The sequence below is a fragment of the Pimephales promelas genome, chromosome 3 (genome assembly GCF_988280905.1).
Source record: "Pimephales promelas chromosome 3, fPimPro1.hap1.1, whole genome shotgun sequence".
NCBI lineage: Eukaryota > Metazoa > Chordata > Actinopteri > Cypriniformes > Leuciscidae > Pimephales > Pimephales promelas.
In genome coordinates this window covers 6,039,341-6,180,786 of record NC_142771.1, presented here as the reverse complement: position 1 = coordinate 6,180,786, position 141,446 = coordinate 6,039,341, and the positions used below count along the sequence as shown (strand labels likewise).

At 38.3% G+C, this 141,446-nt stretch overlaps 15 protein-coding genes, 1 long non-coding RNA gene and 1 pseudogene across 17 annotated transcripts in view; 1 reads left to right on the top strand and 16 right to left on the bottom strand.

Annotated features, from left to right (window-relative positions):
- Window positions 1–6,170, bottom strand: part of LOC120471764 (uncharacterized) — a 24,233-nt gene extending 18,063 nt beyond the window's left edge. Inside the window, exon 1 of the mRNA XM_089127965.1 lies at window positions 5,899–6,170. Coding sequence (XP_088984091.1) covers window positions 5,899–5,977 — 79 coding nt within the window. The 5' untranslated portion in view covers window positions 5,978–6,170. The remainder of the gene's footprint in view (window positions 1–5,898) is intronic.
- Window positions 6,171–7,775: 1,605 nt separating this feature from the next.
- Window positions 7,776–13,488, top strand: LOC120471762 (GTPase IMAP family member 9-like). The gene is made up of 4 exons (XM_089129190.1): window positions 7,776–7,896; window positions 8,061–8,123; window positions 12,300–12,353; window positions 12,510–13,488. The coding sequence occupies exons 1-4, from the start codon at window positions 7,863–7,865 to the stop codon at window positions 13,430–13,432; spliced, it is 1,074 nt and encodes a 357-aa protein (XP_088985316.1). The 5' UTR covers window positions 7,776–7,862; the 3' UTR covers window positions 13,433–13,488.
- A 7,846-nt stretch (window positions 13,489–21,334) lies between these two features.
- On the bottom strand, window positions 21,335–30,226 carry LOC120471823 (GTPase IMAP family member 8-like). The gene is made up of 4 exons (XM_089129114.1): window positions 30,090–30,226; window positions 29,814–30,004; window positions 26,686–27,266; window positions 21,335–22,428 (listed from the first exon to the last, which is right to left on the bottom strand). The coding sequence occupies exons 3-4, from the start codon at window positions 27,257–27,259 to the stop codon at window positions 21,485–21,487; spliced, it is 1,518 nt and encodes a 505-aa protein (XP_088985240.1). The 5' UTR covers window positions 27,260–27,266; window positions 29,814–30,004; window positions 30,090–30,226; the 3' UTR covers window positions 21,335–21,484.
- Window positions 30,227–36,059: 5,833 nt separating this feature from the next.
- LOC120471998 (uncharacterized) lies at window positions 36,060–42,274 on the bottom strand. The gene is made up of 2 exons (XM_039661975.2): window positions 41,881–42,274; window positions 36,060–37,350 (listed from the first exon to the last, which is right to left on the bottom strand). The coding sequence occupies exons 1-2, from the start codon at window positions 41,957–41,959 to the stop codon at window positions 36,497–36,499; spliced, it is 933 nt and encodes a 310-aa protein (XP_039517909.2). The 5' UTR covers window positions 41,960–42,274; the 3' UTR covers window positions 36,060–36,496.
- A 1,224-nt stretch (window positions 42,275–43,498) lies between these two features.
- LOC120471999 (uncharacterized) lies at window positions 43,499–49,844 on the bottom strand. Its single transcript, XM_089129184.1, has 2 exons — window positions 49,475–49,844; window positions 43,499–44,843 (listed from the first exon to the last, which is right to left on the bottom strand). The coding sequence occupies exons 1-2, from the start codon at window positions 49,551–49,553 to the stop codon at window positions 43,807–43,809; spliced, it is 1,116 nt and encodes a 371-aa protein (XP_088985310.1). The 5' UTR covers window positions 49,554–49,844; the 3' UTR covers window positions 43,499–43,806.
- Window positions 49,845–51,071: 1,227 nt separating this feature from the next.
- On the bottom strand, window positions 51,072–53,565 carry LOC120471997 (uncharacterized). The gene is made up of 2 exons (XM_089129195.1): window positions 53,231–53,565; window positions 51,072–52,344 (listed from the first exon to the last, which is right to left on the bottom strand). The coding sequence occupies exons 1-2, from the start codon at window positions 53,307–53,309 to the stop codon at window positions 51,383–51,385; spliced, it is 1,041 nt and encodes a 346-aa protein (XP_088985321.1). The 5' UTR covers window positions 53,310–53,565; the 3' UTR covers window positions 51,072–51,382.
- Window positions 53,566–54,450: 885 nt separating this feature from the next.
- LOC120472000 (uncharacterized) lies at window positions 54,451–56,822 on the bottom strand. The gene is made up of 3 exons (XM_089129216.1): window positions 56,671–56,822; window positions 56,355–56,495; window positions 54,451–55,468 (listed from the first exon to the last, which is right to left on the bottom strand). The coding sequence occupies exons 1-3, from the start codon at window positions 56,747–56,749 to the stop codon at window positions 54,771–54,773; spliced, it is 918 nt and encodes a 305-aa protein (XP_088985342.1). The 5' UTR covers window positions 56,750–56,822; the 3' UTR covers window positions 54,451–54,770.
- A 3,455-nt stretch (window positions 56,823–60,277) lies between these two features.
- LOC148981935 (uncharacterized) lies at window positions 60,278–62,306 on the bottom strand. The gene is made up of 2 exons (XM_089129221.1): window positions 62,006–62,306; window positions 60,278–61,383 (listed from the first exon to the last, which is right to left on the bottom strand). Exons 1-2 carry the CDS (start codon window positions 62,085–62,087, stop codon window positions 60,590–60,592), a joined length of 876 nt encoding a protein of 291 aa, XP_088985347.1. The 5' UTR covers window positions 62,088–62,306; the 3' UTR covers window positions 60,278–60,589.
- A 2,062-nt stretch (window positions 62,307–64,368) lies between these two features.
- On the bottom strand, window positions 64,369–70,914 carry LOC148981934 (uncharacterized). Its single transcript, XM_089129236.1, has 2 exons — window positions 70,579–70,914; window positions 64,369–65,286 (listed from the first exon to the last, which is right to left on the bottom strand). The coding sequence occupies exons 1-2, from the start codon at window positions 70,655–70,657 to the stop codon at window positions 64,661–64,663; spliced, it is 705 nt and encodes a 234-aa protein (XP_088985362.1). The 5' UTR covers window positions 70,658–70,914; the 3' UTR covers window positions 64,369–64,660.
- A 531-nt stretch (window positions 70,915–71,445) lies between these two features.
- LOC148981933 (uncharacterized) lies at window positions 71,446–78,027 on the bottom strand. The gene is made up of 2 exons (XM_089129172.1): window positions 77,428–78,027; window positions 71,446–74,501 (listed from the first exon to the last, which is right to left on the bottom strand). Exons 1-2 carry the CDS (start codon window positions 77,501–77,503, stop codon window positions 73,381–73,383), a joined length of 1,197 nt encoding a protein of 398 aa, XP_088985298.1. The 5' UTR covers window positions 77,504–78,027; the 3' UTR covers window positions 71,446–73,380.
- Window positions 78,028–78,455: 428 nt separating this feature from the next.
- LOC148981932 (uncharacterized) lies at window positions 78,456–89,328 on the bottom strand. Its single transcript, XM_089127956.1, has 6 exons — window positions 89,037–89,328; window positions 85,556–86,408; window positions 83,933–84,003; window positions 81,989–82,162; window positions 79,545–80,779; window positions 78,456–78,756 (listed from the first exon to the last, which is right to left on the bottom strand). The coding sequence occupies exons 1-5, from the start codon at window positions 89,113–89,115 to the stop codon at window positions 79,554–79,556; spliced, it is 2,403 nt and encodes an 800-aa protein (XP_088984082.1). The 5' UTR covers window positions 89,116–89,328; the 3' UTR covers window positions 78,456–78,756; window positions 79,545–79,553.
- Window positions 89,329–89,871: 543 nt separating this feature from the next.
- On the bottom strand, window positions 89,872–94,759 carry LOC148981931 (uncharacterized). The gene is made up of 2 exons (XM_089129218.1): window positions 94,473–94,759; window positions 89,872–91,844 (listed from the first exon to the last, which is right to left on the bottom strand). The coding sequence occupies exons 1-2, from the start codon at window positions 94,549–94,551 to the stop codon at window positions 91,009–91,011; spliced, it is 915 nt and encodes a 304-aa protein (XP_088985344.1). The 5' UTR covers window positions 94,552–94,759; the 3' UTR covers window positions 89,872–91,008.
- A 548-nt stretch (window positions 94,760–95,307) lies between these two features.
- Window positions 95,308–101,435, bottom strand: LOC148981930 (uncharacterized). The gene is made up of 2 exons (XM_089129217.1): window positions 101,111–101,435; window positions 95,308–97,280 (listed from the first exon to the last, which is right to left on the bottom strand). The coding sequence occupies exons 1-2, from the start codon at window positions 101,187–101,189 to the stop codon at window positions 96,445–96,447; spliced, it is 915 nt and encodes a 304-aa protein (XP_088985343.1). The 5' UTR covers window positions 101,190–101,435; the 3' UTR covers window positions 95,308–96,444.
- A 4,922-nt stretch (window positions 101,436–106,357) lies between these two features.
- On the bottom strand, window positions 106,358–109,952 carry LOC120481347 (uncharacterized). Its single transcript, XR_016155301.1, has 5 exons — window positions 109,507–109,952; window positions 108,516–108,547; window positions 108,345–108,391; window positions 108,157–108,252; window positions 106,358–107,728 (listed from the first exon to the last, which is right to left on the bottom strand). It is a non-coding gene; the product is annotated as an uncharacterized LOC120481347 (long non-coding RNA).
- Window positions 109,953–111,129: 1,177 nt separating this feature from the next.
- On the bottom strand, window positions 111,130–118,505 carry LOC120471995 (uncharacterized). Its single transcript, XM_039661967.2, has 2 exons — window positions 118,189–118,505; window positions 111,130–113,053 (listed from the first exon to the last, which is right to left on the bottom strand). The coding sequence occupies exons 1-2, from the start codon at window positions 118,265–118,267 to the stop codon at window positions 111,723–111,725; spliced, it is 1,410 nt and encodes a 469-aa protein (XP_039517901.2). The 5' UTR covers window positions 118,268–118,505; the 3' UTR covers window positions 111,130–111,722.
- Window positions 118,506–124,393: 5,888 nt separating this feature from the next.
- LOC148981929 (uncharacterized) lies at window positions 124,394–127,795 on the bottom strand. The gene is made up of 2 exons (XM_039661969.2): window positions 126,917–127,795; window positions 124,394–125,831 (listed from the first exon to the last, which is right to left on the bottom strand). Exons 1-2 carry the CDS (start codon window positions 126,993–126,995, stop codon window positions 124,582–124,584), a joined length of 1,329 nt encoding a protein of 442 aa, XP_039517903.2. The 5' UTR covers window positions 126,996–127,795; the 3' UTR covers window positions 124,394–124,581.
- An 11,515-nt stretch (window positions 127,796–139,310) lies between these two features.
- Window positions 139,311–141,446, bottom strand: part of LOC120471992 (uncharacterized) — a 7,884-nt pseudogene continuing 5,748 nt past the window's right edge. The window contains exon 2 of the transcript XR_016155284.1: window positions 139,311–141,446. This exon is cut by the window's right edge and continues 1,101 nt beyond it. The product of XR_016155284.1 is annotated as an uncharacterized LOC120471992 (transcript).

Genomic DNA, 141,446 nt, shown 5'->3' with positions numbered 1-141,446 from the left:
ATCATAAGCGTGTGCAACAGCATTTTTGGGGCATTATAGGCATGTGCAACAGCATTTTAGGGTGTGCAACAGCATTTTTGGTGCATTATAGGCATGTGCAACAGCATTTTTTGGGGCATCATATGTGTGCAACAGCATTTTAGGGCATCATAAGCGTGTGCAATAGCATTTTTGGGGCATTACAGGCATGTGCAACAGCATTTTAGGGTGTGCAATAGCATTTTTGGGGCATTATAAGCATGTGCAACAGCATTTTGGGGTGTACAACAGCATTTTAGGGTGTGCAACAGCATTTTAGTGTGTACAACTGCATTTTGAGGCATCATAGCGTGTGAAGCAGCAATTTAGGGCATCATAAGCATGTGCAACAGCATTTTTAGGGCATCATAGGTGTGTGCAACAGCATTTTTGGGGCATCATAGGTGTGTGCAACAGCCTTTTAGGGCATCATAAGCGTGTGCAATAGCATTTTTGGGGCATTATAGGCATGTGCAACAGCATTTTAGGGTGTGCAACAGCATTTTTTGGGGCATCATATGTGTGTGCAACAGCATTTTAGGGCATCATAAGCGTGTGCAATAGCATTTTTGGGGCATTATAGGCATGTGCAACAGCATTTTAGGGTGTGCAACAGCATTTTTTGGGGCATCATATGTGTGTGCAACAGCATTTTAGGGCATCATAAGCGTGTGCAATAGCATTTTTGGGGCATTTAATAGCATGTGCAACAGCATTTTAGGGTGTGCAACAGCATTTTGGGGCATAATAAGCATGTGCAACAGCATTTTAGGGTGTGCAACAGCATTTTGGGGTGTGGAACAGCATTTTAGGGTGTGCAACAGCATTTTGGGGTGTGCAACAGCATTTTTTGGGGCATCATATGTGTGTGCAACAGCATTTTAGGGCATCATAAGCGTGTGCAATAGCATTTTTGGGGCATAATAAGCATGTGCAACAGCATTTTAGGGTGTGCAACAGCATTTTGGGGTGTGCAACAGCATTTTGGGGCATCATAGGCGTGTGAAACAGCATTTTAGTGTGTGCAACTGCATATTGAGGCATCATAGTGTGTGAAGCAGCAATTTAGGGCATCATAAGCGTGTGCAACAGCATTTTTGGGGCATTATAGGCATGTGCAACAGCATTTTAGGGTGTGCAACAGCATTTTTGGTGCATTATAGGCATGTGCAACAGCATTTTAGGGTGTGCAACAGCATTTTTGGTGCATTATAGGCATGTGCAACAGCATTTTAGGGTGTGCAACAGCATTTTTTGGGGCATCATATGTGTGCAACAGCATTTTAGGGCATCATAAGCGTGTGCAATAGCATTTTTGGGGCATTACAGGCATGTACAACAGCATTTTAGGGTGTGCAATAGCATTTTTGGGGCATTATAAGCATGTGCAACAGCATTTTGGGGTGTACAACAGCATTTTAGGGTGTGCAACAGCATTTTAGTGTGTACAACTGCATTTTGAGGCATCATAGCGTGTGAAGCAGCAATTTAGGGCATCATAAGCATGTGCAACAGCATTTTTAGGGCATCATAGGTGTGTGCAACAGCATTTTTGGGGCATCATAGGTGTGTGCAACAGCCTTTTAGGGCATCATAAGCGTGTGCAATAGCATTTTTGGGGCATTATAGGCATGTGCAACAGCATTTTAGGGTGTGCAACAGCATTTTTTGGGGCATCATATGTGTGTGCAACAGCATTTTAGGGCATCATAAGCGTGTGCAATAGCATTTTTGGGGCATTTAATAGCATGTGCAACAGCATTTTAGGGTGTGCAACAGCATTTTGGGGCATAATAAGCATGTGCAACAGCATTTTAGGGTGTGCAACAGCATTTTGGGGTGTGGAACAGCATTTTAGGGTGTGCAACAGCATTTTGGGGTGTGCAACAGCATTTTTTGGGGCATCATATGTGTGTGCAACAGCATTTTAGGGCATCATAAGCGTGTGCAATAGCATTTTTGGGGCATAATAAGCATGTGCAACAGCATTTTAGGGTGTGCAACAGCATTTTGGGGTGTGCAACAGCATTTTGGGGCATCATAGGCGTGTGAAACAGCATTTTAGTGTGTGCAACTGCATATTGAGGCATCATAGTGTGTGAAGCAGCAATTTAGGGCATCATAAGCGTGTGCAACAGCATTTTTGGGGCATTATAGGCATGTGCAACAGCATTTTAGGGTGTGCAACAGCATTTTTGGTGCATTATAGGCATGTGCAACAGCATTTTAGGGTGTGCAACAGCATTTTTTGGGGCATCATATGTGTGCAACAGCATTTTAGGGCATCATAAGCGTGTGCAACAGCATTTTTGGGGCATTATAGGCATGTGCAACAGCATTTTAGGGTGTGCAATAGCATTTTTGGGGCATTATAGGCATGTGCAACAGCATTTTAGGGTGTGCAACAGCATTTTTTAGGGCATCATATGTGTGTGCAACAGCATTTTAGGGCATCATAAGCGTGTGCAATAGCATTTTTGGGGCATTTAATAGCATGTGCAACAGCATTTTAGGGTGTGCAACAGCATTTTGGGGCATAATAAGCATGTGCAACAGCATTTTAGGGTGTGCAACAGCATTTTGGGGTGTGCAACAGCATGTTAGGGTGTGCAACAGCATTTTGGGGTGTGCAACAGCATTTTTTGGGGCATCATATGTGTGTGCAACAGCATTTTAGGGCATCATAAGCGTGTGCAACAGCATTTTGGGGTGTGCAACAGCATTTTGGGGCATCATAGGCGTGTGAAACAGCATTTTAGTGTGTGCAACTGCATATTGAGGCATCATAGTGTGTGAAGCAGCATTTTAGGGCATCATAAGCGTGTGCAACAGCATTTTTGGGGCATTATAGGCATGTGCAACAGCATTTTAGGGTGTGCAACAGCATTTTTGGTGCATTATAGGCATGTGCAACAGCATTTTAGGGTGTGCAACAGCATTTTTTGGGGCATCATATGTGTGCAACAGCATTTTAGGGCATCATAAGCGTGTGCAACAGCATTTTAGGGTGTGCAATAGCATTTTGGGGCATTATAAGCATGTGCAACAGCATTTTAGAGTGTACAACTGCATTTTGAGGCATCATAGCGTGTGAAGCAGCAATTTAGGGCATCATAAGCATGTGCAACAGCATTTTTGGGGCATCATAGGTGTGTGCAACAGCATTTTAGGGCATCATAAGCGTGTGCAATAGCATTTTTGGGGCATTATAGGCATGTGCAACAGCATTTTAGGGTGTGCAATATCATTTTTGGGGCATTTAATAGCATGTGCAACAGCATTTTAGGGTGTGCAACAGCATTTTGGGGCATAATAAGCATGTGCAACAGCATTTTAGGGTGTGCAACAGCATTTTGGGGTGTGCAACAGCATTTTGGGGCATCATAGGTGTGTGAAACAGCATTTTAGTGTGTGCAACTGCATATTGAGGCATCATAGTGTGTGAAGCAGCAATTTAGGGCATCATAAGCATGTGCAATTGCATTTTTGGGGCATCATAGTGGTGTCCGCAAAATTATATAGAATTCATAGTAATATGGCACATAGTCTTCGAGTTCAAACATGACAATCTGGGGCTCAGGTCAGGAAACAGACAGACTGGCTAAACCGACCGTCTGCCAGCTGTCTCACATCACTTAGGTCAGATAAATCCCGTCACGTAGAGACTCTTTCACCTAGATATCATCATAGAGACTGTCTGTTCTCCGAATTAGGACATTAAAAAAATTCAAACCCATCTAAGGGTAAACATTTTAATTGATGTTCAACAAATAAAAACAGATATAATACAAATGAGCAAATTATAAAGCTTGGGTTGCTGAATATTCAATCCAATATCAATATTCGATATCCAAATATCAATATTTATTCAGTATCCCTTATTTCAAAAGCACTTATTGTTAATTATAAGATTATAGATAACCTAGATGTGCTGTTTTTGACAGAAACCTGGCTAAAACAAACAATTACATTGAATGAGTCAACCCCACAAGATTACAGTTATAAATATGAACCTCAATTGAAAGGTAAAGGGGGAGGTGTTGCTGTAATTCATAGTAATATTTTCAGCATTACTAAGAAATCTAGTTTAAATTTTAATTCTTTTGAAGTGTTGGTGCTTAAAGTAAAAATATATAGTGTAAATGATAAATCATGTTTGAGATTTTGTGCTTGATACTACCAGGCGTCATACAGACTTTATCAAAGAATTTGCTGATTTTCTATCAGAGTTAGTACTGGCTGCAGAAAAATTGTCCTAATTGTTGGTGATTTTAGTAAACATGTAGAAAACGTAAACGATGCATTGGGATCGACATTTAAAAAACATTCATAACACTAAATTTCAGGGCTCCAGACTAACTTTTTTTACTAGGAGCGCTGTATAACCATATATAACTAAAATACCGTAAATAACCGGAATACTGACTAATTCTTTAATATTAAATAGACTTAACATACAAATATTATGATATGGTGTTTTATTTTAAGTTCACAGGGCACCAGACTAAAATTTGATGGCAGCATCCCCTCAAATGAGAACTCACAGTTCTACAAAAAAAAAAAAAAAAAAAAAAAATCTGTTAGCAATAAATCATTAAGCTTAATTTAAAGTGTAGATGAAATTAACTTTAGTTATTATCATTAATAATGTCTTAATATTAATTAAAAAAAAACAACTTGTGTGTGCAAAATACAGAATTACATGAATGTGCTGCATTTTAAACAAATAGAGACATATTTCTTAATAGAAAAGCTCAATTTTGTATTAATGCAGGCCAGAATGTGTGGATGAGGTGACACGTGTGCATTCATTGACTCGTTTCTGAATCAATCCTATTTGATTCATTTGGATTTTAAAAATTTAATTTTGAAAGAATTGAAAAGAAAGAAGAAAGAAATTTCATTTCAGAATTTCATTTTGAAAGATCCACACACACTGTCTGAGAAAACCTGCTACCACTAGATGGCAGTATTCTGCTAAAAACAGACAACAGCCGCATAATCAAGCGTTCTTCCACATTTAAGACGCTTAAAGGAGTAGTTCACTTCTGAAAAAACTGTTGCTGATAATTTACTCACCCCCATGTCATCCATTTGTACTTGTTCTTACTTGTTGCATGCAAAAATTCTGGCCTGCATTAATACAAAATTGAGCTTTTGTATTAACAAATATGTCTCTATCTACAAATTGCAACACATTCATTCAATTTTGAATTTTGCGCACACAAGTTGAAAGGCATGGATAAAACATTTCTGCAACATGTATCAAGTTCATTGATAATTGTGTTTGCACGTGTTATTCATTTTGATACTATATTTGAGTTTCAGTTACACTCATGTAAAAACAAAGATAATATATTTAAAACGTTGATTTAAGACATTTTAATTGTAATTAATGACTTGTTTTTACATTAAGGGAGACTTTAAAGGATGCACACCCTGTTTATTTGTTAGCTTATACACCAGAATGGGTCCTTTATGCTTTTTCAACTTTAGTCAGTCTGTAATGTTGCTGTTTGGGCATAAAAAAATATCTGCAACGTTACAAGTTCCCTTAAAAGGCACAACCTTTAAAAGAACTACAACGAATCAGTTTGGACTACAACTCGATTTTCCCGGCTTTATGAAGTCATAATATTTCTCATTTAAATAATCCGCGCCAACGGTATATAAGCAAAAAATGTCTCGATTACTGTTTGGATTTAATTAGTTTATATAATCACGATTAAATAGTATATATCACAAACATTAGGGGGAAAAAGAAGAAAAAACACTGAAATCGTCCTAGAAGTGCTTGCATAGCCCGTGAATGAAGGCTTGGAAACACATTCGTACACCCCAAAAACAAAACTTTGTAAATGGGCATATGGGACCACCGACCTCCTTGTTCCTCGTGTTTTATTCTCCAGGGTTCTGGTTCACTCATGTCCTCCTCACTCTCCTCTTTAACAAACACCATCTTCACAGCAGCAGATCTCAGTTCAGTTGATACTCCTCCAGATATTCCTGCTTGATTCAGAACTTAGTCACGTATATGAGGATGGGAATATTACAGGCATTTATTGACTATCGTTCTATCTTTGTAAGTTTGTATTAAGTCAGAACCAGATAACAGAAGAGCCCACGCTGAAAACAAAACTTCTTCCTCTGAGGTTTAATGGTGGTTGTAAACAAACGGATGTGTTTTACCGCCACCCACTGGACTGGAGTGTGACTTGTGCGTGGACAATGGACTATGTCCTGCACTGCATTTTTCCTTTAAAAAGATTTACACAAATAAATCAAAAATGCTTTTAAAAAATAATATAGCCTACACTCTCATCAGATTTGAGTTATATGTACACTGAAAAAAAAAATCCAAATTTCACAGAAAATAACTGATTTTTTGACGATCATTTTCTTTCATTTTAAATTAAAACACTGTCAAATTACAAATAATATTTGTAAAATAAAAATGCAGCTTTTATTTTAGGTATTGTGACATTAATGACAAATTCCAGTCACTCACATTTTTTATACACTCACATTTTTAATATTTTCATACAGTTTTTTTTTTCTGTTTTCTTATATTACATAAAAATGTATGTAAAATTATAAATATAATCTGTAATTAAACAGTAGCAAAAAAGTGAAATGATAAAACGGTTAAATGAGCGGCAGCCTAAAAACCTGTAACATTAAAGTAAAACATCATACATTAAATAAACTGTTATTTCACAGGTTTTCCTGCATTATTATGATCAAATACCTTCAAAAATCGTTAAAAAAGGGTCAAATGACAGGCAGTTACAACTGCCAAACAAAAAACATTTTTACTTTATTCAGAGAAAACTATGATTCCTTGTTTTCTTACCATCTAAAGCAAAATGGTTTTAAAATTCATGAACTTTAGGGTATTTAAAATAGGCTAATTGGCTTTTTTGCTGACCTGTAAAGTAATACACTCTGAACATTTGTTCAAAGAATTTGTTCAATCTTATTTGGACATGATAGAACCTGTTCAGCATTCTATAAGGAATGTTAACGGTCATGTGATTGGACATTTTGCCTTTGTTCCCATCATTGATGTGCTCAAAATGTTCTAGATGTATGGGACTCTAGGCATAAAACATTTAACTAGGGATGAGCATTTGCTATAATGGACTAGAATGACCTTTAATTTAAGTCAATACAAGTCATCTTCATTTATAAAGCGCTTTTAACAATGTAGATTGCTCAATTTTTAACAGTGAATTTGTTTGTTAGCAAAGATTAAGGAAATATATGCGAAATAACTCTGTTTATGTTAATACGTTTTATGAAGATATCTATAAAAGTGTTTTACACTTTATTCAAATTAGGATATTTTACACTGATTTTCTGTTTTTTATATGGCAGACATTGCTGACAGTCATTTGACTGTTTTTATGTTTTTTTAAAGGTGTTTGATTGTTATTTTACAGCTATTTCCTGAATTAGTACAGCGTTTTCTGTAGAACATTTAAGGAACATTTCTGTAAAATGTTGCACTTTTATTTAAATTATGATATATTTTACTTTATTTTACGGTTTTTGTTATTTTGTCAGCTGATAGTCTGACCATTTTTTTTTTTTTAAGATTTATTTTTTTTACAGTGCATTTTACCAAGTCATTCAGAGATAACTCCAGCAGTCCTCTGACAGATCTCACTACACTGATAGGATCATATGACAGGGAGTTGCAAGTAATGAATGCCAAATATCAAGTACAGCCAGTTTCTGAGTTGAGAGCACAACTTTTGATTCAACACAACTTCACACTCTCTTTAAAAGCGTGTTTATTAATGTCTGAAGTGCTTCGCTACAAAAGTGACAAATGTGTGTAGATGGCCGAATCAAGTAGATTATCCACACAACCTGGTGAGTCAGTTCATTTCTGTTCATAAGTTATTTAAAATAATGCAGTGTTTGTGAATTTAAAATCGAAATATTTTATTAAGAGATGCAATACCTTAAAATTCCCACAATAAGACATTTCAATTAATTATTTGATCATTAATGATGATGATTTTTGTTTGTAACAGGTGAAGATCAGCGAAATTCAGGATTATTCGACAGAAGAGGAAGCAAACGTCAGCCTCTAAACAGTGAGTTTTACATTTAAATAAAATATGAATAGTTCAACAAGATATGTGACCTGTGCTGGCAAAAATGAGTGAGAATGTGCACAGGATAATTACAAGCTACAAGCAAAACAAGTGAAAAAATTAAATCTTGGTAGAATTGGAGGTTTTTACAAAACTGAGTTCATTAAGCCCTCGTCTAGCAATCCCAATGATCCACATAGCAATTAAACATCTAAAAGTATATTTATATGTGCGTTTTCTAAAAGAAGTACATTTCCTTTCTCTAAGAAAAATGCTGTTTTGCTTCTCAATGACTAGCGCTTCCCCTCGGCACATGTTTGGTATCGTTTTAAAGTGCAGCATTACAACTTTCTTAATATTCATAGCAAATTCTCAATGGCTTAAGTATGAACAAATGTTTTTTTTTTTTTTTTTAAGATGACTCCATATTTAATAGATTTTGTAGCTCAGATAAGGTTCAGTTGTGGTTTGTTTCTTTGCTCTTGACGTGGCTGACGTGGCATTGCTATGGCCTGACTTTGGCCCAGATCTGGCAAGCAGGAGCGGTCCGTCATTCCACGCTTTCCACGTGTGCCGGATCTGGGCCGAAACAATGTTGCTATGTGGGTTAGAGTTAATGAGATAATTAAGTAATTAATTGAGTGATGATTGTTTGACTATTGAAGACACCTGATGTTAACAAGCAGAATCACTGAAGAAAAGAGAAACAAAAGAACTAACTGACTTCCAGACACAGCCTCAGATCAAATCAACTGAAAATACATGAAATCTCTCTTACTACAAACCAGTTTGGCCTAATTTCTGTCATTCATCTACAGAAGTTGGTTTTGAGAATTAACAGAGTGTAAGATGTTTGTTTTGTGACCATTATGGTGATCATTGATTCATTTAGTTGGGCAGTTTGACTTTTTTGAATCAGATATCCTGAATTTTAATTTCTAAATACCAGTGTTGTAGTCGAGACCACCTCACTCGAGTCCGAGTCGACACCGAGACCAGAGAGAGTCGAGTCCGAGTCGAGACCGAGTCCATAGAGAGTCGAGTCCGAGACCAGAGACGGTCGAGTCCGAGTCGAGACCGAGACCATTGAGGGTTGATTACCTAATTTACTTTTATTTACTTAGAGAAATCCTTTTTCTTTTTTTACTGAATTTACTTAGAGTTTAAAAAATATGATCAGTTTAGGGTAAAAAGGCCACATAGTAGGTGGTGTTAAAAGTAATTTTATTACAATTTGTCATTCGCAGTTGCGCACTAGAAAATCACCAATCACTGGGCGTGTCAATCAATTTAAAGAAATATTTTATTAACATACATTAATAATCATGAAAAATATTTTGAATTGAACTCGAGTGGACTCGGGAATAATTCCGAGTCCTAAAAAAAAAATGTTCGAGTACGAGTCAATTCCGAGTCCAAATGCACACGAGTCCATGACAAGACCAAGACCATTAAAATATGGTCTCGAGACCGAGTCCGAGACGAGTCCGAGTCTCAAGTACTACAACACTGCTAAATACAATTCAAGAAATGAAACCAGTGACATGCATGCACAAATATCAACATGCTGGGAACATTACTTTCATAACATGGTGACTCCCAGCATGCATTGCTGCATGACGCATGTCACTATTGTTGAGATTCATATGTTAACTCTTGATATCTGTGTGTGACTAAAATAATTTATGCCTCAATGTATTTTAAAAAGCATAATTCAGAATTTCTGATCTGTGGCAAGAAATTATTGTCAGTGTAAAACTATATTTTTACAAATAATAATTTTTACAAGTTTGTGAATTATTCTATTTCATGATGGTTAAAACTCAATCACCTGATCATCTTTGTTTTGTCTTCCTTTGTACCACATTCTGTGTTTTGGTGCACACTGTTACAAACACCACAAACTTGCATAACAAAATCCAAGTCAAACTGCTCAACTAAAGGAAACACTGATCACTAGTGATGTTACGTCTGACACCGACGCTCCGAAGCTTGCTTCAAATTCGAAAGGTCCTTGCAATGAACCACTGCTTCGGAGCTTGTATCATTACGTCACTAGTCACGTGAAAATGACGTCTGAAGCAAACACACTGGATCACTCCTGTAGTGAACCACCTGACTGCTTTGACAGCCCGATCCAGTGTTGACAGGTTTGAAACGCTGCATTTCTTATAGAAGTGAAGCCAAACCATGGCAACATCGTGGGTTGTATAGTCGGTGTTTGGATTGGACATATTATTGAGGAGAGTTGATTGAGTTTATTTCAGTGTTGTGATGGAGCCAGCGAGAAAGTAGCCTGGATGCCAGCGCGAACTCCGCCCACAACATTTTTTGGACGGGAAGTTTGGTCTTGACTCGATCCATTGAGGAGTAATTATGATCGGTTCAGAAATCATCGCGCCAATCAAATTGCCAGGGCGGGCTTTATACGATGATTGACAGGTGGTCTTCAGTAACGTAATCCTCACGTCATCAAAGTGCGCTTGTCAAAGATGGAGAATTGAGATGTATAGATTCCGCTGTCGCGTCTTTTGTAAAAAAAATCGACAGCGCAATCGTTTTAATAGACAAACAGAAAACTGCAATCAAGGCATTTGTCGATCGGAAAGATATTTTTGACGTCCTTCCAACATGATTCGGGAAAAGTGTAACTTATCAGCCGCTAAGAAGATGGGATGTAATAAAAAGCCTGTGGTCGTTGTGGTTTCTCCTTTGGTGGCACTCATGGAGAAGTAAGTAAAAGAAGTAACACTCGTTATTTAACTTCTAAAATAAATAAAGTAGTCTACGTTATGTGTTTGAAAACTGCGCTATGCAAAGTAGTTGACTTATGCGTTGCTCTGATTGGTTGGTCGGTCTACCGACTATCCAATTGAGTGCAGAGGTTATTTTTTTCCTGGTTACAACACGCCTCATAATCAAAGCCCAATGGAGGAGTTTCAGATTCATATTTTCTCTTGAATATGAGTATGACGAAGTCAGGCTAGCGAGAAAGAGAAGTCAATCCCAAATTTGGGAACACTTTAAACTTTGGGAACACTTTAAATTTCCCTGAATAAGGTTAGTTCTTTGACATTTACATATGATATGGAGAAAGACGGAAATAAAAACCCTCTCCTACATTATACAGGTTACACAAGCACATCCTTTTCAACATACAAAAACATCAGTCCCACCAGTTAAAGGATTTTATAACTTGTTTATAACACTGCTGTTGTAGAGCATACCATTTATAGCATTTTTCAATGGAATCCAAATGAGCAAATCAATAAAAAAAGAAACAAAAATAAATTTCTAAAAAAAAGAAATAGTTTCTATAGGCACACACAGACATCAAGAATCAGCCTGTGAATCTCAATCGAAATTAATTCATGGCTCCCATCATGCATTGCTGAATGAATAAATAATTAGCTTATGTTCAGAGGTGATCTGTTTGTCACCATTGCTGAGATTCATATGCTAAATATTGATGTCTGTGTGTGCCTGCATAATAAAGTTGTCTTGAAGAATTTTTTTGGATTTCTTTGAAAATGCTAAAAATTGTATGCTCTACAACAGCAGTGCTGCTATAATCCATAAAATAAACTTAACTCAGACATTGGCCTCTGTATGAGTTCTGTGATTCTGGTCAAATGATTGGGACATAATGATTAAGTAAAAACACAATCAACTTCATCAAATCACCTTTTCTATTTTATCATCTGGCTGTTATAACTCACAGCCAAACATAATCTAAAGTTAATAATGTGGGGGTCAAGAGCCCAACTAAAACAAACACTCATCTCCATAATGGTTTACAAGACCTATTATTTCCAATACATCACCATCAACACCTCTATTAATTCTCAATAACTAGTCGGTAATGAGTGAAGCTGGTAATGCTGTTTGTGGAGTTGTTTAATCCTCCTATGCTGAGAGCTCACAGATTTAATGCCTTCTTTTATCTTCAGTTGATTTAATCTCCAGAAGTCAGTTGTAGTTGTTGTGTTTCTTCAGTGATTCTGCTCGTTATCACCAGGTGTCTTCAATGCTCAATTATCACTCAATTAATCACTTAATAATCTCATTAACTCTAACACTGCTGGTAGTTCCCATATAAACACTGAGCGGTGTTAATTTAACATCAGGGATTTTACTGTGACATTCTTACAGTGTGATGTTTTTTTCTCTGTCCAGGTGAGGTTCACACAACGAAAAGAAGTGATAGTTTTAATTTTAAACATCCAAATAGTAAGTATCTGCCCACATCTCCGTTCTTCTGTATTTGATAAACATTATCTGGTGATTTTCATTAGAATAAATGTATTTATTTATTCACATAAATCATATTTCTTTTAAAAATGATTGCATTCTGCATATAAAGCTCTCTTTTACTGTATTGTTCAGTGTCTTTGAGAAGGATGGTGTTGGTGGGAAGGACTGGAGCAGGGAAAAGCTCGTCTGGAAACACAATCCTGGGCAGAAAAGCCTTCAGAGCCGCCAGAAAAGCTTCATCTGTGACTAAAGAGTGCTGGAAGGAGACTGGAGTAGTGGCTGACCATCAGCTGGAGCTGGTTGATTGTCCAGGGATCTTTGATACATCACTCTCAGAAAGAGAATTCATGAAAGAGATCAGTAAGTGTATAAACATGACGGCACCTGGACCTCACGCCATCATCCTGGTCATTCAGGTCGGCCCGTTCACGGAAGAAGAGAGACGTTCAGTGGAGAGAATCAGGGCTATATTTGGAGAAAAAGCAGATAAACACACACTCATCCTCTTCACACACGGGGATGAACTGACCGAACCCATCGATCAAATTCTGGATGTAGCAGGACCCGAACTGAACAGCCTCATAGAATCATATGGCGGACGGTATCATGTGTTCGACAACAAAGAAATCCATGATCGGGAACAGGTTTTGGAGTTCCTGGATAAGGTTGATGACATGTTGAGCAAGAATGGAGATCAATATTACACCAGTGACATGTTTCAGCATGTGGAAAAAATACTGAATTACGAAGAAAAAGATCAGATTGAAAAATGCAATAAGAAAATACAAGAGCTAACAGACTTGTTTAAGAAAGAAAAGAAAAAACTGGAAAAGGACATTGAACAACTAAAAAAATCCAGCCAGGAAAAAGAGCAGAGAATCAAAGAGCTGGTGGAAGTGAAAGAAGAAGAAGTGAAACAGAAGTACAGACGTTTTAAAGAGTCTAAGCGTTTTTATGAGCAGAAACGCAAGAATGTGAGACAGGAGGTGGAAGATATGCATGTGAAAGAAAACATCCCAGAGATCAGAAAAAAACTACAAAAGCTCCATGTCTGATATATTTGTGACATAAAATGACTGAGACCCAAGTCAGGACTCATAACTATTGGTTTTTTTTATAAACTTAAACGGATAGTTCACTTGGAAAATTTTAGCTTACCTCAAGTCTTTGTTTCCGCAGTAGTCAAACCGTTCTTGTCTGTCAGTCATATAATGGAGGTCTATGGTCACCACCTCAAAGAGCATGCACAGAGAAGTCCAAATTAAACACGATAGGGCTGCACAATTAATCGAATTTGTATTCGTGATTACAATTATGGATGCCACAATTATGTAATCGTTCAAAGGCACAATTATAAAAAGTCCACTTACATTATTCTGTGTGCTTAAAATGTGTTTTTTACAGCTTATCTTAAGGGTTTTTTCCCCATTGTTTTAATTTTAGTTAGTGTAACATTATAATTATAATTAGCATTAAAGCAACACTATCTAACATTGTTTACTTAAAATAATGTTTCCAAAATCTTATCAGTGGTTCATCAAGTCGTAACAGGGTGAAAGGCACTTCTGTCGTCGCCTGACGGGGTCAGTATCACTTTTACTGGCGCTGTGTAACTTCGGGGTTCGGGTAGGAACCAGACCACAAAAAGAACTACAAAATTCGACTGCTTTACATCAAGCACTACAATAGTCATTATTTCGTTTTTCTTCATTTCTGATGTCACTAACACAGTCTCATCCCAAAAAGTCATATAACTGACATCTTGGGACGTCTTTTGACCATACGTCAATATCCGCCTTTTTAGGGCCCCCTTAAACGTCGGTAGATGGCGATCCCGGGCCGTCATACAACTGACACTTTACCTTTAACGTCAGTTAGGTTTAGAGTTAGGTTTAGGTCTGGGGTAGAGTTAGGATCCCATAACCTCATCTGCCGACGTTTAAGGGGGCCCTAAAAAGGCGAATATTGACGTATGGTCAAAAGACGTCCCAAAACGTCAGTTATATGACGTCTTGGGATGAGACCGGGTTGATGTCACAATACATCATCCGTTCATGAAATCATGTAACATACTCTACCTTGTCTGTGGACATCGTTCATTCTAAAGCCGGTGCTGGATAAACAGCGTGCGTGCGTGCGACGGTAGCCTAAATGATTTACGACAGCGGCAATGGACAATTACGTTTCCAACCAGTAGGGCGACCGAAGAGGAAAAGTTACTTGGTGTTACTTTAAACCATAGAAAGGAATTGGACGTTTTTCAGGAGTTTTCAGCCATTTTATTTTGATACAACAATTTGCATGCAGTCACTTCGAACAATGGCATAAAGCTGTTCAAAACATCATTCAATGTAAATTGTGATAATCGTAATTAATAATCGCAATTATAATTTCAAGGCAATAATCGAAAATTATGATTTTTGTCATAATCGTGCAGCCCTACTCGTAAATGTAAGTACACATTGATGGCCTAAGACACGAAACGAGCGGTTTGTGTGAGAAAACGAACAGTATTTATATCATTTTTACCTCTAGTAATCTGAGGGCACGGGCGCTTCGGTTTACGCAAGTGATCTCTCGCGCGTGTACGTCACTCATTGTCAGTGTTGGGAGTAACGCATTACAAAAGTAATACATTACAGTAACATATTACTTTTTGCTGTAACGCAGTAGTGTAAGGCATTACTAATCAATTTTCAGTAATATTTTACTCGTTACATGTTCAGTGAGGCTTGTATTACATTTGTATTACAGTGAGGCTTGACTTTTAGTTTTAATTGTAAAAAAAAATAAGTTACCTGTTCGTGGTCAGTCAATAGCCACGCGTGGTGTCCAAGTTTGTAAATAAAGGCTGATATATCTGTATAGCGAAATGCACATTTCATTTCATAAGCAGAGAGCAGTCTGTTTTCTTTCATTTTGAATTGTTCTGTTTACAAGTAGACATTTCAGTATAGATATATTTTTCAGGTCTGTGGAGTAGGCTATACTTATAGGCTGAGTTTCGGTATAGCCTATTGGCTATTTATGAGACGCGCACCAGCACACCCCCGCGCCTTATCTAATAGGCTATTGTCTGCTTTTACTTCTTAAAGGCAACAGACTATGTGAAGGTTTTAAAGCAGTCTTTTAGTGCCAGTTCAGAGCGGTCGCGTCTGTAAATTTGTTTTTTCCTCATAAATGCGAACACGAAAACTAAAATAAAATGAATATTTTAAGTTCTATGGAGACTGGACAGCCAACCCTTCCTCATCCGATTTGCGCAGTGTAATTAACAGAATTACAAAAACTATATTTTGCCTCCTATTTTTTGTCACGCATGAATGCAGTTACAGCCACAAAGTTAAGTTCTACTTCTGTAGTTATTTTGGTAAAAGTAACTCAAAAGTAATACATGAGTAATGTAACGCATTACAATTCTGAGGCAGTAATATTGTAGGGTAATGAATTACTTTTAAATAACAGTAACAAGTAATACCTAATGTATTACAGTTTGGAAGTAACTTGCACAACACTGCTCATTGTTTACACAGAGATTTCAGAAGTGTCACAGGAAATTGCAATGGAAGACGATTTCGATATTTCAACAAACAACGTTGATTTTTTTCCGCAACAGCGCGAGAGATCACTTCCGACGCTTGCGCAAAACGAAGCGCCCGCGCCCTCAGATCAGTTGGACGTGACTGTGATAACGATGTAAAAACGATATAAATACCGTTTGTTTTCTCACACAAACCACTATGACCTATGGCTGAGACATAGCTACTCAGATGAAAACCGCTTCAGTAAGCTCAATTATAATAACACTGCATTTCAGCTTGAATATACCATCACTGTTTTCTCCAGGAAACTAATGATGTTTACGACGATTTCTACTGAGAAATTTAATAGCTACTGAGAAAATATGAGACCAGAATAATCCAGAACTGAATAGGAACACTAGTGAACAGGAACAAAACAATTCAGACGAAATATTTTAAATGACACAAATGTCTGCTTTGTTTGTAATGAGGAAGATAAACTCTCACAAAGCTTTATTGTTGACAAAAAATGATGAGAAATCTCACGAAGCTGAGGTGCATGCGCACGCGGCGACTCGCAGCTACAGGTATGTGCTTGTTGTTGTGCTTTTTTTTCCTGCATCTTAAAATAACTTTCTTTCCCCCAACACTGTTGGATGTGGGATTTGTTCTAGACCCTACCCAGACAGCAAACTGACATTGAATCAACGTGGAAACGACGTCTCTCATGACATTGAAACAACGTTGATTTTGCTCATCGAATTAACGTTGAACCAACGTCAGACGCGGCATTCTTCAAAGCTAAATGAAAATCGAAAATTGGTTTGCTTTCATAACGTTGAAACAACGCGTTGATTTCAAGTTGATTTTCCGTTAGTTTTGAAAGAATGACGCGTCTGATGTTGGTTCAACGTTAATTCGATGAGCAAAACAATGTCAGATCAACGTTGTTTCGATGTCATATTTCCACGTTGATTCAATGTCAGTTTGCTATCTGGGTAGGCTTAATTGTACTGACTTTGATCCACATGAGCTTAATTGTGTGTATTCAAATGATCACCTCAGGATTCGGCAAGAATCCAATATTTCCGGGAGTTTCTTTTACAATGGTACAAGCCGAACAGTGTGAAGCAACCCGCGGGTTTTGGTTATCCAGATTTGGGAAGTTTTTCACTCGTTGCTTTTGGAAATAAACAAAATCGCTCTCAACGAATGGATTGCATTTAAAACTCGGAAGAGAGGACGCAAAGGGAGTGTTCGTCAGAAAATGAAAGAACTAATTCTTTCTAAAATTCCTCTCCCTGCAATTTTGTTAACGAATGAGCAGTCTCTACAGAAGAAGACGGATATGAGCTTCAAGCTATGGTGAAATTTCAGCATTACTTCAGGAATGTTTGTGAGATGGTGTTCATGGAGACCTGGCTCTCCGAGGCGGATTTAGATTCGAGCCTACGACTGGACTAGTTCGGAGTGCCTGTTCGTATGGATCGGGATGAGATGGCAACCGGAAAAGTGCAAGGAGGTGGGGTAGGCCTATGTCAATATCAGAGAAAGCTGGTGCAAATCGGTGTCCGTTAAGGGGAGAGTGTGCACAAAAGACATTGAGTTACATGTGACATAAGACCTGTGTACTTGGAGTTTCCTCATCTGTTCGTCATTGTTTACATCCACCCCCGAGCAAATGGGAATAATGCGGTAAGGGAGATTGAACGTGTGGTTCATGAACTGCAAACTGAAATCACTGGGCCATTTTAATCAGTAGCCTATGTAACTTGCCCAACACGTAGGATTCAATTTTGGACTTGTGTTATGGAGCTTACAAGTCATTTGGGAAACCACCTTTGGGAACATCAGATCATAATATGATTTTTCTCGTCCCTATAACTGTTCTGAAACAGGTAATTAAGACTTGTCTGAAGAGGCTATGTCCCGTTAAAAGGGTGTCTGGATCGTACAGATTGGACTGTTTTTATGGTCTCTGGCTCGGACATTGATCAAGTAACAGATGAAAATTGTAGTTATGTGACATTTTGTGAGGATATGTTAATACCTTGTGAAATCGTTTAAGAAATTCCCAAACAGTACCCAGCAAACATTTTGACGTTTACTGACCGTTGAAAAGACGTTCATCCGACACGTCCCGTTATGGTTGAAAAACAGTTCCAAAATGAAAGTTGAACCGAAGTCTTCGACGTCATCTGGCCGTGAATTCTATGCCTTTTCTGCGCGTCCACGGACATCGGCGGTTCACATATCGCGTCTTTTGCGCGCTCAAGTTCGTTATTTCAAATGTAGGCGCGCGGTATGCGCGCTCATAATGGAAGCGATGCGGTCGCGATGCGGTCGCGGTGCGACGCGCTCGTTTTTTCATCTCAACTTTTCAGAATACCGCAAGCGCACCATACGCACACAATAGGTCATGTGACAAGAACCAACTGAAGCGCAACCGCCCTGGCGCTTTGGAAAATGGAGAATGCGGCGCGCCCAGCGTTTTCTAGCGTTTTTAGGCGCTATGTGAATCCGGCCTAAATGGGCTTTTTTTTTAGTTCTTCTGGATGTGTTGCTGCCAATTGTAGCCTATGTGTAGCCTATATATATTCTTTCGTATAAAATAATTACACCCATATTGTATAAGTTTGTAAAAGGCAATCAATCAGGCTATTTTTACACATCTGAACTTGACTAGGATCTAAAAAGGTCCAAAATCAGACCTGGATGTCTATGAATCGTTTAAACACGTGTACATCAACACATTAGTTCTTGACTAAAGCAAAAGAGTTATAATTTAGAACAACATTTTATTGTGAGTATTACATTTGAAATGTCTTCCAGTTGTTAAACTGCTAAAAAGATAATAAAAATAGTCCAATGACATTTTCTCTAACAGGTTCACATTAAGGTTAAGCAGCCATTAATCAAACCAGAATATAACAAAAGTACAGGAACAGTCGATATATTCTATAATATTAGTATTATATTAGAATAGTCTTTATATATTATTCCACCATTGATGAATAGAAGTCAGAGCTGTGGCAGTACTTCTGCGACATTTGTTTATGGCTTTATGGTTTTTGTTTTGTTTATGGCTATTTTTTTATATCCAGCTGTTTCTGGAGCGTGCTTCAGGTGTTCGCCATTGCTGCATCAACGTCTCTAGCAACGAGTCTGTGCCATTTGGGCTCCCCCTCGTCTCAGCATCCGAGGGAACAGAATGTGGTTTTAAAAAGGCTAATTTTTAGGTTAATAACGTACAGTTTTTGAAAATGTCTGAAAATTGCAATGTTTTGTTTTCTGCATAATAATCTTGTGCCAATAAAAAATGTTCTGCATTGAATGGAATGGAATGGAAATTATTTATTTGAAACAGGGACAATGCTCAATAAACATTAAACTTGTTAAAACAAGAGAATATGTCTTGGGCCAGGTTATAGCAACATTTGCTAATTTCCACCTGTAGTCCCCTGGGAATATGTTTGAATAGTGAAATTCAATAGAATAGAATAGAATGTCCCCTGATTAGATAAAAGTTAACAAGACATTAATATTAAGACAAGGAATAAGAGATGTTTTTGAATGTAATAAGGCCAAAATTACCTTTGATTACATCGTACAAAGGTGTAGTGTTAAATGGCATCTTTTCCATTTGGCCACCACCCCTCATATTGAAATTCATAAAAAAAATAAAAAATAAAAAATGGGATCACCTTATCTATTTGTTCACCTGGCTGTTATTATTCATGTACAGCGGCCAAACGAAATCTAAAGTTAATGAATTGAGGGTCAAGAGCCCAACTAAACCAAACACTGATCTCCATAATGGTGACTTAAAAATGATGGTTTTCTATTTTCAGTGATTCTGCTTGTTATCATCAGGTGTCTTCAATAATGCTCAATCATCACTAAATTATTCACTTAATTATCTCATTAACTTTAACACTGCGTTTTTTTAACAAGCGGTTTTATCATAGCTAGCTTGAAGGTTTTTGGTACGTATCCTAGCGACAAAGACGAATTAATGATATTAAGAAGAGGATCCATGACCTCTGGAAGCATCTCTTTTAGTCGGTATAGGGTCTAGCATACAAGTTGTTGATTTAGATGAATAACGAGTTTGCAAAATTCTTCCTCTCCTATAGCAGCAAATGAACCAAATCTTTCCTCAGGGAGACAAAAATGCACCCCCTGATGCGATACTGTAGACAGTTGCATAGTTATGATTTTTGAAGTGAAGAAATTCATGAAGTCATTACTGCTGTGTTGCTTCGATAAAGGGTTAAGTTTCTTGCCATATCAGCATCACCGGCTAAACTCTGCTCTGATTTTCTCCTCTGTTTCCTTTATCACTCTCTCTATCTCCTTGGGCCAGTTGTTCAAAGGTAAACTGATCGGATTTTGGTTATCGGGATCAAATCTTGAAAATGGGTTGTTCAAAAGGGAAAGAAGGAATCTGAAATCAGATTAGATCAGGGAACCCAATCCTAGTTTTAATCTGGATCAAACCTTCAGTTTGTCAGTGGGATTTGGATAACTTTGATCCAAAAAAAACAGGATTATCCTGATCCCAACGGGGTAGGATTTCAAAGTGGATTTCAGGAAGGAAATGTAGTAAAACTTTAAAATTGGTCAAATAATACATTGGTATCATTTAGTGCAGGGGTGCCCAATCCTGCTCCTGGCGATCGACTGTCCTGCACAGTTCATCTCCAACCCTAATCAAACACACCTGAATGTGATCCTAAAGACCTTAATTGGCTACTTCAGGTGTGTTTGATTAGGGTTTGAGATGAACTGTGCAGGACGGTCGATCGCCAGGAGCAGGATTGGGCACCCCTGATTTAGTGTATATACTTTTATTTATATTTTGCATTTGACTTGTGTAACCGTTGTAACAGTGATAAAGTAGACATAATTAAGCTATTCATTATAGAAAAGTAAAAATAAAATAAAAATGATCTTGTCCCCATTTGTGTTATGTCTCAAAATAAGAAACACTTACAGTGACCCCATGTTGGCTCTTCTACCTGTTCTTCATAGCTGGTAGCCCACATTGGGATATGTTGTCCCATTTAAAACACTGGTAATCTTGAAAACTGTGTATCTGGATCAGGGTGATCCAGTCCAATGTTGCTTTGAAAATCCGGCATAAAAGTAAGACGGATTACCTGATCCTGGATAGGAAAAAATGGTATTTCCAAATCCAGATCATTTTGATCCAGATTAAATGAGAGGCATTTCCATAAGTCTCGTTGATGAAATCTGGTGGTCAAAGAATCTTTCAAGCTCCTCCTGTCGTTCCACCTCTTTTCTCTCTCTTAGTCTCATTGCTTTAAGTCTTTCTTGTAAAAATATTGGTGGACCTTCAAACTCTTGCCTGATTTTCTCCTCCATCTCCTTTATCACTCCCTCAATCTCCTCTCGTCTTTGTTCCTCTTTCCATTTCACTAAAAAGACCCCCAAAAAATTCTATGTTCGGTCTCCATTCTCTCTCAAACTTCTCTTGTCGTTTCCTGTCTCAGTCTCATTAATTTAAATCTTTCTAGTAAAACTCAATCTTCTTTCGTCTTTGTCCCGCCTCTTGTTTTCTAATCACTGCCAATCACCTTCGAATTCCTCAAAACCACATAACAATGCAATGTTCTGTCTCGTGTCTCTCTCGAACTGTCTTTTCACCTTTCGTCGTTTCTTGTCTCCATCTCTCAGTCTCTTTGACTTCTTTCGTTCTTGTAAAAATCTTGGTGGACCTTCATACTCTGCTCGGATTCTCCTCTCGGTGTACTGTATTGCTTTCTCCATCTCTTGTTGTTTTCTATCCTCTTTTTCTCTGTGTCTCTGCTCTTCTTCCTCTCGTCTGAGTCTCTGAGCATCTTCATACATCTGATGACTGTAATATCCTCCTCCATTCTGCTCTATCATTGTGTCAATCTTCTGCAGTAGATCATTCACCTGTTCTCTGTTATCCTCATCGATATTGTCGAAGACGTGAAATCTGCCTCCACACTGATCGACTAGATCTCTTAATTCTCTGTTCTCCTGAATGAGTTTCTCTACAGACTCTTCATCTTCTAGCTGATCTCCATGAGTGAAGAGAATGATGGAGTATTTGAACACTCCCTCTCCAAACATCATCTCAATCATATGAGGAATCTGCTTCTCCTGCTCAGTGAATCTGTCATCTGCTCTGAACACAATGAGAAAAGCGTGCGGTCCAGGACTGGATAAATAAACACTTCTCATGATCTTCTTCTTTAACTGTTTAGAGTTCAGCTCTGTGTGATATAGTCCAGGAGTATCAACCACAGACACAGATCTGCCTGACACAGTGGCGTGTCTCACTGAACATTCACGGGTTACTGGAGTCATTCCTCTCATACATCTGAACTCTTTCCATCCCAGTATTGTGTTTCCAGCTGAACTCTTGCCAAAACCACTTTTGCCCAGAAGAACAATCCGTCTGGGTGAGAGACTGGCACCAGGAGATTCTGGTTCAATACTTTTTGGTATCAGTGGATTCTGCTTCACGTTTGTTGCTCCTTTTAATGAAAAACAACAACAACAAAAAACAGTTAATACTATTTTGAAACAACTATTTCTTTCAATTAATTTGTAGAGAGTTGAATGTGAAACTCAAAATGAGTGAAACACATTTATTCTAACATTCTCAGACATAGCGTAACAACCATTTTATTCTATTTAACTACTCTAATTATTCTATATGGTCCTCATTTGTTTTGTCTTCTAGTAACATAGAGTCTATCAGAAACAATGCAGAGGTCATGTATGGCAGCTTATTAAAAAAGTAATGCCTGGTTCAGATTACACGATTTTAGCCCGATTTTGGCACGATCCGTTTGACGTAGGGTGTCGCGGGGATTCGTAAACGACAACGGGCGTCGGGACGCCAGATTCGATCGTATCATCTTGTATAGTGTGTCTTAGTGGGCGGCAACCTACGTCGCGTCTGCGATGCTTCACGACATCACGACAAAAAGACTAGCATGTTTAATTTTTTTAACGGCCGTCCACGACGGTTCCGTCACATGTATGAGGTTGACCAATAGGAGCACAAGCTTTTACGTATACAACTTTCAAAAAAGACAAAACGAAAGAGAGACGACGGTGCTAACGTTAAAACTAGAAGTAAAAATATTTAAGAAAACAATATTTTACCTCGAGTACCGTACCTCGCACGCTCACACGCAACACCGTGTATTTCTCACACTGAAAAGGCAATGCCGAGCAATCCAGGAGGTCACTCGCTACGAGTTTCGCCTTCTCGATGACATCACGCGCGCCGTTAAGGCCATTGTTTTCGTATGCGTTTTTTCGTGTTCGTCAGCCTAAAAATTCGTCACGCACAGAAACCTTGCACACTGAGTCCGATGCGTATTTACTAAACCTTCGCGGGAAAAAAACGCAAAAATACAAAATAGATTCGTCAAGCAGTGAGGATGATTTTGTTGTCTTCTCTCTTATTGAAAAGAGAAGAAAGAGAAAATATTACATCCATCCAATCCTGAAATTGCGCCGAAATGAAGGACAAGGAGTTGCGATTCAAAATTTACTTCAGTATGTCAGTGGAAAAGTTTGATGCTGGAGCCACATTTTAAAAACAAGAACACCAATTTCGGTGAACCAATCGATTCTGGACAGAGACTGGCAGTAGGTCCTATGTCTAAGGTATGGAGACACACACACACACACACACAGAACAGCTGTATATAGGCTGTTATATATTGTACCCAAATAATACATTAGTTATCAAATTGCCTTCTCAATCACACATTTTAATCGATCCGAAATTTCAATCTGATTGAAAGGGGAGGTTTTCTTTCCTAATCCAATCAAAAGAAGAGAACATTGTTGGAGCCATTATTTTGAAGTGTATTTTTGTTTGTGACACTAGAGGGCGTATTAGTATTTTGAGTATAGAGCATCACAGTCCCGCCCACAGCCCGAGAGAGCGCTGGTGCCGGAAGTAAATTTCCCATTCATTTCTCCCATTGACATTTTGTAAAATCCATATCTAAAGAGTATAAGAGCATGTCTGAGGATAACCAGCAATGGCTGAACTCATAAGCATACAATACATCATTTCGAGTGAAAAAACGAAGAGAAAATACAAAAAAAGTCGTGGGTACAAGCCTGTGTACATGTTTTCATTTCCGAGCAAAGGAACTACTCCTCCCATAAACCACCGCGCCTCACTGAAGTCGACTGAAAACCACCGTGAAAGAGCCTTTTGAGCGACTTCCAAATCTGACGACGGGCACGTGAACTTTTTCTCCAGTGATTTTTATATAGTGAATGTGCAGGGAAACTCCTTTTCCTCGATTTACTGAAGCAAACGCATTTGCAGCTCATCATGCAAAAACATTGAGTATCTGGCTCGCTCATTCGCTAAGCTGTGGCAACTGCACATCCAATGGCGCGCGGGCATCTCAGAAGTGCGACCAATGAACTTAGCCCTACGTCATTACGCGATCTTCAGTCTTCACGTACCTTCGCGGGGTTTCAGACACGTGACACGACTTCCACCAATCAGATGCATCACTGTTGGATTGTGGGATTGTGGGTAATGAAGTACTTATCCAATACATCGCGAATAAAAGGCATTTATCTTAAAACAAGGTTAGTGCCCCATGAACTTTTGCCGTTTATATGAGCATATACAATCGCGTAGTACAGCCGTAGCTGGTTTTAAGTCTACCATGGTTACGTTTTAATGGCTTATATTTCAAATGTCAATGGAGAAATTGTATTGAATTTTTACTTCCGGCACCGGCTGTGGGCGGGACTGTGATGCTCTATATTTAAGTGTGGTGATAATGAGTAACAGGTGCGCTGATGGAAGGTCATACAAACTTTTTGACCGTGCTGTGCCATGCTTGTGCTATGTGGAGAGTGGAATTGTGCTCATGCCTGTATGTTTGAATCAAAAATTTTGGTTTAGTGTTTTATTTAAGTTTATTTTGTTGTTTGCAAAGCCAAAATGGACAATAAAAGGATTTGGCTTACCAGAAATTGAATCTGAAGGTACGGATATTTATTTATTTGAGTCAAGAAATAAGCATGCGTCAGAAACAGACAATTAAAACATCTGCGTCACTACAAACATAAACACTTGATCGAATTGAAAACTGAAACTGAAAGCACTGCTCAGTGCTCAATGATGTGCGGAACGAGCTCCAGCCGGCTCTGAATTGTCAAAAAACCTCTCAAAATGCTGGCTGTGGATGCGAAAAACGCAGAAAAATCGATCCCGATCCGAATTTTTTTATGACGGACGAAAGTTTCGGAGGCGGTGTGCAAGCGTGATTGACAAAACGTGAGGTTGAATTTTTTTTTTTAACGTGCGAAAATTTCGGAACGCGAATTTCGGACTCGGTGTGCAATGGCCTTTACACAACTGAACCCAACTCACACTAAACATCCACTAAGGACAACACAAGACAAAGGACATGAGAAACACTGGGGTACATATACACCCTATGTTTACACCGAAACGATTCTGAAGAGAAAACGGTAACACTTTACAATAAGGTCCGTTAGTTAACATTAGTTAACTACATTAGTTAATATGAACTGCACATATACAGCATTTATTGATCTTTGTTAATGTTAATTTCAACATTTACTAATATTTTATTTAAATTTTGTTAACATTAGTTAATGCACCGTGAACTAACATGAACAAACAATGAACAGCTGTATTTTTATTAACTAACGTTAACAAAGATTAACAAATACAGTAACAAATGTATTGCTCATGGTTAGTTCATGTTAGTTAATACATTAACTAATGTTAACTAATGAACCTTATTGTAAAGTGTTACCGAGAAAACGCAAAAGTGGCGTTGCGTCATCACTTTTTATTCTGCGTTTAGACGAGCGTTTTGTGTGGGAAATCCACGTGATGACGCAAAAGTGTGTGAAATTCAACGTAGTATGCACTTCAGGCGGCTAGGAGTGCATACTACAACAACACCAAGTCCACGCACCTGCGGACAACCTTCACTGTCAAGCAGACTTTTGCATTTTACGGGAACGCGGCGGTGGAGCGTTTTTAAGATGGTTTCACTTTTTTGCGTTTTTAAGCCTCAAAAACGCCGTCGCCGTGTAAACGAAAGGCACATCCGATAAAATATTTTTACGTTTTCACCCGCGAGCGAGCTCGTGTAAACAGGGCCTCAAAGGGTGATTGGCAAACAAGACACACCTGGGAACAATCAGGAATTACTCAACAAGAAAAACTACAAAGGACTACAAAACATTGCTCAGAACAGGAAATTACATGAAAGTCCACACGAGACAAGGAATCATGACACTTGTATCGTCTGTACAAGTGTTTTTATCATAATCATTGTTGTTTTAATTGTAATTGGTGACACAGAATAACATAATGACAAAACTTCCGTCAAACTTTATATTATTTCCCTCTTGCTGAGCTTTGCGACACACTGTAAAAAAATATTGCTGGTTTAACTTAAAAAAGTAAGTAACCTGGTTGCCTTAAAAATTTTAAGTTGATTGAACTGGAAAAAGTGAGTTAATACAATGAAGGAGATTGAATCATCAGAAACTCAAAATAATAAGTTATCTCAACTAAATAAATTATTTAAGTTGATTTGACAAAAGAAAAAAATGTTGTGATAACAAATCTTGAAAATATTTTTTTTAACAGTGCAGCATTTGAAACTCTGAACAAAGTCAGTGAGAAGAGACAGAGAGACTACATGTCTTTAATTCAGCCTTTAAAAACTCAGAATATTTTGTATAAAAAGACTCACCTGTTGTGTAACAGTTTGGTTTAAGTATTTTTGTAAGCAGCTCTTGAAATTGAACTTCTCCTTTCTTCTTGTTGTTGAACACACAGTATCTCTGATCATATTCCTGAAGGAGTTTCTTCAAGGCTTCATAATCACTGATGAATTCTTCTATCGTCATGTCGTCTTCCTCTAGTTGATCTCCTCTGGTGAAGAGAATCCAGGTTTTTCTTTTGCGCTTTACTCCCAAGACCTTCTCGATCTTCTCCACAGTTTTTCTCTCTTCTTCTGTGAATCTGTCAGCTTTGATCACCAGCAGAAACACACAGGGATGGAATTCACATTCCTGAAAAACTTCATTTATCTTCTGAATCTTCTCTTCGCTCTGCTCTGAGTCAAGGATTCCTGGTGTGTCATAAACAGTGACCCGTCGTCCACATAACACTCGGGATTTCTCGGCAACCTCCTGTGTGACAGAAGTGAAGCTTTTCTTTGATATGAAAACTTCTCGTCCCAGGATTGTGTTTCCAGTCGCACTTTTCCCAACTCCTGCTTTTCCAAGTAGGACCAGATTCAGACTTAGATGCTTTCCTGCCATTTTAAGCCTAAAGGTAAAAAGTGTTGTAAGACAAAAAGTAACTCACATGCAACTAACATCAAAAGCTGAAATTAGACTAGGTCTAAAACCTTGCGTCCATAGGTGGTAAAGCACGATTTCACTTTTCTAACTTTATAGCTAGTGTGTAATGTTGTTGTTGCTAACAACATCTGTGAAGTTACAACGCTCAAAGTTTAAAGCAAAGGGAGAAGCAAAGAAATCAATTTCTAAGAACTATCACTGTAAAAAAAATATTTTCAAGATTTATCACAACATTTTTTCTTTTGTCAAATCAACTTATAATAATAATAATTCATTTAGTTGAGATAACTTAGTATTTTGAGTTTCTGATGATTAAATTAATCTCCTTCATTGTATTAACTCACTTTTTCCAGTTCAATCAACTTAAAAATTTATTTTAAGGCAACCAGGTTACTTACTTTTAAGTTAAACCAACAATATTTTTTTACAGTGAAAACCCGTTCAATGCTTATTCATACTTAACGTTATCTGACTAACACCTAACGTTACAAACTTTTGTAAAAAAAATCTCAACAGCGAACTTGAAATTAGTGTAAATTATACTTTAACTTAATTTTATTTTAAAAAATATTTTAAAAAATAAAATATTATCCATTTAAATCCTACTAGTTTCTCAATCAGATTAAAGTAACTTGTGTATACAGTATGCACAATGAATATGTCTAATTAATAAATTACATTTATATCTATGTATTTGCCATACTTTTATCCACAGATTGACAGGTCGTTTGTGGCTTGAAAATTCATATTTCTTTTGGCTATAAATGTGCAGTTCTGTTGTAAACATAAACATGTTGTAAACACCTAAGTAATAATGCATGTCATTCTCCATGTATGTACGTCGCATGTACGTCTCTCTGCACCAGCATCCAGTTTGTATGTCTAAATTAGTTGCTTACATTTATTAAATGACAATACGCTATCTCATGACCAATTCGTACGAGTGATTAAAAAGTGGCTAATTTGTGCGAATTCGTACGACCTCACTCGTATGAATCCGTACGATTTGTCCAAACCCACGTGACGGGTAGGTTTAGGGGCGGGGTCAGGGGTAGGTCATTCGTACGAATTCATACGAACTGGCCAATTCGTAAAATATGTACGATTTAGCAAAAACGTACGAGTGAGGTCGTACGAATTGTTACGAATTAGCCACCTCGTAAAATTTGTACGAATTCTCGTTAGCGAGCCCATTTAATACGAATAAAGGTCCATGTTTTATAAAAATGTTCACAAAACTAAATGAAAAGGTTTAGTGAAATTAAAAATATATAAGTTATCATTAATTTAGTTGTAGGCTACAATCTCATATCCATTTATTTTGTTATAATGTAACATGATATAATCTCAAGGTTTACTGCTTTACACAATTCTTTTGTAGTGAGGTTTTGATGGTGTTGTATTAAAATAAACATTCACGTGTCACTGTAAAAAAAAAAATAGTTGACTTAACTCATTATTTTGTGCCATCTTTTTGCATCTTTTTTTTTTTTTTTAGTTTAACTAATTTCAAAAAGTGTACCTGACAAATTTGGAAAGGTTATAAAGTACAATGAACTGATTTAATTTAGTTTGATTTAGTAAACTTTGAATCTAAGTTCGGCCAACTAAAGTTAAGTTTTCTAAACTACATCCAATAAGTTCAGTCAACTAAAGCAGTGTTTTGAAACTTTAAAACCTGCAGCAGTACCAAATAATCAATTACTACTAGAACATTGATTTATAAAATACATTCGTTTTAAACAAAAATTCATGTCAAATTAAAGATCTCTGATACAATTTTCAATACACAATTTATTGCATTGTATTCCATTGTAATGCATTGCAACTCCTTTCCATGAGGTTGAAATCAAAATTTTAAGCCACCATTATGGTGATTAGTGTTTGCTTTATTTGGGCTTGCAACCATTAAACTGTTAAAATCAATTTTTGTTTGGATGTTGTCATTGAATAATAGCTGCAGATGATCAATGAGGTCTGTGTACTTTTTGATAATTTAATTTTCAATTAAATTTGCAATCATTTCCCAATCACCCTTAATTCACCCAACAAAGATATCTGTGAAGACGTAACGACAGCTGTGTTGTCTTTATCAGCTATCCCATTTGAAATAAAATGGACTGAAAATTGTCTGTCAAATATTATAGGTTGTATTTTTTAAGAGAATAAACATTTTGCAAGTGAAATATGAAAGGTGAATATGAATAATGAAAATGTTTTGAATTGAAATATTCACAGATTAAATATACAACAATCTGCTTCAAAGCCCCAATACAACGCAATAAAATGCAAACATGGTTAATGCAATGCTTTTTTTTTCAAAGTGCAATTCAGCAAGCTTTTTTTGTTTCCAAAACATTTTGCATTATTTTACTTCCATACAAGTCTTCAAATGTACTTTAGCTACCATCAGTAAAGTCTCTAAAAATGTGATGTTCACTTATCAGATTCTTTATGCAGGTACAAAAAATCTAAATCATAAGAGTTAGAATCTTTACTTATTTAAACTTACCTTAAAAAGCATCCTCCGAGACGCTTATGAACGCAGCTCAATCGTGTGGCTGCGCTTGAATCTTCTGTTTTTGAAAGTGTATTTCAAAACGTAGATGAAGGAATATTGCTATAAACATTACGTTTTTTTTTTTATCTTTGAAGGTAAAAGTCTAAACTCAAGTAGCCTTCTTAAAAGCACGTCTTCATTTCCTGAAATGAGATTGCAGAACAAATGTTCTTCACTGTAAAAACAAAACACTGATCATGAGGAAGCAAAGTTTTATTAAAAACTTACCACTGATGTTTGTTTTGGCACCCCCAGAATTCAGAATCGTCCAATAAAAAATATATAAAACTATGTTCGCACAGATGTGTCAATTTCATGTAAGTAATGACGAGACGCTTCTACACCTGAACTCCGAAGTTATTATTTCGCAGTACACCCACCTGCTCTCGATCGGCTCGATCGTCTTTCATAGGCCTACATGATAGAAAATGTGTTCAGAGTACATGGATTGTCATCAATCCAGTTAAACCTGTTCCTAAAGGAAGGCTGTGTCTTCACTTTAATGCACTGAGAAAACAACGTAGCCTACATTAGGCTAATATTAAACAATTATAATTTGTGGTGGATGGATAATTATAACATTTTACTCCAGTAAAAGAGAGGTGCCTTTATGTCAACTGACTTAACAAAATTAACACAAAAGTTAAATTAACACAGCTCAGTGTTTATATGAATCCACTTTGTGTAGGCCTAACACTGATACAGTGCTAGAGTTAATGAGATAATTAAGTGATTAATATGATTGAGCATTATTGAAGACACAATGTTAACAAGCAGAATCACTGGAGGAGAAAACCAAAATGTCAAATTTTGGACTTACACTCTTAGAAGAAATGGTTCTATTTAGAACCTGAAACGGTTCCATCCCCCGCTTCATTTATGGAACTGCAAAATGGTTCTATATAGAACCATTTTTTTTTTTTGTAAAAGGTTCTATTGGCCAAGTATGGAACCCCAGGGTTCTATATAGAACCCAGAGGAACCCTTTTTTAAGAGTGTATAGAACCTTTTAGGGGTTCCAAATACGTAGCACTGATAGAACCTTTTAAGGTTCTATATAGAACCTTTTCTTCTAAGAGTGTAAAATTTTATTTGGCTGCTGTAATTGAGATATAACAGTCAGATTGTTATGTCTGTGTCTTTTATATAACACAATGATATGCTGAGACGATTGCAGTGTTAACTAAATTCTGTTTACTGGGAACACCGTCTTCTTTTATGCCTCAAAACAACATAGGGGAGGGAACTAGAGCGCCTTCTAGTGTACAGACATATTAAGAGCATGTATCACACAGATGAACAAAGAGAAAAAGTGATCTGACGGTTTTGGTTATGGTATTTGACCTCAATCACTGGACTCATTTAGAGACTAAACAGCAAAAACTCCAAAATGAACTCTCCTGGGAGTGTTAAAGTGTTAAAGGGTCACTTCACCCATTTGCATTAAGCTTTGCATCTTTAGAAACCCAGTCATATTTTTTTAATGGTCATGGTTTATTCCCATATTTTCCCCTGAGATGGGAGAAATAAGGATTTAAGTGTTTTATTTCCTGCTTATTATGACACAAAATGACGATTTTTACGTCACATTTCATTTAAAAAAAACTCAATCATCACTCATTTTTTTTTCTACGATGTAAACACATACATAGCTACCCCAAACGTTTTTATCACTGTCTTATAATGGTAGAATTTAATATTTAAGTATGATCAACTTGTTTACCACAAACCTTATTTCACTAACAAATTTCACTAAGCATAGGAATATTTTGTATACATTTATGTATTTTATATATATTTTTATATTTTTATTTTTATATATTTTTACATTTATATATTTTATATATTTTTTAATAACCTTTTTTCACTAAGCATAGAAATATTTTGAGGGAACCAGTAGCGAATTAGTCTTTTGGGTTTTGATGTCATCCCAGTACCACCTTTGACCTCTAAACAAGATATTTTTTCCCACACCTAAAACAGTTTAGTTCTCAGTGACTGAATTTGAGCAGAAGTTCTCACTGTCAGACCCAGACATACCTTTTGCACTGCTTCAAAAACTGTTTGGGGTAATCGAGTGTAAAGCACTCCAAAGGCAGTTGGTACGCTTAGTAGAACTTCTTCCTCAACCACTGAATCCAGGCCTCCAGCATCAATGACTGTCTCAAGGAGAACAATTTGCATCTCTCTGGTCTGCCTCTCCACATCATCGCCTCTCTGGTTTGAACCACATGAATAAATGGGAGGAAAAAAACGATAAATTATTATAGGAGATAATAAGAACAACTATTCATCAAAACTACTTGAACTTGAACAGCTAAATGTTACATTTATTTTGTTAGCTATATAACAAAGTGTTTAAAAAAATTAAGAACTAATATAAATCACTTCCCAGATAGCAAACTGACATTGAATCAACGTGAAAACATGACATCGAAACAACGTTGATCTGCTCATCGAATTAACGTTGAAGCAACGTCAGACGCGTCATTCTTTCAAAACTAACGGAAAATCAACTTAAAATCAACTTGAAATCAACATTGTTTTAACGTTATGAAAGCAAACCAATTTTCGATTTTCATTTAGCTTTGAAGAATGCCGCGTCTGACGTTGGTTCAACGTTAATTCGATGAGCAAAATCAACGTTGTTTCAATGTCATGAGAGACGTGGTTTCCACGTTGATTCAATGTCAGTTTGCTATCTGGGTTACCAGTGCACGAATTTGAGTACACAAAATAATAGTATCAGCTGATTCACAACCTAGGCAGCTTATCGAGACACCCACTGATAACGGCCTTATTAAATGCCGTCCTCAAGTGGTCAAAACGCTGTTTTAAAATGAGCGCCATTTTATCGTAGCTGGACCGTTCGATTTTCAGGTTTATGTTGGTCTCTCCACATGTTGGTCTCATCTTAACCTTATTCATCACGCTTAAGTTACCCTAAAATAGCGTATTAATGAGTTTAACATTACATAGATTTTCATAGATTTCATGAAATTTCATAGATTTCAATAACTTGAAATTTTTCATAGATTTCAATAACTTGCATCCATAAACATTAGGCCTTACTTGACATTAGGCTAAAATGATGAGAGAAAGACCGCATTCTCTTCATATCAACTCTTCACGTTAAGGAAACTCAAAAAATATCATAAAACATCCTGAAATTAAAGCATGTTTTACATGTTTTCTGAATTAAAGCTACACTGTGTGAGTTTTACCCCCATCTAGTGGTGAAAAGGTATATGACCAATGACCATCCAGTGAATATTAGTTTCTGTTCCTCTCAATGGACTCTATGCACGGCGGTATTTCCGGTGAAGGATTAGGGATGCTCGATAACTTCCGCCGATCGTAGAGTCCAGTGCAGTACCGAGAATTTATATTGAATTTTATACTCCATGGTTATATTAAAGAAACGTTAATCACAATAACAAACAAAACAGACACCCCTCGTTGTGTTTATGCTTCTTTTAAAAATTATATTAAATAAACATAACTATTATATCTAAACGTATGTACGTTTCGTTTCAAAGACGGGAGGACAGTAAATTTTGAAGACTCTGCCATAATCCCGTTTTCCTCGGTTCTCCTCCGCTTTAATCTCTACAACCGGAAATGGACGAGCATCCTTGCGTCAAATGCGGAACTTATGCGTGCATATAGCCCATTCCGATTTCGTTTTAACTCCTACAGTGGCCAATGTAGTCCAAGATTAACATGGCTTCCAGTTCGACCTCGTCCATGAGTGTTAACTCAAACGTAAACGCGAAAGGCGAAGCTTGATTTAACACGTATGTCCCTCTTTGGCTAATGTACTTTCAAGATGGAGGGTCAACATGGCGACCGACATTAGAACCCCTTACCCGTATGTGTTTTCAATGGCATATTATACACTCATGAGAATACTTTATTACTTGAACGAAGTAAATATACATTAATGAGTATATTTGAAAGAACTAAGTTTTTTTAAGTGTTACACGGTGTAGCTTTAAACAAGGTAATATACCACACTTAGTCAAGTCAAGTAACATTTATCTATATAGCGCTTTTTACAACTACAGATTGTATCAAAGCAGCTTCACAGTGATAAGGGTTGGGTATCGAGAATCGAGTATCGAGTATCGATTGGAACCGGGACTAACTTTTCATTTTTCCCGGAATCGTTCAAAAGTTAAAATTTCGATTCTTAGTTTCGATATTCACAGTCCGCCGAGCGGAAGAAGAAACCGCTGAACAACACCAAAGAAGAAGCGTCTACCGGAAGTGCATAACCGCGCGAGTCGAACATGAGTAGCTTACGTCGGCGGTCCAAAGTGTGGCTTCACTTTTCTAAAAATAACGAAATCTCTGCAAAATGCAAAATTTGTAAATGCAAAAAAAGGATTATTTCCTTCAGAAAGGATTATTTCCCTCAGAATAACCATTGGTTAGCAAGGTTAGCTAAACTTTTTTGACCCTGCCTCTTAAAAGAATCGGAATCGAGAATCGTTAGGAACCGGAATCGAAACAAGGAATCGGAATCAGAATCGTTCAAATTCAAACGATACCCAACCCTAGTGATAACATGAAAATAATACAACACAGATCAACAGGAGGACATGGGGGTGAGCTTCGTTGAAAGAGTTCATAGAGAGAAAAACAATTCCATTCACATACCATATGCAACATACAGGTCGACGGTCGGTCGTCGGGCATTCTTTGTGCGTCAAGTTTCCTCGGTGTGTTTCGCAATGTTGGCTGAAATTGATCCTCGTCGGCTTTGTTTCGGCCGATTCCGCCGGTGAATGATGGAACTCTGATAATCAGAGTCTGATTGGCTGTTCAGCTTAGAGAGAGAGTCAAGGCACGAGAAAAATAGCAAAACAGCAAGCAAAGTCTAAACGGCTCCGATAGAAGGCTGTTCTTATGTTACGTCTTCTTACCCGAGTGTTCGTTGGCGAATATTTCAATATTAACACGAGCGGATTGGAATAAAGAAAGTGTTTAGCAGGATTTATATTTAAAACTAAGCACGAGCTGCTTTGTTTATGATTTGTGTATCTGCAGCCGGCAGCGTCGGTTTCCCCTTTTTCAATGACGAAATCCACAAGTTTCCTACGCCCCATGAGGCCTTGCGTCAAAAGTGGGCGCGACTTCCGGTTGGAAGTAAACAAAGCGCGATTTGACATGCTTGACACTCGTTCATTCAACAGTTGACAGTCATTCAAGTTATAGCGATCCAAACTAGCTAACGATGTGGGAACACAACCTCAACCAAATTCAAAAGGGTGAAATAACAGTACCTTTACCCTCCGCAGTAGCTGATTGGGAGTATTATAATAACATTATTAATAATCAATACTCATCAAGGCATGGTGACAGACAGTTGTGCGAGCTGACAAACAATTAAAATAAAAAATACACACTTAGTCATTGTGCTTTGGAGTTTATTCAAAATTATAAATGAATGTGCTACTTGAATAACTTACATTAACTGGCACATTTGGTATTCTGTCAACACAGGCTTTGATCCCTGAGTTTAGCTGTAACATCAGTAGAGAACAGCCAAACACATGCTGATAGAGTTAGAACATTAAGAATTTAAACAAATGTACACAGGAAGATTCGTCGTCTTTTGGGAGGTGATGGAAACTACAGTCGTTGGCAGGATCACTCTGATTTCGTTTTCAGCTTATGTTCTAAAACAATCACGTTTAAGCCACTGAATTACTTTAGTCCGGTTATACATACAACCGCGAACAGCACATGTTGTCCCTGAGCTCCGTAACGACATCTCTCATAAAGATTTGCGTCTTTAAAATAGTAAAATAATTCTCAGAAAAACAGCTAGCATCTTCGCTAACTAACACACAAAATACCATTGGAATGCTCCCAGACAGCAAACTGACATTGAATCAACGTGGAAACGACGTCTCTCATGACATTGAAACAACGTTGATTTGCTCATCGAATTAACGTTGAACCAACGTCAGACGCGGCATTCTTCAAAGCTAAATGAAATCGAAAATTGGTTTGCTTTTACAACGTTGAAACAACGCGTTGATTTCAAGTTGATTTTCCGTTAGTTTTGAAAGAATGACGCATCTGACGTTGGTTCAACGTTAATTCGATGAGCAAAACAATGTCAGATCAACGTTGTTTCGATGTCATATTTCCACGTTGATTCAATGTCAGTCTGCTATCTGGGCTACTTCCGCCGCGTCACCGGAAGTTTCACCCACTTTATTTTTTACAGGAGCGCCCCTCGGAAACTTGTGGATAGATCTGCAGAAATAGACAGTTGGCTCATTTACACGTAGAACGCACATTATAGCTGACCGTCGCCTGTAGTTCTCTCGGTGTGTTCAAGTGCAGCTTTTACCCCGAAGAGAGCAATAACATTCAAGAGAGGCGGCAACACAGTTGGCTTTCATCAGCGCTAGTTCGTCGGCGTCGGTTTGGTGTAATAACTATCACATGTCTTATGTTATGAGTGTGTGACTAAACAGGGTGTACAATAAATTATTAGATGGACAGAAAAGGAGATGCAACACACGTGTAAGGCATTGCTTCAGTGTGATTTATTGAGAACAGGGGAAATGCTCTCACGTTCTTAGGGATTTCACATATCCTTTATATGTAAAATTGTTTCAACACTGAGAGCAAGTAAAGGGCTTGTTTGAGTATGAATTAACATGTTTCTTAAAGTTTGCTTCATGACTGTAAGAGTTTCCACACTGAAAGCAGGTGAAAGGCTTTATTCCAGCATGAACTAACATGTGAGTCTTAAGGTTTTGTTTACGTGAGAAACTCTTTCCACACTGAGAACAGGAGAAAGGCTTTACTGAAGAGTGAGTTACCAAATGCACATTTAGTGTTCCTTTCTGTCTAAAACTTTTCCCACACTGAGAGCAGGTGAAAGGCTTTATTCCAGCATGAATTATCATGTGAGTCTTCAGGTTTTGTTTACGTGAGAAACTCTTTCCACACTGAGAGCAGGAGAAAGGCTTTACTGAAGAGTGAGTTACCAAATGCTCATTTAGTGTTTTTTTCTGTCTAAAACTTTTCCCACAGTGAGAGCAGGAGAAAGGCTTTATTCCAGCATGAATTAACATGTGAGTTTTAAGGTATACTTTATGTCTGAAACTGTTTCCACACTGAGGACATGTGAAAGGCTTTTCTGAAGTGTGAATTAAGAAATGATCATTTAGTGTTCCTTTCCGTCTAAAACATTTCCCACACTGAGAGCAGCTGAAAGGCTTTATTCCATCATGAATTAACATGTGTTTCTTAAGGTTCTGTTTACTTGAGAAAGTCTTTCCACACTGAGAACAGGTGAAGGAATTTTTCACTTCTGTTATTCGGATGCTGCTTTGTGAGCAACTGTTTTCAGTTTTGGAGCAACTCAATGGCTTCTCTCCAGCGGTGACATCACGAACTTTCTGGTGATGTTTCTCCTCCACTTCATTCAGATCTGGTCTTTCCTCTTTCACTTTCACCAGCCCTAAAATTAAAACATAAAAATAATGAAAATCAATTGGTACAATTGGAAAATAAAAGGAAATTTTAGTTATAAATGTCCGTGACTCTCCTGTTTTAACTCATCAAAATCAACAAATCTCCCCTCATGTTGTTCCAAACCTCGATGTGTTTATTTGTTCTGCTGAACACAAAGGAAGATATTTGGAAGAATGTTTTAATCAAACAGATCTCATTCCCCATTGACTACCATAGTATGTATTTTTCCTACTTTGGTAGTCAATGGGGAATGAGATCTGTTTGATTAAAACATTCTTCCAAATATCTTCCTTTGTGTTCAGCAGAACAAACAAACACATCGAGGTTTGGAACAACATGAGGGTGAGTAAATACTGACAGAATTTTCATTTTTGGGTGAACTAACCCTTTAAACTTTTTTTTTTTTTTTAATGAGTGATAATTTTGCTTGATAAGACCCTTATTCATCGCCTGGTGTCGTTTAAAGCTGCACTGAAACTCATAGGGCTGGGCGATATATCACATTATATTGTTATGCGCATCTAATCAGTAAAGCCGGTTCCTTGATTAGCAGTAAATCACCTTCACCTGCTTTCAAATGGACGATATGAGTGTTAAATTAAACTGTTATTTAGACAATTAAGTGATTAATTTAGTGATGATTGAACATTATTGAAGACACCTGATGATAACAAGCAGAATCACTGAAGGAGAAAATCACAAATTGTAAGCCACCATTATGGAGATCAGTGTCTGCTTTAGTTGGGCTCTTGACACTTTTACTTTCACTTTAAATTTTGTTTGCCTGTTGATATTGACTTATAACAGTCAAATGAACAAAGGCAATTGTGATCTGATAGTGTTGGTTATGTTTTGACATAATCATGCAATGATTTGAAAAAGTAAACTTATTCAGATGATTTGGTTAACTCGTTAGCTACAGTTCTGTGGTTCTGCTGCATTTCTGGATTTTACTTATAACCTAAAATCTTAAATAAAAAATATTCTAATCAAATCACTGTCATTTTTATTCAGAAACACAGAGATCAATAATCAGCCTGTCTGTCTCAACCGTGGTTACATGTTGCCACCAATCACAACTCATTAATGGCTCCCATCATGCATTGTGGTATGAATAAATTATGATCTGAATTGTCTACGTAATTTACTTTTCCTACTTGAATATTCTACTCGTCACCGTTGTTGAGAAGCATTGACTGAATCTTGAGGTCTGTGTGTGCCTTAAGCCTAGTTCACACTACATGATTTTAAAACGTCGGGCTGAACTGTGCGGTTCACACTACAAAACTTGCTCTCAGTGAAATCAAGAGTGTTCAAGTTTTTAGCTGTTCACACCACACAACACAACGTGATTGATCCACAACAGGAGGTAACTCACTACACGAGTTGACAACGCACTGCATAGAGATACACCCACGATCGGATGATAAGAGCAAATCATTTGTGACTCAATAAGAGCTGTTTCAGTACTATGCTACGGTCTAAATCCTGAAAATAATCAAATAAATAACGAGTTGACAACAACTCTGTCACTCAACGATTTTATCTCGTCTACAAACCACGTTTTGTCACGAAAAAACACGCAGTAAATAAATAAATATTGTCCCAATTATACCCAGCGAAGAAGAGAACACAACACGTGAATATGGACGTCAGACAGAAACTAGTGCTGCACACTGTTTGCGCTACGATCTTCTCTGAGGAAAAAAAAGCAAAAAAAAAAAAAGAGAAGATTTACCTGGTGTCCTCAACCCATGCGTTGCTATGATTGGCTGTACCCATGACATCACTGAGTTTGAGTCGCGCGACGGCTCTGGATATCTAGCAGGCTAGATATTTTTCTGGGCTCGGCGACGCGTCTGCGAGGCATCTGCGAGCGTTTTCGCTGCGTTGTTGGCTCTTTCATACTAACAGATTGGCAAGCGTTCATCGTCCGCTAATCCCCCGCGATTTGCACGCGATAACACCCTGACCTGTCGGCGACTCAACGATTTGCAAATCGGGCATAAATCGGGCTTAAAATCCTGTAGTGTGAACTTGGCATTAAAGAAAGATATTTTTTTTAAAAACAACTTTTGAGAAATTCATTATATTATATTTAACATTCTGTATGTTTATGCAGAATCTTATGCAGTAACCAACAAAATAAATCACAGACATAAATTTTAAATGATGAAAGTCATTATATAACCAACATCATTTTGTAATTGTTTATCTTTGTTCATCTGACAGGTCACGGGATAAACTCAGTTAATACAAGGGTCAAGAGCCCAACTACAGCAAACACTCATCTCCATAACGGTGGCTTAAAATTTGTAGATTTTTTCCTTGTGATTCTGCTTTAGGTGTCTTCAATAATGCTCAATCATCACTCATTTAATCACTTAATTCTCTCATTAACTTTAACACTCTTGAGTGTGGACTTATATACACTCCCAGGTGTGTTAGTTTAACACGGGAGGTTTTGTCGTGACGAAGAGCCGTAGTTAACGGACAAGCTGAGCCATATCACATTAAATATCGCTGGCGATATGTCCTCGATATTAACGCGATTTGGCTCAGCTTGTCAGTGATCTACGGCTCCGCTCCATCTGAAAGCAGGTGAAGGTGATTTACTGCTAATCAAGGAACCGGCTTTACTGATTAGATGCGCATACAATATCGTGCGATATATCGCCCAGCCCTACCTGAGCACACACACTACATGTGTTAATCTACAAAACGTGTTAAAATCTACACAAAATGTGTTGTCCCTAAGCACACACACTACATGTGTTAAAGGTGCCATATGTAATAATTGATGTAACAATATCCGAAAAATGAGCTACACGCATCAAAAGAATGAGAAGAAATAAGTCCAATGATGTCATTAAAAAACTGACAAGTTATAGTGCTGCCGAGATATTAACCTGAATTAGAATGCTAAATTATTAGCCCCAGCCCGGCAGGTGTCGTAATACCAGTTCCGGCCATGGGAGGCGGTATGCGGGCGAGCAACATTACCACCAGCCAAAATGCAATAGACGGGTGAGTCGCGCTCGCGCCGGCTTGTGTGTGTACTTGAACTTGATGTCAGTCGTGTGGAAATACAGCCCATTACTACATTTCAGTTCAGGGAAGAGTTCAAAAAATGATTGGTCGACATTATGCACGAGGAATACATTTTGGTAAGTTGTAGCATACGGTATCTTTCAACAGTGTTCGGGTTCTTTTACCATTAGCTAGTAGAGATGATCGGTACACGTGCGCTAGGGATCTGTGGTGTAACATGTACAAGCGCCAAAACGGTATTTATTCTTTGAATTGCGTAATAAAATTGACAGAATCTGAGAGCTTAACTAACCTGCTTGCTAAGTGTCAATTGCGTGTGTCTCACGGTGAATTCACAGCGCTAGCTTGATCAACATCAGCGAACGCTGTCGGTCAAATTAATTCACTAACAACAAAAGTGTAATATGAACAAAACGAATACCATAAACTTCAAATAATTGCCCAAGCTTTTATTTTCCCATATAGTCGAAATGCACCAGCTTGTTTTTGATACAGGCGTCTATGAGTCGGTCTTCATCATTTAGTGTTGAGATGTTGTTCATTGAGTCTCTGATCTCTAAAAATCTCCAAATGCTCCACGTGAAAGTGCGGCCTTCCAACCTTTTACTATCATGTCAAATGATTTGAATAACATGCACGATGGTAGGAGCACAAGTCATTTTCTGGAGGTATACTGCCCCCATCTGTTATGGAATATGGAGTAGGATTTGATTTATTATGTTAGATGGCACCTTTAAAATCTACACAACATGTGTCATTTTTAACATCTCTTTTTTAAAGGTTGTGTTATTTTCAACATCATTTTATAAAAGTGCACCAGTGTAAATAAAACTTATTTACACACAACATTTCGTCAGTTGCTACATTTTAATCTAATTCAAAGTGCAAACTTGAAATCAAACTCCCTGTGTTAAGAACAATAACACTGGTTGAGTTAAAAGTAAAACAAAATGTGTTGTCTTTAACTAAATAGACACACAGGTGTGTTAAGATATAACAGGTTGTGTTGTTCAACACATCCGTTTTAAGAGTGTATTGTAAAAAATTATTATGACACCCCAAATTTTAGATACCAGGGAAACGTATTAATTCTCGATTCCAATTTCAACACCACAGCTTTGGGTCCTTTTACGATTTTTTTAACTTTAGTCAGTCTGAGCATTTAAAAATATCTGTCCAATTCAAAGGGAGATATTTTATTTAACAACTAAAACTAGATTGGATAATCCCCGCCCACGGAATAATAATAAAAAAAGTATCGATTACTGTTTGGATTAAATTAGTTTATATAATCACGATTATATGGTGTATGTAACATTAGAAGAAAAAAAAACACTAACGTCCTGTGAAAGAAGTGCTTGGATATAGTCCGTGAATGCAGCTTGGAAACTTATTCGTACATCCAAAAAACAAAACTTTGTAAATGGGCATATGGGACCACTTTAAAGATGAACGAAGAACCAACCTCCTTGTTCCTCGTGTTTTATTCTCCAGGGTTCTGGTTCACTCATGTCCTCCTCACTCTCCTCTTTAACAAACACCATCTTCACAGCAGCAGATCTCAGTTCAGTTGATACTCCTCCAGATACTCCTGCTTCAAAACTTAGTCCGTGTATATGAGGATGGGAATATTACAGGGATTTATTGACCTGTAAAAATATATCGTTCTATCTTTTCTTTGTAATAGTTTGTATTAAGCCAGTAACGTTGCCACATAACAGAAGAGCCCACGCTGAAAATTAAAGTTCTTCCTCTGAGGTTTAATGGTGGTTTGTAAACAAACGTGTGTGTCTTACCGCCACCCACTGGACTGGAGTGTGAAGCGTCGAAAGAGGAGGTCAGGAGGAGAAAACAATACAAGGAAGAAATGACTTGATGCGTGGACAATGGATTATGTCCTACACTGCGAATATTTACACAAATAAATGAAAAATACTTTTTTAAAAAAGAAAAAAGATATAGCCCACACTGGCACAATATAGGCTTAAGTGAGGAGAAGATCAGAGAAACGAGTTTCCAAATTTCATTCCAATCAAATATTTTAGGGAAAACACATTTTGCAGAATGACTGACATTACAACATTTAAATAGAGGCAAAGTCAGCAAAATTGGGACACTTTTTTTTTTTGGTAAACTGTATTTAACACACTCAATATACTATTAAAGTTTTAAACAAATGCTCAAGGTTTGTATCTCCAACTATGTTTTTGAGGGAATGAGAATTTTACTGTGGTGGTAACTCACAAAAAAAAAAAAAAAAAAACAATCGATCGGCATAGTTGTCAAACCCCTAAAACGGACAATTTATTGCCAAAACCCTAAAAATATTTTAGACAATTATTCGTCAGCAAAAATTCATAATCTAAACGAAATAAACTATAAACACATCTCTTTGACCTAGCTTACCTATAAAACATTAGAAACGTCTATAATTCAATGTTAGGCTGTATAGTTTAGATCCGGGAACACTTCCCATCCCATAAATCCGGATGTACTCGTAACATCATAAGAAGAATGGCATCTACACTAATATTAGTCTCTTTGTTTATCCCGAGGTATGAAGGACCTGCGCCTGGATACGACGATAACGCAATCCTGAAGTGTCACTAGTCCCTCCCTGTGAATCCTCCTTTCCTTCACCTCTGTAGATAATTGTCGTCAGGATAATTCCAGTTCGCGAAGCGATACAATTCTGTATTATAAATTTTAAGGCCAGACAAGTGGTTTGTTGAGGGTTGTTTTTTTAGGGAAGGACTGCATGCTTGCACACATTTCAAACAGGCAAACCTTGAACTCTTAATAATTAATACTAATACTTATCTAATATTTAAAGTAAATATTACAAATTCTAAAATATTCTCCATCTCGAGTATTACGTCAAACGAGACTGTGTGTGAGTCTCAGCAATACAACAGTTTTTGTCCTCATACAGTCTGTGTACAATTTACACAATCCCGCGGTTCTGGATCGATTACAGACAAGCACCCCAAAATATTAGATGAAATTTGATATCAGAACATAGACAATGATCAGAGCAGAGCAGAACACAAGATCTGAGAACCAACAATGACACAAACAAGAAGTGCAGACTCAAAGTCAGCTTTATTGTGCTCGTGCCATAGTTTATTCAGCAAGTCTCAGGTGTTGGCTAAAAACAACAAATAAAATAATAAGTCCATATAGAAAATAAACGAGACTGCCAACTTCACTGAAAGAGTTCATAGAGAGACAAACAATTCCATTCATATACCAAATGCAACCTTACGCCTTATATATAATAACTATCACATGTCTTACGAGTGTGTGACTGAACGGTCATAGATAGACAGAAAAGGAGATGTAAACATATTTATCCCAACACATGTGTAAGGCATTGCTTCAGTGTGATTTCTCATGTCTTTCCACGCTGAGAGCAGGTAAAGGGCTTTTTAAAGTACGAATTAATATGTTTCTTAAGGCCTACTTTATGTCTGAAAGAGTTTCCACACTGAGAGCAGACGAAAGGCTTTACGAAATTGTGAATTAACATATGCTCATTAAAGTGTCCTTTCTGTGTGAAACTCTTGCCACAGTGAGAGCAGGTGAAAGGCTTTATTTCAGCATGAGTTAACATGTGAGTCTTAAGGACTTGTTTACGTGAGAAACTCTTTCCACACTGAAGACATGTGAAAGGCTTTTCTGAAGTGTGAGTTACCAAATGCTCATTTAGTCTTCCTTTATGTGTAAATCTCTTCCCACACTGAGAGCAGGTGAAAGGCTTTATTCCAGCATGAATTAACATGTGAGTTTTAAGGTATCTTTTATGTCTGAAACTGTTTCCACACTGAGAACAGGAGAAAGGCTTTACTGAAGAGTGAGTTACCAAATGCTCATTTAGTGTTCCTTTCTGTCTAAAACGTTTCCCACACTGAGAGCAGCTGAAAGGCTTTAGTCCATCATGAATTAACATGTGCTTCTTAAGGTTGTGTTTATTTGTGAAAGTATTTCCACACTGAGAACATGTGAAGGAATTTTTTCGTCCAGCATGAATTAACGTGTGATTCCAAAGGCTGCTTTTATGTTTGTAACTCTTGCCACACTGAGAGCAGGTGAAAGGCTTTATTCCAGCATGAACTAACATGTGCCTCTTCAGACTTTCTTTACATGAGAAAGTCTTTCCACACTGAGAGCATGTGAAAGGATTATTTCCTCCAGCATGAATTAACATGTGATTCAAAAGGCTTCTTTTATGTTTGTAAGTCTTTCCACACTGAGAACAGGAGAAAGGCCTTTTCTCTTCTGTTATTTGGATGCTGCTTTGTGAGCAACTGTTTTCAGTTTTGGAGCAACTCAATGGCTTCTCTTCAGCGGTGACATCATGAACTTTCTGATGATGTCTCTCCTCCACTTCATTCAGATCTGGTCTTTCCTCTTTCACTTTCACCAGGCCTAAAATTAAAACAGTAAAATAACAACATGACATCATGACTTTTGCATAAACATACACGCCACTTTCGAGTCAAGTGGCGTGTTATCTCGACGCATTTTCAGCTATCCGCTTGTATCCGCGTGTATGTGTGCCGCGTATGTCTACGCCATTAACGTCTGCGTCATTCCGCGTGTCTGTATACGCAGTCAAATCTCCAGTCATAAATGCCATTAACCCCAGTGACGGTTAGGTTTAGGGACAGGGTTGAGGTAAGTCGTATATTTATATAACGTTAAGTCAACGGCGTTGTAGCAAATGCAACATTTAATAATATACGTAAAGTGTATTTAAGGGGGCCGGAAAGGCCAATTTAGCTCAAAGGGGATAATTCATTGATTTACAATGAATCTTGACGAATCACTAACGGAACCGAGCAAACGACTCGTTTAAAGTTCATTTGAACGGGCCGTAATTATAACCTTTGCAAGGATATAAATACCAAATCTATAGTGACACACTATGTTTTAGCAAGGTAACTTTAGATCGAGCAGTACAAGACATTAAATGTGCAAACACAACACAAGGCAAATTATCTTGTTGAATCTATCTTGAATTTATTAGCTATTCTAAACACAAAACTAAGGTCTAAACATAATCACACACACACCAGGGTGGCAGTGCCACCGGCTATATATATATATATGAAGAGTTCAGATGCAAAAGCCTCTAAATACCATTTGAAATTTTCTTCTAAAATGACCATTTTTATCAAGCTTGTATATTTAAGTTCAGTAATTTCACTTAAATGACAATTAATAGGTAATCTTCATTGCCATTTAAGTGAAATTACCGAACTTAAATATACAAGCTTGATAAAAATGATCATTTTAGAAGAAAATTTCAAATGGCACTTAGAGGCTTTTGCATCTGAACTCTTCATATATATATATATATATAGCTGCGAGCAACGATGAAGGGCCAAAGGCAGCGGTACCGCCACCCCGGTGCCTTTACGTAACTAAAGGCACCGGGGTTTGCGGTGCCACCGGCTTGGGCCCGCAATCGCTGCTCGCAGCTATATTTATTATTATTATTCCGTAACCTTTTTGGCACTTTTGGAGCCCTTAATATGCTCGAAAACTCTTGAAACTTTGCACACAGGTCAGAACCCGCGGCCATCAGAGTCGGGCTGAAGCTGGTACCTGGGCGTGGCAGGGCGGCTCGTCAGCGCCCCCTGGAACGGGGTCCGAACACTTGGTCCATAACTCAAACATGCTTGTATGTAATAATATGAAACTCAGTACACATGTTGATCTCATGGTTTTATCTATACCTCACACTCTTACTTTTTACCCCAGCCCAACAGGAAGTCAGATATTTGTGGTTGTTTTTAAAATGCACGCAAAGGAATGTGTAATACTCCTCCTAGAGCTTTGATCCAAATTCGACGAAACTCGGTCAGTGTGAAGTCAAGACATTGAAGATAAAAGTGTGCGAGGGGATTTTAAATATCTCGAACGGTTTGGCCGTGGCGAGGAAACGAAAACATGGCGAGAAACGTGAAACAGGAAGTTTGTTATAACTTCAGCATACATTAACTGATCTTGATGAAACTTCAGCAGTTTGTTCGCTGTAAGAGGACGATCACATACAAGGTGCAGAGGAAAAGAGAGTTGGAAAGAGGGAGAGAGAAAGTTTCAACTTTCTATATGCACGTAAGACAAGACCTGAAAGGACCACCAAGCATTAATTTGAACCTTCGTTTCTTAGAGAGGTTATTCAATTTACATTAAAGCACCAGTTCAGCTAGAGTCTGGAGTACTTGCTTGTCGTTGAGTCAAAGGGGGTTTCCCAGCCGGGTCCGTTGCGTGGTTGCCTTCTCGTGCTTGGATGGAAGTTCGGAGCTGCCGATCACGTGTGGTTGGCAGGCAAATGAGAGTCCTTACGGTTCAAAGCGCGTTTCGTTTTAAAACGAAGCTTTGCAGCAAACTTAACTTTGAAACGAGAAAGGAAATAAAGGAAAGAAATGAAAGTAAGGCGAATTGGATGGCTTGAATGAGCTGTTGTAACCCCGGTCTCGATGGGTTATTTTGTCTGCTGGTCGAATTTGGTCTAGTCGATGTAGAAACATGCGAACAAGCTCTTTGTTTCAGAGAGAAGCGCGAACAGGAACACTCTCTTGCTGTTTTAGAGAGAGGCACGAACTTAACAGTTACAAACTGAACGAACACAAAACTGAACACGAACAAACTCTTCTGAGATCCTGTTCCTTTGTTCGGATCTTTAACTTAAAACTCAGTCCAACCTCCCAGAAACTTCTAGCCAATGGGAAAATGGTATAATTTTAGGGGGTGGATCTGACTTCTTGCTGATCATAAATTAGGCATGACCTGTGATCTTCTCGCTTTACAAGAGACCACATTTTGAATATTATAGATTTAAAGGAATACAAAACATTTTACACAGATTTCAATCAAGCCATCTTTTGAATTAAGAGAATACGATTCTTTTGATTGGAAACGAGGCATTCACACTCTAGAGTTATAAACAATCACAATAGTTAATAACTATTACATGATTAATATGTGATATTAGCAGAATACATCAACATATGAATTGTAGGAACACATAATAAGAATTATGATCCTATGATCCTACAGAATTAGTCAATTACAGGCCGCCTTTTCTGTCAAAGATACTAGAAAAGGCAGTATCTTCACAACTATGGTCCTTTTTAGAAAGAAATAATATCTGGAAGGATTTTCAATTTACTTATTTATTTGATTATTTTCAGGATTTAGACCATACCATAGTACTGAGACAGCTCTCATTAGAGGCACAAATGATTTGCTCTTATCATCCGATCGTGGTTGTATCTCTATAAGTGTTAATCGATCTTAGTACTGCATTTGACACTATTGACTGTTCAACTCAGGCCACAAGATATCAATTTCAATCGATTCTCGATTTGATTTAAAGTCGGTGTGAAATGGACAGATTGTCATTTTTTCCTTGTCGTGACGTATATCCGAGTGAAACGGCTGGAGGATGGCCGTTGCAAACAAAACGGAGCCAGATTTGAATGCGATTCTCTGAGAGGCGGTTCACCGATAGCCGCACCCTCATCGGATCTCGCTATTCCACGTGACCGAAATAGAAGAGAGGTCGTTTCGATAGGGGAGGGCAGGGTAATGTATTTGATTAAAGAGTATAAGGGTACATTATTTTTTTTTTTTAAATAATGAAGTGCACAGATAAATCATTTATAATAAACACTACAATATTACATATACAAAGAAGATTTGTCAAATTTGATTTCATGCCGACTTTAAGTATATGCTGATTTCAATTTTTCTATTTTGACTGGCCCCACCACAAAGAAAGAAAAAAATGAATAAAACAGTTATTGTTTTTTTTACACATGTATCCTTGTACTGTAATAAATTATTATGACACCCCAAATTTTAGATGACAGTGAAACTTATTAATTCTCGATTTCAATTTCAATACCACCGCTAATGGGTCCCCTGCTGAAAAAAAACAATAGAAACCATTACAGAAATGGTAATGGTTTCCACTACAAAACCATTACAAACCATTACAAAATGGTGTCCATTACGTAGTGTGTTTTGGGCCATATTCTATTAGGATGTATTGGTTTGCATTACAAATTTGTATTGGTGATGATATATTTAATGGTTTCCATTACAATTTGTATTGGTTCTGATTTGTAATGGTTTCCATTACAAATTTGTATTGTCATGATTGGAATATATTTAATGGTTAGGACAACCTATGTGTGTGGGTCAGGTTGACCTGATCACTCCCAACAAGAGCTGTTAAACCTGAAATCACATGGGACCAATGTTTTGACCAATCACTATGACCAGTTTTTAAAAACTTTATCTAGCCTATTAATCATGTGTAGCCTACATTTAATCATTATTATCAAACCAAAGGAAACACTTTTAATTGCAGTCCTAATGGTTCATAATGGTGTCCAGTAGATACCAACATGTAACCTAAAATTTTCAAAGTTGTTCTATTGGTCCTTAATGGTATCCAATAGAAAACATATACCACCAATACAAGAGAACAAATTACCAATAGAGACTTACAGGACCATCACAGTTTCAATTAAAACCAATACAGAGAAAAAGACAAAACATGCCACCAATAGAAGAGAGCAAATTACCAATAGAGACCTACTAGGACCATTACAGTTTCCATTAAAACCAATACATTTCCCTTTATAACCATCAAAACCATTAGGAATTCTGTAATGGTTTCTATTGTTTGTTTGTTTTTTCAGCAGGGTCCTTTTACGATTTTTTAACTTTAGTCAGTCTATAATGTTGCTGTGAGCATAAAAAAATATCTGTCCACTCCAAAGGGAGATATTTTATTTAACAACTACAACTAGATTGGATAATCCGAGCCCAAGGAATAAGCAAAAAAGGTATCGATTACTGTTTGGATTTTTATAATCACGATTATATGGTGTATAACATAAACATTAGAAAATAAAAAAACACACTAAACGTCCTATGAAAGAAGTGCTTGAATAGTCCGTGAATGCGGCTTGGAAACATATTCGTACATCCAAAAAACAAAAACAAAACTTTGTAAATGGGCATATGGGACCACCGACCTCCTTGTTCCTCGTGTTTTATTCTCCAGGGTTCTGGTTCACTCATGTCCTCCTCACTCTCCTCTTTAACAAACACCATCTTCACAGCAGCAGATCTCAGTTCAGTTGATACTCCTCCAGATATTCCTGCTTCAGAACTTAGTCCGTGTATATGAGGATGGGAATATTACAGACATTTATTGACCTGTTTAAAAGTATATCGTTCTATCTTTTCTTTGTAATAGTTTGTATTAAGCCAGTAACGTTGCCACACAACAGAAGAGCCCACGCTGAAAATTAAAGTTCTTCCTCTGAGGTTTAATGGTGGTTTGTAAACAAACGTGTGTGTCTTACCGCCACCGACTGGACTGGAGTGTGAAGCGTCGAAAGAGGAGGTCAGGAGGAGAAAACAATACGGGGAAGAAATGACTTGATGCGTGGACGACAAATAAATGAAAAATACTTTAAAAAAAGATATAGCCCACACTGGCATTAGAAATGTTAAATAGGCTTAAGTGAGGAGAAGATCAGAGAAACGAGTTTCCAAATTTCATTCCAATCAAATATTTCAGGGAAAACACATTTTGCAGAATGACTGACATTACAACATTTAAATAGAGGCAAAGTCAGCAAAATTGGGATACTTTTTTGGTAAACTGTATTTAACACACTCTATAGACTATTAAAGTTTTAAACAAATGCTCAAACCATCTCCAACTATGGTTTTTGAGGGAATGAGAATTTTACTGTGGTGGTAACACACACACACACACACACACACAAATAGACAATCAATCGGCATAGTCGAAACGGACAATTAATCGTCAAAACCCTAAAAATATTTTAGACAATTATTCGTCAGCCAAAATTCATAATCTAAATGAACTAATAAACTATAAACACATCTCTTTGACCTAGCTTACACATAAAACATTATAAACGTCTATAATTCAATGTTAGGCTGTATAGTTTAGATCCGGGAACACTTCCCATCCCATAAATCCTGATGTACTTGTAACATCATAAGAAGAATGGCATCTACACTAATATTAGTCTCTTTGTTTATCCCGAGGTTTACCGCAGTCCGTCGTATGAAGAACCTGCGCCTGGACACGACGATAACGCAGTCCTGAAGTGTCACTAGTCCCTCCCTGTGAATCCTCCTTTCCTTCACCTCTGTAGATAATTGTCGTCAGGATAATTCCAGTTCACGAAGCGATACAATTCTGTATTATAAATTTTAAGGCCAGACAAGTGGTTTGTTGAGGGTTGTTTTTTTAGGGAAGGACTACATGCTTGCACACATTTCAAACATGCATACCTATAGAATGAACTCTTAATAATTAATACTAATACTTATCTAATATTTAAAGTAAATATTGCAAATTCTAAAATTTTCTTCATCTCGAGTATTACGTCAAACGAGACTGTGTGTGAGTCTCAGCAATACAACAGTTTTTGTCCTCATACAGTCTCTGTACAATTTGCACGATCTGTCGATTCTGGACCGATCGCGGATGAGTGCCCCAAATTATTAGATGAAATTTGATATCAGAACATAGACAATGATCAGAGCAGAGCAGAACACAAGATCTGAGAACCAACAATGACACAAACAAGAAGTGCAGACTCAAAGTCAGCTTTATTGTGCTCATGCCATAGTTTATTCAGCAAGTCTCAGGTGTTGACTAAAAACAAAAAATAAAATAACAAGTCCATATAGAAAAGAAACGAGACTGCCAACTTCACTGAAAGAGTTCATAGAGAGACAAACAATTCCATTCATATACCAAATGCAACCTTACACCTTATATATAATAACTATCACATGTCTTACGAGTGTGTGACTGAACGCTGTAGAAGAAATGATTAGATGACAGAAAAGAAGATGCAAACATATTTTTCCTAACACATGTGTAAGGCATTGCTTCAGTGTGATTTCTCATGTCTTTCCACGCTGAGAGCAGGTAAAGGGCTTTTTCGAGTATGAATTAACATGTGATTCTTAAGGCTTGATTTACGTGTGAAAGAGTTTCCACACTGAGAGCAGATGTAAGGCTTTTCTTTAGTGTGAGTTACCAAATGATTAGTAAGGTGTACTTTATCTGTAAAACACTTCCCACACTGGGAGCAGACGAAAGGTTTTATTCCAGCATGAATTAACATGTGATTCTTAAGGCTTCCTTTACGTGTGAAAGAGTTTCCACACTGAGAACAGACGAAAGGCTTTTCTGAATTGTGAATTAACAAATGCTCATTTAGGTGTGTTTTCTGTGTAAAACTCTTTCCACATTGAGAGCAGGTGAAAGGCTTTATTCCATCATGAATTCTCATGTGAGTTTTAAGGTATCCTTTATGTCTGAAAGTGTTTCCACACAGAGAGCATGCGAAAGGCTTTTCTGAAGTGTGAATTAACAGATGATCATTAAGGTGTCCTTTCTGTGTAAAACTTTGTCCACAGTGAGAGCAGGTGAAAGGCTTTATTCCATCATGAATTAACATGTGAGTCTTAAGGTATCCTTTATGTCTGAAAGAGTTTCCACACAGAGAACAGGTGAAAGGCTTTTCCAAATTGTGAATTAAAAGATGATAATTTAGGTGTGTTTTCTGTGTAAAACTCTTTCCACAGTGAGAGCAGCTGAAAGGCTTTATTCCATCATGAAGTAACATGTGAGTCTTCAGGTTTTCTTTACGTGTGAAAGTCTTTCCACACTGAGTACAGGTGAAAGGCTTTTTGACTTTTGTTATTCGGATGCTGCTTTGTGAGAAACTGTTTTCAGTTTTGGAGCAACTCAATGGCTTCTCTCCAGCGGTGACATCTTGAGCTTTCTGGTGATGTTTCTCCTCCACTTCATTCAGATCTGGTCTTTCCTCTTCCACTTTCATCAGGCCTGAAATGAAAACAGTAAAATTATGTAAATAAATTCATTGTTAATATTGAAAATAAAAGGAAATTAGTAGGGGTGCAGGGAACAAAAATCGATTCATATTGTAAGAAATTAGGATTCCAGGTGCCTCATTCCTCATTAGAAATCAATATTTGAATGAACAATGACCCAGCACTGAGGGAAACCAATACAGCTTTGCTTTATTAATCCTTTGTCTCAGAATATAGGATGAATATGAGGTGAGAATTACAGATCTAACCAATACAGATATACATACATTGTATGACAAGTCCACATGTGGTCAGTTTCTGGCTTTTCTACCACACATACATTTGGAGCCAGAAAGGCCCTTTCAATGTGTAACATGGGACAAGACTCTTCCTCTATTTGAACACTGAGGTCTACATAATGAACACCTGTACTGCAGGCTTATAGACTATGCTTGAGACTTAGATAAACTACTTCTAACATATATGAATCATGATTAAAACGATATAACTGTTCTGCCTTTTATATTTAAACTGGAGTTGGACAATGATGGAGAGACTCAAAAAGAAGTGACATTTAAAATGCAACAAGTCATTTCATAATAATAAAAAAGCCGTTATTTTACTTATTTAATGTCATTAACCATCGTTTTGAGCCAATACTCTTTTTTAAAAGTATTGGTTAAGGCACCGTTTAGGCTCTGCTACCATTTTAAAAGTACCGATTTGGCACCGACGCGCTCTCGCGTTACAATCACAATACGTTTAAGACATTTGTTATTAAAATAACGCCATAGAAATCCGCAGGAAGACTTCTGTAAAACAGATAACGTCAAACCTTTGTCACTTTTGCCTGTCTTTAAAACTTGAGAGTCCTGTAAGATGAATGAAGAATCACCAACCTTCTTGTTCCTCGTGTTTTATTCTCCAGGGTTCTGGTTCACTCATGTCCTCCTCACTCTCCTCTTTAACAAACACCATCTTCACAGCAGCAGATCTCAGTTCAGTTGATACTCCTCCAGATATTCCTGCTTGATTCAGATCTTAGTCACGTATATGAGGATGGGAATATTACAGGTATTGACCTGATTCAAACCTGTTTGTCTTTCTCTACACTAAAAGCACATTTCTAAAAGTTTATATTTAGCCAGCACCTCGACCAAACCGCAGAGATCATGCCGAAAACTAATCTTCTTCCTCTGAGGTTTAATAGTGGTTTGTAAACAAACGTGTGTGTCTTACCGCCACCGACTGGACTGGAGTGTGAAGCGTCGATGAAATACATATATGTGTGACAGCGCCACCTACCGAATCGGAAAAAAAGCAGTCCCATAAATTTTGCAGGACCAACACCAAAAAGTTTATTTCACCCCTAAATAATAGTTTCTTGTAACCTGGTTGCTGGCTGAATGTTGAATAATTGTGACTAAGTTTACACCCATGTACTTTCTTGCAATTAAACCTGGTTGTTTGTTGAATACTGTGACTAATTAGCATAAAACCTCAAGTAAAATAAACGAAAAATAATTAAGGAATCATGGTATTGCCTTTCAGTCACTATAGATCAACAACATAAAGTAGCCTAGCCTACAGAGGGAAGAAACAATTGACTCTGGTGGTAGGTTTAGTGTATGTTTTTACAAATTTATGTTAAATATACAAATTAGCGATAGAAACGGTTGAACATTAGTTTTTTTTTTTTTCAGTTCAATTTGATAAACACTGGAATGATGCGTTCAGATGAATGTCTGTAAGGCTGATACTGTCGTGGGGAATTGTTAAGTGAGGATAAAAAGGTATCTTACATAATAAATTATGTGTTGCTTTTGATTAAATTTTACATACACAAATGTAAATTTTTCTAAATTCCTCCATGATTATTGGTTTTTAAGGAGGAATTTCAAGTGTTTCAGGAATATTCTTGAGTATGACGTCGAGTGAGACTTTGTGAGTCTAGGCAATACAACAGTTTTTGTCCTCACAAGTCACGATCTCTCGGTTCTGGACCGATTGCGGATGAGTGCCCCAATTTATAAGATGAAATTTGATATCAGAACATAGACACTGATCAGTGCAGAGCAGAACACAAGATCTGAGAACCAACAATGACACAAACAAGAAGTGCAGACTCAAAGTCAGCTTTATTGTGCTCGTGCCATAGTTTATTCAGCAAGTCTCAGGTGTTGACTAAAAACAACAAATAAAATAATAAGTCCATATAGAAAAGAAACGAGACTGCCAACTTCACTGAAAGAGTTCATAGAGAGACAAACAATTCCTTTCATATACCAAATGCAACCTTACACCTTATATATAATAACTATCACATGTCTTACGAGTGTGTGACTAAACGCTGTAGAAGAAATGATTAGATGGACAGAAAAGGAGATGCAAAAATATTTATCCCAACACATGTGTAAGGCATTGCTTCAGTGTGATTTCTCATGTCTTTCCACGCTGAGAGCAGGTAAAGGGCTTTTTTCGAGTATGAATTAACATGTGATTCTTAAGACTTGATTTATGACTGTAAGAGTTTCCACACTGAGAGCAGACGAAAGGCTTTCCTGAATTGTGAATTAACACATGCTCATTAAAGTGTCCTTTATGTGTAAATCTTTGTCCACAGCGAGAGCAGCTGAAAGGCTTTTCTCCAGTATGAATAAACATGTGATAGTTAAGGTTTCCTTTCTGTGTGAAACTCTTGCCACAGTGAGAGCAGGTGAAAGGCTTTATTCCATCATGAATTAACATGTGAGTCTTAAGGTATTCTTTACGTGTGAAAGTCTTTCCACAGTGAGAACAGGTGAAAGGCTTTTCCAAATTGTGAATTAAAAGATGATAATTTAGGTGTGTTTTCTGTGTAAAACTCTTTCCACACTGAAAGCAGCTGAAAGGCTTTATTCCATCATGAATTAACATGTGCTTCTTCAGACTGCCTTTACGTGTGAAAGTCTTTCCACACTGAGAACAGGTGAAAGGCTTTTTCTCTTCTGTTATTTGGATGCTGCTTTGTGAGCAACTGTTTTCAGTTTTGGAGCAACTCAATGGCTTTTCTCCAGCGGTGACATCATGAACTTTCTGATGATGTTTCTCCTCCACTTCATTCAGATCTGGTCTTTCCTCTTTCACTTTCACCAGGCCTAAAATGAAAACAGTAAAATTATGAAAATAAATAGTTAATATTGAAAATAAAAAGAAATTAGTAGGGGTGCAGGGAAAAAAAATCGATTCATATTGTAAGAAATTAGGATTCCAGGTGCCTCATTCATCATTAGAAATCATCATTTGAATAAACAATGACCCAGCACTGAGGGAAACCAATACAGTTTTGCTTTATTAATCCTTTGTATCAGAATATAGGAAGAATATGAGGGGAGAATTACAGTTTCTGGTGTGGTCGATGAGAAATAAATTATTTATTTAGGACACGAAACTCTCATTTCACCGTAAAACGGAATGATCGTGCGTTCACTTTAACTTTCGTTTTCAACAACTTCTCTTCAGGGAAAAACAATCAAGGAAAACATACTAGAACACCTTATAGTGGTCATTATAACACAAATGATTACAGTTTTAAATACAAATGTACACATATTCTTAACAGAAATTATTCTGAGAAGAATGTTTTGCAACAAAGATGAAATGAAAGAGTGATATTTTAAGTTTGAAGGATAAAGCCGCTGTCCTGCAGTACTAGGGTTTCCACTCCCTCATGTCATACTCCAGGATCCCCCTGGCATCGAGACATATAAAACGCTCAATGTGACAAATTACCAAAATCACAACTAATTGGGGATGTAGGCTATATTAAATAGAATTGTACATTGGAGAGCGCGCTTCCAGTTTAGTGCCAGAACAAAGGGAATCCGCGCGCTCTCGCGTTACAATCACAATGCGTTTAAGACATTTGTCATTAAAATCACGCCTTAGAATTCCGCAAGAAGACTTCTGTAAAAAAACACTTTTGTCTAACACTTTTGCCTGTCTTTAAAACTTGAGAGTCCTAAAGATGAATGAAGAACCAACCCCCTTGTTCCTCGTGTTTTATTCTCCAGGGTTCTGGTTCACTCATGTCCTCCTCACTCTCCTCTTTAACAAACACCATCTTCACAGCAGCAGATCTCAGATCTCTGATACTCCGAGTCCTCCAGATATTCCTGCCCGCTTCTAAACTTAGTCGCGTATATGCGGATGGGAAAAAAATGTTTGTCTTTCTAACACTAAAAGCACATTTCTAACAGTTTGTATTTAGTCAGCACCTCGACAACACAACAGAAATCATGGCGAAAACTAATCTTCTTCCTCTGAGGTTCTGGTTTGTAAACAAACGTGTGTGTCTTACCGCCACCGACTGGACTGGAGTCTGCAGCTTCATAATATTGAAAAAAGAAGGTCCCATATGGTCTTCTGACCGCACACATCCGAAGCTCGCGCAGAGAACGTGAGCAGGCGCGTCTTTAGACATGGGCATTCGGGGCTTCAGTCCGGCCCCGGATGTTCTTTTATAGCCCCGGATCTAAAAAAAATAATAAAAATAATAATAAAAAAAATATATATCATTATTATTAAATTTTAATAAATATTATTTTTAATTACCGGGTATTTTAATCTATCCTTCGGAATAATGTATTAAAGACGATTAAAATGTTCAAGCAGATCAAATTTACTATGGTTACTATGGTTACACAGCACGCTTCCCAGACAGCAAACTGACATTGAATCAACGTGGAAACAACGTCTCTCATGACATTGAAACAACGTTGATTTGCTCATCGAATTAACGTTGAACCAACGTCAGACGCGGCATTCTTCAAAGCTAAATGAAATCGAAAATAACGTTGAAACAACGCGTTGATTTCAGGTTGATTTTCCGTTAGTTTTGAAAGAATGACGCATCTGACGTTGGTTCAACGTTAATTCGATGAGCAAAACAATGTCAGATCAACGTTGTTTCGATGTCATATTTCCACGTTGATTCAATGTCAGTTTGCTATCTGGGTTGAGTTTAGATTGCGCACCAGAGGAGAGAGTGCCTGATCGGTTAACTTAATGCTACGGCGCCAGATAGCAAACTGACATTGAATCAACGTGGAAATATGACATCGAAACAACGTTGATCTGACATTGTTTTGCTCATCGAATTAACGTTGAACCAACAGACGCGTCATTCTTTCAAAACTAACGGAAAATCAACTTGAAATCAACGCGTTGTTTCAACGTTATGAAAGCAAACCAATTTTCGATTTTCATTTAGCTTTGAAGAATGCCGCGTCTGACGTTGGTTCAACGTTAATTCGATGAGCAAAATCAACGTTGTTTCAATGTCATGAGAGACGTCGTTTCCACGTTGATTCAATGTCAGTTTGCTGTCGGGCGGGCTTGACTGTCAATGTTGTTTGTGGCTTCTGGTAGCTATATGGTCATAAGAAACTTTTTAAAAAGTAAAATAATGAGTCATGAACGATACGAGCCAGATGAGAGGCAAGAAGAGTTTTCTAATTTACTGGCGCCGTTCCCTCATCAAAGCTCAGGTCTGAAGACTCCTCAGCAAACCCTGGTCGTCTAACTTACCAAGTTAGCCCTGTAAGTTACTCACTGTGGTTTTAATACAGAACATGTAAAGTAAGTTACGTGAGACCTTCTATTTCGCCCAATGCTAATCCATTTTGTGAGTCATAATCCGTTTCTCGTGAAGAATGTAGAGCCTAAACTTATTCATCTGATTTTGCGATTGAAACACGGTGTGTAAATTAACGTTACCCCCCTCGGATGGAGCTAACTAGGGGCCGTACAGGAAGAGTCTAAGATAGGATTTTTCCCAATTGGTATTATCGAAGAAAATAGGCTACTAAATATCTTTGGGAATCTTGCTTCCTTCTTATTTCATAGAAAATCATATCGCTAGCATCAACTTTTCTGTCTAGCTACCTATTGTAGGCTAACCAATGTCACTTTTCATCTCGCGAGCTTAAACGGCTTTTAATCGCTGTTTTTTTTTTTTTAAATGAAACATTCACTGAAAATGGAGAATTAACATCGCAGTCCATGTTTAGTCAGCTTGATTAACACTAAACAATATATTCCTATTTAACACAGATGTTATTTGCTAATTACATAAACTATACGATCAACATTTATAAGTATATATTTGTATGGCCCTCGAATGTGTTCAAATATTTCACCAGTTTCAGCCTTTTTACCGCTTGTATCACTCCGCTTGTTTGTGTTTGCCCAACTTGCATCATTAAGCCAGTAGGTGGCGACAAGTGACTGTCTTTATGAGTGAACAATTAAACTTTAACTTAACTGATTAGTGCCAACAATATTGATGAGCTAACCTTAGAAAGAAACAAGTTGCTGAAACCAATCTTTAATGCTAATATATAAATTGCTCATTTTCCTCTGGACACAAAAAGATTGCACTGGTGTTTGATTGAAATAACATATATGCAAAATAATCCTTGAAGGATTTCTCATTAAGGCCATTCCTGTTAGGAATATGTGATTGTGGATTGTCAACAATAAGCAGAAAAATTCTGCATTTGCATCCAAGCGTGGATCATTCATTTCAACATTTATCCTCATTCTTATATTTAAGAAGCTGTAATCTTTTATGCTACGGCCCACTGACATGCTTTTAAAGTTATTGTTATACCATTTTTATGACCTTCAAACACCTTAAATTGCACACTTGTAGGTCTGAGAAATTTAAATTTTCTTGCATGTGCGTGACTGTCTGTGGTAATGTGGGCTGGTAAGGTTACAGTGCCAGGGATGTTTTTTTTTTCTTAACCAGTCTGCCCTGCATATGGCCTGCAATATGCATTATTCTCTGTATCGAATCATGCTATCTTATTCCCCCACCCCAGCCCCTGATGTTTCGGGTTCAGCCCCTGATGTTTTTAAAACCTAGAAACGCCCCTGCCCGTGAGTATTAAACTAAGTTCTCTTTCACGTGTTATTGTACTTAAACTGTCAAATACACTCAAGGCTATGTCAAAATTACAAAGTTCACATAAACAGTCATTAATGTCTGTGATGTAAACAGCAAATGAGTTCAACTCTCTCAGGTCTACATGCTGATAGGACTACAGCTGTCATGAGCAAGGCCAAGGCCTATATGCGATTTCACATTGTGGCACTTATTATTATGATTTATGGGGATTTAAAGGGATCGTTCACCTAAAAATGAAAATTAAGTCATTAATTACTCACCCCCATGCTGTACCAACTTCGTAAGACCTTCGTTCGTCTTCGGAACTCAAATGAAGATATTTTTGATTGAATCTGAGAGGTGGATCACTGCTACATTGGCTCCTAAGGGATCGAAACTTGATGGCCCAGAAAGTCAATGAAGAAAATGTTTAAATATTCCATGTGACTACAGTGGCTCAAGTAAAAGTTTATCAAGCGACGAGAAGGTGCACTTTAAAATTATGAGTCATACACCCTGAATTTTTAAGAATTAGATTTAATGTTGGGGTTACAAATTTATGTTAAATATACAAATTAGCGATAGAAACGGTTGAACATTAGTTTTTTTTTTCAGTTCAATTTGATAAACACTGGAATGATGCATTCAGATGAATGTCTGTAAGGCTGATACTGTCGTGGGGAATTGTTAAGTGAGGATAAAAAGGTATCTTACATAATAAATCATGTTTTGCTTTTGATGAAATTTTACATACACAAATGTTCATTTTTTCTAAATTCCTCCATGATTATTGGTTTTTAAGGCGGAATTTCAAGTGTTTCAGGAATATTCTCGAGTATTACGTCGAGTGAGACTTTGTGAGTCTAGGCAATACAACAGTTTTTGTCCTCACACGTCACAATCTCTCGGTTCTGGACCGATGCCCAAATTATTAGATGAAATTTGACATCAGAACATAGACACTGATCAGTGCAGAGCAGAACACAAGATCTGAGAACCAACAATGACACAAACAAGAAGTGCAGACTCAAAGTCAGCTTTATTGTGCTCATACCATAGTTTATTCAGCAAGTCTCAGGTGTTGACTAAAAACAAAAAATAAAATAATAAGTCCATATAGAAAATAAACGAGACTGCCAACTTCACTGAAAGAGTTCATAGAGAGACAAACAATTCCATTCATATACCAAATGCAACCTTACACCTTATATATAATAACTATCACATGTCTTACGAGTGTGTGACTGAACGGTGTAGAAGAAATGATTAGATGGACAGAAAAGGAGATGCAAACATATTTTTCCTAACACATGTGTAAGGCATTGCTTCAGTGTGATTTCTCATGTCTTTCCACGCTGAGAGCAGGTAAAGAGCTTTTTCGAGTATGAATTAACATGTGATTCTTAAGACTTGATTTACGTGTGAAAGAGTTTCCACACTGAGAGCAGACGAAAGGCTTTACTGAATTGTGAATTAACACATGCTCATGTAGGTGAACTTTCTGAGTAAAACTCTTCCCACACTGAGAGCAGGTGAAAGGCTTTATTCCAGTGTGAATTCTCATGTGAGTTTTAAGGTATCTTTTACGTCTGAAAGTGTTTCCACACTGAGAACATGTGAAAGGCTTTTCTGAAGTGTGAATTAGGAAATGATCATTAAGATGCGCTTTCTGTGTAAAACTTTGTCCACACTGAGAGCAGGAGAAAGGCTTTATTCCATCATGAATTAACATGTGAGTTTTAAGGTATCCTTTATGTCTGAAAGAGTTTCCACACAGAGAACAGACGAAAGGCTTTTCTAAATTGTGAATTAACAGATGATAATTTAGGTGTGTTTTCTGTGTAAAACTCTTTCCACAGTGAGAGCAGCTGAAAGGCTTTATTCCATCATGAATTAACATGTGAGTCTTCATGTTTTCTTTACGTGAGAAAGTCTTTCCACACTGAGAACAGGTGAAAGGCTTTTTCTCTTCTGTTATTTGGATGCTGCTTTGTGAGCAACTGTTTTCAGTTTTGGAGCAACTCAATGGCTTCTCTTCAGCGGTGACATCATGAACTGTCTGATGATGTTTCTCCTCCACTTCATTCAGATCTGGTCTTTCCTCTTTCACTTTCACCAGGCCTAAAATTAAAACAGGAAAATTATGAAAATAAATTGTTAATATTGAAAATAAAAGGAAATTAGTAGGGGTGCAGGGAAAAAATCGATTCATATTGTAAGAAATTAGGATTCCAGGTGCCTCTTTCCTCATTAGAAATCAATATTTGAATCTGAATGAACAATGACCCAGCACTGAGGGAAACCAATACAGCTTTGCTTTATTAATCCTTTGTATCAGAATATAGGATATGAGAGGAGAATTACAGTTTCTGGTGTGGTCGATGAGAAATAAATTATTTTTTTAAGACACGAAACTCTCATTTCACCGTAAAACGGAATAATCGTGCGTTCACTTTAACTTTCGTTTTCAACAACTTCTCTTCAGGGAAAAACAATCAAGGAAAACATGCTAGAACACCTTATAGTGGTCATTATAACACAAATGAATACAGTTTTAAATACAAATAACAAAGTAACGTTATAACCGCGCGCTCTCGCGTACAATCACAATACGTTTAAGACATTCATTAAAATAACGCCATAGAATTCCGCAGGAAGACTTCTGTAAAACAGATAACGTCAAACCTCTTGCCTGTCTTTAAAGCTTCAGAGTCCTAAAGATGAATGAAGAATAGACACCAACCTTCTTGTTCCTCGTGTTTTATTCTCCAGGGTTCTGGTTCACTCATGTCCTCCTCACTCTCCTCTTTAACAAACACCATCATCACAGCAGCAGATCTCAGTTCAGTTGATACTCTCCGAGTCCTCCAGATATTCCTGCTCGCTTTTAAAACTAGTCACGTATATGAGGATGGGGGAAAAAATATATATTTTTAGTTTGTATTCAGCCAGCACCTCGACAAAACCGCAGAGATCATGCTTAAAACTAATCTTTTTCCTCTGAGGTTCAATAGTGGTTTGTAAACAAACGTGTGCGTCTTACCGCCACCTACTGGACTGGAGTCTGCAGCTTCATAATATTGAAAAAAGGTCCCATAGACGATAAAATACCATAGACGATAAAATACCATAGACAGTAAAATACATGTTTTCCCGATATTTTAAGGACGGCAGTTCAAAAGTACTCAATTTGTGTGTGTGTGTGTGTGTGTGTGTGTGACAGCGCCACCTATCGAATCGGAAGTTTTTCAGGACCAACAAAAGTTTTAAAAGTTTATTTCACCCCTAAATCCTTTCTTGTAACCTGGTTGCTAAGACCTGAATGTTGAATAATTGTGACTAAGTTTACTCATATACTTTTTTGCTATTAAGGTTGCTTGTTGAATACTGTGAGTAATTAGCTCAAGTAAAATAAAACGAAAAATAATTAATGAATCATAGTATTGCCTTTTCAGTCACTATAGGTCAACCACATATAAAGTACTGTACAGAGGGAAGACACACAACTCTGGTGGTAGGTTTAGTGTATATTTTATAAAATTACATTAATAACATTTAAACACACACACACAAAAAATAATATTAATAACATTAGAACAGACACAACAACAAATCTGTTCATGAACCACATAGAAAGACCTTCAACATGACAACAGATCTAGTCAACCTTCTAAGATTCAACAACCATCAGCAAAATTAGATAAATAAATAGTTGTAGAAGAAGAGAAACTGCATTAAAAGGGACCTGTTATGCCCGTTTTTATAAGATGTAAAATAAGTCTCAAGTGTACCCAGAATGTGTCTGTGAAGCTCAAAATACCTCACACATAATTTATTCATAAAAGCCCCATTTTTGTGTGTAAAAACATGCTGTTTGCGTGCATGTATCTTTAAATGCAAATGAGCTGTTGAGCCGCTTTCATGCCACGACAAAAACTCAGTTCAGTTCAGTTCAGTTCCTCTTTATTCATTTCCCGAAGGCAATTTGGTTGAAGCAAAACAGGCATACACATAAAAAAAAAACACTGTCATACGCATTCACAAATAAATACATTTACATAGAATTTAAAAGCTTTACAGCTGATGGAACAAATGAATTTTTAAAATGATTCGTTTTACTAAGCGGCATTCTATACCGACTACCAGACAGAAGAAGTTCGAACTCATAGTAGAGGGGGTGAGAAACTTCAGAGAGAATGTTCTGTGGTTTACCCAAAGCCTGTCTCTGATATAACTTAGCCATGGTCATCTGCTTCCTCCCCGTTATTTTATTTCCTTGATTTACTATCCTCTCAATTCGATTTTTATTTTTCACACTCAGAGAATTGAACCAGCACTAGCACATCAATGAATAGGATATACATGACTCAATATAGGATCTATAAAACATACACATCAATGTTTTATCCACATTAAAAGACTGTTTGGTTTTTGATTATCATCTCTATTGTGGTCATGCTCATGTGACATGCAATTTATCATCATAGAAGTTTATTATCTCCATGCGTTTTAAAGCCATATCACACCGTGTCCTAACTACATGCGACGCGATAAAATTCAAGTGTGTCTGTCCACACTAGACGCGACGCGACTGTGAGACGCCATTCATAACAGCGTGTGAGCGCTATGTGAAAGCGCACTGCTGGCCCGCACTCGCATTGGAAATGGTTAAACACCGTCCTAACTACACGCGACGCGACACGCGATAAAAGGTATCTTTTCCATGTTAATTAGTTTTTGTCCTAACCAGACGCGACGGCGACACGCGAAGTTTCTAATTTAGAAACGGTTCCTATTTCTGCGACGTCGCGGCTGACAGAATGAAGAAATTACACTGACAGAATGAAAAAAATTACACTGGTTATGATGAGTACACATTATTTATTTTTAGTTAAAAATAGGTCATTGTGCCACAAGCGATAACGGATAATTTACCTCAGATTTTGAAAGCATAATATAGCGTTCAAAATGAATTCTATGCAAAAATAAACTGTACTTCATAACAAAATTAGTAAATGAGTATATTTTGTTAATGTTTTGACATCAGAACATAGACAATGATCAGAGCAGAGTGATCTGAGAACCAACAATGACACAAACAAGAAGTGCAGACTCAAAGTCAGCTTTATTGGGCTCGTGCCATAGTTTATTCAGCAAGTCTCAGGTGTTGACTAAAAACAACAAATAAAATAAGTCCATATAGAAAAGAAACGAGACTGCCAACTTCACTGAAAGAGTTAACAATTCCATTCATATACCAAATGCAACCTTACACCTTACATATAATAACTATCACATGTCTTACGAGTGTGTGACTGAACGCTGTAGAAGAAATGATTAGATGGACAGAAAAGGAGATGCAAAAATATTTAACCTAACACATGTGTAAGGCATTGCTTCAGTGTGATTTCTCATGTCTTTCCACGCTGAGAGCAGGTAAAGGGCTTTTTCGAGTATGAATTAACATGTGATTCTTAAGACTTGATTTATGACTGAAAGAGTTTCCACACTGAGAGCAGACGAAAGGCTTTACTGAATTGTGAATTAACACATGCTCATTAAAGTGTCCTTTATGTGTAAATCTTTGTCCACAGTGAGAGCAGCTGAAAGGCTTTCCTCCAGTATGAATAAACATGTGAGTTTTAAGGTTTCCTTTCTGTGTGAAACTCTTGCCACACTGAAAGCAGGTGAAAGGCTTTATTCCAGCATGAATTATCATGTGAGTCTTAAGGTTTTCTTTACGTGTGAAAGTCTTTCCACACTGAAAGCAGCTGAAAGGCTTTATTCCATCATGAATTAGCATGTGCTTCTTCAGACTGTCTTTACGTGTGAAAGTCTTTCCACACAGAGTACAGGTGATAGGCTTTTTCTCTTCTGTTATTTGGATGCTGCTTTGTGAGCAACTGTTTTCAGTTTTGGAGCAACTCAATGGTTTCTCTCCAGCGGTGACATCATGAACTTTCTGATGATGTTTCTCCTCCACTTCATTCAGATCTGGTCTTTCCTCTTTCACTTTCACCAGCCCTAAAATGAAAACAGTAAAATTATGAAAATAAATTGTTCATATTGAAAATAAAAGGAAATTAGTAGGGGTGCAGGGAAAAAAAATAGATTCATATTGTAAGAAATTAGGATTCCAGGTGCCTCATTCCTCATTAGAAATCAGCATTTGAATGAACAATGACCCAGCACTGAGGGAAACCAATACAGCTTTGCTTTATTAATCCTTTGTCTCAGAATATAGGACGAATATGAGTCAGTTTCTGTGGTCAGTTTCTGGCTTTTCTACCACACATACAGTGGGGGAAATAAGTATTTGACCCCTTGCAGATTTTGCAGGTTTGCCCACTTACAAAGAATGCAACGATCTATAATTTTAATCATATGTACATTCTAACAGTGAAAGACAGAATCCCAAAGAAAATTCCAGAAAATCACATCATATGAATTTATTAAAATTGATAACCATCTGATGAGGAAAAACAATTATTTGACCCCCTGGACAAACAGCATGTTAATATTTTGTAGAAAAGCCATTGTTGGCCAGCACAAATGTCAAACGGTTTTTATTGTTGGTGACAAAGTTTGTGCACATTTCGGCAGGGATGTTGGCCCACTCCTCCCTGCAGACAGCCTCCAAATCTTTCAGGTTCCGAGGTTGTCGCCTGGCAACTCGAATTTTAAGCTCCCTCCAAAGATTTTCAATTGGATTCAGGTCTGGAGACTGGCTAGGCCACTCCAGAACCTTGATGTGCTTCTTCTTCAGCCACTCTTTTGTTGCTTTGGCGGTGTGCTTAGGGTCGTTGTTGTGCTGAAACACCCATCCTCGACCCATCTTCAGCTCTCTCACTGAGGGAAGGAGATGTTGGTCCAGAATTCCACGATATATGGCCCGTCCATCCTCCCCTCAATACGATGGAGTTGTCCCGTCCCCTTGGATGAAAAGCACCCCCAAAGCATGATGTTGCCACCACCATGCTTGACGGTGGGGATGGTGTTCTTTGGGTTGTACTCGGTGTTCTTTGCCCTCGAGTTGAGTTGAGGCCAAAAAGTTCTATTTTGGTCTCATCTGACCACATCACATTCTTCCAGGACTCTTCTGAGTCGTCCAGGTGGTGAATGGCGAACTTCATGCGGGCCTGTACATGTTTCTTCTTGAGCAAGGGGACCTTGCGTGCGCTGCAGGATTTCAATCCATAACGGTGTAGTGTGTTACCAACCGTTTCTTTTGTAACTGTGGTCCCAGCTGCCTTAAGTTGATTCATCAGTTCCCCCTTGTGGTTTTGGGATGATTCCTCAACATTCGCATGATCAGGGACACCCCACGAGGTGAGATCTTGTGTGGAGGCCCAGACCGAGGGAGGTTGGCGGTGGTGTGGTGCTTCTTCCATTTCCTGATAACTGCACCGACAGTTGATCTTTTCTCTCCAAGTTGCTTTCCGATTCTCTTGTAGCCCATCCCAGCCTTGTGCAGATCAACAATCTTGTCCCTGATTTCCGTAGAAAGCTCTTTGGTCTTGCCCATGGTGGTGATGTTGGAAGCCACTAGCGGCGCCAGGATTTTGATTGTAGGTGGGCCTTCAGAAAACTGGATGGGCCCGTCCGTAAGGCAAAAAAAAAAAAAAAATCCCCTTCATATCCGTTTCAGCGCTTTTCTGCGGCACTGTGGACAGCGACTCAGTAAGCCTATAACTTGATTTATCTCTTTTGAATGTTTAATACACAAAAAGACTGAAACGGAATTATATCTTTGGAGGGTCTCTGTTTCTCTCTCCAGTTACGGGCAGGGAACTGTCCAAAATTATTTAACTGTTTCTTATAAAGTTAGAATGACAGAAGAACTTTATCGACATGAAATAACAGCAGCACTGAATCTGACACAGCTGCTAAACAAAAACAGCAGGAAAACGATACAAAATTATTTAACTGGTTTTTTTTATTTATTCAGAATGATAGAAGAACTGTACCAACATGAAATAATTAAATGAACAACATATCTAACCAAAGTGGGGAGCCAGAGCATGCCATGGGAGGCGTGGAGAGTGGTAAAAATTATATGCCTATAATTAGATTAAATAAAAAAGTTAAATTGTTATTATTCTGAAAAAAAGGCCTCGATTACTCTGCAGGTCTTGATGCCCAATTCTAATTTGTTACATTTCTCCGATTTTTTTTTTTTTTTTACCGTCCGTTTACACGTTCTTTCAACTTTATCCGAGTCATGTGTTTACACTTGCCATATAGCCATATCTAAAAACATCGCGCTTGCTTAAAGGGTGACCATATTTTGATTATCAAAAACCAGGACAATCGGCCCGGCAATGAGATACTCAAATGATACTCGAAGTTTACTCAAAGATGCCTTAATTTCAATAATTTAATAGGGTATGCCTCCGTATATAAATGGTTACATTACAAAATACTATCTATAACCAAAGACCAAATTCAGATAGGCTTCTCAGAGGTTATACTCTACTCAACATGTTTTATTATGACAGGTTTCAAAAATAATGATAGAAATAATGTCTCTTCTGTATTATAAATAAATAAACAAATAAAAATAAAAAATAGCCTACCTCCAAATTGAACCAAAATAGCTCTCACAAACTTAACAAAAACCTAACTAACAAAAGTTGTTTATATATTTAGGTTTCTTCTTCTTCTTTTTCTTTTTAAATGGCCCAATGAAAAATAATTAAAACCAGGACATTTTCATCACTTTATAAAAAACAGCCACGACAAGACGTGAAAACAGGACATGTCCTGGGAAAACAGGACGTTTGGTCACCCTAGCTTAAAGGGTTAAATTCTCTTTTTTACAGATGGACGAACGTAAAACATGCTTGATGCTAAATCTGCAATTTATGCGAAGTTCTCCAAACATTACCATGATTTTGAGGAGGAGGACGACGAAAAGTGCCATCATTGCTGCCTGCGCATGGCCGCATGCGCTTCAGTTATTGTGTGCGAGAGAAATCTCAGGACTGGTGGAAGCATATTGTGTTTAAATATAGGCTTTAATGAGGAGCAGTGGGTCCGAAATTTTAGGAAGAGCAAACCAACCTTTTTGATATGTTGATATGCGTCAACGTTTGTCCACAAACATTCACGTTTTCTCTACGGCGTTTTGTCGGGCAATCCATCCCTTTGCAGATGCGCGTCGGCTCTCGTCATTAAACCGCGGAGAAGTGGTCTAAATGCATTGACATCTGATTCATTTCCAATTTATTTCCACATATGAATGAGGCCTGAAACCGATCTCGAAATAGCCGAATGCATGCGTTTTTTTTTCCTGTTTACATGGTCACAAACACATCCGATCTGTCACAGTGTCACATTCATGAGCAAAAAATTATAAGTTGGTTACGGGAGGACTTGATGCAGGGAGGGCGGCCGAGCAGGATGGTACTCTTCATTGAAGTAACCGCGTTACTAAAAATGGCAGGAGTTTCCTCCTCCTGCTCCTCGGAGCGTTTTTTATTTTTTTATTGCTAAATTTAAATGAAAACAAGCTGCTTTGCTTTTCCATATTATGCTTCATTTTAGCTAATAGCTACCGACTGTTTCTGTCTCATTGAAAATCTTGCGCGCCAACGTCATTCATTTCATTGGATCACTTGCTGGTGACGATGCAGCCTGTGGGCAGGCTTAAGAGTCCACACGTGAGGTAGAAGCTGCTGATTGGTTTAGAAGCTTTCACTCAAAGTTTTCCTCTGGCTGCTTATTGGATGAACTGAGAATGAAAATCCGTAAGCCTGCGAGGTCTCTGCAGACGGTAATAGGAGTTACCCGCCTGGCTCAAAATGGGCGGGCCCGGACCTAAAATGGGTGGGCCCAGGCCCACCCAGGCCCAATGGTAGCGCCGCGGCTGTTGGAAGCTGGTTGTTTGGGTGTTGACACGTGTCTTTTATACAGGTAACAAGGTGAGGCAGGTGTATTTGATGTAGATAATTGGTTGGGATTGGGGCTGTGTCTTAAAGAAAGACTAACTGGCTTGTAGGAGCCAGAATACTTGCTGTTTGGTAGGGGGTCATATACTTGTTTTTCCTCATCAGATGGTTATCAATTTTTATAAATTCATATGATGTGATTTTCTAGAATTTTCTTTGGGATTCTGTCTTTCACTGTTAGAATGTACATATGATTAAAATTGTAGATTGTTGTATTCTTTGTAAGTGGGCAAACCTGCAAAATCTGCAAGGGGTCAAATACTTATTTCCCCCACTGTACATTTGGAGCCAGAAAGGCCCTTTCAATGTGTAACATGGGACAAGACTCTTCCTCTATTTGAACACTGAGGTCTACATAATGAACACCTGTACTGCAGGCTTATAGACTATGCTTGAGACTTAGATAAACTAGAACTTCTAACATATATGAATCATGATTAAAATGATAGAAATTGTTCTGCCTTTTATATTTAAACTGGATTCGGACAATGATGGAGAGACTCAAAAAGAAGTGACATTTAAAATGCAACAAGTCATTTCAGATTTTCAATTTTTTCCCCAATAAAAAAAACGTTAATGTCATTCACCATCGTTTTGAGGCTCTCTTTTTTAAAAGTATTGGTTAAGGCACCGTTTCTGGTACCATTTTAAAAGTATCGATTTGGCACCCTATCGAAAAAAAAAAAACAAAAACAAAAAAAAAAACCCAAACAAACAATAATCAACCCTAGTGGCAGGTGGGTTTCTGGTCGATGAGAAATAAATTATTTATTTAAGACACGAAACTCTCATTTCTCCGTAAAACGCAATGATCGTGCGTTCACTTTCTCTTCAGGGAAAAGCAATCAAGGAAAAACATTCTAGAACACTTTGTAGTGGTCATTATCTAACACAAATGAATACAACTTTATATTAAACATATACACAAGCTTAACAGAAATTATTCTGAGAAGAAGAATGTTTTGCAACAACGATGAAATGAAAGAGTGATTTTAAGTTTGAAGGGTAAAGCCGCTGTCCTGCAGTAAGTTGCTATGGGTTTCCACACCCTCGTGTCATACTCCAGGATCCCCTGCCATCGAAACGAAGATATAAAACGCTCAAATGATCAAACTCTTTGCCTAATTGGGGATGTAGGCTATATAGAATTGAATATTGGTGAGCGCGCGCAGCGCCCAGTTTAGTGCCAGAACAAAACCGCGCGCTCTCGCGTACAATCACAATACGTTTAAGACATTTGTCATTAAAATAACGCCATAGAATTCCACAGGAAGACTTCTGTAAAACAGATAACGTCAAACCTTTGTGACTCTTGCCTGTCTTTAAAACTCGAGCGTCCTGTAAAGATGAATGAATAGAGACCAACCTCCTTGTTCCTCGTGTTTTATTCTCCAGGGTTCTGGTTCACTCATGTCCTCCTCACTCTCCTGTTTAACAAACACCATCTTCACAGCAGCAGATCTCAGTTCAGTTGATACTCCTCCAGATATTCCTGCTTGATTCAAAACTTAGTCACGTATATGAGGATGGGAATATTACAGGCATTTATTGACCTGATTTAAAAAAAAAATGTTTGTCTTTCTAACACTAAAAGCACATTTCTAAAAGTTTGAATCAAGCTAGCACCTCGACAAAACCAAAACAGCAGAGATCATGCTGAAAAAACTAATCTTCTTCCTCTGAGGTTCAATAATGGTTTGTAAACAAACGCACAGCGTCTTTACCGCCACCGACTGGACTGGAGTGTGAAGCATCAAAAGAGGAGGTCCCATATAAGACGATAAAATAATATTTTCCCAATGTTTTCAGGACGGCAGTTCAATAGGACCCAAGCTTTTTTTTTTTTTTTTAGTTTTTTTTTTTTTTTTACATTTGTCTGTGTGTGTGTGTGTGTGTGTGTGTGTGTGTGAAAGCGCCTAACGAATCGGAAAACCGCAGTCTCATGAGTTTTGCAGGACCAACAAGAGTTTCAAAAGTTTATTTCACCCCTAAATACTTTCTTGTAACCTTGTTGCTATAAGCTGAATGTTAAATAATTGTGACTAAGTTACACCCATATACTTTCTTGCAATTAAAACTGGTTGCTTGTTGAATACTGTGACTAATTAGCATAATACCACAAGTAAAATAAACTAAAAATAATTAAGGAATAATGATATTGCCTTTTCAGTCACTGTAGGTCAACCACATTTAAAGTACCCTAAAGAGGGAAGACACAAGGATGACTCTGGTGGTAGGTTTAGTGTATATTTTATAAAATTACATTAATTAACATTTAAACACACACAAAAAAAAAAAATAATAATAACATTTGAACAGACACAACAACAAATTTGTTCATGAACCACATAGAAAGACCTTCAACACGTTTTTTTAACAGTTAATTCTTATGATGGCCTCTCTATTATGTATATGACCATTACAAATGTGAAATATCGCATTCAACACTATACAAACAATGTCAAAATGAAGAGATGTGCTCATTTCATGTATTGTGCTTACTAGCTTACTTAAAGTGGAAAAACAACGTTTAATTGACAAGGTTTGAAAGCGAACATGCAACAGTTCACTGTGCTCGCTAGAATTAATTATCATACATAATTCCTAAGTCAACACAGGCTTGCAGTCGTGCTTAAGTTTCGTTAAACGAATATCCTATTGTTTTTTACAGCATTAGAAGCAAATATATGATGATGGCTATGTGCGTTCATTAGCAACCCTCGATCACTGTAGCCAAGTTAACTTTCCAATTAAATTTATCACAATTGTTTTTTAGTGTTAAACAAATTAAAATGGATTAACATTTGATACTCTCTGATTATTGCCTATCATCATTATCAAAAATAAATAAATAAATAAAAAACTGAATTTTACTACCCCTTTCCATCAATATTTTCGCATTTGGGCATTGGCGTATGGCTATCGACCTATATTTCCAAACTTCTGACGGTGGTTTCGTCTCGATCGGACAAGCGGTTTCGAAGATATAGCCAAATGTTTTTTTTCGCGCTAAATCGCAACGCTACACAAACCGTAAGACAAAACCCAGCATGTTTGGTATCGTTGGACTCGGCAATGATTCAGGAACTCAAAAAGATGACTCCCGTGAAAATAAGTCGACTACACCCAAAGTTATAAGCATTCAAAAAAAACACCACTAGTTTCAGGGCATCGTAATGATGACCCATACCAAGTTTTATAACAATTCGTTCATGCGTTCAGAAAATACAGCATTTTAGCACATAATTCAAAATGGCCGACAGACAAAATGGCCGATATGGGAAAATTGGGTATCAGTCAATTTGGCATGACGCCATGAATCTAACAAGACCAATTATTATTATTATTATTTTTGGACAAACTGTTCAGAAGTTAAGCAAAAATAGCTATTTTATATATCTCCAGACCAGTAGGTGGCGCTTCACCGAAACGCTGCATGTTGCCTCAAGTCATGCTTGTGATGACTTGTACCAAGTTTGGTCTGAATCCGACAAAGCGTTGCGGAGATACAGCCTTATGTCTGTTTTCGCAAGCGCTACGCAAAATTTGTTCGTAGGTTTATCAAAAAACAGTAAAGCGAATCAACTTAAATTTTATAACTTTTTGTCGTCATGGTCTGTAGATGATCTGATTAAATTTTTGTGCAAATCGAACCAACCGTCTACGACGAATTCGAAAAAGTAGCTTTTTTGGAAAATTCAAGATGGCGGCCATATTTTTATGACGGAAAATTACGTCATAGGGTGCAATCGAATCGGCATGAGCTCAGGAACGAGGGGGGAAAATAATTCTGATTATAGGCCTTACGGTTCAAAAGATATTAGCATAATAAAAGTGAAACTTTGAACAGGTGGTGGCGCTAGAGGGAATGAATTAGAAACACCAAAATTGGTGTAATTGATGTTGGGACTGTCCTCTATCAGAATGTCAAACCAAAACAACTTTCCCGCAATTGGTTTTATGGGCTGCCAAAGACTCCAAACGCGGAGGAAGAATAATAAAAATGGGAACAGATACAATAGGTGCCTCCGCACCTTCGGTGCTTGCCGCCTAATTAAAAATTATGCAACATTGCTCCTCATGGATAATAACTAGCACGTCTTACGAGTGTGTGACTAAGCGGTGTAAAAAAATGATTAGATGGACAGAAAAGGAGATGCAAACATATTTAACCTAACACATGTGTAAGGCATTGCTTCAGTGTGATTTTTCGAGTATGAATTAACATGTGCTTCTTAAGGCTTCCTTTACGTGTGAAAGAGTTTCCACACTGAGAACAGACGAAAGGCTTTTCTTTAGTGTGAGTTACCAAATGATTAGTAAGGTGTACTTTATATGTAAAACACTTCCCACACTGGGAGCAGACGAAAGGTTTTATTCCATCATGAATTAACATGTGCTTCTTAAGGTTTGCTTTACGCACGAAAGAGTTTCCACACTGAGAACAGACGAAAGGCTTTTCTTTAGTGTGAGTTACCAAATGATTAGTAAGGTGTACTTTATCTGTAAAACACTTCCCACACTGGGAGCAGACGAAAGGTTTTATTCCAGCATGAATTAACATGTGCTTCTTAAGGTTTGCTTTACGTGTGAAAGAGTTTCCACACTGAGAGCAGACGAAAGGCTTTTCTGAATTGTGAATTAACATATGCTCAGTAAAGTGTCCTTTCTGTGTGAAACTCTTGTCACAGTGAGAGCAGCTGAAAGGCTTTATTCCAGTATGAACTCTCATGTGAGTTTTAAGGTATCTCTTGCGTCTGAAAGTGTTTCCACACTGAGAGCATGGGAAAGGCTTTTCTGAAGAGTGAATTAACAGATGATCATTAAGTAGTCCTTTATGTGTAAAACTCTTTCCACAGTGAGAGCAGGTGAAAGGCTTTATTCCATCATGAATTAACATGTGAATTTTAAGGTATCCTTTACGTCTGAACGAGTTTCCACAATGAGGGCAAGTGAAAGGCCTTTCTGAAGTGTGAGTTAACAAATGCTCATTTAGGTGTGTTTTCTGTGTAAAACTCTTTCCACAGTGAGAGCAGCTGAAAGGCTTTATTCCATCATGAATTAACATGTGAGTCTTCAGGTTTTCTTTACGTGTGAAAGTCTTTCCACACAGAGAACAGGTGAAAGGCTTTTTCTCTTCTGTTATTTGGATGCTGCTTTGTGAGCAACTGTTTTCAGTTTTGGAGCAACTCAATGGCTTTTCTTCAGCGGTGACATCATGAACTGTCTGATGATGTTTCTCCTCCACTTCATTCAGATCTGGTCTTTCCTCTTTCACTTTCACCAGCCCTAAAATTAAAACAGTAAAATTATTAAATTAAATTGTTAATATTGAAAATAAAATGAAATTAGTAGGGGTGCAGAGAAAAAAAATCTATTCATATTGTAAGAAATTAGGATTCCAGGTGCCTCATTCCTCATTAGAAATCAATATTTGAATGAACAATGACCCAGCACTGAGGGAACCAATACAGCTTTGCTTTATTAATCCTTTGTATCAGAATATAGGATATAATATAGTATTACAGATGTAATCAATAGAGGGTTTTCACAGACGTCACGTTCTGGGCGGTAACCCGGATGCGCGGCCGATGGCACTCGGATGTAAACAACAGCATGGACTGCACTGTTTATGTACTACTGAACACATTGTTAAATTAAAAAAACATGGAAAAACACTTAGCAGGTGCTAAATCATATACAGAAGGACTTATCAAGCAGGAGAGAGCGTAAAATTGCCACAAAAAAAAAAAGTTAATATGTGGTAAATATCCGAACGAGCTAGCTTTTCTAGCCCGTACTGCAATTCCTTATATTTCTTATCCCAACATAGGCCTCCTACAGCTCTGCAGCTCAAGACGCAGTAGTCCAGCATGGCGGCTACACATATCCATGTTGTAAAATTTAAATAAGACAACATCTCTATTGCAAATGCAAACCCCTCCATCAACGCAATGTCAGTGCCGTATTGCCCAAGAGCTGTATGGACACACAACTCGGATCTTAACAGTTGCGATAAACAGTGTACTGTGGACGTCATTTTAGATCAGATTTCAATCGTATACAAAGATAATCGGATTTGGACTGACGGTGTGAATGTAGCCATAGTTAATAACGAGACAGGCGCGAAAGATTTCAATTCGATTTCAAAGACGCATATTCGTGTAAAAAATTCCTGCGTCGCATAGCGGCATAGACCGCCGCGCGGTAGACGTGAATACGCCTCATTACGTCAAGATCACACGAATGGCGCGAATTGATCGTCTGGCGCGTGCTAATGCTTGCTACTAGGCTTGTTTGAGATGCGCCTCGCCTCGCCTGCAATGTAGTCGAGAGTAGGCGGCTGCAGTAAGAGGAGGAGTGAAAAAAGCGCAATAAAGCCGGACAGATCTCGGTTCTCGCAGTGAATCAGACACCTGTGAGATCAAAGGCGGATATCGCGGGATTAACGGGATTCACGCTCGTGCACGTGTTGCTAATAAACTGGATGTGATTTAAGTTCTGTTGCTTTTATATAAAAATAAATATAATGAACAAGACACCCAAAGTACTTGTTATTTAATTACATTCCAAATATGTGTTTATCAATCTTTTTTTTTCTTTAATACAGACGTGTTTTTATATAGCCTATTGTTTTAACAAAAATGAAATATAACCCATAGGCCCTATGGCACTGTCAGAGAGTTTATTCACCCATAACATGATATCAGTTTTAAAATCAAACATTTTAAAAGAGAACAATTCATCTGTTGTTCTTTTATTTTTATTTATTTTACTTTTTTATTAGAATGCAAGTTACAAACATAGCCTACCTACAAGCACTACAATTCGTGAAACAAATAGGCCTATTACACAGCGACAAATAAATAAACATCAGAATAAAATTAATAATAAAATAAATAAATAAATAAATCAAAATAAGCTTAGCTTAAATAGACAGACTTACAAACTTCATCATCTATAAAATGAGAGCTATTTTTCACTTGAACATTTTAGAGTAGGCCTAGTATATTTGAGTTACTGACTATATTTTTAACCCGTTTAAGAGATTCACAATATATATCAGTTTCAATTTGAAAAAATAAAAAATAAATAAAACATGGCCTTGATTTGGAGAATTTAGCTTAATGAATATGGAATTTACCTTCATCATGTTGTTTAAACCAATGAGCATTAAGCTGTGTCGTCAGCAAGTCGTTTCCCATCATGCTTTTGATCAGCGCAGTCGGTGGAGAGCAACTGCGCGCGACTGCAGAATCCGACCCTTCCGCCTTGCGCTCGCGAGAGTTTTTTGACATACGTCGGCATGACATCAGAGCCAGGCGGACCGTTCTCGGACACATTTCTAACCGGCATGCATCTCGCGCTGATCACCGGTGATCGATTCTGCGCAGAATTTGCTCATCTCAAACAAGCCTAATGATTCAGTTAGTGCTATTTGTGTATTCACGCGTTTGACGCGAATTCGCGCCTGTCGTCTGAGTTGAAAAATCTGAACTTTGGCGTCAATTTGCGCCGCGTTAACCAATCAGGTGCCTTGCTGCTTGCTCACGGGGTGAAGTATCTGGATGCTTCAATAAATCATTTGGCAATCGCGCCCTGCTTCATACTACAGTCATGATAAAAACATCAGTGTATTCACTCATCCATAAAAGATCGATCCATCAGCTTTACGACAAGATCCATAATTCCGCTTAATGCGGAATATACGTCATCAATATACGCCTTTGTCATTGTAAGAGTTTAGCTACCCCTGGTGGCGAAACAATTTTGCATATTTGTCCTTTTAACTTTCGTTTTCAACAAAATATTCACTTTAGGCAAAAGCAATCAGGAAAACATGCACATTATAACACAAATGAATACAGCTTTAAATAAAAATATACACAAGCTGAACAGAAATTATTCTGAGAAAAATGTTTTCCAACAATTATGAAAGAGTGATATTTTTAAGTTTGAAGAGTAAAGCCTGTCCTGCAGTAGCTATATGGGTTTCACTATCATACTCCAGGATCCCCCTGCCATCGAGACATAAAACGCTCAATGTGATAAATGACCGAACTCATTGCCTAATTGGGGATGAAATGTAAATTGGAGAGCGCACGCCCAGTTTAGTGCCAGAACAAAGGGAATCCGCGCGCTCTCGCGTTACAATCAATGCGTTTAAAACATTTGTCATTAAAATAACGCCTTAGAATGAAGAAAAGACACCAACCTTGTTCCTCGTGTTTTATTCTCCAGGGTTCTGGTTCACTCATGTCCTCCTCACTCTCCTCTTTAACAAACACCATCTTCACAGCAGCAGATCTCAGTTCAGTTGATACTCCTCCAGATATTCTTGATTCAGAACTTAGTCACGTATATGAGGATGGGAATATTACAGGTATTTATTGACTTGATTCAAACATGTTTGTCTTCAGTTTCTACACTAAAAGCACATTTCTAACAGTTTGTATTCAGCCAGCACCTCGACAAAACCGCAGAGCCCATGCTGAAAACTAATCTTCTTCCTCTGAGGTTCAATAGTGGTTTGTAAACAAACGTATGTGTCTTACCGCCACCGACTGGACTGGAGTGTGAAGCGTCGAGAGAAGGTCCCATAGACGATAAAATATATGTGTGACAGCGCCACCTACCGAATCGGAAAACCGCAGTCCCAGGAGTTTTGCAGGATCAACACAAGTTTTAAAAGTTTATTTCACCCCTAAATAATTTCTTAACCTGGCTGCTAAGACCTGTTGAATAATTATGACTAAGTTACACCCAAATGCTACTTACTTGCGATTAAACCTGGTTGCTTGTTGAACACTGTGACTAATTATTAGCATAATACCTCAATTAAAATAAATGAAAAACAATTAAGGAATCATGGTATTGCCTTTTCAGTCACTATAGAATATATCAAACACATAGCCTATAGAGGGAAGACACAATGATTTTGGTGGTAGGTTTAGTGAATAGTGTATAAAATTACATGAATAACATTTGAACACACAAAACAAATAATATTAAGAACATTTGAACAGACACAACAACAAATTTGTTCGTGAACCAGACCTTCAACGATGAAATCTTCACTGACTCCTAAAAGAGAAGTGAAATAAATGAGGAACATTTAGTTGAACATGATCTAACACGTTCAAATGTGAAATATCTCATTCAACACTATACAAACAATGCCAAAATGAAGAGATTTACTTACTAGGTTATATAAAATGGAAAAAGAATGAGTAATTAACAAGGTTTGAAAGCGAACGTGCAACAGTTTATTGTGTTCGCTAGAGTTAATTATCATACCATATAGTCCCTAAGTCAACACAAGCTTGCAGTCGTGCTTAAGTTAACGATTTGTTTCACAAATATATGTAGTGCATTCAGTAGCAACCCTCGATACATTGATGGTGAAATATACACAGATAAATCCCAAGAAATAAAAAAGCACTTGTGTTTTTTGATCTGCAGTGAATCAAACAGCAGAGCAAAAGTGCAGCTCCAGATGCAGCAGCGATACAGGAAAACAACATCAAGTGCAAAGGAGAGAAATCTGTGAAACACAAACACAACATTTGCATCGAACTTATTATATTTGGTCATTGTTTCTAATTGAGCAATAATGTGCAATTCATTCTGTTTTCTGTTATACACTTTAAAATGAGTATATGCTATTCATACAGTATCATTCCAGGATTTTTCTCCATACAATGGACTTCAATGGGAACCAAAACGGGCTTTAAACGATTCCAGACGATGAATAAGGGTCTTATCAAGCGAAAGTTAAAAAAATAAATAACAAAGTTTTATAAGCTCAAATGCTCGCCTTGCTCTGTACTGCGATCCACGTTCGTGACTCTCCTGTTTATCAAAATGAACGAATCTTTTCCCGAGTCAACTTGTTCATTTCGTTTGTTGAATGAACCAAATGACACAAAAAAAAATGTTTATTTTGATAAACGAGTTCGAACAGGAGAGTCACGAACGCGCATCACAGAACAGAGCAAGGCGACCATTTGAGCTTATAAAACTTTATTTTTTTTAAAAATGAGTGATCGTTTCGCTTGATCAGACCCTTATTCATCGTCTAAAATCGTTTAAAGCCCTTTGAACATTTTGCAGTTTGCACTGAAACTGTCTTTTGGACCTTGAACCGTTTGGTTCCCATTGAAGTCCATTATATGGAGAAAAATCCTGGAATGTTTTCATCAAAAACCTTAATTTCTTTTCGACTGAAGAAAGAAAGACATGGACATCTTAGATGACATGGGGGTGAGTAAATTATCAGCAAAAGTTTTTTTTAAAAGTTAACTACTCCTTTAATGAGTAAATTGTTAATACCTCCGTGTGTCAAGGACTCGGCTGTATTAAAGCCTCTCCCGCACTCACAGCACACAAGTTCACATTATCGTGTACTGTTTTCTGGTGCCTTTTCAAGGAGTCAACCCTTAGAAATCTCCTTCCACAAACAGGACAGGAGTAGGGCTTCTCATTTGTATGAACTTTCTGGTGGTTCTTCAGTAATGATGGCAAAGCAAAAGTTTTACCACAGAGGTCACATGTAAATTGCTTCACGGCAGAGTGAGATCGGTGCAGGTGAACGGTGAGACCACAGTTCCATTTAAATCTCTTCTCACACAGATGACATGCGTAAGGCATCGCTTCAGTGTGAATTCTCATGTGACAATTAAATCCTTGTTTACTGGTGAAACTCTTTCCACAGTGAGAGCAGGAGAAAGGCTTCATTCCAGCATGAATTCTCATGTGATTCTCAAGGGTTTCTTTACGCGTGAAAGTCTTTCCACACTGAGAGCAGGTGTGAGGCTTTTCTCGAGTGTGAGTTATCAAATGTTCATTAAGATTTCCTTTATATGTAAAACTTTTTCCACACTGGGAGCAGGAGAAAGGCTTTATTCCAGCATGAATTAACATGTGATACTTAAGGCTTGATTTACGCGTGAAAGAGTTTCCACACTGAGAGCAGGTGAAAGGCTTGATTCCAGCATGACTTAACATGTGAGTCCTAAAGTATCCTTTACGTGTAAAAGTCTTTCCACACTGAGGGCAAGTGAAAGGCTTTTCTGAAGAGTGAGTAATCAAATGATCATTAAGATGTGATTTATGTGTGAAACTCTTGCCACACTGAGAGCAGGTGAAAGGCTTTATTCCAGCATGAATTAACATGTGCTTCTTCAGATTTTCTTTATGTGAGAAAGTCTTTCCACACTGAGAGCAGGTGATAGACTTTATTCCAGCATGAATTAACATGTGCCTCTTCAGACTGTCTTTACATGAGAAAGTCTTTCCACACTGAGAGCACGTGAAAGGATTATTTCCTCCAGCATGAATTAACGTGTGATTCAAAAAGCTTCTTTTATGTTTGTAAGTCTTTCCACACTGAGAACAGGTGAAAGGCTTTTTCTCTTCTGTTATTCGGATGCTGCTTTGTGAGCAACTGTTTTCAGTTTTGGAGCAACTCAACGGTTTCTCTCCAGCGATGACATCATGAACTTTCTGATGATGTTTCTCCTCCACTTCATTCAGATCTGGTCTTTCCTCTTTCACTTTCACCAGGCCTGAAATGAAAACATAAAAATTATGAAAATCAAATTTGACAATTGTAAAATAAAAGTATACGACAACTATGTACCAAAACATTAAAAAATGTTCCTTTGGGTTTTTGAAAAGTTTCATGTACAGATGACAAAAATCCACATCGCCTACAAATGATACAATACTAAAAAACAAAATAACAAAAAATCTGCACATATTACCCCTATCCTTCATCAACTTCACTGGCTTGGCTTCCTGTGGTCAATCGCATCCAGTTTAAAATATTAGTCTTAGTTGGTCGCGCACCTCAATACCTCACTGAGTTAGTGCAACCTTATCTTCCTTAGGCTATGTTTACACGGAAACGATTCTGAAGAGAAAACGCAAAAGTGAACACATTTTTTTGTGTCCGTCCTATATATAATTTATAATTCATGCAGCACAGACTGTTTGATAACTTTATTCAATTTCTGTATCCTACCTGTTAAGACAGGAAGGGCACAGGTAAATTATGGTTTTTATTATGGGTTTATTTGACGATTGTTTGAAGTTCACTTAATTTAAAAGCTGTTATATATTTTTTAAGCCTTTTAAAAAAAGTTGATAGCTTTCAATTGTAATGATGGAATCACTGTAATGTTGGTTTGGTTGATGGTTTATTGATCAGGTGTTATCAATCATTTAGTTGTTGTTGCTAGTTTGAGTTGGGAAATACACATTAATACACAGAATGATCACTAATCTATGTGTGCATTTTACTATAGAACCAAGCAAGTGGACTCACGAAACCATTTGTTTATTATATCGCAATCGCAATATTGACCTAAATAATCGCAATATGACATTTTCCCATATATATATATATATATATATATATATATATATATATGAATATTACTCATATTATTTTGTTTCTCTAACTAGTAGATTTTATAACTTTACTAATGCATTGAAAATACAGGTATCTGCAAAATGAAAAGAGTATCTGATTCATTATGGATACACATTGGGGGTACAGTAGACTAGTAATATATATTTACTTAATCAGCTTTTATTAGTTACATTGGGGCTTTTATTTAACGTTAGGTGAAGACGTAATGTAAACCTTGTCCCACACAAATGTATGAGATTAACTTACCCTATCTCAATGCAAAAACGTGTGAATCTGTAAATGTGAATCTGTTGCACACGCTTCGAGTTCAACAAGAAACGAGTAAGTTATAAACACCAACCTCCATGTTCCTCGTGTTTTATTCTCCAGGGTTCTGGTTCACTCATGTCCTCCTCACTCTCCTCTTTAACAAACACCATCTTCACAGCAGCAGATCTCAGTTCAGTTGATACTCCTCCAGATATTCCTACTTGATAGAACTTAGTCACGTATGAGGATGTGAATATTACAGGTATTTACAGACCTGATACACACATGTTTGTCTTTCTAACACTAAAAGTGCATAAGCCAAGGCAGCACCTCGACAAAACCGCAGAGATCATGCTGAAAACTAATCTTCTTCCTCTGAGGTTTAATGGTGGTTTGTAAACAAACGTGTGTGTCTTACCGCCACCGACTGGACTGGAGTGTGAAGCGTCGAATACGTTTTTGATCGTCAGGTAACGCGAATTCCATTTCCACAAAAGAAGATAGTTTGACAATGTATAAACGGGTAACTTGACATTTTAAGAATTTGTAGAAAAACAAGGCAACATAACACGGTTTAATTAATTAATGTCATAAAACGTCTAGTCAGCTTCATTTATGTAACACTCTTATCAATATGGATTGTTTCAAAGCAGCTCAGGAAAATACCATAACAGATTGTTTAGGCTTTATAACAGCGAGCTAGGATAAAGTTGTTGTCCACCTAAAGTTAGTTTTGATTGATTGATTGATTCACTTCCATTGCGAAGATCATTAGCTTAGCCGCTAACACTACACCGTTCTATAAACCTATCAAAAAAGAAGACCATATAATATGCTGAACATTCTCTTTAGCTTATTATCTTCAGCCAGAGGAAGAAGTGTACCAAATTCATAGCACATATACTTGTTAAAGATAACAATTACATAAAATGTATAACAAAATGATTTATTTACAATAGTTCCACTTTGTCTGTTTTCTCTCACCACTCAATGTTGACCTTTTTGAACATTTGTGCACTGAGAGCAGGTGTAAGACTTTATTCCAAAATGAATTAACATGTGCTTCTTCAGGTTTTCCATAACACATGAGAGAGTTTCCTCACTGAAAGCAGGCAAAGGGCTTTTCTGAAGTGTGTGATCATTAGGGTGTTTTGCACCCGAGTCAATCACCAGCAATTTTGGTGAGCTCTTGCAAATTGTAGCCTCTTTTTCCTATTTGTAGTGGAGATGAGTGGTACCCGGTGGGGTCTTCTGCTGTTGTAGCCCATCCGCCTCAAGGTTGTGTGTGTTGTGGCTTCACGAATGCTTTGCTGCATTCCTCGGTTGTAACGAGTGGTTAATTCAGTCAAAGTTACTCTTATCAGCTTGAGGCATTTTCGCCCACAGGACTGCCTCATACTGGATGTTTTTCCCTTTTCACACCACTCTTTGTAAACCCTAGAAATGGTTGCGCATTAAAATCCCAGTAACTGAGCAGATTGTGAAATACTCATACCGGTCCATCTGGCACCAACAACCATGCCAAGCTCAAAATTGCTAAAATCACCTTTCTTTCCCATTCTGACATTCAGTTTGGAGGCCAGGAGATTGTCTTGACCAGGACCACACCCCTAAATGCAATTGCTAAAAGCGACTGCCATGTGATTGGTTGATTAGATTATTGCATTAATGATCAAATTGAACAGGTGTTCCTAATAATCCTTTAGGTTAGAGTATTAGACAGGACTGTAAGACAGATCGTAAACTAATGAACACTGAGAATGCGAGCACTGTGAGATCAGGCTCTGGTGTTCTCAGCGCCGCCAAAATAAAGGTCCGCCATGCTGTCAAAATAAAAGTCACAACAACAAGCGCGGCTTATGTCACTTCAGAGTTCCAACTGATACTGACTGGCGGTAAAAGGAACCAGGAAAATGTTCCTAAGGGGAACCACTAGTTCTCGGGGAACCATCCTGGTGGCTAGTTCCTAGAATTAGCCAGTGTGAAAGCCACTATTAAGCCTGTTTTATGCTTCTGCGTCGAATCGATGGCGTACCCCCGCAGACCCCTCTGCGTCGACGCAAACCCCTCTGCCGTAGCTCGACGTGCACCTCCAAAAATTTGTAACTACGCGTTGAGGGGGTCAGATTAATCTGATTGGTCAGATTATACATCATTTCAGGAGTGTAGCTTTTTTGGTTTCCCCCTCCCGATATAGCGCCATTTTTAACATTTGCACCCTCGTACTGATGATTATAATTATCACTTTATTATACAATTATACACTTATAAAGAAAGTAAATAAAGAATTAAACTAAAAACAATCTGTTTTATATTTCATTGTTAATATACAGACTGATCTCATGAAATAGCGCGTGTATGACGCGCCAATTCGAATTTCCATTTTTGGCGTGCTATCAACACGCATAATCGCTTTTCAGCGTGTTTATGAACGCTGTTGACTTAACGTTATTACTGTATATATAAATATATGACTTACCTAAACCCCGTCCCTAAACCTACCCGTTACTGGGATTAATGGCATTTATGACTGTTCCCTTACCATCCTAGGAAAAAAAAGATCGCTCCCCAGATGTAGATCTACATTTTGCTTCGTTTCGCGCGGACATTTGACGGCGTGTACAGACACGCGGAATCACTCGGACGTTAATGGCGTAGACATACACGCGGATAGCTCAAAATGCGTAGAGATAACACGCCACTTGACTCGAAAGTGGCGTGTATGTTTACACAAAAGTCATGATGTCATGTTGTAATATATGTCTATATTCTTTTCTTTTGCTTGCAATAAACTTCAATCAATAAATCAACGTTTGTTTTGAAACACAGTTTGTTGTTTATTTTCAATGCAATGTTCACGGTTACATCATTGATATGATAATACAGCACTAACCAAGTCTGCCACGGGACACATTATCCTGCCATGGCACAGTTCCAGGTGGAGACTGAAAAAAATCCTTCAAGTCATTCCGAACACCAATGGCAGCTCGGGTGAACGGGCCCAGGACATCCGTGTTGGTTCTATGGGGACAAAGTTTGTTTCGTCTTGTTGTTCAACGTCGATTAGCTCCAGCTGCAACGACATTCTCTCTCTTTCGCTTGCGGCGCACGGAACCAAAACAAACGTGCAAAGAGAGATTCGAGAACCACACACCCCCCTAGCGTTCTGGCGTAGAAATGCACCGCGATGCAACGCAACCTGACGCAGAAGTATAAAACGGCCACGACGCCGTAGTAGTGACGACGTAGCTACGCCAAGGAGTTGACGCAGAAGCATAATGAGGCCTTTAACCTGTCCTTTACATCTAAAACTCTTTCGCGATATTTCCACCCAAAGTTGAAAATTTAACTTATGTGCAAATTTGAAATATTGCATAAAACAATTGCAAATAAAGCACTGTTTCCATCCAGCGAATCAAAGAGAACAAAATCATCACTTCCAGATAAACTGGTACTAAATATCACAGTCACGTGTCTTGTTTTATGCGTGTCAAGGAATTTTTTTTTGGTGAAAGCGTTTCCATCGAAATTCATGCGATCGTAAAAAAAAATGTATCGGACTCAGTTTAGCCCATTTATGCGCATCATGGCGTTTCCACCCAGTGTCGTTTTTTTTTTTTTTTTGTGATGTGCATAGAAAAGTGTATGGAAGCATAGCTAGTTAGAGCAGGTGAAAGGCTTTCTTCCAGTATGAATTAGCATGTGCTTCTTCAGGCTTACTTTACGTCTGTAAGTCTTTCCACAGTGAGAACAGGTGAAGGGCTTTTCCTCAGTGTGAATTAAGATGTGATCATTAAGTTGACTCTTCCGTATAAAACTCTTTCCACAGTGAGAGCAGGTGAAAGGCTTTATTCCAGCGTGAATTAACATGTGATTCTCAAGGGTTACTTTACGCGTGAAAGAGTTTCCACACTGAAGGCAGATATAAGGCTTTTCTTGAGTGTGAGTCATCAAATGATGAGTAAGGTGTACTTTATATGTAAAACACTTCCCACAGTGGGAGCAGACGAAAGGTTTTATTCCAGTATGAATTAACATGTGCTTATTAAGGTTTCCTTTACGTGTGAAAGAGTTTCCACAGTGAGAGCATTCGAAAGGCCTTTTCCCAGTATGAATTAGCATGTGACGCTCAAGGTACGCTTTACGTCTAAAAGAGTTTCCACACTGAGAACAAGTGAAAGGCTTTTCTGAAGTGTGAGTTAACAAATGCTCATTAAGGTTTCCTTTCTGTGTGAAACTCTTTCCACACTGAGAACAGGTATAAGGCTTTGCTCCACTATGAATTATCATATGAGTCTTAAGGGTTTCTTTACGTGCGAAAGTCTTTCCACAGTGAGAACAGGTGAAAGGCTTTTTCTCTTCTGTTATTTGGATGCTGCTTTGTGAGCAACTGTTTTCAGTTTTGGAGCAACTCAATGGTTTTTCTCCAGCGGTGACATCATGAACTGTCTGATGATGTTTCTCCTCCACTTCATTCAGATCTGGTCTTTCCTCTTTCACTTTTATCAGGCCTAAAATAAAAACATAAAAATTAAGAAAATCAATTAGAACAGTTGGGAAATAAAATAAAAATGAGGGCATGTTTACATGACAACACCGTACTAAACACAGAAAGCTTTTTCCTTAGTATTTTTATTTTTATTTCACATGATACAGATGACAAAGTCATCAAAACAATTCCTGTTGGATCTGGGAAAATGACTAAAAGTTCTGTTTTATTCATGCCAGGCCAGGAGTTGGCAATGTTGCTTTTTAAAGAAACAAGTACACCTATAGACTGAACATGTAATACACAATGACATACTTATAAAGAGGTTTCCAGTAATATTTTTTTTAACAAAATTTGTATTTGTACCAAAACAGACTAAACGAAGAGTACAAGCAGAAGAGTATGTTGACTAGGGATGGTGAAAACTAAAAATTTTCTTTCCGACCACCGAGCCTCATTTAGTACCTATAGAAGAGTCAAGTTTTAAATAGAAAAAATATCGAAACTCTTTGGTAATTTTTTTGGGAGAAATGCTAATGGTCTGGTGCTCTTCAGTTATGTATGCTAAGCTATGCTAAAAGTGGTACCGCCAGAACCGGAGATCGGCTGAATGGATTCAAAAAAGGTAAAACTCAACAGTTTAACTCTGGGGGAGTTGTAAAATGAGCCTGTTTCCAAAAAAAGTGGAGTATCCCTTTAAAACCGGTTAACCTATTGGTTTAAAATATGCGCGCACACACAGTCCCAGCGCCTGACAGTGGTGGTTCCTGTCAGCCAGTTGAAGATTGAACCCCCACTCTAAAATCCCAATACACCGCGAAACACGAGTCCAGGGGGTCGCACACCGGACGAGAAGCTCAGTGCCACATCTTTAAAATTCCAACACATTATTCTCTATGAGTGTACACACACCGAACGAGATTCGGCGTCTGTCCGCGGCGCCCAGCAACGCCTCAGGACCGTGTTCAAAATCCTGCTGCGCCACAAAACGCTATTTACATAGTTTTATATAAAAATAAATTATTTTTGTCTCAAATCGTTGCTAATGTATTATGACTGCAAATGCAATATACATGTAGTTTTGCATTCATTTACAGAAATCAGCTGCTTGAATGACAATTGCTGATGTTGTTTTTTTCAGCTGAGATTCTCAATTCATCTGAGTTAATGGATGATCTGAGGTAAAATTTTCAGATTGCAGACTCACGATTGTATTTAATTATACAGTACAATCATAACATAGAACAGACATTATCTTCATTTCATGTTATTAAACATAACAACATTGCTGGCCATACACTGAAGAGAAAGTTCGTGTCCGGTGTGCGATACAGTTGTCCTGCGTGGTGCGGCGCAGCGCTTCTCGTCCGGTCACTCCGGTATGCGACCCCCCTTCTCCCACAAACGCGGCGCCAAGGAGCTTGTATGTAATCTGAGGCTCTTTTTTAGTTTCGAAATGGTTTGGGTACAATGTGATCGCGTTGAAAATAAAGGTCTATTCCCAGATCGCAAACTGACATTGAATCAACGTGGAAACATGACATCGAAACAACGTTGATCTGACATTGTTTTGCTCATCGAATTAACGTTGAACCAACGTCAGACGCGTCACTAACGGAAAAAACTTGAAATCAACGTTGTTTCAACGTTATGAAAGCAAACCAATTTTCGATTTTCATTTAGCTGTGAAGAATGCCACGTCTGACGTTGGTTCAACTTTAATTCGATGAGCAAAATCAACGTTGTTTCAATGTCATGAGAGACGTCGTTTCCACGTTGATTCAATGTCAGTTTGCTGTCTGGGTTAGCTCATTTGAAACATTTCGTGGCTCATTTAAGAAAATGACCGCTCTGAAGAGACGCCGCTTTAGTTTGAGGTGACGTTAAAGTCCCCGTGAAATCAAAATTGAACCTATTTACTTTGTTAGCGCATATTACTAGTCTTGTGGTGAACAATTAATCCGTGCAAGTAAATATATATTTAAAAAATGTTTTACCTTGGTAATCTTTAATCAAAATCTGAAAAGTTACTTCCGGTCTGGAACGGTTGATGACGTAGGTTTCACAGTTTGGGTGGGGAAACGCTTAACCACTCCCCTCAAACCGTTAGTTTGCTATGAGCGAGAGATGGAGAGGAGGAGCGCTAGAGTAAAACCCTGCCCTCTGTTCAATATTCCGTTTCACTTGGAAATACGTCACAGCACGGGAGAAAAATCGTTTGCAACTTCCGGTTCACGGGGACTTTAACGTTAGTGCTAACAATAATAAAGAAATGATCATCACCACCTTATCTGTTACCACTGAAATGTAAGTTTGAAGGGAATAGCCTGTCCTGCATGTAGCCATGGGTTTCACTATCATACTCCAGGATCCCCTGCCATCGAGACATATAAAACACTCAATGTGATAAATGACCAAACCCGTAGGCTATACTAAATAGAATAGTTTATTGGAGAGCGCGCGCCAAGTTTAGTGCCAGAACAAGGGAATCCGCGCGCTCTCGCGTTACAATCACAATGCGTTTAAGACATTTGTCATTAATATAAAGCCATAGAATTCCGCAGCAAGACTTCTGTAAAACAGATAACGTCACTCTTGTCTGTCTTTAAAACTTGAGAGTCCCTGTAAAGATGAATGAAGAATCACCAACCTCCTTGTTCCTCGTGTTTTATTCTCCAGGGTTCTGGTTCACTCATGTCCTCCTCACTCTCCTCTTTAACAAACACCATCTTCACAGCAGCAGATCTCAGTTCAGTTGATACTCCAGATATTCTTGATTCAGAACTTAGTCACGTCTATGAGGATGGGAATATTACAGGCATTGATTCAAACATGTTTGTCTTTCTAACACTAAAAGTGCATAAGCCAAGCCGGCACCTCGACCAAACCGCAGAGATCATGCTGAAAACTAATCTTCTTCCTCTGAGGTTTAATGGTGGTTTGTAAACAAACGTGTGTGTCTTACCGCCACCGACTGGACTGGAGTGTGAAGCGTCGAATATGTTTCTGATCGTCAGGTAATTCGAATTCCATTTCCACAAAAGAAGATAGTTTGACAATGTATAAACGGGTAACTTGACATTTTAATAATTTATAGAAAAACAGCTGTTCTCTAACTGTTGTCATGGAGGCAACATAACACGGTTTAATTAATGTATGGCATGTTTGAAACGTCAAGTCAGCTTCATTTATAGAACACTTTTATCAATATGGATTGTTTCAAAGCAGCTCAGGAAAATACCATAACAGATTGTTTAGGCTTTATAACAGCTAGGATAAAGTTGTTGTCCAGCTAAAGTTAGTTTTGATTGATTGATTCATTTCCATTGTGAAGATCATTAACTTATATAACTAATAAACCTATTAAAGACAATATAATACGCTGAACATTCTCTTTAGCTTCATATCTTCAGCCAGAGGAAGAAGTGTACCAAATTCATAATCATAGCACACAGGCTATACTTGTTAAAGATAACAACATAAAATGTATAACATAAATTATTTTATTTAAAATAGTTCCACTTTGTCTGTCTTCTCTCACCACTCAATGTTGACCTTTTTGAACATTTGTGCACTGAGAGCAGGTGTAAGACTTTATTCCAAAACGATTGAACATATCTTCAGGTTTTCCATAACACATGAGAGAGTTTCCTCACTGAAAGCAGGCAAAGGGCTTTTCTGAAGTGTGTTTTACCATATGATCATTAGGGTGTTTTGAACTATCGGTGGAAGTTCCCGGTTTTGTGTGTGTTTGCACCACAGGAAGTACTGATTTTAGTTCTAGAAACATCTTTTGGAGGATTTGCTCCTCCTTCAGAGAAGGGTCCAAACCAACACTATGAACTATCAGTGATGTAAGTGTGTGCTGATTGGCCAAACACACAATAAACCCCGGCAGCCACCATTTAGAAACAAAGCTGTGTTTCCAACACAGATTATAGACATTAAGAAGAAAATCCAATGCAACTTTGAGGGGAAAGCGCCAAACATTATAGAGTTGTCTGTCTTACAGTATAGAGCACCAAACGGTACTGAAACTTTGTGATGCTTTGAGTTGGTTCGTAAACACCCCTGATTGCCCATTGTACTAACACGCTCTTTGGATATGTCTGCGATTGGCTACAATGATCAGTGCTTCAAAAACATGTAGTAAATATCAATGACGCTCTTCACCAGGCGCTTACACAGATACAGGCAGGAGCGTTTGATCCTGTTTTTTAAAACACTTCCGTTTGCTCTTAAACACTCCTGTGCGTTGATTATTGTAGCCAATCACAGGCATATCCGATGAGCAAGGGGAAACAATGCTCAGGTAGGCCGTGGCAGAGTTCCTACTGATACTGACTGGCGGTAAAAGGAACCAGGAAAATGTGCCTAAGGGGAACCATCCTGGTGGCTAGTTCCTAGAATTAGCCAGTGTAAAAGCCTGGCTAAATCTAAAACTCTTTCCATAGTAGCGATAGCGATATTTCCATCCAAAGTTGAAAATTGAACTTGTATGCAAATTTGGAATATTCCATAAAACTTTGCGAATAAAGCACTGTTTCCAATCCAGCGAGTCAAAGATACATCACTTCCAGATAAACTGGTGCTAAATATCACTAAGAAAAAAGTTGGTGTAGTTATGCCATCCCATGGCATATGTGCATGTGCCTCTTCAGGCTTACTTTACGTCTGTAAGTCTTTCCACAGTGAGAGCACGTGAAGGGCTTTTCCTCAGTGTGAATTAAGATGTGATCATTAAGTTGTCTCTTCCGTATAAAACTCTTCCCACAGTGAGAGCAGGTGAAAGGCTTTATTCCAGTGTGAATTAACATGTGATTCTCAAGGGTTACTTTACGCGTGAAAGAGTTTCCACACTGAAGGCAGATATAAGGCTTTTCTTGAGTGTGAGTAACCAAATGATGAGTAAGATGTACTTTATATGTAAAACACTTCCCACAGTGGGAGCAGACGAACGGTTTTATTCCAGTATGAATTAACATGTGCTTATTAAGGTTTCCTTTACGTGTGAAAGAGTTTCCGCAGTGAGAGCATTCGAAAGGCCTTTTCCCAGTATGATTTAACATGTGATGCTTAAGGTATGCTTTACGTCTAAAAGAGTTTCCACACTGAGGGCAAGCGAAAGGCTTTTCTGAAGTGTGAGTTAACAAATGCTCATTAAGGTTTCCTTTCTGTGTGAAACTCTTTCCACACTGAGAGCAGGTATAAGGCTTTGCTCCACTATGAATTATCATGTGCTTCTTAAGGGTTTCTTTACGTGTGAAAGTCTTTCCACAGTGAGAACAGGTGAAAGGCTTTTTCTCTTCTGTTATTTGGATGCTGCTTTGTGAGCAACTGTTTTCAGTTTTGGAGCAACTCAATGGTTTCTCTCCAGCGGTGACATCATGAACTGTCTGATGATGTTTCTCCTCCACTTCATTCAGATCTGGTCTTTCCTCTTTCACTTTTATCAGGCCTAAAATAAAAACATAAAAATTAAGAAAATCAATTAGAACAGTTGGGAAATAAAATAAAAATGAGGGCATGTTTACATGACAACACCGTACTAAACACAGAAAGCTTTTTCCTTAGTATTTTTATTTTTATTTCACATGATACAGATGACAAAGTCATCAAAACAATTCCTGTTGGATCTGGGAAAATGACTAAAAGTTCTGTTTTATTCATGCCAGGCCAGGAGTTGGCAATGTTGCTTTTTAAAGAAACAAGTACACCTATAGACTGAACATGTAATACACAATGACATACTTATAAAGAGGTTTCCAGTAATATTTTTTTTAACAAAATTTGTATTTGTACCAAAACAGACTAAACGAAGAGTACAAGCAGAAGAGTATGTTGACTAGGGATGGTGAAAACTAAAAATTTTCTTTCCGACCACCGAGCCTCATTTAGTACCTATAGAAGAGTCAAGTTTTAAATAGAAAAAATATCGAAACTCTTTGGTAATTTTTTTGGGAGAAATGCTAATGGTCTGGTGCTCTTCAGTTATGTATGCTAAGCTATGCTAAAAGTGGTACCGCCAGAACCGGAGATCGGCTGAATGGATTCAAAAAAGGTAAAACTCAACAGTTTAACTCTGGGGGAGTTGTAAAATGAGCCTGTTTCCAAAAAAAGTGGAGTATCCCTTTAAAACCGGTTAACCTATTGGTTTAAAATATGCGCGCACACACAGTCCCAGCGCCTGACAGTGGTGGTTCCTGTCAGCCAGTTGAAGATTGAACCCCCACTCTAAAATCCCAATACACCGCGAAACACGAGTCCAGGGGGTCGCACACCGGACGAGAAGCTCAGTGCCACATCTTTAAAATTCCAACACATTATTCTCTATGAGTGTACACACACCGAACGAGATTCGGCGTCTGTCCGCGGCGCCCAGCAACGCCTCAGGACCGTGTTCAAAATCCTGCTGCGCCACAAAACGCTATTTACATAGTTTTATATAAAAATAAATTATTTTTGTCTCAAATCGTTGCTAATGTATTATGACTGCAAATGCAATATACATGTAGTTTTGCATTCATTTACAGAAATCAGCTGCTTGAATGACAATTGCTGATGTTGTTTTTTTCAGCTGAGATTCTCAATTCATCTGAGTTAATGGATGATCTGAGGTAAAATTTTCAGATTGCAGACTCACGATTGTATTTAATTATACAGTACAATCATAACATAGAACAGACATTATCTTCATTTCATGTTATTAAACATAACAACATTGCTGGCCATACACTGAAGAGAAAGTTCGTGTCCGGTGTGCGATACAGTTGTCCTGCGTGGTGCGGCGCAGCGCTTCTCGTCCGGTCACTCCGGTATGCGACCCCCCTTCTCCCACAAACGCGGCGCCAAGGAGCTTGTATGTAATCTGAGGCTCTTTTTTAGTTTCGAAATGGTTTGGGTACAATGTGATCGCGTTGAAAATAAAGGTCTATTCCCAGATCGCAAACTGACATTGAATCAACGTGGAAACATGACATCGAAACAACGTTGATCTGACATTGTTTTGCTCATCGAATTAACGTTGAACCAACGTCAGACGCGTCACTAACGGAAAAAACTTGAAATCAACGTTGTTTCAACGTTATGAAAGCAAACCAATTTTCGATTTTCATTTAGCTGTGAAGAATGCCACGTCTGACGTTGGTTCAACTTTAATTCGATGAGCAAAATCAACGTTGTTTCAATGTCATGAGAGACGTCGTTTCCACGTTGATTCAATGTCAGTTTGCTGTCTGGGTTAGCTCATTTGAAACATTTCGTGGCTCATTTAAGAAAATGACCGCTCTGAAGAGACGCCGCTTTAGTTTGAGGTGACGTTAAAGTCCCCGTGAAATCAAAATTGAACCTATTTACTTTGTTAGCGCATATTACTAGTCTTGTGGTGAACAATTAATCCGTGCAAGTAAATATATATTTAAAAAATGTTTTACCTTGGTAATCTTTAATCAAAATCTGAAAAGTTACTTCCGGTCTGGAACGGTTGATGACGTAGGTTTCACAGTTTGGGTGGGGAAACGCTTAACCACTCCCCTCAAACCGTTAGTTTGCTATGAGCGAGAGATGGAGAGGAGGAGCGCTAGAGTAAAACCCTGCCCTCTGTTCAATATTCCGTTTCACTTGGAAATACGTCACAGCACGGGAGAAAAATCGTTTGCAACTTCCGGTTCACGGGGACTTTAACGTTAGTGCTAACAATAATAAAGAAATGATCATCACCACCTTATCTGTTACCACTGAAATGTAAGTTTGAAGGGAATAGCCTGTCCTGCATGTAGCCATGGGTTTCACTATCATACTCCAGGATCCCCTGCCATCGAGACATATAAAACACTCAATGTGATAAATGACCAAACCCGTAGGCTATACTAAATAGAATAGTTTATTGGAGAGCGCGCGCCAAGTTTAGTGCCAGAACAAGGGAATCCGCGCGCTCTCGCGTTACAATCACAATGCGTTTAAGACATTTGTCATTAATATAAAGCCATAGAATTCCGCAGCAAGACTTCTGTAAAACAGATAACGTCACTCTTGTCTGTCTTTAAAACTTGAGAGTCCCTGTAAAGATGAATGAAGAATCACCAACCTCCTTGTTCCTCGTGTTTTATTCTCCAGGGTTCTGGTTCACTCATGTCCTCCTCACTCTCCTCTTTAACAAACACCATCTTCACAGCAGCAGATCTCAGTTCAGTTGATACTCCAGATATTCTTGATTCAGAACTTAGTCACGTCTATGAGGATGGGAATATTACAGGCATTGATTCAAACATGTTTGTCTTTCTAACACTAAAAGTGCATAAGCCAAGCCGGCACCTCGACCAAACCGCAGAGATCATGCTGAAAACTAATCTTCTTCCTCTGAGGTTTAATGGTGGTTTGTAAACAAACGTGTGTGTCTTACCGCCACCGACTGGACTGGAGTGTGAAGCGTCGAATATGTTTCTGATCGTCAGGTAATTCGAATTCCATTTCCACAAAAGAAGATAGTTTGACAATGTATAAACGGGTAACTTGACATTTTAATAATTTATAGAAAAACAGCTGTTCTCTAACTGTTGTCATGGAGGCAACATAACACGGTTTAATTAATGTATGGCATGTTTGAAACGTCAAGTCAGCTTCATTTATAGAACACTTTTATCAATATGGATTGTTTCAAAGCAGCTCAGGAAAATACCATAACAGATTGTTTAGGCTTTATAACAGCTAGGATAAAGTTGTTGTCCAGCTAAAGTTAGTTTTGATTGATTGATTCATTTCCATTGTGAAGATCATTAACTTATATAACTAATAAACCTATTAAAGACAATATAATACGCTGAACATTCTCTTTAGCTTCATATCTTCAGCCAGAGGAAGAAGTGTACCAAATTCATAATCATAGCACACAGGCTATACTTGTTAAAGATAACAACATAAAATGTATAACATAAATTATTTTATTTAAAATAGTTCCACTTTGTCTGTCTTCTCTCACCACTCAATGTTGACCTTTTTGAACATTTGTGCACTGAGAGCAGGTGTAAGACTTTATTCCAAAACGATTGAACATATCTTCAGGTTTTCCATAACACATGAGAGAGTTTCCTCACTGAAAGCAGGCAAAGGGCTTTTCTGAAGTGTGTTTTACCATATGATCATTAGGGTGTTTTGAACTATCGGTGGAAGTTCCCGGTTTTGTGTGTGTTTGCACCACAGGAAGTACTGATTTTAGTTCTAGAAACATCTTTTGGAGGATTTGCTCCTCCTTCAGAGAAGGGTCCAAACCAACACTATGAACTATCAGTGATGTAAGTGTGTGCTGATTGGCCAAACACACAATAAACCCCGGCAGCCACCATTTAGAAACAAAGCTGTGTTTCCAACACAGATTATAGACATTAAGAAGAAAATCCAATGCAACTTTGAGGGGAAAGCGCCAAACATTATAGAGTTGTCTGTCTTACAGTATAGAGCACCAAACGGTACTGAAACTTTGTGATGCTTTGAGTTGGTTCGTAAACACCCCTGATTGCCCATTGTACTAACACGCTCTTTGGATATGTCTGCGATTGGCTACAATGATCAGTGCTTCAAAAACATGTAGTAAATATCAATGACGCTCTTCACCAGGCGCTTACACAGATACAGGCAGGAGCGTTTGATCCTGTTTTTTAAAACACTTCCGTTTGCTCTTAAACACTCCTGTGCGTTGATTATTGTAGCCAATCACAGGCATATCCGATGAGCAAGGGGAAACAATGCTCAGGTAGGCCGTGGCAGAGTTCCTACTGATACTGACTGGCGGTAAAAGGAACCAGGAAAATGTGCCTAAGGGGAACCATCCTGGTGGCTAGTTCCTAGAATTAGCCAGTGTAAAAGCCTGGCTAAATCTAAAACTCTTTCCATAGTAGCGATAGCGATATTTCCATCCAAAGTTGAAAATTGAACTTGTATGCAAATTTGGAATATTCCATAAAACTTTGCGAATAAAGCACTGTTTCCAATCCAGCGAGTCAAAGATACATCACTTCCAGATAAACTGGTGCTAAATATCACTAAGAAAAAAGTTGGTGTAGTTATGCCATCCCATGGCATATGTGCATGTGCCTCTTCAGGCTTACTTTACGTCTGTAAGTCTTTCCACAGTGAGAGCACGTGAAGGGCTTTTCCTCAGTGTGAATTAAGATGTGATCATTAAGTTGTCTCTTCCGTATAAAACTCTTCCCACAGTGAGAGCAGGTGAAAGGCTTTATTCCAGTGTGAATTAACATGTGATTCTCAAGGGTTACTTTACGCGTGAAAGAGTTTCCACACTGAAGGCAGATATAAGGCTTTTCTTGAGTGTGAGTAACCAAATGATGAGTAAGATGTACTTTATATGTAAAACACTTCCCACAGTGGGAGCAGACGAACGGTTTTATTCCAGTATGAATTAACATGTGCTTATTAAGGTTTCCTTTACGTGTGAAAGAGTTTCCGCAGTGAGAGCATTCGAAAGGCCTTTTCCCAGTATGATTTAACATGTGATGCTTAAGGTATGCTTTACGTCTAAAAGAGTTTCCACACTGAGGGCAAGCGAAAGGCTTTTCTGAAGTGTGAGTTAACAAATGCTCATTAAGGTTTCCTTTCTGTGTGAAACTCTTTCCACACTGAGAGCAGGTATAAGGCTTTGCTCCACTATGAATTATCATGTGCTTCTTAAGGGTTTCTTTACGTGTGAAAGTCTTTCCACAGTGAGAACAGGTGAAAGGCTTTTTCTCTTCTGTTATTTGGATGCTGCTTTGTGAGCAACTGTTTTCAGTTTTGGAGCAACTCAATGGTTTCTCTCCAGCGGTGACATCATGAACTGTCTGATGATGTTTCTCCTCCACTTCATTCAGATCTGGTCTTTCCTCTTTCACTTTCACCAGGCCTAAAATAAAAACATAAAAATTAAGAAAATCAATTAGAACAGTTGGGAAATAAAATAAAAATGAGGGCATGTTTACATGACAACACCGTACTAAACACGGAAAGCTTTTTCCTTAGTATTTTTATTTTGTTTTATTTCACATACAGATGACAAAGTCATCAAAACAATTCCTGTTGGATCTGGGAAAATGACTAAAAGCTCTGTTTTGTTCATGCCAGGCCAGGAGCTGGCAATGTTGCTTGCTTTTTTAAAGAAACATTACACGCCTATAGACTGAACATGTAATACACAATGACATACTTACATGTGTCGTGGAAATCTAAGGAAGTCTCGTTTCAGGCCAACAAGGAAGAAAAGGAATAGTCGAATAAACTCGTTATTTTTGCTTGTTTTTTCGCACAAAAAGTATTCTCGTCGCTTGATAAACTTATAGTTGAGCCACGGTAGTCACATGGGATATTTAAACATTTTCTTCATTGACTTTCTGGGCCGTTTCTAGACCACTATATATATATATATATATATATATATATATATATATATAGGCTACATTGTATTACTATATGTAGCTGCTGTTGTGTGTTGTCAAATGTTTCTAAATCATTTCTGCATTCCTTCAATGTTATATAAAAAATGCGCTTATATCTTTCAAGTATAGAAATTAGTTCAAAACTAATTATGAAAGTTTCCTTTATTTTTCAGTGCAATTGTTGCTGCATACCCCTCTGAAACTGGGTAGTTGCGCCCCTGACGAAGGTCTTACGGGGTTGGTACAGCATGGGGGTGATTTTGGGGTGAACTAACCCTTTAACAAGAATAATTGTTATCATTTGTTGATAACGATTGTTTTATTTAATTTATTGCAATCAACAAAACAACTAGTAAAAGCCACAGTTAAAGCTTTGCCAGGTGCAATTTATACACCGAGTTGAAGTTTGCTGTACTTTACATAAGCCTACACGAAGTGAATGCCAGCTATCATTCAGTCAGTGACGAACGAATAAAAACTTTATGAACTTAATGAAACGATACACAACTGTATTTTAAGTTCGTGCTGAAACTATATTTACCTTTTATGAAATAATCTATTAAACTAAAGTGAACTAGAATGACCAGTTGCAGACGCATGCTCGGGAAACTCATGAATATTGATAAGTGGTGGAAAAATGGCTGATGAATTTAATTCTTTTTTTTGTAATGTCGGTCCAAATCTTGCCAAAACTATACCACTACATAATGAAAATAAAAGCTGGACAGGTGAAAGTAGAGTCATTAAATCTCTCTTGATGAAGTTGGTGAGAATGAAATTATTTCTACTGTATCTAAATTAAAAAGTAAATATTCATGTGATAGTGATGGCTTAGATATGTATATCGTCAAAGAAACTATAAGTTGTATTAGTAGACCATTAAAATATATTATAAATTTGTCTTTTAATTTAGGTTTTTTTCCAGAAAAAATGAAGGTGGCTAAAATTATTCCCTTATTTAAATCTGGTGATAAGCATAGTCTCACAAATTATAGGCCTATATCGCTGCTTTCCCAATTTTCGAAAATTATTGAGAAGCTTTTTGTTAAAAAATTTGATTGTTTTCTTGAAAAAAATTCATTGATACATGATAATCAGTTTGGGTTTCGAAGCACCCGCTCAACATCTATGGCTTTGATGAAAATCACAGAAGATATTACTACAGAATTGGAGAAAAAAAATCATACGATTGGTGTTTTTATTGATCTTAAAAAGGCCTTCGACACCCTTGATCATGGTATATTGATATCTAAATTACAGACATATGGAATTAGAGGTGTAGTATTAAATTGGATTATTAGTTATTTAGAAAATAGACAACAATATGTTGAGTATTTAGGCCATGAATCTAAGTTGGAACTTATTCAATGTGGAGTCCCTCAAGGCTCTGTGCTGGGGCCTAAGTTATTTTCTTTATATATTAATGATCTCTGTGAGGAATCAAAGATTTTACGTTTTGTTCTTTTTGCAGACGATACAAATTTTTTTGCATCAGGGAAAAACTTAAACGTATTAGTGAAAACTATTGAACAAGAATTGGTCCTACTTCAGAAATGGTTTAATAAAAATAGACTGTCATTAAATTTAAGTAAAACAAAATTTATGCTATTTACAAATCAAAAATGTTTTGACAATGTTAGTCTGAGTTTTAATGGAATAATTATTGAGAGAGTGTCAGAATTTAGGTTTTTAGGAGTACTCATTGATGAAAAACTTAAATGGAAGTCACACATAGCTTATGTAAGAAATAAAATTTGTAGAAACATTGCCGTTATGAGTAAAGTAAAGTTTATGTTAAATTGTAAGGCAATGAGAATTCTGTATTGTTCTTTTATTTTGCCATATTTAATGTATTGTTTGGAGATTTGGGGGAATTCTTATTTTACAAATTTAGCGCCCTTGTTTATTTTGCAAAAAAGGGCTTTGAGAATAATTCATGGAGTTGCTCCCAGAGAACACACTACAGGACTGTTTCTGGAGTCAGGGCTACTTAAATTGAAGGACTTGGTTTCTTTACAAACTTTGTTAGTTGTTCACAAAGCTAAACACTGCCTGTTACCGTGTGGACTGCAAACCCTTTTCACTTTAAACAGTGAGACAAGCAGAAGAAATAATGACTTCAAACAACCTTTTGCTGGCAATACCCTCAAACAAATGTGTGTTTCAGTCTCCGGTGTGAAAAGATGGAATCTTCTAGAAAATGATCTAAAATGTTGTTCAAATATCTTACAATTTAAATATAATTATAAACAAAAGATACTTAAAGTCTATAAAGAAGAATGTGAAAACTAATAGAATTATTACAATAATTATGCTTTCGTTGCTATTTTGGCTGTTGGATCTGTCATTATTTTATCCTTGTTGTTTTTTTGTTTATCTAGTATCATGTAAGCAGAATTAGTATTAATAGATAATAATAATAATATTAATTATAATAATAATAGACAAAGAGAGAAAAATGTGTTATAATTGAAGGTAGATTATATCTGGTTTGGGCTTGTCGTATGTGTATGTGCATGTGTATATATATATTTTTTCTTTTTCTTTAAGTTTTCTGTTGTTTGTCATTTTATGTTGGTGAGGTCATCTAATTTGTGAATCTTGTTTATAGGAATGGGGTAGGAGCTTATAAGATTTTTTTCTTCATCCTACTCCTGTTCTTTTCTTTGTCATGGAATGTACTTTGTGTTGGTTTGATTTGTTAAATTGTTTTTGTGGTATTTCGTGTTGCATTACCATGAAAAGAAAGAATAGAAAATAAATGAAATGAAATGAAATATTAACGTCGGCTTTACAGATGCACAACATTTCACGCATTTGGTGCAAAAGGGAGAGCGCGCGAAACTTGTCACTTTTGAAAGCAAAAAACTGTGTTTGAGATTCGTCGCGGCAGATTCAAGCAGCTGTGGTTATGTACTTGTCTGTGCTAGAAAAATATACAAGACATTTGTGTGAAAATATTCTACAAGTGTGCAACTCTCATTAGATGAATTTACATACTAATTTGCAGAGGAGCAAAATTTCTCCATGACTTCACGTTTTTATGAAGGTGTGTAAAAGCGTTTTGCACCATATTCACTGCAGCAACTGTGTAGCAAAAATGTGAGCGTACGAGTTTCTTAATTTGTGATTTGTAGAATAGGATTTGTGCACCTGCAATGAAGAATTTGAGAAAGTGTAACTGTTGTGTTTGTGGAAGATAAAACATTTCACTCTTTTACTGATACACGTGTCTGACTCTGGCTATTCTCTACAACTAAAAATTCAGCAGTTTTGCACCAAAAATATCTCCATAACCAACCTCCTTGTTCCTCGTGTTTTATTCTCCAGGGTTCTGGGTCATTCATGTCCTCCTCACTCTCCTCTTTAACAAACGCCATCTTCACAGCAGCAGATCTCAGTTCAGTTGATAACTTAATCCTCCAGATATTAGGCTACTGCTTGCTTCAAAACATAGTCACGTATATGAGGATGGGAATATTACAGGCCTGATTCAAAAGTGTTATCTTTATATATACAAAAAGTAGCCTTCATTTCTAACTGTTTGTATTCAGCCAGTACTACAACAAAACAACAGAGATCATGCTGAACAAAGCTTATCTTCTTCCTCTGAGGTTTAATCAATGGTGGTTAGGAAACAAACACATGTGTCTTACCGCCACCCACTGGACTGGAGTGTAAAGCGTCAAGAGGAGGGGACAAATATGAGCAATAATTACTTGGTTGGCGTGTGCACTGTTTTATTTTTTTAAGACAAAGAATGCAAAAGAAATTAGATTAAACGGACTTTGAATTAGCAATAAATAAATAAATGTAAAGGCTTTAATTCAAAATGTCCAATTACTGAGCTGTATGACAAGGACACACAATAAACTTAAGAAGAAAAGATGATCTTTACCTATTTTTTCTGAATCTTGTGAGTGACCTAATGTTGCCCAATCTGTCAGTCATGTCATGTTAGCCCAATCTTTTAACTACATGCTAATTTCTGTTTCCATAAAAACTAGATCTGTTTTTTTTTTTTTTTTTAGATGTGGGTAAAAAAAATCATGTAAATGATCAGTAAACAAACAAAAAAAGAAATCCAAGATAACCAAGTAAAGTAATATTTACTTAAAAATAATAATACAAATTTGAAGTATGTCATATCGTAAAAGAATTAGCTTATTTTATGCATTTCAGCATGAGACCACAGTGGTTGGACATGAACAAAAATTGTGTTTTTCAATACTTTTTAATTAAATAAAAAGTAATCATCAGAAATTATTTACATGTCAAGGTGTGTAATAACACACGTGTGTTATTTATCAAGCACCACATGACAATTTTTAAGAATTATCTAAAAATTCACTGCTATGACTGTAGTTACAGAAACACCCAAATTAAAAATGAGAAACAAATGACTCTCAGACAGTACAAATCTTTTTATTTTTTTTTATACAAATTATTCCCAAGTTTGTCTGAAATAGTACCAGTTAGATTTTACTGTATTTGGCCGAGCAGTGGTTTGGGTGGCTCTAGTCGCCAATGTATTAGATTTCTCCAATACATAAAATAAGTAAGCTTGACCAGAGTTCTTGTGTGGAGAAGAATTTATTAAAGGTTTGTAGTGTAGCAATCCTTCAGCAGCGATGTTAGCTTGTCGCCCTTCAACAATCTGAACCCAAAGTTCTGTCTGTGAGACAGAACCTAATACCTGAAGACAAATGGGCTACAAACAAGTACCACAAGGCTCAGTACTAGGACCGTTGCTGTTCACTCTGTACATGATACCCTTGTACATGTCAAACTAATCAGGGATTAGTTTTCACTGTTATGCTGATGATACTCAGCTCTATAGACGAATCCGGCGAAACTACCGGAAGTAAGCGGGCGCCATTACTGAGCTGTTGCTGGGTAGCGTTGCGCCATTGCCTTCTATTGTTTTAGTTGCAACTTGCGTCCACTGGAATAAACAGCTCGAGATTTACGACTGACACTAACGTTACAACGTTAGCCCTTGTATAATGTCGAGTGGGTAAACAGTTTCTGTTATAAATTGTTTCAATGGTGGCAGTAAAATTTCAATTTTGAAGAGAAAACATTGTGAATACCCCGGGTCGACTGCCCCTGTCTGGTGCCGTACGGTAAACACAGATTTCCTGGGCGAGTACACGCGGACATTCGCGTATAATAACAATTATTTAATGACATAAGTAAAAAAATATAATAAATGTGTGATATAGTGATCAGCAAAATCTCCTCTCTTGTTATTTTTTCTATTCAATTTACATGCTATGGTCATTAAATGGCTTTCCTGAGCTAAATATAACGTTATGTGACATAATTGTTCTCCTGCTGTTATATTGACCTCTTTCCATGGTTTAAAAACAGTAGTTGGTCAATATTGTGTATACTTTCTAGCTGTAACGTTACCTTACCCATGCCCGTTGCAATGTAAAAATTAGATAAATAATGGACACAAATGAAAAACATGAATTTGTTTATTTGATTTCATTTATTTATTTATTGTTGCCAAATGGACAGATCTTTTTTTAGTTTCCTCGGTAGCAAACGTTAGCCTAGCTTGCTTGCCAAGCTATTTTCATAAATAATCTGTAAGATCGTTTGTACCTTCATCTGTGACTGGAGGCCAATGTCTAACATCATCAACCCAACAAGTCTGCCTGGCTGTCATCAAGGGTGCGTTATCACCTTATCTCCGAGGTTTGTTTACATCCCGGTGCATATGTCTATGCCGGTGTAACAGCTCAGTAATGGCGTCGCCACAAGATGGCAGCCTACACAAGAACGCTCGTCGGATTCGTCTATATCTCTTCACACCCCGATGAAACTTGCCAATTCAAGAAATTAGCATAATGCATAGCTGATATAGAAATTTGAATGACTAGATGTTACGGCCTCAGCCTTATGGGTGTTGCCTATGTATGTTTAGGCTTGTTCGACTTCATGCAGCTCTGCGCAGACCGATCGGCGGCTGACTTGAAACAGTGCATGCCGGTTAGAAATTTTGTCCGACTTGATGCAGCGCTGACTCCACGTGACTGTGACATATGCCATCAAAGTACCGCGAGAGCGATACGAGAGTAGCCGGAGGACTCAGCCAGCGCAGCTTCTCAAGAGCGGCTGCACGAGCTCTGATGATGTCACAGCTGTTCCACGATTCGCCGGATTCACCGCATGACAACGATCACGTGCGTTTCGTGTTTATTCTCACACGTTTAGTTCCACTAAAGCTCACAAATCAGTATTTTATAACAGTAAACACTCTTTTCATGTAGTCGCAATGTTATATTGTGTCATGTTTATCATGTTTATCAAAATAAAACTGATTAAAAAACGTTGATTCCACGTCATTGATTATAGGCTTATTTTGAACTTTATTCTAGTTCAAACAGATGCTGTATGGAGCAGTAAAGTATTGAATGAAAATGTGTCTGAAATATCTGTTTATTTGGCAAATGTTGCATTTATTTCACTTCAGCTGTGGTATAAGCATGCAAACACCACGTGAGCCGTCACTACGGGAACCAGAAATTGTCCGACTTCACGTCTCCGTTTGCAGCTCCTCCCCGCCTGCACGCGGCTGTTCTCGCCGATCGGTTGCATCCAGCCGCAGGCGATGTCGAACACACCTTTTGTCTTGTAATCTAATTAATGTTTTTTCTTAAGTGTAGGCTTCGCCCTTGCGCACCTGTGGTTCGTTGCTCTGATGGCTCGTGCTGAGCATATAAGTGGCGTGTGCAGGAGTGGGAGACAAGCAGCGGTTAACTCTGTGCACGTCATTATCGTCTAAACAGACGATCAACTCAAGACTGTGTTCTTTGTATTGCGCCACTGCTCTGTTTTATTTTGTTAGTGTTTGGTATGTCTACTGTAGAGTAAATGTGAGTTTTCTGTGGGAAGAGTGAGAACATGAGAGACGTGAGATTGTGCAGTCATTTATTAGTCTAAATAAGTGTCTTAAAGCGTCTCCTTTTATGTTATTGAACCCTTACAAAACGAGCATTTTTAACAACAGGGTTCGTAATATAATTGGGGGCTCGTCCGGGATGTCCTAAATGTCCTAATACTTAATTCTGAAAAAAAAAACAAAGTTTCTAATGATTGGACCAAAAACCTCTGCACATACTAACCTAGAATACTGTCTAACAATTGATGGCTGCTTTGTCAAGTCTTTGTTGTCAGTTAGGAACCTGGGCGCGCTCTTTGATACCAATCTTTCATTTGAAATCCATGTTTCTAGCATCTGTAAAACCAGCCCATTCTCATCCCAAGACGTCATACAACTGACGTTTTTGACCATACGTCAACATCCGACGTTTTAGGGTACCCTTTAACGTCGGTTAGATGACGCTATCTAATCCAAAACCTAACCCCAGACCTAAACCTAGCAGCGTCATCTAACTGACGTTAAAGGTAAAGCGTCAGTTGGATGATGCCCCAGGATCGTAATCTAACTGACATTAAAGGGTACCCTAAAACGTTGGATGTTTACGTATGGTCAAAAACGTCAGTTATATGACATCTTGGGATGAGAATGTGTTGGTAAAACCATATTCTTACATCTTAAAAAGACATCTAAATTGACCTATGGCTTAACCACGCCCTCAAACACGATGAGTCAAATACAGTGCGCAGATAACCCAATACGCTCAGACATTCTCTGCTTCCACATCCATTGAAATGCATTGCAGTTAATCAGTTTATCCGTTTTTTTCTTTTCATTGTAAGGAATACTCCACTTTTTTGGAAATAGGCTTATTTTACCACTCCCCCAGAGTTAAACAGTTGAGTTTTACAGTTTTCGAATCCATTCAGCCGATTTTCTGATATTTAGAAGAATATCACTAACCAGACAGTTTCTGGTCTCATTGACGTCCATAGTAGGAAAAAAATATATTATGTAAGTCAATGAGACCAGAAACTGTCTGGTTACTGATATTCTTCTAAATATCAGAAAAATCGGCTGAATACATTCGAAAACGGTAAAACCGTTTAACGGTTTTAAAAAAAACTGTTTAATTCTGGGTGAGTGGTAAAATAAACCTATTTCCAAAAAAAGTGGAGTATCCCTTTAAGTTTAAAATGGTCAAACGGTGTGCATGGGGTACACTACACACTGTAAAACCGGATAAGTTAATATAACTCAAAAAAATAGTTGAAACTGATTACATCGAAAATTTTAAGTGATATTAACTAAATTTTATAAGTTAAAGTAACATAATTTTTTTAAGTAAATGGTACTAGATAATGTTAACTGATCCAAACTTGATATTACAAGTTAATGTAACATTATTAATCAAGTAATTTTACAAGGAGTTTTTGGGTTCACATAACTTATTAAAATTAAAGATAACTTGCATTTCTTTGTAAGAATACAATTTATTTTACCTTCATAAAAACATTTTAGTTAAAATTTCTCTGTAACAAATTACTCAATTTATTATGTTTTGTACGTTCTTAGATTTATGTCATCAAATAACTAAATTTCCAACTATAACCCATTCTGAAATAAAATAAAACAGATGAACACAGACAATTTAAATGCAATTAACTCTTTTATTAAAGTAACCACAAAACACCAACAATAAATTGTTTGTCAAAATACTCAAGGCCCTTCAGAAATGGTCTGAGATAACCATCAACTGGACAATATGGGTATCTCCCAGCTGTAAACACTTCCAGTCAAGTAGAAACAATATTCAAAATTAACACATAGCAGTAACCTTAAAGGGATAGTTCACTTTGAAATTAATTTGATAGGTTTTAGCTATCAGTCTAAATATGATCACAAAACCGCTCGCTTCGTGTCTTAGGCCTTCAATGTGTACTTACATTTACAAGTCATTAAATCATGTTTAATTTGGACTTCTCTGTGCATGCTCTTTGACGTGGACCCCCTTAGCCTCCAGTGTATGACTGATAGACAACAACGGTTTGACTGAAAAATGTCAAAATTGAGAATGCTGTGGAAACAAAGACACCTACATCTTAGATGCCCTTGAGGTAAGCTAAAACATATCAAAAATTATTTTCAAAGTGAACAATCCCTTTAACAATATTAAGAGTTATATATTATAATATAATTTAAAATATATATATATATATTTATATATAAACAGTCTTTAAACCATCATCTGAGTTGTATATATAATTTCTAACATGGTAGTCATTTTTTACACAATAAATCAACTGAGAAACTGTTCTGCGAATTACACAATTGGAAAATAGTGTAAAAATCCAATATTGACAATCAAATTTCTCAATGATTTACTGAACTGCATATAATGATCTACTATGTAATGTACTAGGCTATGTATTAGCATACATAAATCAAAGATGATTACTACAGTGTAAACTGCAAAGCACTACGTTGTCTGTCATTGTATAACACATCAAAACAGTGCAAACATGCCAACTTGAAGAGCAACACATTTAAACTGTATGTTGAACAATCATACTTCAAAAAACATAAGTAAGCTGTTTCCAAAAAAAAAATTCAGTGCACTATGGTGCGCGCTAAAAGTGAAAGGAGTGAAATTTTACATGAAATGTCAAATAAAGGAGTACCTTTGTAATCGTTGTTCAAACACTGAGGTTACTCCACTGCAAAAAGCTCATTTTTAAGACTCAATACTCTGGGCCTTAGCTTCCCATGCTCCAGACCCATCAAGACTTTCTGAGTAAAGTCAAATGTGTTGGCCAACTCTTTTGGGTAACTTTGATCCAATGCGTAAGTTAGTCCAAATAGCATGCTAAATGCATCGGCGAATGTGGAAAAATCGATTACCATGTTACCCTCAAGCACAACTGCAATCTTCTCTGGGCAGAAGAACGTGGCATCTGTTGAATTGCCACAAATGGAGAGGAGACCGAGTGGTACATCATCAATTCCTGGCTCATTAGATTGTTCAACCTGAAGACAAGAACAAAGAACTGTTACTCTAAACTTCCAAAGGATGACTGCTAATAAGTTACAAATATTTACATCTATTTCAAACCATTCTATCCCATACAGTAACTACAATTGACTTTATGCACAGCTGTACTACTTCCTGAACTTCAGCCAGCTCCTTGTTTCCTGTCTGCCATTATTGGGCAAACTTGATTAATTCAGGTGTGTCTGATTATTGTTGCCGTGACTACTGAGGTCAGGCACACCTGAATTAATCTATTTATCCAATAATGGCAGACAGGAAACAAGGAGCTGGCTTAAGTTCAGGAAGTAGTGCAGCTGTGCATAAAGCCAATTCTAATTAATATATTAAAAACATGGAACTTGAACCAGGCTGACATCTGAATGGCGATGTGAGATTGTTGGTAATCAAACAGTGCAACACTTACATCCCACATCTTGAGAAAGTTGGAGTCATCCTCTTGCAGATAGGCGGGGAGAGCACTGAGGATGGCAGCTCATCGTACATGGACGTCCATGTTTTCCTTCAGTGTGAGAATTAGAGACACGAGTATGAGAATCTTCATTTAAAGGGATAGTTCACTTTGAAATTAATTTTTGATATGTTTTAGCTTACCTCAAGGTAATGTCTTGTATAGCCATCTCTGATACACGATGAACACTCTGCATTTTCAAGAACAAAGAAACATTAATTTTTTTCTGCAATTTGTGTTGTGCACTCAATATTCAATCACATTTTAGCATCTCTATGCAATGAATGTGTATTAATAATTGGACATGAACATACCAAAATGAACTGCCAGCTGCTTCACTTTTAGCCTGAAAAAAGAGAGATTGAGAAGTTAGTCAGGTTGTAATATTTGCCTAAAGACAAGTAAAAATGTGAATACACGACGCTAATCAGTTGTGTAAATAGGCATCATGCTCAGTCACTCTGAAATCTTAAACGTTTAATTGAAATATTTTTTATACTGCAAAATTTGCTTTTTAAAATGTCACATTTTAAGCAAAAACAAATATGCCTCCACTAAATAACACAAGCTGCTTTGGCAATCTATTTAAATACAATTTTATAAATGCCTGTTCTAAAAAAAATGTACAACAAAAAGTGCATCAAATTAACCTCTATGAAAACCGCGTGCCAAATAAATTCTCAGTCACAGCCCGCCATTTTGAGGTCATAAAAACATGTTGCCTGAAAACTTTTTATGTGCAAATTTAGGCAGATTACCGATGCACATTAACCGATGCAAAAGACAGACTTGATATATCAAAAAAAATTAACTATACACTTGCTTCAACACTTCTAAAATGTCTCATTTTCTCACGAGATATTCTTATTTGCTTTCAAATGCATAAAATACGATGCACATTGACCGAAGCAAAAAGACAGACTTGATATCTAAAAAAACTAACGTTAACCAAATACACTTGCTTCAACACTTGTAAAATGTATCATTTTCACATTGACCGAAGCAAAAAGACAGACTTGATATCTAAAAAAACTAACGTTAACCAAATACACTTGCTTCAACACTTGTAAAATGTATCATTTTCTCACGAGATATTCTTTTTTGCTTTCAAATGCATAACTACGATGCACATTAACCGATGCAAAAAGACAAACTTGATATCTAAAAAAAATAACTAGAGTTGCTTCAACACTTGTAAAATGTATCATTTTTTCACGAGGCATTCTTATTTGCTTTCAAATGCATAAAATACATTAACTGCGAAGACATTAAAACTATTTGCAGAAAATAAAACAGGGAACTTACCAGATTAGCGTGCCCGAAGAGAAGAGGAATAAAATGCTAGGCAGCACAACGAAGAAAAGAGTGTCACCAGCAGGTTCAGAAAACTGCATGCCGCGTTTCCCATCAAAGGTCCTCACAGGCAACACCACTGCAAATTCCCGATCGAAAAATATCACCACCTATTATATTCTTATAAAATATGATTGAGTTTTCACGTTTGGCAAACTTAACAAATTTTCCGAGAGGCGAGCAACTAAAACATGGCGTGTTTTCGCGCACTTCCAACTAAAGTTGAAGGAGGAGCACGTGCGTGACGTCAGACAGTAACAGTTAACTATTTTGAGTGCACTAACTAAAATAAATTAAAGCATTTGATTGCTGTAAACTTAAAATTTCATTTTCGTTTTAATTACACAAAAAATTAAAGGCGAATGAACGTTTTTATTTTTTTGAGTAATTGCAACCCAATTTATTTATCTAAGTTGTACTGTTTGGTTTTACAGTGCATGCAACTCCGACACTAGATTCCTGAGAGGCTGGGCGACAGTGTGTATTTTTTTTACCCTTTCCCAAGCCACATCTCAACCAAGATAAGTGTCTGCTCTGGATTAAGTTATCTTCTATCTAGACCACAACACCAACTAAACGTGAATGAATTAAACAAGGATGTCTACATCTGTTCTAAGTTAAGTCAACAACGTATTTGAACGTGATCTTTAAAATCTCTAACGTAACGTTAGATTAACATTAGAAAATGTTCACATTAGCTTCTAGCTGTGTTGTGCATCGTGTCACTTAGCTTCATTAACATATCTGTAAATAACTGAGATGACAAATTTTAACAATGTAGTGCTGAATGATTCATGTAAATACTGTAGGACCAAACAGTGATGGCAACGATATGCAGTTTATCACGTTTGTGACCTGAACATTTTTGCCTGGAGCTGAAGCTTTTCATCGACCTTCTCAACAATAAAATTATTAGTATAATTCTCCAATCCATAGTTAAGGCCTTTTAGGTGACTTCAAGATGATATATTATCTTTCTGTCTCCAAAAATCGCCAATTGCCTCCTGAGAAATGTGTCTCCTACTGGGACAGCTGCCATAGCGCCTGTCTCCGAATGTTGACTGTTTGTCTGAGTGAGTGGAGGGGGCGTGGCTTAGCCATACGTCAATTACGACATATGCTTTCATTAAAAAATGCGTAAAAGTTTATGCGTTCATGACCTCAAGACTAGATTAATGGGTGGTTGCCCTGCATGCATAATAAACACACTACAACTGGTCCACAACGCTGCAGATCAAATTCTTTCGAGAAACAGGAAGAATGACCATATTAGCCCTCCAACTGAGCCAGGGCTCTTCCCAAGGTGTTTTATTTCCCCATTATGCCACCTGATGGGAGTTTTGTTTTGGTTCCTTGCCACTTCCTTGAACTTTTTTCTCAAAAATATTTAATGCCTGTACCTTGGAACCTACTTCAAGGTTGGCATTCTCGAGCCACCAGGCACTGTTGTTGTGCGAATGAGCGGTCGAAGCGTGTTGTTGTGTAAGCGACCCCTAATTTAATAACTAATGATCTTTGCAACAGAATTGAATCAATAAAAACTAACTTTAGCTGGACAATAACTTTTTCTAGAGCTGCTGTAAAGCCAAAACAATCTTTATTTCAATTTCCTATAATCACTGTAAAGCGGTTTTGAAACAATATTTGGTTTTATTATGAAGGCTAACACATGTAGAGGGGTAATCGAAGCCCTCTCCCCGTGGCAAATATCCATTTACTTACATTGCCACCAACCCCTGCCATCCCCGGCCCATCCCTATAGGCAGTAAAATTAAATTCAAATAAAGTTGACAAAAAAAGTTTTTATAAAAAGATAAACCTCTCACATGAATTCTCACATGAATATTAAATGTTTTTTTACAGGTGAAACTACTTACACTGAGGCCCCGCCCACACTACTGCGTTTTCGTTAAAAAACAGAGACGTGACGTGTCATGACGTGTCCTTCCCTGATTTGTCAGCCACCGTTTATAACAGCACACGCATGCCCAGTGTTGGTGAATGGTCACGTGATCCGCGTTTTCAGTCGTTTTAAAGTGTACGGAGATTAATTCTAATACGCAGATAAAAAGCTGGTTTGGATGGAGATCGTATTCGTTTTAATTCTCCGTTTTTAAACGAAAACGCAGTAGTGTGGGTGGGGCAGGAGAGCAGGTGAATGGCTTTTTTCAAGAATGAACTAACATGTGATTCTTCAGGTTTCCTTTACATTTGAAATTAATTCCACACTCGGAGCAGGTGAAAGGCTTGATTCCAGCATGAATTAACATGTGAGTCTTAAAGTATCCTTTACGTGTAAAAGTCTTTCCACACTGAGGGCAAGTGAAAGGCTTTTCTGAAGAGTGAGTTACCAGATGATCCTTAAGGTGTCCTTTCTGTGTGAAACTCTTTCCACACTGAGAGCAGGTGAATGGCTTTATTCCATCATGAATTAGCATGTGCTTCTTCAGACTTTCTTTATGTATGAAAGTCTTTCCACATTGAGAGCAGGTGATAGGCTTTATTGCATCATGAATTAGCATGTGCTTCTTCAGGCTTCCTTTACGTATAAAAGTGTTTCCACACTGAGGGCAAGCGAATGGCTTTTCTGAAATGTGAGTTACCAAATGCTCATTAAGGTGTGATTTCTGTTTGAAACCCTTTCCACACTGAGAGCAGCTGAAAGGCTTTATTCCAGCATGAATTCTCATGTGCATCTTCAGGCTTCCTTTACGTATGAAGGTCTTTCCACACTGAGAGCAAGTGAACGGCTTTTCTGAAGTGTGAATTAACAAATGCTCATTAAGGTGTGAGTTCTGTGTGAAACTCTTTCCACACTGAGAGCAGCTGAAAGGCTTTATTCCAGCATGAATTATCATGTGCTTCTTCAAACGTCCTTCACATATGAAAGAGCTTTGACACTGAGAGCAGGTGAAAGGCTTGATTCCATCATGAATTAACATGTGATTCGTCAGGGTTCCTTTACGTGTGAAAGTCTTTCCACACTGAGGGCAAGTGAAAGGCTTTTCTGAAGTGTGAGTTACCAGATGATAAGTAAGGTGTGTTTTCTGTGTAAAACTCATTCCACACTGAGAGCAGGAGAAAGGCTTTATTCCATCATGAATTAACATGTGCTTCGTCAGGCTTCCTTTACGGATAAACGTCTTTCCACACTGAGAACAGGTAAAAGGTTTTTCTGAAGTGTGATTAAACAAATGCTCATTAAGGTATGATCTATGTGTGAAACTCTTGCCACACTCAGAACAGCTGAAAGGCTTTATTCCAGCATGAATTAACATGTGCTTCTTCAGACTTTCTTTACGTGAGAAAGTGTTTCCACACTGAGAACATGTGAAAGGCTTTTTCTCTTCTGTTATTTGGATGCTGCTTTGTGAGCAACTGTTTTCAGTTTTGGAGCAACTCAATGGTTTCTCTCCAGCGGTGACATCATGAACTTTCTGATGATGTTTCTCCTCCACTTCATTCAGATCTAGTCTTTCCTCTTTCACTTTTATCAGGCCTAAAATAAAAACATAAAAATTATGAAAATCAATTGGGACAATTGTAAAATAAAAGTAAATTAGGGCGTGTTTATACGACAGCGATGGACTAAATATTTAAACGTTTTTCCTTCGCATAAAAAAAAAAATTGTGGACAGATGACAACATTGTCAAAACACCAGTAGTTGGTGATGTCACTTTGTAAAGAAACACTACGTACCTATAGACTGAAGAAGTAACACACATGCGCATGATGTCACCGTTTCTACAAACTGTGATCATTTTGACATTGCAGACTATGCAAAGAGTCCTGCACATGGGTGACCCCCATACTAATTACGTGTCGGATGCGGTGCGGATCGGACGAGAGGTAGGCATGGGCGGACTGCGGGTCCAATAGCTCACAACTATTTCAACTCAGTTCGGTGAATTCAGTAACATATATTGTGATCATGCATTTACAGCATGATTCCATCAGTTTCTATGCTAACACACTAATTCCCCCCTTCAACAAAGATTTACTCATGAGCTCTGAACTCTTTGCAAATTTATGACTAGCAGGGTAAACGGCAATCGATGTATATGGAAGAGTCAAGAGACAATAAAAAAGAACCTATCCACCAGGAGAGGGAAAAAATGAAGAGATTGCAAATTACGATAAGGGCCTTGGGCCTTTCTTGTGAGTCTGTAGTAGGGATCGACCGCTATGGATCTTTTTAGTGCCGATACCGATACCGATTTTTTCCCCATCAGCCTTAGCCGATGACCAAGGAAGAAGTGTCTAAATTAGTCATCCCATCTCTCCAGTCATCTCTAGACCCCATCCCCTCACACCTTCTACAAGCAATCTCTCCCACACTTCTACCGACTCACACACATTATCAACTCTTCCCTAGAAACTGGCATTTTCCCTACAGCATTTAAACAGGCTCGGAAAACTCCACTGCTTAAAAAAAAAAATCAACGCTAAACACATCTCTCTTAGAGAATTACAGACCTGTCTCTCTCCTACCATTCATTGGAAAAACACTTGAATGTGTCGCTTTCAACCAAGTAGCTGGATGTCAACCAATCAGGCTTCAAGAAAGGGCACTCAACCGAGACTGCATTGCTGTCGGTCACCGAAGCCCTGTGGATCGCTAAAGCTGCTTCCAAATCATCAGTTGTCTGCTGCCTTCGACACGGTGAATCATCAGATCCTTCTGTCCACCCTCTAATCACTTGGCATGACTGGAACTTCCCTCCACTGGTTTGAGTCCTATCGCACAGGTAGGTCCTTCAGGGTCACATGGAGAGGCGAGGTATCCAAAGCACATCAACTGACCACAGGAGTTCCCCAGGGTTCAGTGCTTGGACCGCTCCTTTTCTGCATTTACACCACATCACTGGGACCCATCATACAGGCACATGGTTTCTCTTACCATTGCTATGCTGATGACAACCAGATCTACCTTTCATTTCAACCAGATGATCCCACAGTAGCTGCATGAATCTCAAGCTGTCTGGCGGACATCTCGGCATGGATGAAGGAACATCACCTGCAGCTCAACCTTGCTAAGACTGAGCCTCTCATCCTCCCTGCCAATCCGTCTCTACAGCACGACTTCACTATCCAGCTAGATTCTTCTTCAATCACCCCTTCAAGGTCGGTCAGAAATCTTTGAGTGATCTTTGATGACCAGCTAACCTTCTCAGACCATATTACAAAAGAGCTCGATCATGCAGGTTCGCAATGCACAACATCAGGAAGATCAGGCCTTTCCTAACTGAGCAGGCGACACAACTTCTTGTCCAGGCCCTTGTCATTTCTAGGCTTGATTACTGCAATGCTCTTCTGGCTGGACTTCCATCATGTGCAACTAAACCTCAACAGATGATCCAGAACGCTGCTGCTCGTCTTGTCTTCAACAAGCCCAAAAGGGCCCACGTCACTCCTCTGTTCATCTCCCTGCACTGGCTGCCACTCGCTGCTCGCATCAAGTTCAAGGCGTTGACTCTTGCTTACAGATCGACCACTGGCTCAGCTCCCTCTTACTTTCACTCGCTCCTACGAGTCTACAGCACTACAATGTTGAGTGCTGGTCAAGAGTTTTGTGCAAGCAATTTAAGGTTGCGAGTCACGACTCTTGTCCCAAATATAGCAGGCTTCATTCAGTGATTGAAACAAATACATAATTTAATTTAAATTTCACAGTATATAGAACCGACATCGAGCGCTCCAAGCGAGCTGTTCTGTGGTAACGTTATTAGTCTGCTACCGCGGGCATGTTTTTCCACATTCAAATATTAATTTTCACCTTCAAAATTCAGTTTTTTATTAAACTATTCGAATATTTATTCAAATTTAGAATATTCATTGACAGCCCTAATGCATACTGAACGGATAGCCTACACCTTAGCTATCTGCAACTCCCTAATAGAAATGGCAAGCAGTTTTATAGACAAAGCATTTGCATGTTCCATTTGGACCCACAAACTTGCTTAGCTATATTGTTGCAAGCACATAACAGTTTCCGCAACATGTTTTCGTTTTCAAAGTGTTTGGCAATGTTTCAGGAGCCAGTTAAAAGATGGTTTGAAAGTTTAAAAGTTACCATTATCTTGAAGATCAGGTTGCACTCTGCTAGTGGGGGAGGGTGGGGCACTTGAACTGCAGCGTCTCCTGCAGCACAGAGCTGCCTGAGGACACCCGTCTATAAATAATGCCGGGAAAAAAACTATCGGCGAACACAGCAGCCGCGTATTGGCCGATTCCGATACATGTAAAAAACGCAAAAATCATCCGAACGATATATCGGTCGATCAGTAGTCCGTGGGAACCTTTTATGTTCAGTCATTATAAATGCGCTGAGAGCGCCATCTTGTGGGTTTACACAGTATTTCTGTTGAATTGGTTTTCTTGTTACCATGTTAAAGGCTCAAATTTATTGGTATTCATACCTGTAGATCATTGCTTTATAATATATAATTTCCAATTGTTAAAGTTCATTTATGTAAGTCACTTATTTAAGTTTATTTTTGTATTTTTGTTACAGAAACCACACCTGTCAATTGAAATTATCATCAGTAAACATCCTCAAAGAGATTTGGTGTCTGCCGAGTGATTTCACCACATTTCGATGTCATTATACAGTTCTAACCGACTGTCTGCAGGGGTTCGAAACAACCCAGATTAGTGTACACTTAAACCTCAGCTACATTTTAAATGATTTAGCTATGTGATGCAGTCCCGACGCACTGCAGAGATGTGATGCAGTTCCTTACATAATTAATGTACATTATTTAAAAGACTATACCACGACTACTTCCCAAAGGAATTAATTTACATTAAAAAAAAAAAGTTACGATGAACTTTAACAATGAAACATACTAGATACTATCTTTACTCCATGGCTCGGATGTTTAATACACTTGTCATGTCTCTCTCTAAGCCTAATGTGCCCCAATACAGCAGGTGTGATAATTTTAATGTAATTTAATGTAATTTGAATGTAATGAATATGGTTTATAATTGCACAGCCATGAACTTATTGTATAACAATAATATATTGCCTGAGTAATAAATATCAATTGACATTTATTTTATAATGAACTTTTTCATAAAATTATCACAACTTCGTATGGAAGATATGTGCATACAGCTACACGTTCCACTGAGCAAGCAGAGAGTTTTCAGAAAGCATTTTAAACATTATTTTCCTGCAGAAGAGAGACAGCATTGCACTCACAACTGATATTTTGGCGATCGTTGCAACAGAGGCTTATCTGTGGATGACGTGTCACTATCTTGGGGAGGATTGGAAAATGTTGCCTGACAATGATGAAAAAATGGCCCTAGGAGGAGTTTTTTTTATATTTATAACATATGATATGATGACTTATTAGCATCAAATTGTTTCTATATTAAAATGATTATATTTAAATAAATAATTGTGCAAATTATGCCCATGGAAATCAATCGAAGTGGTCAAATATTGGGCCTTAAGGAGAAAGTTCATTTCTGCCGGTGATATTCCATTAAAAAAAAAAATGTTACTCTAAAACAAATATAATTAATGCATCACACTTGTGAATTTACCTTTAAATTTCAAATGTTTTGTGTAATTGTAATTATAAATAAATTGTAATAAATAATTCCAAATTTCGATAATCATAAATACATGCTATAATAAATTATATGAATATTAATCATTTTAAGATAGAAATGTTTAAGAAAGGTAATAATTTCTGAGGGAAAAATGAATAAGGTTGAGGTCAATATAAACTCTACTTTTTTGTTTTGTTTGATATTGTCAAATAGTTTTGCCATGCAAACTTATTCAAGTTAAAGCATCCAGAAAACAAATGTCATTGTTAATGGAAGCTAAAACAAAAATGCATAATGACAAGCAATGCAGCAGTATATCAAATATTCCATTTAATAACAAAATTATGTTGGTCATGATTTTCACTGAAACCCTGACTATTTTATATATTAATATTAAAATGATTCAGATATGAAGCGTAAAAAAATGGTTGAGGTTTGTTTTTGTGTGTGAAAAAAATGGTCACTGCTCCTCAGGTAGTGTAGGAGAGTGTAGACCTATGACAGCACTGATTAAGCAAGTACACTTTATTTACTTATGGATCCAAATACAATTTTTAAAACTAAAATCTAAAATGTGTTTTTTTATGCAAAAAAAAAAAAAAAAAAAAAGGATATTGTGCATATTTTGTTAAATAACGTCTAAGTACAAATTCAGTCAAGTACCTCAGGGACAAAATGCTTAGTGTGCAATAGAAATGATTTATAACAACATTATTTATTTTAAGCTAAAAATTATTTGGATACAATAACTTGTTTTATTCCTTATAATGGACATACAAAAGTATTGTGAAAAGCATTTAACATTTCATTTTGGGTGAATTAACCACTACTTTAAAAAGTAAATAAATATTGTATATTTTTTACTTAATCGACATTTATTTGTCAGAATTTGGGATTTTTATTTAGTGGAAAACCTCATGAAAACTTCTGTAAAACAAGCAAAACCTATTGTCCACAAAAATGTGAATATTTGAGTCGCAGACGCTCTGTTTTTTCCGATTACAAAAATCAACGAGCAAAAATCTTTGCCAGTTCAGTTGCAGATTAAGAAAATTGAAACGACCAACCTTGTTCCTCGTGTTTTATTCTTCTCCAGGGTTCTGGTTCACTCATGTCCTCCTCACTCTCCTCTTTAACAAACACCATCTTCACAGCAGCAGATCTCAGTTCAGTTGATACTCCTCCAGATATTCCTGCTTGATTCAGAACTTAGTCACGTGTATGAGGATGGGAATATTACAGGCATTTATTGACCTGATTTAAAATGTACCTTTCTATACACTAAGAGTAAATTTCTAGCAGTTTGTATTAGGCCAGCAACGCGACAAAACAGCAGAGATCATGCCGAAAACTAATCTTCTTCCTCTGAGGTGGTGGTTGGCAAACAAACGCGTGTGTCTTACCGCCACCGACTGGACTGGAGTATGAAGCGTCGAGAGGAAAGGAAAAATATGGGGAAGGATTAGAAAAACGAGAGAATTTATTCCAGTTGTCAATTATTTCTGTAAAAAAAAATCGCAAACGTTCCCTAATTGTTGTTTTTGATTATAAAAGTCATAAACTACATTTTACAGAATGACTGACGTTAAAGCATTTACATAGTAAAACATACTCAAATGTTAAATCAGGGTTTAGTGTAGGCCTATGGAAAAAAAAATAATGTTATATCATTGGGTTATTATGCATCTACAGTCTACAAACCTGGGAGTTGAACAGGGGACTATTGAATGACAGGTAATGTGAATCCCATATCGATTCAATATGAATTTTTTAATAGTGTTTCAGAAAAACTGCTTTTGAGTTCAAAACTTGTCATTGAGCTCGATGTTGCATTTTTCCGCATTATGCCTTTGGGTGTCTAGTGCTGTGCAAAGGAGTAACATCTGATTCTGCGTTTTGGTGAAGACAATTTTGAGGATATTATTATATTTTCCCTCAAACATTGGAAGAAGCTCTGTGAGACCTAATTTCAGAGCAAGATATTAAGCATTCAATAAAGTGTAGAGCATTTAAAAACAGTAAGATTCAATTGTTCACTCAATATGAACTCCAACATCTCACCCTCACTGAGAAAGACCCAAAAATATCAGTCTAAAAAAAGCCAGTATTTGTCTTAAATGTCTAAAAATAGGTCGGTCAAGTTTCAGGACAGATGTTCACCTGAAGATTACCTCAAGATGCAAAAAAAAAAAATGATGATCAACTTAAAGACTAACAGGTGTGATCGTAAATGAGTGGACTTCCATGGTGGAACCCCAGCAGAGCGGACGAGACTAAAGATCCCCACGGTGGAAAAGATGGTGGCAGGAGTTAGCAGTCAGACAGCCAATGCTGGAACCCAGAGAACTGGAGACCCAGACCCAGCATTCATCACATCTCTAAATGTGCTTCAAATATGGCACTGATTTGCTCCCCTTCACGCGAACCCGTTAAATATTTTCAATTAGGGATGCACAATACCACTTTTTGCAATACCGATTTTTACAATACCAATTTTTGTACTCGCTGATATCGATACCGTAACCGATCCCTGAATTTTTACTGCATTTGTAATTTTTAAATGTATTAGTAGATAAACCAAAAGAATACAAATCATAGTTGGCTTAATTTGTTCATCAAATATAGGCTATATTTCCTTCAGATATTTTCAAGCTTAATTAATCCTGCTAAAAAGCATTAAAACATTATTAAAAGTAGTCAGTAACAAAATAAGAACAAATAATCAAATTACAAATAGGACAAATAAATACAATAGAACAAAGAAAAGCTACAAATGTAATAAACTGTTTTTAGAGTTTTTCAGGTGGTACAGTAATCAAATGTGAAAAAAAAAATCGCATATTGTGTATAAATTAAATTTAGATGGATATTTTAATATGAAAAGGGTAGACTAGTCAAGATCAGTGAGTAATTTAGTTGTCCTTGACAATTTGTATTTGATTAACATGAAAACAGTAGCAGGTTTATTAAAGTGCTGCCCCTTTAAGACCGAACATGGCTAATTTATGGCTCTTTAACAGATTGGCAAGCGTTCATCCTCCGCTAATCCCCCGCAATTTGCACGCGATAACACCCTGACCTGTCGGCGAGCTCAACGATTTGCAAATTGGGCTTAATCCTGTAGTGTGAACTTGGCTTTACATTCACTTGAGATATAACCGACTTTTGTTTACTACTCGCCAAGATGGCCGTTTTTACATAATTTTGTAGGGAACCACTCGTTATACATAAATCAGGTAACAGGTCATGTTTTACTTTACTTACATATTATACAATTTAGTTTTCATCCAAATAACGTGCTGCGTGAACGATCAGGAGCATCCAACAGAAGTGCGCGTGCGCTCTCTCTCTCTCATCAGTTAACCTTGTCGGCATGAAATCAAATTTGACAAATCTTCTTTTTATTTGTAATACTGTAGAGTTTATTATCTGTGCACTTAATTATTTTTTAAAAATTCATGTAGGCCTACCCATAATCTTTAATCAAAGACATTATCCCCCATCGAAACGACCTCTCTTCTATTTTGGTCACGTGGAATGGCGGAAGGGTGCGGCCAGGTCCGATAAGGGTGCGGCTATCGGTGAACCGCCTCTCAGAGAATCACATTCAAATCTGCCTCCAGTTTGCCTATGCAACGCCCAACCTCCAACGAACCAATCAATTTCCGAAGGACGAAATCAAGCCATTTTTTTTTCTAATTTCAGAAGTCGTTTCACTCGGATATACGTCACGACAAGGAAAAAATGACAATCTCAACTTCCGTTTCACGCCGACTTAAATAATAAGCTAGATGACTCGTTTTAATTTTCTTTGCCATTGACATCCGACTGAACTACAAACATTCCACTGATGTCTGTTTGAAGGGATGTGCTCGACCAGCTTGCGCGTCTGTGCCGCTGCGTGCTCAATCCACTGCGCGTTTCCAGTGCTCGTGCATCACAGCTACATAATGTGTTACTATATTGCGCTTAATATTCCACTAATAAGACACGTTTACTTCATAGACAGCTTTATGTTTTTGGAAAAAAAAATGGAAACTCGGCGGTGATGAAATATTTACTACCAAGTCAAATTGCGTTTGTTACCTTTTACTACCTTTCAAGGGCAGTAAACCTTAATTTAGTACCTTAATTTTGATAGATTCTTTTTACTACCTTTTACTACCACGCGGACACCCTGTATTTCCTATTTACATGTTTGGTGGAGGCAATCCAGATAATACTCAGACCCACCACAATCTGCCGGCGATTTGATTTCGCCCTGAAGCTCAGGCTGGAAACCTGTCCATTTTTCTGTCCTGCTTCTGTTACAAGTCTGCGGGGACCAATCACAAACTGGATTTTCCACCTGGCGCACTTTTGGTGGGTTTAACACGATGACGATAGAGAAGCAACGGCAAGCAACTTTCCTTTTAACCTCTTGACGATGCTTAATGGCTTCTTTAGTTTAGCAAACAAATCGCTCGAGTGGGTGTAAATACCACTCACTTTCATGTTTTTTTATTGCACAGCTTGCAAGACTCGCTCTATGCTATTGCTGCTTCTGCAAACCACTGATCAATGCTACAAACCAACACATTTGTTGACACGTTTCCTGCCTGGAGTTTTCGCGTCGCAAAGTACGTCACCCGGATCATTGGTCTGATCGGTTGAAGGACTATCCAATTGCACGATCACGCCTCTTGTGCAGTAGAAAACACAAAGCAGCCTTTCCCAGACTAATATTCAATCTTAAAAGTTTGAGCTTGGTCTGGTGATAGCCAAACTAGGTAAGAATACTATTAAATCCTCACTGATCCAGTACACAGTTTTTCCACACCCTCGTGTATTTTCTGGTGCCTTTTAAAAGAGACAACCTTTATGGCGCTTTTCCATTACCAGTACAAGCTCGACTCGACTCGGCTCTTCTTGCTTTTCGCTCCGTTTTCCATTGCAGACAGTACCGCCACAAATAGTACCCGGTCGTCATAGCGACGCCTTTTGTTCCTCGCCGCCCCATCGAGCTCTCGCTGGATCCTCTCTTCGGCAACCAAAGGAAAGTCTGCACCTCCTCGTTTGACCACGGCGTATTCTTCAGAGTTGCCATAATAATAGTAGTAAGTTTAGAAACTATCTCTGGCCAAACTATTTAAAAATGGCGGGGTTACTCTGGATACTCCATCTGGTGTGTGCAATGATGACGCAGTGAATGGTGACGATTCTCTCCGACCAATCAGCAGTCGGCATTGTTTTCACATCACATTTTAGTACAGGCTCAGCTCGCGCAGAACCTCGCCGGAGGTGGTACTAAAAAAAGTACCCGAAAGCAGGTACAGGTACAACTTTTACACAGTGGAAAACCACTGGGGAGCCGACCCGAGCAGAGCCGAGTCGAGCTGGTACTGTGTAGTGGAAAAGGTCCATTAGAAATTTCATACCACAAACAGGACAGAGGTCAGTCTTTTTATTAGGTATGCACTTCTGGTGGTTCTTCAGTAAAGATGACAATGCAAATATTTTACAGCAGTGATCAGTTAAATTGCCATACAACAGAGTGAGAGCGTGCAGATGACATCACAGTTCCATTAAAGTCTCTTCTCACACGGATGACATGCATAAGGCATCTCTTATGCTACGTTCACACACTGGACGCGAATAGCACGTCAAATTCTAAAGTCTAGTTTGATGCTTGACCACTTTGTGTTAACTCGCACTTCAAGAGCGAAACTGACGCGGGTAAAATAAAAAGTTTGAAGCGAAATGTACACGCGTCAAAACCGAAACCCGTTGACGGCCATCTTCGTTTATGTTGATCGAGCATTCATCGAGAGATTCACCGTCGCCGTATTTGTGTCCACCGGACCCTTCGGAGGCGAACCGTTTGGCGAGTTTCACCATTTGTTCGCTCCAGGAGCTCCGCCTGGATGACGGCCGCTGTCAGGGGTACTTCCACTTGTCCCGCGCCCAGTTTGATGACCTGTTGTCCCGCATCGGAGCGAGGATCACCCTCTCCCTCATCCATCTAATCGGTCATTTATTTTTGTTTTGATGATAAATAGAGCCAGCCTCCAAAAGTTATTAACTTGTCCTGTGATCTCATGTCCAGACAGGAACTTACCCAGACAGCAAACTGACATTGAATCAACGTGGAAACGACGTCTCTCATGACATTGAAACAACGTTGATTTTGCTCATCGAATTAACGTTGAACCAACGTCAGACGCGGCATTCTTCAACGCTAAATGAAAATCGAAAATTGGTTTGCTTTCATAACGTTGAAACAACGCGTTGATTTCAAGTTGATTTTCCGTTAGTTTTGAAAGAATGACGCGTCTGACGTTGGTTCAACGTTAATTCGATGAGCAAAACAATGTCAGATCAACGTTGTTTCGATGTCATATTTCCACGTTGATTCAATGTCAGTTTGCTATCTGGGTATGCACATGTATGTTGGTTGTCTTTACTCTTTACATCATACTATTTCATATAATCTGGATATGGAATGAATAACATTCAATACAAAATGAACATGTCTCGTATATAGAAATAATGTTTTAAGTGCTAAAATATTTGCTTTGTTGTGCATAAGAAGCCCACCATACTTTTAGTCATATTACAAAATGATTTATTGAAGCATCCAGACACTTCACCACATGAGCAAGCAGCGCTAATTGAGGCCAAAGTTCAGATTTTTCAACTCGGCGGCAGACGCGAATTCACGTCAAACGCGTGAATGCACAAATGGCACTAACTAAATCGTTTGCGCTTAACGTGCCAGACGCGCGAATGACACGTCTTCCGTGCCGTGCTCTACGCCTTCTTATAATTTATACTTCTGCGTCGAGGATACGTCGTAGTGTACGGCGTTGGCTACGCACGTAGGCGACGTCGTTGTGAGCATTTATACTTCTGCGTTCAGGTCTTGGTTGCTCTGTAGTATTACTCCGAAACGCTAGTTGGCGGCGGAGGGTTTTAATGTTCCACTGTGTTTAGATTCCTCACGGCTAGGTTACTACAAGCAATAGCGACTGAAAGAGAGCTGATCATGTTGGAGTTCGAGCTTATTAAGGTGGAAAAACAGTTCACTTTAGTGAAATTACTAAAACTGAAAGGCAGAAATGAGAGAAGACTTCGGAGGAGATGAAACGTGTGGAAATCATAGACAGTGGTGGAAATGCGTGAGAAGGTACATGCGGAAATGCGTAGGAGGAAATGCAATGCTACCAAGCCGACCAATCACCGATCTTGCGGTCCGCATCGTCGCGACGTGTAGTTACATTTTTGAAGAGGTGCGCGTCAGACGACGTGCGAAGGGTACGCGCTATGGGACTGTGCGTATGCTACGCCGTACCTACTGCGCGCACCCTACGCAGAAGTATAAATTGGCCTTCATTCGCGCCCGCAGGAATTTTTTTACGCGCATAACGCGTCTTTGCATTGACTTAACATTGAAATCCTTCGCGTCCGATGTGAACGCACCATTAAGTGTGAATTCTCACATGAATATTAAATGCTTTTTTACAGGTGAAACTACTCTCACACTGAGAACAGCTGAAAGGCTTGATTCCAGCATGATTTAACATGTGAGTCTTAAAGTTTCCTTTACGTGTAAAAGTCTTTCCACACTGAGGGCAAGTGAACGGCTTTTCTGAAGTGTGAGTCACCAAATGAGCATTAAGGTGTGATATCTGTGTGAAACTCTTGCCACACTGAGAACAGGAGAATGGCTTTATTCCAGCATGAACTAGCATGTGCTTCTTCAGGCTTTCTTTACGTATAAAAGTCTTTCCACACTGAGAACAGGTGATAGGCTTTTCTGAAGTGTGAATAAGTACATGATAATTAAGGTTTCCTTTCTGTGTGAAACTCTTTCCACACTGAGAGCAGGTGAAAGGCTTTATTTCATTATGAACTAACATGTGCTTCTTCAGGCTTCCTTTACATCTGAAACTGCATCCACAATGAGAGCAGGTGAAAGGCTTGATTCCAGCATGACTTAACATGTGATTCTTTAAGTATCCTTTACGTGTAAAAGTCTTTCCACACTGAGGGCAAGTGAAAGGCTTTTCTGAAGTGTGAGTCACCAAATGACCATTAAGATGTGATTTATGTGTGAAACTCTTTCCACACTGAGAGCAGGTGAAAGGCTTTATTCCAGTATGAATTAGCATGTGCCTCTTCAGATTTTCTTTACGTGTGAAACTCTTTCCACACTGAGAACAGGTGATAGGCTTTATTCCAGCATGAATTCGCATGTGCTTTTCAAGGTAGCCTTTAAATGAGAAAGTCTTTCCACACAGAGGGCATGTGAAATGATTATTTCCTCCAGCATGAATTAACGTGTGATTCAAAAGGCTTCTTTTATGTTTGTAAGTCTTTCCACAGTGAGAACAGGTGAAAGGCTTTTCTGAAGTGTGAATAAACAAATGCTCATTAAGGTATGATTTATGTGTGAAACTCTTTCCACAGTGAGAGCAGCTGAAAGGCTTTATTCCATCATGAATTAGCATGTGCTTCTTCAGACTTTCTTTACGTGTGAAAGTGTTTCCACAGTGAGAACAGGTGAAAGGCTTTTTCTCTTCTGTTATTTGGATGCTGCTTTGTGAGCAACTGTTTTCAGTTTTGGAGCAACTCAATGGCTTCTCTTCAGCGGTGACATCGTGAACTTTCTGGTGATGTCTCTCCTCCACTTCATTCAGATCTGGTCTTTCCTCTTTTACTTTCATCAGGCCTGAAATGAAAACATTAAAATGAAGAAAATCAATTGGGAGAGTTGGAAAATAAAAGTAAATTAGGGTATGTTCACACAACAGCGATGGACTGAATATTTAAATGTTTTCCCTTCACATTTAAAAAAAATGTGGACATTTGACAACGTTGTCAAAACAATCCCTGTTCACACAAATCCATAAACTAAAACCGCTGTATTGTTCTTCATCTTCATGATTATGGAACAAAATACAGGCAAGTGATTAGACTATAATACCTAATAGTGTTACAATAATAAGAACAGCCCTGACTCCTAAGCTCGATCAAGCTTTATTCAATGCTAAATAAATCATCACGTTACTCTAATTATATTATAACTGATAATATTATTTCTATTATTAGTAGTATTGCAATATCTAATAAAGAAATTTACGTTACCAGTAGTTAGAAACACTGAATTCTCACCGGCTCCTCTTTTGCCGGGATGTTTTCTCTTTAAGTGCTCCGACATGCATGTTGTGCTCCCGTGAAAAGCAAGTTCCGCCTTGTATGTATTGCACAAGACAGCATTGTTGGTTTTAATTTTTGTGAAACTTTCCCAAACCTTGCTAGTTCGGATTTGTTTGCACTCCGTCATAATTCGCGCTATTTTTTTCTTTTCCCACAATAGCACTTGTGGCTGCATTACACTCTAGCGCCAAAGCGCCGTAGCGGTCAAATCGTGATATTGCATGCCCTTACAGTCAAGTAATATCAGACTACTCGACAACAAAGATATTTGTCGACAATTTTTTTTATTGTAAAATGCCGACTAATCGTTAATTTCAAGCCTGAACAGTGGAACCTGATTGAGGTGCTGATTCAGGTCCTTGAGCCCTTTGCAACCGTGTTTCTGAGAGTACAGTTATAATAGCCTACATTACACTCTCTGCACTCCCACAGCTAGAGCACAAACTTAATACAGAGTCCAGATCTTGAACTTATTAGCGCCTAGTTCTTAAATTAAGAAATTCAAGACTTTTAAAAGATCCATGATGTGCACCATGTTTAAAGCTTTGTTAGATATGTACCACAACAGTCATTAGAGATGAATGAAGAATCACCAACCTCCTTGTTCCTCGTGTTTTATTCTCCAGGGTTCTGGTTCACTCATGTCCTCCTCACTCTCCTCTTTAACAAACACCATCTTCACAGCAGCAGATCTCAGTTCAGTTGATACTCCTCCAGATATTCCTGCTTGCTTCAAAACTAGTCACGTGTATGAGGATGGGAATATTACAGGCATTTATTGACCTGATTTAAAATGTATCTTTCTGTACACTAAAAGTAAATTTCTAGCAGTTTGTATTAGGCCAGCAACGCGACAAAACAGCAGAGATCATGCCGAAAACTAATCTTCTTCCTCTGAGGTGGTGGTCGGCAAACAAACGCATGTGTCTTACCGCCACCGACTGGACTGGAGTGTGAAGCGTCGAGAGGAGATGAAAAATGGGGAAGAAATTACTTAGCTCGTATAGAAGCTACATTGCATTTTCCCTTTAAAAATAGATTTGCACAAAGAAGAGAAAGGGAGTTAAATGTATTACAATCGTATGGGATTCGAGTTGCATCAATGCAAGAGGATTAGAAAAACGAGAGAATTTATTCCAGTTGTCAATTTCTGTAAAAATCACAGAACGTTCCCTAATTGTTGCTTTTGATTACTTATAAAAGTCATAAACTACATTTTACAGAATGACTGACGTTAAAGCATTTAAATATAGTAAAACCTACTCAACTAATGTAGTATCAGGGTTTAGCGTGAAAAAAAAAACAATAATATATCGTTGGGTTATTATGCGTCTACAGTCTACAAACCTGGGAGTTGAACAGGGGACTATTGAAGGTAATGTGAATCCCATATCGATTTAATATATAATTTTTTGATAGTGTTCCTGAAAAACTGCTTTTGAGTTTCAAACTTGTCATTGAGCTCGATGTTGCATTTTGCAGTGTAACAGGTACATAAAGTGTACTGTTAAATGTATTTATAGTTTATTAGAATTTCCACAAAGTTATTTGTTGACATATACCTGATATTACTGCCTAAGTGAAGTTGAGTGTCTTTTCCTTTAATTGATGTGATGTCATGAGTTAATATAATTTCCTGTTCTGTCTCCTCTTCTAGTGATGGGAAGTCCGGTTCTTTTCCGCGAACCGGTTCTTTCGGACAGTTCGTTTTAATGAACCGGTTCAAAAAACCGGTTCACCAGTTCTTTTACGTCATCACGTAATGACGTCAATTCTATCATCCCGGCGGATAAAAATACTTCAAATTAAAGGCATTTGTAATAACAACTTCAGTTAAATAATAGTATGCATTGTCATAATCATCTTGGATAAGTTTCTTACCCTGCTGCAGCCTAGTCGATGTGCTAACGCGGATGTTTTACATGTTTTAAATATATAAAATGCATAAATGGTCTTCATCATTTTATTTGTTATTAAATAAACTTACATTTCGCCGATTCGCCCTCTCATTTAAGTCCTGGGTTCACCCGTACTACTGCGTGCTCGTATATCAGCACAGGATCAGCCGGCCGAAAGAAAGTTCTGTTCAGAGACGGTGCTATCACGCATGCGCAGTATCTCCAGCTCATCGGTTCTCCGTATCGAACGTGTCCGAAAGAAACAGTTCTCGGTTCTGCACTAGTGATTCAAGAGCTGCAACAACCAGTTCTCGACTCGAGAACCATAGCATAGGCCTGTGCTGAGCTGAAACCTGAATATACAGTCGACAAAACTAAAAAATCGATGCATGTCTGTCTCCAATATAGCCTGTAGCCTATATACGTAACAGTACATCATGTTTATAATGTGTTAACATAACGAATTAAACATATATGTTTAATTCGTTAAACATATTAATTCGTTATGTTAACACATAAACATTTACTAAGCAGTGCACCAAACCTTGGCAAGAGTTTACATCAAAGATTTATAATATTGTTACTTAGAAATTAAATGAGCTGTTCCTGAAAATATTATTTTAGTATAATAATAAATGTTTAGTAGTTTGACAGTTTTAGAATCCAATCATTATTTCCAATCGTTAAAATAATACAGTGATACAGTAATGGGATAAACATGTTTCCAAAATGTTTTATTTTGTTACACTTACTGATGTTCAACTAAAGACGTGGAAACGTACATTTCGTCCCTCAGAAAAAAAATGCACGCATGCTCAGCTCATCAACTCATCAGTTCTCAATATGTCGAACGTGTCCGAAAGAAACAGTTCTTCTCGGTTCTGTACTGGTTATCCGACCGCTGTATCTGTACGTTCGGTAGTACACGCATGCGCAGTATCAGCTGCTCGTGCTCATCACTTCTCTCAGCACCAACATATGTCTCCGTTCAGTGAACTTTTTGAGTTACTGGAATAAAATGTACTTCTGGATATTGGTTATTTCGATTCGGAGGGACTGTCAGGCATGTCTGAAAGTGAGTAACTTTAGTAACTTGTGGTTTAGCGCTGACGCAAGACGCGAACTGTTTCGAACGATTCAGTCCGATTTAGTGTACTGGTTCGACCGGTTCACTAAAAAGAACCGGTTCAAAAGAACGATTCGTTCACGAACCGGCCATCACTATCCTCTTCCTCTTTGCACTGGTGATTCAGTGAGAGGTGAGGTTATTTTGGGCTCCTCATAATCATCTTTAATCTATATATTAAGTGTTGCTTTTATGTCTAAATTTTAATTCTAATTCCTTTGTGCAATATTATTTTACTTATCTGTGTGGTTATTTTCGTAAATTTTGTCCCGATTAAGTGATGTTTTAACATCTGGGCATAAATGGGAAATGAGAACACGTGTGACAAGTGTACATCATATTTGTTTTATAGAGCTAGAGAGGGCGCTTCTCACTAAGAGGCTGATTATGTTTCATTTGTCTATCAGGTATGTCTTCTGTTATATGTTTATGCATTTTATTGTGATTCTTTTCCTCTTTGCACTGGTGATTCAGTGAGAGAGCTAGAGAGGGCGCTTCTCACTAAGAGGCTGATTATGTTTCATTTGTCTATCAGTTGTCTATCAGAGTAAACCAGTGAAATCGCCGCCTGTGGTCCAGTGTCTTATTTATCTACACAACGCAGACAAGACAAGTACAACTGGTGTCGCGAGCCACCGGTTACACGTGGTGCCGTGAACCTTCGGATTTCGCAAGATCGGTTGATTGCTGATCGCCGGAGTTGCTGCTTCATCAGACGGCGGTGTGCTGTGGTGAATTACTGGAGGAACGAGTGTCTCGCTGATCGCGGAGGCCGCAGCTCGTTTCATCTCGCTTTCAGCGCTCGTCTCTGCTGCTCATATCACGTATTGAACGCTTGGTTTTTATGAGGTATGATGAAAAACTGTTTTGGTTTCTATTAATGACTTGCGCAGTAGATGCGCTTTGAAGTGTTGATTTTTGAAAAAAATTTTGCACTGCTGCACGGACTTAAATGACGGGATGTTTTTGTGATCGTCACATATTTTTTTTTTCTCTTTCTCCGTGCAACGCTGTACTGGACTATTCTTTGCGCTGCTGCACGCTCATGAACAGTTTTGTGATCGTCATCGTCACATAATTTTTTTTTTTTTTTCTCCTCCGTGAATTGTCACACTGAACTGTTTTGAAAGTCTAAATTAGTATTTCTGCAAAGTGCTTTTATCTGAATACTAGTTAAGTGACTAGTTTATATTTCCATTTTTTTTTTCTGAAACAAGTTATTACATTTTCTTTTTGTGTTTTCTATTCAAACTGAGTCATGTTTGAGGACACTGTCAGTCAGGATAATTTTAGCCCTGTACAACAGCCTAGTGTCACGTTCCCAGTAGGCAGAGGTATTGGGGCTGTACTTAACCGTCCTGACAATATGTCTGGAGTTTCACCTCAATGTTTTGGAAGGGGGAGGGCACTCTTTAATTCAGAAATTGACCGTGGGCATGCATCTGATTCAGCTATTGGTTCTTCAGGAAGCCCAGCTGCTTGCTCTACTCCTTTTTCACGTCCAAATGTTGATCACATCATTACCCCTGAGTCTCTAGGAGGTATTATTTCTGATTTGGCACAGAAAATTGGTGAGAGTATTTCAGCCAGTCTGAATTTAACACAACATCCCAGCCCAGTGCAGCCCAAGTCAAATGTCCAGCACTCAAGCGATTGTGTTGATGCTTCTAATTTGAACATCATTGTCCAACACGATGTTAAACCCCCACCATTATTTAGAGGTGACCAGAGTGATTCATTTACTGTGCATGAATGGGAAGACATGATGTACAGTTATATGAACAGAAAGAAATGCACTGATGAAACTGCCTCTGATCTAATCCTGAGCAGGTTAGCTGGAAAAGCGAGGGATGTAGTGAAAGTGTCCTTACGCAGCTTCCCAGGACCGACTGCTGCAGTGCTCCCCACCACAGTGTTTGACATACTGAAGCGAAATTTCAGTGAGTTGATGTATTCAAACATGCCTATGGCTGATTTTTATAACACTCTACCCAGGGCAGACGAGAGCCCAATGGACTACTGGATCAGACTGAACAAGGCGATTGATGTGGCTGATGAGTGCTTGCGAAGGCGCAACAAGTCTGTTGAGGATCCTGTTACTGAAGCTGTTATGATGTTTATCTCACACTGTCCAGATCCTGGTCTTGCTTTGTCTTTTCAGTTCAAGCCTGCTGAACAGTGGAGTGCTGCTGAAGTTCAAGAGCGACTGGATAGTCATCACAGGAACCTGAAGAGAGCTTTTGCCAGACCTGCACGCTCATTGCCTGTGTCAGCTTGCCATCAGAACACTGTGACTGTCTGTGACGATCCTGTACCCAGCCCTTTCAAACAGCCTGAACTCTCCTTAAGCCAGATGTCAAGTTTAACTGGTCAGCTGAACCCCAACGCTGCTCCTTTTACTCCTGATGGTAGTATGCAACAGTTGGTTGGCATGATGGATAAAGTTTTATCTCTCTGCACTGCCTCACTGTCCTCGTCCAACCCAAACTGTCCTGGCAGAACCTCAGACCTCAAGCCAAGTTTGAGCCCAGCATGTAGAGTATGTCGATCTAAAGAGCACACTACACATACTCATTGTATGCGCCAGAGGCTTTGTCGTAACTGCTTTAAACCTGGACACTTTAAGAGCAATTGTCCTAAGACGACGGGCCTTGAGCTTCCTTCTCCTGCCACCCAGTTAAACTAAGTAGCCCATGTGCAGAGGGGGATAGCATGGGCGGTGGCGTATTTCCCCTAAAAGATGAGTCAGACCCACAAGAGATTTTTGTAAATAGTTGCAAATTGTTGCCACCCGACAAAACAGTGCTGTATGTGGGATCTCAGAAAATTGATGGAGCCAGTGAACTCTTTTATGCTCCTGTAACTGTCCGTAGCCAGTCAGTACTGCACGGTTTGCTGGATTCTGGGAGTATGGCTTGTACCCTGAGCACGGAAGGTGAATCGAAGTTGTGTGCTGACGGAGTTCTCCCTCAACCCTCAATGATTCCTGGTAACGTGGTCCTGGTGGGCTGTGGTGGCCTTACTACTCAGCCTAAGTGCGCGTATGACCTGGAAATCGAAGTCTACGGGTTCAAGTTCATTGTACCAACCTTGGTAGTTCCCGGACAGAGGGATGAGTTCATTATCGGCAGTAACGTCATCAAATGTGTGCTTAAGAAGATGAAAGCCGAGAAGAAGTACTGGGATCTGATTTCCTGCCAAAATAGCAACCCTGAGTGTGAAGAGTTTCTTGAGCTTTTGAGTTGTGTTTCTCGTTGGTCTGGTCCTCAACAGCCTGCTAAGCTCGGCACAGTTAGGCTTTGTCAGGCAGTTACTTTACTTCCCAGATGTGAGCACCTTGTCTGGGGAAAACTACCAGCTAACACTAATGTCTCCCCAGGAAGCTCCGTCATCGTCGAGCCCACTACGTCTCGCTCAGCGCCTCGACATGTGCTTGTAGGACGTCTAGTGACTCCTATGTGGGGTGATCGATGGGTGCCGATGAAGATCTTAAATCCCACTGAGTCTCCAATAACTCTTCGACGCAACACTAAGCTTGCTGATGTGTCCCCTTGTCTGGCGGTGGAGGATGTTACGTTTTCTCAAGATGTCTGCAGACCTCAAGTTTCTGATGCCACTTTCAACAAGTCTATTCCACCTGTTGACCCTGTGCGGTTACTGCATGAGTATGGTTTGGAGGACATAGATATTGAAGGATGTGAGGTATCCAAGTCATGGAAGGAGGAGTTGGCAAGTCTTATCGTGTCTTATAATGATGTTTTCTCCAAAGACAGACTCGATTGTGGAAAGGTGAGAGACTTTGTACACCGAATTCATCTGAGTGACGAGCGTCCGTTTCGCCTGCCTTATCGCCGAACCCCTCCCGCTCACTACCAAAAGTTGAGAGAGGTACTCTCTGAAATGGAAGAGAAGGGCATCATTAGCAAATCAGTCAGCGAGTATGCGTCTCCTTTGGTAATGGCATGGAAGAAGGATGGGTCTCTCAGAGTCTGCACGGACTTTCGCTGGCTTAATGCAAAGACAATCAAGGATGCTCACCCTTTGCCCCATCAGGCGGATTGTCTTGCTGCTCTTGGTGGCAATCTTCTCTTCAGCTCAGTTGATTTGACTTCGGGTTTTTACAATGTCCCGCTCCATGTATCTGATCGTCACTACACGGCATTCACAACACCGATGGGCTTGTACGAATACAACCGTCTTCCCCAGGGCCTGTGTAACAGTCCGGCATCTTTCATGCGCATGATGCTCAGCGTATTTGGAGATCTCAACTTTTCCAGCCTCCTTTGCTATCTCGATGATTTGCTGGTGTTCGCCCGTTCTGAGCAAGAAGCCTTGAAACGTTTGGAAGTGGTGTTTTCACGGATGAGAGCTAGTAATTTGAAGTTGGCTCCAAAGAAGTGCCACTTTCTCAGGCGCTCCATCAAGTTTCTGGGCCATGTGATCAGCGGGTCTGGAGTGTCTGTAGATGAGGGCAAAGTTGCAGTCATTTCAGCCTTTCAGAAGAATGACCTGATGAAAGAAGATGGTGTCACACCCTCACCGAAGAAACTAAGATCGTTTCTGGGCATGGTTCTCTATTACCAGAGCTTCATTCCTGGCTGTACGCGTGTCGCGAAGCCATTGTTCGACTTGACAGCCGGTCAAAAACGTTTGATGAAAGGCACAGGTAGTCGTAAAAGATCTGGTACTTACCGAGAGTTGTCTTCCCAGGACTGGACTCCAGCTTGTGATGTCGCCTTCGAGGAGTTAAAGAGAGCCCTTGTTGAGAGCGTAGTCTTGGCACACCCCGACTTTGAGCGTCCCTTTATTCTCTGCACTGATGCATCATTGGACGGCCTAGGTGCAGTGCTTTCTCAAGTTCCCAGTGGTGAGGACAAAGCACGTCCTATAGCCTTCGCCAGCAAGTCCTTGAGCCGTAGCCAAGCCAATTACCCGGCACACAGATTAGAATTCTTAGCTCTGAAGTGGGCAGTGTGTGACAAGTTCAGTCACTGGCTCAAAGGCCACGAGTTTACCGTGTGGACGGATAATAATCCGCTCACGTACATCTTGACAAAACCAAAATTGGACGCTTGTGAGCAGCGCTGGGTTTCAAAACTTGCCCCGTACAACTTTAAGATCAAGTACGTTCCTGGAAGATTGAATGTTGTGGCGGATGCGCTCAGTCGTGACCCGTTTGTCAACCCAGTGAGTCAGCGACTTTTGTCTGAGCCTTACTCTGAACTGTTGAAGTCTGTACACAGTGTGGAAGATGATTCTGTCCAAAAGACCTTCCGTCTCACGTGCCAGCCTCAGACGGTTGATAGTGCACTCAATCTGAGCTCTGAGATCAACTTCTCTATGACTACTGAGGATGTGTCGTCTGTCTTGTCTTCTTGTGAGGATTGGGATTCAGGAGCTGTATCCAGAGCAACATCCCTGGCTGATCACTTGACTTCTTTGATTCCTGACTGTCAAGACGTAAACCATGCCTTTTCATTGTCTGAATTGCAGTGTCAGCAGAACAATGACGCAGTTGTTTCGAGGGTGGCTTTCTATGTCAGCAGGAAGCGAAGACCTAACAGGCGTGAGCGTGCGAATGAGGATTTGCGAGTTTTAAGGATTTTGAGGCAGTGGGAAAAACTGTTTTTGCTTCATGGAATTCTGTATAGAGCTGTCAAAGATCCGCTTACTAAGCACAAGAAGTTTCAGTTCGTCCTGCCTGGTTCCCTGAAACAGCAAGCACTCTCTGGTGTTCATGATTTGGCCGGTCACCAAGGTCAGCCACGTACCCTGTCTCTAGCACGCCAGAGGTTCTATTGGCCTGAGATGGAACGTGATGTGCGTGATTACGTTAAGACTTGTACCCGTTGTGTCCTGAGTAAAACTCCTGAGCCAGCAGCAAGAGCGCCTTTGGAGAGCATCAAGACCACTGCCCCATTGGAGCTTGTCTGTATTGATTTCTGGTCTGCTGAAGATAAGCACAATAAATCTGTGGATGTCTTAGTAATTACAGATCATTTCACCAAGCTAGCTCATGCTTTTCCATGCCGGAATCAATGTGCTAAAAGTGTCGCTAAGAAACTTTGGGATGGCTTCTTCTGTGTATATGGATTTCCCCAGCGTATCCATTCAGACCAAGGAGCAAATTTTGAGAGTGAGCTGATAGCAGAGCTTCTTGATGTTGCTGGTGTTGACAAGTCACGGACTTCCCCGTATCATCCAATGGGGAATGGTGGAACTGAAAGGTTCAACAGAACGTTAGGTAACATGCTGAGGTCGCTTCCACCCAGATCTAAGCAAAGGTGGCCACAGTTGGTTCAAACAATGACATTCGTGTATAACTGCACTGCCCATGAGACAACTGGGTTTGCCCCTTTTTACCTGATGTTCGGGAGGGTGCCGAGATTACCTGTTGACCTTATGTTTCAAAGTGTGCTTCGTGATGAGTCAATCTGTGATTACAGTGACTATGTTCAATCCCTTGTCGGTGATCTACAGTCTGCTATGGCGCTGGCTCAAAAGAACTCTAATGCAGAACAAAAACACCAGTCTGATCAGTACAATAAGAGAGTCAAAGGATTGCCTCTGTCAGTCGGTGATCATGTTCTTGTTGCCAACAAAGGCTGTAGGGGTAAACGGAAGCTTGCCGATAAATGGGAACCCACCATGTATTCCGTTGTTGCCTCCAAACCTTCCCTGCACATTTACAAGATCCGTGACAGATCTGGTCATGAGAAAGTGGTACATCGGAATCTATTGTTGTCAGTTAACTTCCTCCCTTTGCCTTCAACTGACATTTCTGTTGATGATGGTGCTACTGGTGCTCCTTGTTCCACTTCATCTCAATCTGTTTGTGATGTGGCTGAGTCAACATTACCTGTCACTGATGATTTGTCTCACATAGCTGTTTGTGATGATGATCGTACTGCTTCTTGGGTTTCGTCCCATTCTTCTCCGTCTGTTTCTGAAGCACAAAATGACTTACCTGTTGACCATGACACTGTAACTAGTGCTTCTTTTTCTACTGTTCCTGTTCCTAGTAGTTCACATGATCCTATGGTTGACAATCACCCTGATGATCGTTACACTACCAGGCTTGGTAGGGTAATTAAACCTGTTCGTAGGTTAATTGAGTCTATGGTTCAACTCGAAACCTTACTTGGGATAGATTCTTTATCTCCTGTAATACATGTGTAAGTCTATGTATGGTATTGCACACACTCTGGTAATTCTGAGTATAATTGCCTAAAAATGTTTGTTTTTTTCCCCTGTGTTTATTAATCCTGTTTGTATAATTGGTCTGAATTTATCAAAGTGTAATGGGCACTTTGCTTATGCCTGCAAGATGTGTGGAAGTTTGGCCAACTTTCGCCATTTTTGTATCCCTTGGTTGGGTAACTTTTAAGATGGAGTCTTTACGGTAGACCATGTAATTCAAGTGACCAGTGTATTCTCTTGTTCTACTTTTTCAGGATTTTGTGTAAATTCTGGGGGGTGAGTGTAACAGGTACATAAAGTGTACTGTTAAATGTATTTATAGTTTATTAGAATTTCCACAAAGTTATTTGTTGACATATACCTGATATTACTGCCTAAGTGAAGTTGAGTGTCTTTTCCTTTAATTGATGTGATGTCATGAGTTAATATAATTTCCTGTTCTGTCTCCTCTTCCTCTTTGCACTGGTGATTCAGTGAGAGGTGAGGTTATTTTGGGCTCCTCATAATCATCTTTAATCTATATATTAAGTGTTGCTTTTATGTCTAAATTTTAATTCTAATTCCTTTGTGCAATATTATTTTACTTATCTGTGTGGTTATTTTCGTAAATTTTGTCCCGATTAAGTGATGTTTTAACATCTGGGCATAAATGGGAAATGAGAACACGTGTGACAAGTGTACATCATATTTGTTTTATAGAGCTAGAGAGGGCGCTTCTCACTAAGAGGCTGATTATGTTTCATTTGTCTATCAGGTATGTCTTCTGTTATATGTTTATGCATTTTATTGTGATTCTTTTCCTCTTTGCACTGGTGATTCAGTGAGAGAGCTAGAGAGGGCGCTTCTCACTAAGAGGCTGATTATGTTTCATTTGTCTATCAGTTGTCTATCAGAGTAAACCAGTGAAATCGCCGCCTGTGGTCCAGTGTCTTATTTATCTACACAACGCAGACAAGACAAGTATAACTGGTGTCGCGAGCCACCGGTTACAGCAGCATTATGCCTTTGGGTGTCTAGTGCTGTGCAAAGGAGTAACATCTAAATCTGCGTTTTGGTGAAGACAATTTTGAGGATATTATTATATTTTCCCTCCAACATTGGAAGAAGCTCTGAGACCTAATTTCAGAGCAAGATATTAAGCATTCAATAATTAGCACTCAAAAACAGTGAGATTCCAGTTGAGTCATTACCAGTTTGTTCCAATGATTCTTACAGTATAAAAATAGCGTTCGGAAAAATAGGTCTACAGTTTTATAACGAATGCTAAAACACCTGTTGGAAATCATCTTTTGCAGCGATTTTTGTCAGAGCATATCAGTGGACACCCCAGACCACTCGGTAAGTTTCACGTCTTTGTAAACTAAAGTTCTATGCGTTTTATGAAGGTTGTGCTATAGCCTGACTTCGTCATACTCATATTCTTGTCGGAAAGTGAGTGCTCCGTAGGGCTTTGATTATGAGGCGTGTCTTAACCGAACCAGGAACAACAACTCTAAACCAACCATCCAGAGCAACGCAATAAGTGAACTAATTTGCATACAGTTGTCAACTACAGAACGTAGCCTATAACTTTACTTATTTTAGAAGTTAAATAACAAGTGTTGCTTCTTTTAGTTACTCCTCCATAAGTGCGACCAAAGGACAAACCACAACGACCACAGGCTTTTCATTACGTCCCATCTTCTTAGCGACCATCCAGCTGATTTACACTTTTGCCGAATCATGTAGGAAGAAGGGCAAAGATCTCTTTCCGATCAACAAATGCCTTGATTGCAGTTCTCTGTTCGTCTATTAAAATGAATGCGCTGTCGATTCATTTCACAACAGACGCGACAGCGGAATCTATAAATCTCAATTCTCCAGCTGCAGTCATCTCTGAGGGAAACCAGTTAAGCGCTCTTTGATAACGTGATTACGTCCTTGCAGATCATCTGTCCATCATTGTATAAAGCCCGCCCTGGCAATTTGATTGGCCCAGGCTAGGACGCTACCACAGAATCCGAAAATTCTTGTGACAGCGGCATCTGTCTAAAAAACAATCTTAACCATTTCTATTTTATCAGAAACGATCTTAAAACAAGGCTTTAATTGTAAAATACCGAACTTGTCCTTTAAACCTCTCAATGATGCTTAATGGCTTATATCAAACAAATCGCTAGAGTGGGTGTAACGTTACCACTCACTTTCATGTTTTTTTTATTGCACAGCCTGCAAGACTCGCTCTCTATGCCATTGCTGCTACTGCAAAAACCCTTATGGTTACCAGTACCAGCTCGAATCGACTCGGCTCGCTTTTCACTCCGTTTTCCATTGCAGACAGTACCGCCACAAATAGTACCCGGTCGTCATAGCGACGCCTTTTGTTCCTCGCTGCCCCGTCAAGCTCTCGCTGGATCCTCTCTTCGGCAACCAAACAAAGGAAAGTCTGCACCTCCTCGTTTGACCACGGCGTATTCTTCCGAGTTGCTAATAATAGTAGTAAGTTTAGAAAATATCTCTGGCCAAACTATTTAAAAATGGCTGGATACTCCATCTGGCACGTGCAATGACGCACGATTCTCTCTGACCAATCAGCAGTCGGCATTGTTTTCATGTGACATTTTAGTATCGCCTCAGCTCTCGCAGAACCTCGCCGGAGGTGGTACTAAAAAAAGTTCCCGAAAGCAGGAACAGGTACAACTTTTACACAGTGGAAATCCAAACAAAGGGGAGTCGAGCCGATACGTAGTGGAAAAGCGGCATTAGAAATTTCATTCCACAAACAGGACAGAGGTCAGTCTTTTTATTAGGTATGCACTTCTGGTGGTTCTTCAGTAAAGATGACAATGCAAATATTTTACAGCAGTGATCAGTTAAATTGCCATACAACAGTGCAGATGACACCACAGTTCCATTTAAGTCTCTTCTCACACGGATGATATGCATAAGCCCCGTTCACACTACACGCGACGCAATACCATTCATTATCAATGGTGAGCGGGCGACTTCCGTCGACACGCGCGACAGCGACCGGTGGGGCGTGTCCAGCGACGCGACAAAGTTGAGAAATGTTTAAATTTATACAAATGAAGGGCGATTTTCGCGAGCGATAACCGAAGTCAGTGGAGCGCGTCACTCTTCAGTGCTGAGTCTGACCGAGGCGAGTTGAACGAGAAGCTCATTTTAGCAGTCAGAAACTGAACTATAATTCTTGATATATCTCCGTGTACAGTGGTGTTCATTGTACTGACTCCGTGACTGAATGGTTTCAGGGAACCCAGATAGACCGGTATTTAGTTAAATTGCCGCGATGGCAAAGAGCACTCACTGTTTCTCGTCCATCTTTAATATTATGCATTTTCTGTACTGATTCCATTTATATTTAGACTTTAACGCCGCCTTCACACTGGCAGTTGAATTCAGCTCCGATGCGGCTGCGAAACGACCGGAAGTCATTCATTTCCTATGGAGATTCGCAGACCGCATGCGAATGGGTCCGACCGAGTGCGGTGCGAAGAAAATCGTGTCCGTTGGTCACTCTTGCGAAAATCTACGGACGGTTCCTATCCGACAATTCCAGCGGAAGTTGAGCATTGCCATGGTACTGATAAACAAACCTGAATTCTTAACTTTTATTAAAATAAATAATGATTTTGTCATTTTTTTATTTTTTATTTTCATGACTTTCTAACGTTATTAGGGCAGTTAATACAATTAAATTGTAGGCAGACATTGAACTGTTGACCACCATATATCACATTTTTTAGTCGACCTGACATGTCAACGTCCTGAGCAACTTTGCTCAGCAGCCTTCATATTAATACATCTATAAACCTCATCAGAGAGATTATACAGAACTGACAGAATCAACCTTTCTAATCTCTCCGCCATTTTTATTCTACCGTCCGATGCTTTTCACTGTGTAGTACGACATCCGTTGGGAACGTATTGCGTATTACGGAGCTGATTTCAACTGCCAGTGTGAAGGCGGCGTTAGACTTTTCCTTACAAAATATTTGTTTGTAGCGGCAATAAAACGTATTTTTTGTCTAACATAGAGTAACTTCCGTGAATGTCACTCACAAACATTACTAGGCAACCGGTAGTGGGGAACGCCCTCCAGCGCAGCCACAGGCGACCTGCAGCGACAAAGTCGCGTGTAGTGTGAACGGGGCTTAAGGCATCTCTTAAGTGTGTATTCTCACATGAATATTTAATGTTTTTTTACAGATGAAACTCTTTCCACACTGAGAGCAGGTGAAAGGCTTTATTCCAGAATGATTTAACATGTGATTCTTCAGGCTTTCTTTACGTATAAAAGTCTTTCCACACTGAGAGCAGGTGAACGGCTTTTCTGAAGTGTGAATAAGCACATGATAATTAAGGTGTCCTTTCTGTTTGAAACTCCTTCCACACTGAGAGCAGGAGAAAGGCTTCATTTCATTATGAACTAGCATGTGCTTCTCCAGGCTTCCTTTAGACACGAAAGAGTTTCCACACTGAGAGCAGGTGAAAGGCTTGATTCCAGCATGTCTTAACATGTGATTCTTTAAGTATCCTTTACGTGTAAAAGTCTTTCCACACTGAGGGCAAGTGAAAGGCTTTTCTGAAGTGTGAGTTACCAAATGAGCATTAAGGTGTGAATTCTGTTTGAAACTCTTTCCACACTGAGAGCAGGTGAAAGGCTTTATTTCATTATGAATTAGCATGTGCTTCTCCAGGCTTCCTTTAGATACGAAAGAGTTTCCACACTGAGAACAGGTGAAAGGCTTGATTCCAGCATGAATTAACATGTGATTCTTAAAATATCCTTTACGTGTAAAAGTCTTTCCACACTGAGGACAAGTGAAAGGCTTTTCTGAAGTGTGAGTCACCAAATGACCATTAAGATGTGATTTATATGTGAAACTCTTTCCACACTGAG

What these genes read in the sequence shown, in the direction of transcription:
- LOC120471762 (XM_089129190.1), top strand. Translation starts at nt 7,863, where the DNA reads ATGGCCGAATCAAGTAGATTATCCACACAACCTG. An exon ending in CAAACGTCAGCCTCTAAACA is followed by an intron (nt 8,124 to 12,299) that starts GTGAGTTTTACA and finishes TTCTCTGTCCAG; the next exon opens with GTGAGGTTCACACAACGAAA. An exon ending in TAATTTTAAACATCCAAATA is followed by an intron (nt 12,354 to 12,509) that starts GTAAGTATCTGC and finishes TGTATTGTTCAG; the next exon opens with TGTCTTTGAGAAGGATGGTG.
- LOC120471823 (XM_089129114.1), bottom strand. Translation starts at nt 27,259, where the DNA reads ATGGCAGGAAAGCATCTAAGTCTGAATCTGGTCCTACTTGGAAAAGCA. An exon ending in ACCAAACTGTTACACAACAG is followed by an intron (nt 22,429 to 26,685) that starts GTGAGTCTTTTT and finishes TTTCATTAAAAG; the next exon opens with GAGCAACAAACGTGAAGCAG.
- LOC120471998 (XM_039661975.2), bottom strand. Translation starts at nt 41,959, where the DNA reads ATGGTGTTTGTTAAAGAGGAGAGTGAGGAGGACATGAGTGAACCAGAA. An exon ending in AAAACACGAGGAACAAGGAG is followed by an intron (nt 37,351 to 41,880) that starts GTTGGTTCTTCG and finishes TTTTAATTTTAG; the next exon opens with GGCTGGTGAAAGTGAAAGAG.
- LOC120471999 (XM_089129184.1), bottom strand. Translation starts at nt 49,553, where the DNA reads ATGGTGTTTGTTAAAGAGGAGAGTGAGGAGGACATGAGTGAACCAGAA. An exon ending in AAAACACGAGGAACAAGGAG is followed by an intron (nt 44,844 to 49,474) that starts GTCGGTGGTCCC and finishes TTTTAATTTTAG; the next exon opens with GCCTGGTGAAAGTGAAAGAG.
- LOC120471997 (XM_089129195.1), bottom strand. Translation starts at nt 53,309, where the DNA reads ATGGTGTTTGTTAAAGAGGAGAGTGAGGAGGACATGAGTGAACCAGAA. An exon ending in AAAACACGAGGAACAAGAAG is followed by an intron (nt 52,345 to 53,230) that starts GTTGGTGATTCT and finishes TTTTCATTTCAG; the next exon opens with GCCTGATGAAAGTGGAAGAG.
- LOC120472000 (XM_089129216.1), bottom strand. Translation starts at nt 56,749, where the DNA reads ATGTGTGCGGTCAGAAGACCATATGGGACCTTCTTTTTTCAATATTAT. An exon ending in CTCCAGTCCAGTCGGTGGCG is followed by an intron (nt 56,496 to 56,670) that starts GTAAGACACACA and finishes GACTAAGTTTAG; the next exon opens with AAGCGGGCAGGAATATCTGG. An exon ending in AAAACACGAGGAACAAGGGG is followed by an intron (nt 55,469 to 56,354) that starts GTTGGTTCTTCA and finishes TTTTCATTTTAG; the next exon opens with GCCTGGTGAAAGTGAAAGAG.
- LOC148981935 (XM_089129221.1), bottom strand. Translation starts at nt 62,087, where the DNA reads ATGATGGTGTTTGTTAAAGAGGAGAGTGAGGAGGACATGAGTGAACCA. An exon ending in AAAACACGAGGAACAAGAAG is followed by an intron (nt 61,384 to 62,005) that starts GTTGGTGTCTAT and finishes TTTTAATTTTAG; the next exon opens with GCCTGGTGAAAGTGAAAGAG.
- LOC148981934 (XM_089129236.1), bottom strand. Translation starts at nt 70,657, where the DNA reads ATGGTGTTTGTTAAACAGGAGAGTGAGGAGGACATGAGTGAACCAGAA. An exon ending in AAAACACGAGGAACAAGGAG is followed by an intron (nt 65,287 to 70,578) that starts GTTGGTCTCTAT and finishes TTTTCATTTTAG; the next exon opens with GGCTGGTGAAAGTGAAAGAG.
- LOC148981933 (XM_089129172.1), bottom strand. Translation starts at nt 77,503, where the DNA reads ATGGTGTTTGTTAAAGAGGAGAGTGAGGAGGACATGAGTGAACCAGAA. An exon ending in AATAAAACACGAGGAACAAG is followed by an intron (nt 74,502 to 77,427) that starts GTTGGTGTCTTT and finishes TTTTAATTTTAG; the next exon opens with GGCTGGTGAAAGTGAAAGAG.
- LOC148981932 (XM_089127956.1), bottom strand. Translation starts at nt 89,115, where the DNA reads ATGGTGTTTGTTAAAGAGGAGAGTGAGGAGGACATGAGTGAACCAGAA. An exon ending in ACGCAGAGGGGTCTGCGGGG is followed by an intron (nt 82,163 to 83,932) that starts GTACGCCATCGA and finishes CAGGTCTGTAAA; the next exon opens with TACCTGTAATATTCACATCC. An exon ending in AAAACACGAGGAACATGGAG is followed by an intron (nt 80,780 to 81,988) that starts GTTGGTGTTTAT and finishes TTTTCATTTCAG; the next exon opens with GCCTGGTGAAAGTGAAAGAG.
- LOC148981931 (XM_089129218.1), bottom strand. Translation starts at nt 94,551, where the DNA reads ATGGTGTTTGTTAAAGAGGAGAGTGAGGAGGACATGAGTGAACCAGAA. An exon ending in AAAACACGAGGAACAAGGAG is followed by an intron (nt 91,845 to 94,472) that starts GTTGGTGATTCT and finishes TTTTTATTTTAG; the next exon opens with GCCTGATAAAAGTGAAAGAG.
- LOC148981930 (XM_089129217.1), bottom strand. Translation starts at nt 101,189, where the DNA reads ATGGCGTTTGTTAAAGAGGAGAGTGAGGAGGACATGAATGACCCAGAA. An exon ending in AAAACACGAGGAACAAGGAG is followed by an intron (nt 97,281 to 101,110) that starts GTTGGTTATGGA and finishes TTTTTATTTTAG; the next exon opens with GCCTGGTGAAAGTGAAAGAG.
- LOC120471995 (XM_039661967.2), bottom strand. Translation starts at nt 118,267, where the DNA reads ATGGTGTTTGTTAAAGAGGAGAGTGAGGAGGACATGAGTGAACCAGAA. An exon ending in AATAAAACACGAGGAACAAG is followed by an intron (nt 113,054 to 118,188) that starts GTTGGTCGTTTC and finishes TTTTTATTTTAG; the next exon opens with GCCTGATAAAAGTGAAAGAG.
- LOC148981929 (XM_039661969.2), bottom strand. Translation starts at nt 126,995, where the DNA reads ATGGTGTTTGTTAAAGAGGAGAGTGAGGAGGACATGAGTGAACCAGAA. An exon ending in AAAACACGAGGAACAAGGAG is followed by an intron (nt 125,832 to 126,916) that starts GTTGGTGATTCT and finishes TTTTCATTTCAG; the next exon opens with GCCTGATGAAAGTAAAAGAG.